General features: G+C 42.2%; 7 protein-coding genes across 16 annotated transcripts; 3 read left to right on the top strand and 4 right to left on the bottom strand.

The window, feature by feature from the left end:
• Positions 1-3,334: 3,334 nt before the first annotated feature.
• On the top strand, positions 3,335-6,368 carry ccni2 (cyclin I family, member 2). Its single transcript, XM_048267195.1, has 6 exons — positions 3,335-3,617; positions 4,161-4,290; positions 4,503-4,637; positions 4,739-4,813; positions 5,160-5,379; positions 6,361-6,368. Exons 2-6 carry the CDS (start codon positions 4,177-4,179, stop codon positions 6,366-6,368), a joined length of 552 nt encoding a protein of 183 aa, XP_048123152.1. The 5' UTR covers positions 3,335-3,617; positions 4,161-4,176.
• A 798-nt stretch (positions 6,369-7,166) lies between these two features.
• Positions 7,167-24,608, bottom strand: septin8a (septin 8a). 3 transcript variants are annotated; one of them, XM_048238009.1, is made up of 10 exons: positions 24,465-24,608; positions 19,723-19,837; positions 19,389-19,584; positions 18,368-18,554; positions 17,083-17,244; positions 16,177-16,273; positions 13,236-13,404; positions 11,747-11,879; positions 11,087-11,256; positions 7,167-7,385 (listed from the first exon to the last, which is right to left on the bottom strand). In XM_048238009.1, exons 1-10 carry the CDS (start codon positions 24,492-24,494, stop codon positions 7,220-7,222), a joined length of 1,425 nt encoding a protein of 474 aa, XP_048093966.1. In that variant the 5' UTR covers positions 24,495-24,608; the 3' UTR covers positions 7,167-7,219. The 3 variants fall into 3 exon arrangements, with proteins under 3 accessions (XP_048093966.1, XP_048093967.1, XP_048093968.1); XM_048238010.1 differs by having other exon boundaries at positions 7,167-7,382; XM_048238011.1 differs by lacking the exon at positions 7,167-7,385 and adding an exon at positions 9,944-10,554.
• shroom1 (shroom family member 1) lies at positions 11,725-49,067 on the bottom strand. 3 transcript variants are annotated; one of them, XM_048238005.1, is made up of 9 exons: positions 48,917-49,067; positions 35,404-38,309; positions 35,065-35,108; positions 34,330-34,827; positions 33,468-34,130; positions 32,979-33,096; positions 32,561-32,833; positions 31,429-31,712; positions 11,725-11,741 (listed from the first exon to the last, which is right to left on the bottom strand). In XM_048238005.1, the coding sequence occupies exons 2-8, from the start codon at positions 38,179-38,181 to the stop codon at positions 31,458-31,460; spliced, it is 4,629 nt and encodes a 1,542-aa protein (XP_048093962.1). In that variant the 5' UTR covers positions 38,182-38,309; positions 48,917-49,067; the 3' UTR covers positions 11,725-11,741; positions 31,429-31,457. The 3 variants fall into 3 exon arrangements, with proteins under 3 accessions (XP_048093962.1, XP_048093965.1, XP_048093964.1); XM_048238008.1 differs by lacking the exons at positions 11,725-11,741; positions 48,917-49,067 and adding an exon at positions 45,543-46,107 and having other exon boundaries at positions 31,426-31,712; XM_048238007.1 differs by lacking the exons at positions 11,725-11,741; positions 48,917-49,067 and adding an exon at positions 40,735-41,090 and having other exon boundaries at positions 31,426-31,712.
• Positions 25,274-27,150, top strand: LOC125291319 (ankyrin repeat domain-containing protein SOWAHA-like). Its single transcript, XM_048238012.1, has one exon. It carries the CDS (start codon positions 25,344-25,346, stop codon positions 26,718-26,720), a length of 1,377 nt encoding a protein of 458 aa, XP_048093969.1. The 5' UTR covers positions 25,274-25,343; the 3' UTR covers positions 26,721-27,150.
• Positions 49,068-50,344: 1,277 nt separating the features above from the next.
• Positions 50,345-81,089, bottom strand: aff4 (AF4/FMR2 family, member 4). 5 transcript variants are annotated; one of them, XM_048227444.1, is made up of 20 exons: positions 80,799-81,089; positions 68,850-68,976; positions 65,705-66,511; positions 65,395-65,439; positions 64,210-64,296; positions 63,957-63,993; positions 63,777-63,846; positions 62,785-62,880; positions 61,967-62,111; positions 60,827-61,720; positions 60,435-60,520; positions 59,002-59,239; positions 58,310-58,386; positions 57,807-57,870; positions 56,311-56,447; positions 55,894-55,965; positions 55,425-55,518; positions 55,216-55,259; positions 54,725-54,942; positions 50,345-54,482 (listed from the first exon to the last, which is right to left on the bottom strand). In XM_048227444.1, the coding sequence occupies exons 2-20, from the start codon at positions 68,970-68,972 to the stop codon at positions 54,355-54,357; spliced, it is 3,462 nt and encodes a 1,153-aa protein (XP_048083401.1). In that variant the 5' UTR covers positions 68,973-68,976; positions 80,799-81,089; the 3' UTR covers positions 50,345-54,354. The 5 variants fall into 5 exon arrangements, with proteins under 5 accessions (XP_048083401.1, XP_048083383.1, XP_048083392.1 ...); XM_048227426.1 differs by lacking the exon at positions 80,799-81,089 and adding an exon at positions 74,677-75,473 and having other exon boundaries at positions 58,310-58,383; XM_048227435.1 differs by lacking the exon at positions 80,799-81,089 and adding an exon at positions 74,677-75,472 and having other exon boundaries at positions 65,711-66,511.
• Positions 81,090-83,315: 2,226 nt separating this feature from the next.
• Positions 83,316-85,142, bottom strand: zcchc10 (zinc finger, CCHC domain containing 10). 2 transcript variants are annotated; one of them, XM_048237324.1, is made up of 5 exons: positions 84,856-85,142; positions 84,682-84,753; positions 84,082-84,240; positions 83,881-83,931; positions 83,316-83,786 (listed from the first exon to the last, which is right to left on the bottom strand). In XM_048237324.1, exons 2-5 carry the CDS (start codon positions 84,720-84,722, stop codon positions 83,522-83,524), a joined length of 516 nt encoding a protein of 171 aa, XP_048093281.1. In that variant the 5' UTR covers positions 84,723-84,753; positions 84,856-85,142; the 3' UTR covers positions 83,316-83,521. The 2 variants fall into 2 exon arrangements, with proteins under 2 accessions (XP_048093281.1, XP_048093280.1); XM_048237323.1 differs by having other exon boundaries at positions 84,682-85,142.
• A 5,274-nt stretch (positions 85,143-90,416) lies between these two features.
• On the top strand, positions 90,417-107,125 carry hyou1 (hypoxia up-regulated 1). The gene is made up of 24 exons (XM_048237322.1): positions 90,417-90,672; positions 91,613-91,682; positions 91,867-91,960; positions 92,051-92,129; positions 92,268-92,422; positions 93,225-93,301; positions 93,392-93,573; positions 93,683-93,798; positions 96,735-96,921; positions 97,123-97,257; positions 98,242-98,324; positions 98,649-98,781; positions 99,090-99,277; positions 99,624-99,762; positions 100,195-100,252; positions 100,730-100,806; positions 101,828-101,986; positions 102,336-102,532; positions 102,746-102,833; positions 103,076-103,332; positions 104,180-104,264; positions 104,360-104,597; positions 104,746-104,850; positions 106,329-107,125. The coding sequence occupies exons 2-24, from the start codon at positions 91,619-91,621 to the stop codon at positions 106,373-106,375; spliced, it is 2,943 nt and encodes a 980-aa protein (XP_048093279.1). The 5' UTR covers positions 90,417-90,672; positions 91,613-91,618; the 3' UTR covers positions 106,376-107,125.
• The last annotated feature ends 453 nt before the right edge of the window (positions 107,126-107,578 follow it).

The raw sequence follows: 107,578 nt of genomic DNA, 5'->3' as shown, positions 1-107,578 counted from the left end.
TGAGTCTAAAAATATGCAAGAACGTTAGCAAATTACAAAAATGTTAATGTACCTTCTCTGAGTTTTCGTGGTGGCAAGTTCTGCACAATCCTTCATACCCACACAACCGCTTCACTTGGTTTCACTGGGCCAAATCTAGACTGCATTTTCTGAGTCTTCCGCGACGCTGAAGTTTATCTCGTCCGACCATCATAGACCTCTGGAGTCTAACTTGATTTCTCTAACTTGCTAACAAGTCGCAAGTTAGCTCTGGGGTAGCAAAAATCAAATTGTGCCGCCTTCACGTACCATTGATTATAATATCTACTCAAAGGTTGAAGACAAAAGTGCATTCAGGAAAACGTCTGCATCTCCAATTTCGTCGTCTCCCTCATAGACATAATATACATAGACGCCGCATCGACCGCTGCTCCCTACTAGCGCTGACGAGATTTGGAGCCGCCATCTTGGACCGGTCATCCACTCCACTCAGTGTAATCTGTTTGACCGGTGCAATGAGCTGTCAGCACACTTAATTATTCATATCTCACTGAATACCGAACAGATTTTCACGCGGTTTTTTTTGCAAAGGTCATACATGTAGCTATGATACAGGCCACATTGTTCGAAAATACAAAATACAACCAATAGTACGGTAATGTTAAATCTTACTTGTGAAAAGTAAATCCCCCCGAGTATGGTCCGCCGATTTGAGCAGGAACATGCTGCACAGTGCTGTCATCTTGTGTTTTCTGCTGCAACGCAATGAGGAGTATGACAGGTCCAAGATGGCGGCCGCATTTCTTGTTTCCAGCAGCCAATGCGGCGTCTATGTATATTATGTCTATGGTCTCCCTGCGCCAGAATTTAACAGGTGATCTCCTTATATGGGCATAGACGGTAGCTTTTTTGTAGGCGAACTTCAGAGGTCTGTCAGAGCATCGTCATGTGTGGTGGTCACATCACATGGTTAGGCCTACTGTTTGCAAATGTGAACTTGAAAATATGTGCAATTAAAACAAATAAGCCAATGAAAATCATTTGAGAATTGTTGTACAACAGCTAGAGCTCTTACAGATCAGACTAATTTATAAAACAAATAGGTCTGGATGAGCATTACATTAGTTCACTTAGAGAGCTCTCTGATGGATATGCCTGAGTAAAATATGAGATAGGCCCTATATAAATTGAGCAAGTCTGAGTATTGTATAAGCCTTTGCTGAGATCTCTTTTGTAAATCAAAAAAGGACTAAACTGAGATGACTAGAATGAGAACGGTTCAAGCTTGTGAAGAGATCTCTTTTACAGAACTGATGGAGCCTAATCTGAGATTTACCAAAAAGATCTGAAATGAGAATTGCATGAGTTTACAGAGAGAGCTCTCTGGTGGATCAGCCTGAGTAAAATATGAGATGTATAAATTAGACAACACTGAGCATTATTTAAAATATTGATGAGATCTCATTTGTATATTGAAGGGAGTCTACACTGAGATAACTTAACTCTTTTGCTCCAGAGACAAACCTGAGAAGCGGGAGACAAAAGCAATAATCTCATTTTTATATCACTGTGATCTCATTATTGTCTAGGAGAAACAATTGAGAAAGAGAGGAGCTCTCATTTTAACATTTTCTTTCTCTGGGATCCTTCTATCATCCATGAACGCACACCAGCGCACGTCCCTGCAAAACATTACAAATGGCACGATTACAATGGGAAACATAATTAGAATAAAGATATTACGAAATACTGTACATCTCATGATAAGTAGTTATTCGCCATTATTTGCAAATTGGTGACGGTTAAAAGTGATTAGGGGAGAGGCGAGAGACAGTATGGAGCACAGCTGAAGACGCACTGTCACGATATATAAGCAACTCCTCTGCAGGATAAATGTTGTTTTATTCAGTCATTTGAGCAATATTAGGGTAAGTGTTGCTTTCCCCAGCTTATGCTTTCAATGGTAACCCATTGTCAGTCAATAGTGAAAGTTACTGCATTTAACTGTCTTGTCGTTGACTGACACCATGGTGAAGTTAGTTTCACTTTGCCAATGAGTTCAAATAATAGAGGAGTGCAAATGCGTGAAGGCTATGCTAGGTTTTAGTAAAGCATGGTTTAGTGGAATGACTATTCCATACGGTCTCGCAAGCAGCCTCCTTCAAATGCGCCATTGAATGTCAAAATACCGATGCATTTATTTGACATCGCACTTTGCGCCGTTAAAGGGAATGGCAGATGTCATTCTCATTGGTTTAAATGATGTTATATGCCCCAAACACACCCATGACTGATTAAAAAACCGTCGAACACCTCGACGTTTAATAACGAAAACCCTCCCAATGTGGACTGGACATTCTACTAAATTTGAATAAGCATTTGACTGTCATGATAGGGCCCCAAAACATGACATGCACAAAACTCATTTGTGCATTTATTTCCAGGGTTGACTACTGGGCTTTTCACAGGTTTCCCTAAAAAGACCTCCAAACAGCTTCAGGTACAAGGCTGTTTTTAGCCTACTACATTTGGGTGGGCTGATAGAAATATTGGGTAGGCAACATAGCAAAGCGGTCAAATTGAATCAAAATTGCCATAAACACAAAACGCAAACACAGAAAATGTGTTCAGTTGTGACTTTTTGAGGCTATGAGATGTAGGCCTAACAGGCAAGTCAGCATATTGATCTGTTGACTGTTTGAAGGAATTGCAGGTCTCATAGGCAGAGAAAAGCTGTTGCTCCAAAACACTGTCCACTTAATCAACAGAGCCATACTTGCCAACAGCTAGAGTTGGCAAGCAGCTATAGTGCTACACTCTGGGGGCATATTTAAAATCATGCCCCCCATAGCACTGTAGCTGCCTGGCTAATCTAACTGTTGTCTGCAGCAACTCGAGCTAGGTAGCGCTGATTGTTTTCTCGTACCGACAGTATTCAGTGACTTTGAAACAGAGATCTATGTGAAAAATTGATGGATTTTCCTTTAAGGCACCAGGAGAGGGTTTAGCCTAACTAACACACTAGGCTACATAAGCCTGCACAGCTAGTCACTGACAAAAATATTGGCACCCCTTTAGAAATGTTGTTTTTTTAAGCAAAATATACACACTTTTGGAGTTGTTTTGAGAAAACAAACAAACCAGGACCATTTTAATAGCTCAACACAAAAAATCAAGCGTTGCGGAGTGAAGATAACCAGTGGATTTGTTGACATGAGCCATAGACCCCTTTAATCACCCAGTTTGACGGAAAAGTCCCGTATGTACGACCCACTAACACATTTTCCATTTTCCTGTAGGATGACGAAACATGTGGGAGGAGCTGGGGGCGTTCAAAAATATAATATATTTTTCGAAGACTGGGCTTGGCTGTAGAGGTTGAACAACATAGTTGTTTTGTTTCTGCAGTCCCTTTGCAGAACGTGCGATGCGCCACGGTAGTGCAACTATTTAAAATTAATGTGAATACGTGACTTCTTTTGTTACTTTTTCCGTTTTCCCTCATAACTATCTCAAGGCAAAATTACCCATTCACCTCTCTTGGTGTTTGAAATGTAATACAATTTTTAAAAAAACACGGATAATTTAATTGCCTATGTGCCTCGTACCGAAAGGAAATCATTTCACCTCCTGCAAAGGTAAGATTACCGAAACAACTTCAGGCTAGAGTTCTATGTGGTTGTTCTTGTTCGCTGCTGTCTTTTGTGCAGCTGTTTGTTCGAAATTGCCCGCCCACAGGCTACAGTTCAGTTAAAGTAGGCTAGCTACAGCTACCGTCGACCCATTTATTTGTCAGATAATTGTGTAGTTATTCCACATTTGGCAATAAAAACTCAAGATAATCTAAGTTGCTGAAACAAACTTTGTCGTTGGTGATTTTGCAGCACGAGGGCCATAACACTAAAAGGGCGCCTAGTTTGTTGTCTCCTATTTGGCCTGTTCAGAAAAAAAGTGTTCTTGCAATGTTTAATATGCAGGAACACTGCTTATCTAATTATGTTAAACTACATAAGTTTTAAATGTGCTGAAGTCATTGAAAATTGTTTGATGTGTTCTGATCATTTTACCGTTATTACCTGAAAAGAAATGTCTTGGAAAAACTAGCTGCACAAACAACTATTCAAGACTTTTGACCGACTAAGTTTGTTAACATCTATAATACATTTACACGATTTACAAAGGCTGGCGGACGCAACGATGAAGTTGTGTGTGTCAGAGGAGAGTCAGCGACTGGACAGATTATTGGAGGATGCCCTGGCGCGGGAGGCTCGCTTGTGGAAAGCGCCAGTCCTGGAGAATGATTTGATACAGGTGAAGTTCTCTGAGACTCACTCTCCTTTCTTTCTTTCTTTCTCTCTCTCTCTCTCTCTCTCTCTCTCTAGCACTCACTCACTAAGACTTTCCATTCTAACTAGTTTCTCTCTAAATTCGAACATGTCACATAATTTGTAGAATGTGGATTGATTTTGCATCTTCGTATTGTAAGGTAATGTTGCTCAACAGTATTGTTCTGTGATTGCTAGGGCACAGACATATGCCTTATACAACACCAGGAAGTGATTTTGTGGCTGAGAGAGATGAACACGGCGTTTCAGTTCTGCCAGGAAACGTATGCATTGGCTGTGTGTGTTCTAAACAGACTGCTGGCAACAGTGAAGGTGAGGATCAGTTCAGTCAGCTTGAAGTGATGAAATCCGTTCAACTGAAGTAAGGCAACCAAGTATGCATCTCAGTTGGCTACATGTCGTCTTTGTTGCAGGCACAGTCGAAGTACCTTAAGTGTATTGCAATTACAACACTTATTCTTGCTGCAAAGATCAATGAAGAGGATGAGGTATTTATATGCATATTGATGTATGCACTGTGCATATGCATTCACTTTTCTGGTTGTTACAGAAACTGCAAAATATTGTAGCTTAAATGCATGATGGTTAATGCAATGTTGTGTATTGCACTGTGCAATATTCATTCACTTTTCTGGTTATTAAAGAAACTGCAAAATATAGCTTACATGCATGATGTTTAATGCAAAAAGTTATACTTTGCACTGTGCTGATATTAATTCACTTACTGGTTATTAAAATAAAGTCCAAAACACTAATGTAGAGATGTCTAGAGCCTGTATGAAGTTCAATACATTACATTTTATTGGTCTCCTCCATGATCTCTGGTAACAACAGGTAATTGCATCAGTTAAAGACCTTTTGGCACAGAGTGGCTGCAGCTTCTCAACAGCCGAGATTCACCGCATGGAGCGGATCATCCTGGACAAGCTGCAGTGGGATCTCTACACATCAACACCCATCGATTTCATCCACATTGTAAGTCATTTCACACAAAGGGGCTATCGTCTTTGCTCTTGCTATAACAACACTTGTACAAAAAATCACAAGAAATTAGGTACTGGTAGTAACCGTTGTGTGTCTGTGCGTGCTTGTTGTGTGTGTGTGTGTGTGTGTGTGCATGCGTATGAGAGGGGGATGTTTGCAAGCCCCTGGCTGTTGCAGTCGATAGCCAAATTATCTGGGTCCTAGATATTGTGCATTGATTCTAAGTGTGTTCATACTGAACAGTTGGCCAGAGTTGATAATTAAACACTGAACACAACAAGCAAGCTGTCAGCATGGCTGGTGAAGTGCGATGCATATTTGGCCAAGGCACTTATCTGTCTTTTTAAGCTCCAGGAGTAAAGCAGGAAAAAAAGCAAAATCCTGTTCAAATTAGGGCATTCATAAGGAAATACATGTAAATATTTGCTCTTTCATAGTACAGGTTTTACTACAAAATATATCAGTATGACATTTGCTATTTTGAGAGTTAGGCCTACTTTTACTTGCCAGTAATGGCATGTATTGTAAAGTCATACAGCTGAAATCGGAACTGCCATCAATTAATAGTAGCTGTAGACACTGTTCATTGTCTAAATTAATTTCTTGTGAATGAATAAGAATATGTATGGGACTTAAATGGGAAACCCTTCCTTGTATAATAATCCATCCACATTTTCTTGCAGTAATATAGTGTTAAAATAGTTATTGACCCGGTGTAATGTCAATAACGTCCAATAAAATAACTTTCAATAAAGATGAGCCACAATGTAACGAAAATCCCTAGATTCACAAATAAAATGTGTTGCATGAAATGTGAACTCTAATATTGTAGAAAAATAAATTCCATAAAACATTTTTCTTTCTAAATAAATATTTCAACATATGTTAAAGTTATTACATTCCAGTGAGAATCCATTGAAAGGTGCAATGTATGTAGTCTATATATAATGTGGTTCTGTGGTAAAAATAGTTATATTTCATGACAGAGGCATGATGGTCATGGTTTACAAAATGTGCAGTGCAATCTATGCATTTTGTTTCTCTGTTTCAGGGGGTTGATTGCATTTGTGTAGCATTTCATTCCCTGAAAAAGTAGACAAATGCAAGAACTCCAGACACCAAGGAACCAAATATGCATAATATATTGGTATTGCAGTTGATGATACTAACTGTTCCTGATGATATAATCCTAAATGTAAAAATAATAAATGAAATAAATAAATAAATAATTATGTTTATATAACAGAAAATGTATACTGCACCTTTCAGTGGAGTTTGAGTCAATATAACTACAACCTCTGATAATCAGTGATGAAGGCTAGGTCTGTGTTGAAACGTATTTTCCCTAATAATAATAATAATACTCTATAAAACTGGACATCTTAAAAATCATAGCGCTCTATCCTCCTCTTCCCTTATGTTACACTACAACCTGAACATCAACAGTTATTGAACAACATGGCTTATTGGTTAAAGAAGAACATACAAAATGTAAGCCTTAATATGTTCAGTGCTATGCAATGACGATGACAAAATGGTAACATCACACCCAAACAACGAACCTGGACCATTATCAAACTTTCTTGTCACTATTTTCACATACAGCATCAGTCGTGTACTGTATGAAGGAAATTCACATACTCTGCACACATGAAGAAGGGAGGGTTTTAAAACACCTGCATCACCGTTACGATGGAGAGGATCTGGATTCATCACGAACAAGCAGATGGAGAAACGTGTTGTCATGGCGATGGACTAACCTGTCCACATCGTCGTCATCACTTGAGAATGGAAATGTCTGGGTAGTAGATGATTTTAATGTATTTTGGTCTTCGTTTCTGTGCACCCCCCCCCCAGTTCCACTCCCTGCTGCTGACCGCTCACCCCCACCTCCTCCTGCTCCCGGCCGCTCAGAAGAGGCCCTGCTTCCAGGCGGAGTTGTGGACCAGGCAGGTGCAGCACTGTATGGCGTGCCACCAGCTGTGGCAGTGCAGGGGCTCCACGTTGGCCTTGGCGATCATCACCTTGGAGTTGGAGGCGCTCACCCCCGACTGGTTCTCCGTTTTCATTGAGCTGCTGAACAAAGCACAGGTAGATGGGGGCACACAATCAACTGTGGTGGGGCTGTCTACATGTGATTCATTTCATACTATGTAATGTTAATGCTTAAATCCTTTTCACTCACTGAATGGGAACTGTACTATTGTTTCTATAGACAGGTCACGAAACATCATTGCTTGTTTACTAGCTTTCACTGCTTTCTTTATGATCAAGCCCATTTCTCCTATTGATTGTAAAATGTATGTGTGTAAACATGTACGTTTTTAAAACTTTGTTTTTGTGGCTTTGTCTCTGTAGAATTTCTGGTTTACCATGTTGTCATCCTTCACAGATTGAGAGCTCAGAGTTCATCAAGTGTAAGGAGATGGTGGATGAATATCTCTCCAGCCTAGAGGCCCCACTGCCAGCCAATGCTGTGTACATATTCAACAGTGCCTGTGTGACCAAGTACCAACCTTTGGGCCTAGAGCCGACCCAGGTGGCCCGCTGGCGTCCGAAGGGCCAGCCTAGAGGGAAGAGAAACGGGCACCGACCCGGGAGCCACGGGGAGAGGGAGGTGGACGAGTACTACGACGGTTTCCGATGCCTTTATGACGGAATTGCCTCTGTAGGTGAATGCTATGGGGATTCTAGGAATGTTGGCGTTGAAGTTTCGCCCTGCCCACCGTTGCAGCCACACATCAGTTAACATGAAGGGGATTCACACCCCACTATTATGCTAAAACAGCACTTTCATCATTCTTGCCTGATTATGTATGCATTTTGTTATTTACAAATATTCTCATTTTATTCTCTTAATTATTGTCACTGAATGCATACTATTTTATTACATACCCTTAGATTGCTGTGTGTGTGTGTGTGTGTGTGTACATGTGCAATTTTTAGTTGTGTTTTTTTATACTGAACATGGTATGTTAACAGATTAAGCTTTTTTTCTACTTTCAGTTTTGTACACATGCAACTAATTTTATTATGTTCCTTTTGATTACTGCACTTTTTAGCATTGTTATATTTTTGAAAAAAACTGAAGTTACTGAATCAATAATTTCACATCATGTTTCTAATAAGATATTATGTTTTATGTCTGAAAGGTAACTTTTAAAGGCAGCTACTTACGGTTGAGAGAAACTGTTAAGATGAGATTTTCTTTACTGTGTTTTTCGTTGTTGGTTTTGATTCAGTCTCACATGTTCATTTTCCATTAAAGTGTTTTGAAACTTTACACCTTTACTTTTTCCAGTAGAGTGGGAACTTGATAGCCTGGAAAATCCAGACCCTGATAATCTAGAAAGATTAAGGGTCTGGCAAAGAACAATGTAATGGCCCAACTCGAGGGGTGGCAACAAGCATGCATTTAAAAATCTCACTGCACGCAATTGGTTAACACTAGACCATGTTTACTCTGAATGATTTCGGACTTCGAGGCAATCGGATAACACTACGACCAATGTGTACTGTCCTCCAACGTTGCAGCGCTGTCTTCATCAATTTAGCTGTTTTCCTGGAATGTTGGGGTAAAAGTAACGTGCATCATTGCTCTTTGCCAGAGTGTCTCGCAGAGAACTCTGGATTTCCAGGGTTGGAACTTGATGTGATTGCATAGGGAATGTGGAAAAGAAATATTTTCCAAATGGTCATCAGAATTGGCCAGTTGTTTGAGATTCTGCATGTAGGTCTGAACATTTTTATTGAGTAGCTCTCTAGTAGTTTTCTACCTTATTTGTCTCTAGCAACTGACTCTTCACTATTTAGAAGTATTTCAGGAAAATTGCCAGAATCTCCAGCCAACTTCTCATGATTGTATGAAACATGATCAGGACTGAACAAAACTCATTCTTACATTAAGTTCAAATAACAGAGTTGCAGAGTTCTATAGTTGTGAAGCTAACTACTGCCCATTGTCTTAATCTACACTGTAGCTCTGTGCTCTTTCGATCCCTGAATGTAATTTGTGCACTCTTTATCCTGATAATAGTTTGTTCAAAGCACAGGCAGTGTGTGAAGTGTTAAAATGGGTAGATGAAGGGCAAATATCGATAGGTTATATGACTAGAGCTATTAGCTCCTAGAGCAATGACTTCTTGAATTAAAAGAGCAAAATATTCCGTAGAAGAGATCCCAGAATCTAGTGATCTAGAGATGTGGTGGCACATTTGTGTGGTGTTCTCATCTCTGGTTCTTTTCAGCAAGTCTTACACTACACACCACCTGATATCTACATTGTATAATGGATGTCCTGCTGGAAATTCCAAACAATTACGGTCTTCCTTCACTACAATGTGGCCCGTATAAGATATCTCGGTTCACAATGGGACAGGGTCAGGTGTGCTGCTTTTAGTTTATTTACGAAAGTCAATACATCTCACATCTCATATGCAAATGCTCTGGTCACTTTAGCAGTAAGACAGAAAAAGCTTCCTGTGTCCATTTGTTCTCTGAGCTGAGCCTCCAGTCGTTGTGACTGGAGGCTATCACATGCATAATGCAGACACCGCTTTAAACACAATGTGCCTGACAGGTTTTACAATGCATAAAGTAAAACAACGGCTACGACAAAAATGAGTCATAGCGGGTTGAAATATTTAAATTTTAAAAACACCATCAAGGTAATTCGCCCTCTTATACACAACACTTGTTTATTCATGGGTACCCAGGTGTATGGATTTGAATGTTGTGATATTATTGCTAGTATGGTTTGTATACTATCATTCAGGCCTGACTTGGCTCAGTTTAAGACAACTCTAAATGCAGACAGACACAAATGCAAATGAATTAGCATTACATCACCTAATAAAAAACAACATGGCTTTAAGGAATCTGCACACAGATTAACACATAATTGTATATATTTGCTGGAGCTCCATTACTGTTCTATTCCGTTTCTGTACTCTAGTTATACAAGTCACTGGTGCATCTCAAAGCAAGACAAAGGTAATAAAAAATAAAATGTATAAAAAGTCCCAATTTGTCAAATAAATGAGAAAATAAACCTGGATAATCCTAAAGATGCGCATGGCCACTTTATTTCGGCTTGGCAGCACCAGCGTCGCTGGCCTCGTTTTCCCCCACAAGTGTCTTTGGTCCTTTACAAATGTCACAGGAATGTCAGAACGCATGTGCTGATGTGGCTATGGTGATGGAAGACAAATCCTCGGTTGGCCTGGGTGCTGTGCTTATAAATTAACTGAAAGAAAACAAGGCAAACATGGACAAGAACAGAAAGATAATGACCAAACGAAGAAAAATAAGGAGTGATAACATGCAGATGACATGGCACAATCACAGTTTGGTGCTTTATGGTATGCTTTAGACTTTACCACAGTTAATACAACCACATGCATAAAAATAAACTAGCAAATTAAACATCAATAAAACAAAACACCAAACAAACAATGGAGTGTTTACTCTTCAGGAATTCCTCAAATTATATACAAAATAATGGCACTGTCTTATAGGTGACTTGTATATGAGAAACTGAAATATGTGCAAAGATGTGCCGATTGTGTAAAGATCTAGAATGCTATTTTGGTAATTCACAATTATGACCACCAGATGGAGCCAGTCAGTCACTAAAATTCACTAGCATTTCAACTATGAGCTGTGAGCTGTAAAATTGCTCTCCACTGCATAGAAGAACAGCCCTGTGAACCAGGCTGATTGAATGGTGGGAACAAAGAGGGTTAGCAAGAGAGGAAGAAAAAAAGAGACAGACTCACTTTTTCTTGTCCTTGTCCTTCTTGAGTGGCTGTGAGAGGGAAAGTGTCTCGGCGGCGACCTTCCTCCTGTTGAAGGCGTTCATCTCCTCCTCCAGGTCTCGCCTCTTCTCCTCCACCTTCCTCTTCTCCTCCTGGTGCATGCGCTTCAGCTGCTCAAACTTCTCATGCAGCTGCGCCAACAGGGGACAACACAACACGGCTCAGGCATCTTCATACATGCAAACACCTCTGACCAACTGCCAAGCAGTCTGACCACTAAGCATCTTTAACACTTGTTTATTATAAATGGCTGCATGATGCTCAAGGAATATGTGCTGTGAAAGAGACCAACTGGCTGAGAGAGGTGCAAACCACATGTAGGCCATGGGTTGGTTTTCCAGTTAGCACAGACACAAATACAAGCCTTATCTACAGAGCATGTCACTTTGGATTAAAGCACCAGCCAATGTGATATTATGACCAGTGCCTCTTCTAGTCTATCCTAGTGCATTCAATCCAGCTCCTGATGCATGTAAATGATCTTGTGTTACAGAATCCAGTGAATCATGAGAGAGCTGGGGAATCTCATGAAAACTTCGGCTCTGAAACAACCACCCACCGTCTAGCCCACCCAACACATGCGCACACACACACACACACACACACACACACACACCTCACCTCTCTCTCCTTCTCCTTGAGCTCGGCCTCCGTCTCTTTGACTTTGTTGACGAACATCTGCCTCATCTCCTCCTCCTTGCGCTGCAGGTCGCCCAGGAACTCTTTCCTCTTGGCCTCGTAGGTCTCCTGTAGGCTGCAAAGAGATAGACACAACAGAGTTCCCTCGTCAGAACGCATCTCTACTCCATCACAACAGAGTTCCCTCTTCAGAACGCATCTCTAGTCTCCATCACAACAGAGTTCCCTCTTCAGAACGCATCTCTAGTCTCCATCACAACAGAGTTCCCTCTTCAGAACGCATCTCTAGTCTCCATCACAACAGCATGCTTAAAGTGCTGCACATAATACATACAATCTAGCTTTGGATTAAATTGCCTACTTAATACTGAATAAATAAATGTAAACAGATTCATATAGTCAAGATTGTTGGTAACCTTCCACAAAAACCCTACATTTATCTTTGAAATCATTTGAAACTGATAAAAGTAATCAGCATTCATTGTTTAATGCAAATTAGACTTAGATTTGGACTCTTCATTCAACAGAATATTTTGAAAAATAAAACAAATTCAAATGGCAAAATGACAAAAATGATGGTAGTCTTATTCTAATAGTGTTCCATGACCTTCAGAATCAATTACTGCCAACAAACGTTTTCTGAAGCTCTGAATGAGACGTGCTTCTGAGCAAACTGCTCCAGCCGTCTCAGGTTTGAAGGTTAGCTTCATAGCAGACTGCAAGTTGTAGCTCTTTCCAGAGATATTGAATGGAATTTAGGTCTGGACTCATGAAAGTCCACTTCAGAGTAGTCCACTGTTTATTCCTTAACTATTCTTGGGTGCTTTTAGCTCCTTGTGTTTGGGTCAATATCCTGTTGGAAGATCCATGACCTGCCACTAGGTTTTCAGACACTGGGCTATATGTTTTACTCCAGGATACAATCTAGTCTTGAGATTTCACTGTGCCCTGCACAGATACAAGGTGCTGTGGGCCAGACACAGCAAAGCAGCCCTAAAACATAACTGAGCCTCCTCCTCCAAAATGACCAAAACATAACTGAACCTCCTCCACTTTTCAAAATGGGTATGGTGTTCTTTTCTTGGACACACTCATTTTGTCTTTGTAAATGTAGAGCTGATGTGACTTGCCAAAAAGCTCCAGTTCTGTCTTATCAGTCAAAAGGACATTTCTCCTAGAAGGATTGTGACAAGTATTTTAGCCAATTTGTTTTTTTTAGGTTTTACTTTCAGCTGTGGAGTCCTCCAAGGACTTCTAAGGATTACTTTTAAGAAAGCAATAACTCATTCTTTCAAAAATCTGTAAGGGTGCCAACAAATTCAGACACAACTGTACAAAAGATATTGTCAAGGTGTTTTTTTTGGTTGTAAATTATTCTGACTTCTCAGCGTGTGTGAACATGTGTGTATACATCTCCACCTATATGTGTGTGTGTGTGTGTGTGTGTGAGAGACCTGACTACTCTCCCCACCTGAAGGGCTGGCTGTCGGGGTCGGTGTCCTTGAAGCCCATCTCCTCTAGTTTGCAGCGGCGGTAGAGCTCATAGTGGCGTGCATGGGTCTGCTCTCGAAGGTCCTCCATGTTCACGCGGATCAGCATCTCCCTCAGCTTCACAAAGTCACAGTGGCTCTCGTTCTCAACTGCACAAAACACACACACACACACACACAAAGTCAACAAAACTTCTCTATAACCCTCCAGACAGCGGCTGATTCTGGAGAAGGCTGCAGCTTGATTGGCACAGGTCCACCCACACAACTTAACACCACTACAGTCAGTTACATCAATCTCTTTAATTCTCTCTAACCCATGCATGCAGTCAACACAACACAACTTAACTACTTAGCTACAGTCAGTCTTCTACTTGCTCAATCATTCAACTTTCCACATGGGGGGGCACTGTGGCGCAGCAGGCTACAGCGCCCGTCTGAGTGCCCACAGGGACCCAGGTTCGAGTCCGACCCGCGGTCATTTCCCGATCCCACCCCATCTCCCACTTACTTCCTGTCTCATTCTCCACTGTCCTGTCCAAGTAAAGGCAAAAAGCCCAAAAAAATATACTTTAAAAAAAATAAATAAATAAATAAATAAATAAATAAATAAAACTTTCCACATGGTGACAGACTAGTAGGGACCAGACCTGCTGCTGCCTCTGGCCCTGATGCGGTGCAGATCCGCGCCAGACAGGAAGAGGATTCCAAAGCTCGCGTCTGGTCTATTGCCTAATGAGTAGTCACAGTCTTACAAAAACCCCAGCGGTAGGGCAGGAGCCCAGTTTCCCCGACAGGATAAGAACTCAAGTCTGCCATGATGACTGACAGTATTCCCTGCATTCACAGTCAATGATGTCAGTAAGAGGATAAGACATGCTTTTGATCACCAGACAGAGACACACACACACACAGACACACAGGACTTTCTCAGTCCTGCAGCTCTGTAAAAAAACACCTCATGGCCGTCTGATGATCACTGAGATGAAAGAGGGAAATAAAGCTTTTCTGTAGCGTGGTGCATCCCAGAAGCCATTTTCATTCTGGAGGAAGAATGAGGATGAGTGAAGATTTAAAACAGAGAGTCGGACTCGTTCTTCACATTCCTCTGCTTAACATCCCCCTAAACACAAACACAGACACAGACACAGACAGACAGACACAGACACACACAGACAGACACAGACACTTTCTCACGGAAGCCAGACAGCTGGATCTGTGTCTGTGGAGTGCTAACGCTCTGATAAGTGAAACACTGTTTCTCTCTTCTGACCAGAGCACACAGGCATCTGTAGTCAGTCCGAGGAGTCCCCCACCCAAATGATCTACACCTCATATCATGCATGCTCCGTCAGTCAAAAAATAGACTACATAAACATGACAAAGGAAGATTGATGACCAAAAGCCATGATGTTTAGAAAGAAGTGTTCCATATCCAGTGGACTGTGGGAGGGAGAGAGTGAGAGATGGCTAATGGGGAAGTTGTGCAGAGGCCAGCTGCTGGAGGATGGGGATGGGGGAGGGGTGGTTTGGGTTAGTCACAACCTTTGACACGTTCACATAGCATCTCCACAGACTCCTGTTTGGACAGCCTGGGACGCAGGATGCCACATAACTCATCCCTCCTCACTCACCAAAACAAATACCATGAAAAGATGCAGAAAACACACACACACACACACACTATAATCATGTTTTTGTGTCACATATGTGTGACCTGTGTTATTGTAATGGTATCTATCAGTGCATTTAGACCTGCATAATTCTTTTTCTCACAAGCTCACGTGCATGCAAACATGTGTTGTGTACACAAGAACACAGACGTGCGCACACACGCGCACACCTATGTGCTTATGGACGACTTTGGCTACTACGCCATCATATCTGCATGGCGTCACATTGTGTTAACATTTGAATGTGTGAGGAGGATGCAACTCCCTCTGCTCGCGACATTCTCGGGACTTATCAGAGCATGACGACTGAGACTCTTGGTGATTAAGATACGAGGCTGCAAGCAAGACAACTACACATTAAACTAGGACAGAGGGGAGAGTTCAGTAATGGTGAACATCACACCATCCACACACAATCCGCCATGCTTTTTATGGAGCCCATCACAGCTGTGTCCAACACACAGAGCCAATTTGACTGACTGTTTGATGAAATAAAAACTAATGATGGCTAATTAGTGACAGAATCCTCTGTGTGTGTGTGTGTGTGTGTGTGTGTGTGTGTGTGTGTGTGTGTGTGTGTGTATCTAGTTATCAAAGTCATGTATGTGTGTGTGTGTGTGGGCCTCTCCCTGTGCATATGTATGTCTGTGTGTGTGTCCACATATGGAGATAAAAGTTAAGGAAGATGGGCCTTCTGGTATGCGAGCGCCTTCCAGCTGCGTCTCAAAGAGCAATTAGCTGACCCCAGCCTGAGGTCCCCTGGGAAGTCTGTGAGACAAGTGGAAGGGGTCAAGGCTCCATTATCGTCAGCCATGGCCAGAATAGCATACCGCAATCTGCCAGAATCATCTCAGATTCAAAGATAACAACATGCGCAGACATACAAACACTGCTGGCCTGGGATGTCCAGATTTCCTCCTCTATTGTTTTATGTAACGAGTAATCTCTTACACCTAACATTTTTCCACTGAGAAGGTAATATATATATATATATATATATATATATATATATAACATGCATATGAAATCATGGACATCAGATTTAGGGAGAGTAAGGGTGTGTGTGAGTGTCTGTGTAAGTAGGAGAGAGCAGGTATACATGCATGCATACCTACCATATGTTATTGACCTACTTGGTTTGGAAAGGAAGGAGTTGTAACCATTGTACGTTTACGATTTGATTCACTACAACTCCCTATATTTCTCTTGTTGAATGGTGTTGAATGGAGTTGAATGGTATGACACCAACCTTGCACCACTCCCCATGGGTACTGCCTGGCTCTCACAGTCTTGTTTCCCACTTTGACTTCCTCCACACTCCCAACGACAGCAAAAGGAAGATGTGCCTGAGGAGAACAAGGCAGAAGGTGCTTTAACCCAACTCAATACACACAAACACACACTAGCAAAAACCTCACTGAGCGGAAAGAAAGCAAAAATGTCTAAGAGCAGAAAAATACAGCATCTGAAAGTATGTCTCTGTCTCTCTCACACACACACACACACACACACACACACACACACACAGAACGATGTGGGCCTGTGCCTGGAGTTTCATATCTACACAGTTGCATAACAAAAACTGCATGTCATTATCAAAAACAAAAAAAGCTGAGCGCTTGAGAGAGAATATATATGCACAGTGATGCAGGGAGCCATAGTTCAACATGAGCTGAATTTAACACAACACTTCTTCTTCTGTCTTGGCGTGAGCAAAGAATTATCCATGGCCGAGTAAACTACACGGTGACGTAAGCATCCTGTCCACCCAACCACAAAAGCCACACCACACACGCGCACCAAACAGAAGCTGAGAGATGGCTGCCCTCGAACGAGAGGCCTCTGATGGGAGAGGAGGAGCCTCACAGCAAAGGTCTGGTCAACTGATTAGTCTGTCTATGACTCCACATCCTGCCAATACATTTACATAACCTCCAGTGATTGGTTTTACAGAGCAGTGCGCCCAATAGACAGCAACATTTTTTTTTTATGTTTTCTCAAAGCTGGGCTGGAAATCACACACAAATATGTATAGAGTAAAAAAAAAAAAGAATTTTCTATGAAGTAAATAACAAATTCCTCCCTTAAAAGTACAAAGAACGAGTATAAACGTAGATATGACACTAGCGTTGAGGAAGGATGAAGGGTCACTTACATTCATGGAGGAGTTGATCTCTGTGACCGCCTCGTCATCTGTGGGAAACTGGTAGATCTGCACTCCGTTGCTCACCAACTCACTCATGATTTTGATCTTGAACTTGTGCAGTTCACTCTTAGAAATTGTGTCTGCTTTAGCGATGATTGGGATAATGTTAACCTGAAAGATAACACAATCACAACGTCAGCAGTAGTCATCATCATCATTTCTTTAATAATACATCAAGCAGACTGTAGATGTAGCAAGAACACAATGGTGAGATGCTAGTTCATCTTATTATACAGTCAACAAAACATACCAATGACTAAGGCGGTCATGGATGTCCCCTTACTCAATTTACCAAAGCCTGCAGGCATGGGTGTAGCAAGCTCGTAAATCATGTAACAAACACATCTTTTGTCCCCCCAAACACACACCCATACTGGACGATCATGTAACCAGACACATATTCACACATACCTCCTACCATCACTATCTAAACAGGTCACGGACACACAGCCACACCAACCCACAGACAAGACATGTCATTCATTATTGCAGAGAAAAAGAAATGTGGCTCCCGGACCACAAACACAGAGTTTCCCTAGTGATCATGATGATAAAGGCTGCCATCTCCATAGCTCTGGCCCACCAATCATGCAAAGGGCAAATCTCAATCTGTGCACTCCAGCACAGCTCATGGACTGGAATAAAGATGGCCGAATGTGAAATGAACAGCCTTCTTTATAATTTACTCTCCCCGTGCTCAAGAGGAGAGGGCACAAGTGGACGACTGACTGACCGACCCACTGGCATGTTTGAGAGGATTTTTGCACATGACACAAGAGAGTGGGTCTGAAGACAACCAGGGAGCGCTCGGAGCTGGAAGAGTTCCCTGCCTATTGCTAGACCATCTGTCTCTCTCTCACACACACACACACTAACATCTCTCTCTCCCTCTCTTCTTTAACTCTCTCACTCTACCTTTTGCTCACTCTCTGCCTCCCTTCTTTACACTACTCTGACATTTTCTCTCTCTCTCTCTCTCTCTCTCTTTCCCTTCCCCTCGCTCTTTTCCCCTGACTCTTGCATTCTCACCCTTCACGCTTTAGCGCATCCATCGATTCGCTTCACACCAACACTTTTCACATGGGTAACAGACAGTTCCGTACAGCGCCTAATTAGGGACCGCTCAATACTTAATTCACAAATATGGATCAGTGGCATGCTGTGCTACTCTATGAGTAGGACCGCTAGAGACATTAACCCTTAAAAAGATGAATGAACTGAACAGAACTCCTACCTTACTGTCCAGTTTCTTCATGGTGACCAAGTCTAAAGACTTGAGCGAATGGCCGGTGGGGGCGATGAAATAGAGACAGATATGGATTCTGGTGTCGTGATAGTTGAAGAGAGATCGCTTGATTTTTAGCTCCTCCTGAAGGTAGTTTTCAAATTGTGTGTCGATATAATCCACAATAGGCTTATAACTGCAAAACAGAAGACAAATCGGATATTTTGTTCATTCATTGTTAGTATAAAAGTAAGTATTGAATCCTCAAGCTGCAACCAGATCATTTTGAGGCAGTTTTCTTCAAAAATTACACAAACCAATTAGTTGACAACTAATCGATTAATCAATTATTTGTTGTAGCCGGAAATTAGGCGTATATGTAATCACTAGTGACAATCCATTTCATGTATTTCTCAATGAGAAGAAATGTTGCTTGTGCATACTTGCCAAGAGCCTTATTATACTGTGTGACCTTTCCCTTGGCTCAGGGACATTTTCCCATCAGCGACACTGTCCTGTTACATGCACTTCAACGTGTATTGCGTTGGCCATGTCCCCAGGCCATGCAGACACTACTTAATTATATTCTATTCATTCCCCAAAGAAGCCCACAAGTCCCAAGCCAATGAATCAGTTCGAAGAATGTAAAATAAATTAGTAATAAAATTAGCGGGTATTGCATATTAGCCTTTAGGCTACAGCAACAAAAAGGCCTTGATAAGATCCTCGCCACGACTCACAACTAGATAGGCTTTGGCACAGACAAAAACACAGCAACCAACCAGCATTAGTGTATCCGATTCTGGTGAAAACCAAGGATCGGTTTACCACAAAATGATTACTCAACAATTTGTCAACAATATGATGATCAAAGTAGTACAACGAATTAATTTCATAAATCAACTTCTTCTATGAGGAAGTTCTACTTTCAAAGTAAAGCATGAGTAAGTCACAAGTGATCACTTGGTGAGAGAGAGTATTTTGCATGAACTGAACATAACTGAAATTAACTTTGAGCCCAACATCTCACCTGTCTTCTTTGTTGATCTGATCGCCGAACCCGACTGTGTCCACAATGGTGAGTTTGAGGTGCACGTTACTTTCCTGCAGATCGTACGTTCTGGGTCGCAGGTACACGCCATTCTGGTAGTGGCTCGCCTCCTCATTCTCAAACATTGTGTTAAAAAGTGTGTTCATTAATGTGGACTTGCCAATACCCGTTTCCCCTGGACAAAGAAACAGATAAAGAAAGGAGATGACCTCAGGAAGACAATTAAATTCACAGCTTGTAGTTTCACTCCCTCGTCCACGCCAAGTACACGGACACCTATGGGGGAGTTAGAAGAAAAAGAGAGGATGCTCACCCACACAGAGTATGTTGAAACAGAAGCCTTGTGTCACCGATTTACTGACCAGTTGATCGGGCAGACTGTCAAAGCCAACATGGCCGCCCAAATTCAGGTTGCGCTTTTCTTCATTCTGTTAACACACATACCAAAAACAAACATTAACGGACATGACCATTTAGTCACAATGGTTTAAAAAAAAAAAGACAAAAAGCTGCATTATGGCTTTTAGCTTAATGGCTTGAGCATAACCTTCAAATAATACAATATGACGTCAGGAATGGGTAACTTTCCGGGGGGTGGGGAGGTGGTGCGAGCAGTCACAGGTGTGCAGCCTACGTGTAGGACTAAAGGGGAACGCAAAGTATAGGCTATACTTTCAAGTTTTAAAATGTTGTTTGGCCACATTGATAGACACATTCTCACCTGCATCTGATGAGTACAGGCAGGCGATAGTCATGACTCATGAGTGACTAAGCATGAACTGAAGACACTGATCTGCCTCATTCTCAATCTCAACCCACACAGGCCGACCCTAGAGTTCAAATATTAATGTGTATTGTGCTCGGTATGTCACAGCTAGAAACTATATCATTACACTCTAGTCATTCTCTGATGACACCCACAACAGCTGAAACGTATTAAAGCAGTTTGAAACATTAAAACTTAAAATATTAAAATAACAATAATACTATATTGGATCGCAATTAAACTCCATTTTAGGCTCAATCCACACATAGGGCTTTGGACATCAACATGTAGCCTATTTTGGCCTACAGAGCAGATGAACCACCTATAGGCTACCAACATTGTACTGAATTCAGCTTTACCTATGTAGCCTATAGGCCTACAGATCAGATCACCCATCTAAACCCCACAGACTAGCCTACACCAGACCTCCTCCTCATAAAGGCGAGTGGGGCTTGTTCTCCCGTATGGCTGCATATTTGGAGGGTGATGTCAGCAAACGTGTGCAGACAGCCAGCCGAACACAGTCAACTCAGGCAAAAAGGGGGCTGTAGGACCCCGGAGCCGGGAACAAGAGGAATGTGGCGCACAGGAGAACCGGGGAGAGCCCAGTGTTATCACAGGAGAACCGGGGCAAGTCCAGTGTTATCACAGGGGCTAAGGCTCTCATCAAACAGAGCTCCCAGCGACATGGGCTGGGGGAGGTGGGGGGGGGCACTGCTAACTGCAGACATGATGAAAGGATGAGAACCCCCAACTGACAAAGCAGAAGGGATGTGTTAAGTGGCTAAAACACTTCTTCAACAAGCAGCAATGACTTTTTTTTATTTTATTTTTTTTAGAGGGAGGATTCCTGGGATGTCTTCAGTCGACAGAAGTTAAACGTCCCCCAGCCCTCCCCCTGGTGAGGAAACACTAAACTTTCTCAGGGGAGTCACTAGGTCGAGAGGAAATGGCTGCGTGTTTTGTGGTACAGACCAATATTTTTTTAAGCGCCGGCCTGAATATATTCAACCTCATTCGCTTTGTGACTAAAGGGCTCTGACAGACTGCTGAAGATGGACTTTAAAAAAGAGCTTGATCAGTAGTGTGTGGGGAGGGTGGGCATTCAAGAGAGATGGGGGGGAAGGGGGGCTTGTAGAGAGGAATTGGGATGGATGGCAGGGGGGTGCACTGAGGATGAAGCTTATTGGACAGTGGAAGCCTACGTGCGGGGGTACAGTAAAACTGGGATAGATGGAGATGGGGGTTACTATGGAGGGAGCCTTCTCCTCCTCTCAGACAGATGGCTGGGAGGGCCTTCAGTGGCACCTGTCCATCCTGGCCGCCCATTAGAGCACACACCTGAGCGGCCGATCTGCCCCTGCATTGATTGGACAAGAATAACACTGGAAGAATGCCATGGCATTAACACTCTAACACACAAAGGTAGTTTCAATTCTCCCATGAGACAAACAGATGGGGACAGAGACAGGAAAAGAGCGAGAGAGAAAATCAGAGACAGAGAAACAAAGAGGGGAAAAATACAAGAGATAGGAACACAAAGAGAAAGGGACAGCTAAAAGTCTCATAGAGGGAGGGATGAAGACATCGGCAAATGGAAAGAAAGAGTGACAGAAACAGAAATGGAATGAGAGAGAGAGAGAAAGAGAAAGAGAGGAATTCAAAAACGCTTTCAAAGACAGCTATGCACAGCTGTTTGACTGATGCAAGACAAGACAATCCAAAGGGACAAAACAAGGGAAGCAGATTAACAGGCTTCAATGAGCGAGACGACCATGAGCACTGAAACACTGGAAATGGAGTCTTTGGTCAACACATGGCCAAATCCCCTCAACACCATCAGGCTACAAACTGTCTGTTGACTCCGAAAACATGAAATGACATAAGACGGCCATAGGACATGAGGCTGAGGCGCATCCACCCAGTTGTGTGGTGTGCGTTGACAGCCACTAACGGTCATGAATCATCCCTTGCGGCTTCTCACGATGCATGCATGGTAAATATCATTTATGACATAAGCATCAGGTCATGCGGAGAGGCAGCATCTCGACCAACCTATTTCTGTCCGGATGAGTGCACTTGCAAGCACACTAATACAATATCAGAAAGGCTCTTGTCGTATTTTGAAGAGTAAGCTACTAGGGACTACTACTGGGCACCGTATAGCCTACATATAATGGTGATTAAAAACAATGGAATAACACAGTGTGATTGCAATCTGCCATTCTGTGCACTACGGCTGAAAGATCTCTGCAAGGGATTACATAACAGAAACTAAAATAGAGCTTTTTAACTGAGGGCGATCAATAGCGCCGATCAAAATGGCCTGATCAACATCAGGGTCTTGTGGAGTACTCACAGGGAGTGAAATGTCAATAGGAAAACAATAAAACGACCAAACATCTGATCAATACCCATCATGCCCTGCAAGAAAACATCACTGCTCCCGTCCCTTCTAGGATAGAAACATGAAACACGCAAAAGGTCTCAAATCATTATCGCTGCTTATGCAGTGTGGGTTGTTTGTCTGTCTGATTTTCAGGAGGATTATATATTTTTAAAAAAAAAACACAGGCCCGATGAAACTTGGTGTAAGGGTGTAGAATGGGTCCAAAAAGAACCCATTATATTCTGGAGCAGATCAGAGTAATGTGGCAGATTCACTAATTATCTCATTAACATTCCGACAAAGGGCATTTGGCACAGGGCATAGGGCATTTGGAAGAGGTTTGCACTCCTCATGTGCATGTTTAAAGAGTTTGCTAAGCCTATCTGGAACTAAATTAATCACTAGACACGTTGCTTTTACATGGCATCCTCTCATCCATCCTAGAACCAGAGCAGACTTCCAAATTTCATGTTAAAACTTAATCTGAATGCTTGGGAACTGTTCTGATAGGTCGGAACAAACAAAGCCAAAGCGATTCTTTCCGCACAGTTCGTCCCAACAAACTGTCAGACAAACAGGGACTCGTTTGTATTGGTGGATCAGTAATCCAAGCACAAACAGCAGCAGACAATGGGACAGTGCTATGGCTGGCATTTCACAGAGGCTGCAAATCCACATGAACTCTTCTTCAAAGGCATCCAAAGACAAATCGTGGAGCACACCAGATTCACTTATCCAGTGCTTCCTCATTCTTACTCAAAGACAATACAAAGTAGTCTAATTACAAACAGATTCACCTTTTAAGATAGGGTGCACACTATTCATAGTTCAGTGAAAATTCAGTTGATAGTCTAACACGCAATGTGTGGCTGGCACTCTGTCCACCAGAGAAAGGATTTGTTACCAACAGATAGGCCTAATCCACTTATCCTGCAACATACCACTTACCCTCCTCTTCAACATCTCTGTGAATCTCTCATTGGCTGACCAAAAGTTAATCAGCCTTGATCTTGAGTGCATGCACACTCCCCCCAGCCCTTGACACTTATCTGTAGTCATTCAGTCGCGGTAAGAGGGATTTCATTGTAATCTTCAACCTTGAAGGACAACTTTCTCAGATTGATAGCACAATATTTCTGGTGAAATGCTAGCATACCACATCTCCAGATAAACCGGTCATTTGGTATTCATATGCTGATACGTCAAGGATGAGTACATTGTATGTCCCACTGGGAGAACTTGAATTATCATTAAGCCTTTGAAACTATGTAAATTCATTTTATTGCAATCAACGCCAATTTACTTCCTTAATTACAGTACAAAAAAACTTAGGTTGGAGTGATATGGATGTGAACTCTCATCAATTGTTCACAACAACGAACAAAGCGTCTAGGACTCTAGGTTATTCCAATACCGTACTGTTCAGTGTAAATAGTTAACCTACTTATTACTATTTACACTGAACACAAACGATCAACGTTAGAATGAAAACAGCTGTCGCTATCTGTATGACCAAGATAGCTGTGATGTTAGCTTATGAAGAAAACAGCGATGGTGCATTTCATTTACTGACACCGAAAATTACCGATAACATTACTCCAAGTTGCAGGTGGCGGTTGTGTTTCAGTGTAAGTGACTTCAAATAAACAGTAGGCCTACGAGAGTCAACTGGGCAGAAAGGTATAGTGAGAAAAAATCTCAATCACTGGGTTTACAACTCCATTCTTAAAACCTGAAGGTACACTCCCTCGAGCTAGCTCATATGCTAGCTAGTTGGCTAGCAGTCTCGTACACTTTCCGAGGGAAATCACATAGTGCTACCATAAATTCACAGCAAAGCGATGCAATTCATGTTCCCAGCATTGCGCCCTACAAGCGAAGTAAATCACAAGGCACTTACAGAAAATATGTCAACGTCGGTAGCAGCCATATTGCGGAATGTGTGTATTTTACTGCCGAGCTGGGCGAGGGGGCTCCTCTCTCGTCTCTATCAGACTGTCTGTAAACTGACGGAGTGGAACAAGCTGAAATGCTTCAATATGGCTACTTCCTGGAAACTCCCACTTGGTCCAGGGCGGTTCAGAATGCCCTTCTCAGCTCTACGCAAACCAGAAGAGGGAAGCGAGTAAATCCAAACTGCAAATGTCTAAATATATTTTAATAATCAAGTGTAAACCAATGTAATGATTAATTGACAAGCGCACAGCTTATGCGACCACTGCACACACCATCCTAATGCTTTGCTACTGCAACTGGGAGTTGTAGTTTTTAAGCCACTGCCTTCAAGTGCCCTCGGTCATATCACGCATTAGACGTTATTGGGAAAGTTTATAGGCCTAGCCTGCAGTACAACAATATGGACATCGAAGTTGCCTGTTTTCAGCCTCTGTGTTTTCTTCATAGCCAGAACGAAGGACATTTTATTTTATTGCTCCATTGGCCTACAACACAGGAACCTATCAGGGCCAGACTACATTGAACGAAATGATGTACATAAGTTTAGGGCTAACCTAGGCTATTTAAACGGGCTAAAGAAAACCTAACATTAAAACATCGAAGGGCTATGGCCTTGCAAATAGTCTACAGTGACCTGCATAGGCCAAAGGCTAGGCTACTGTCTATCTATGCATAATGTAGGCTATTCAAATGATAGCCAATCCACGTGTTCATTTTTCCCGGAAATGGCAGGTAGGTCGAGTGTCAGGTAAACAGGTATAGGCTACTTGCCGAAGACTTATCAGCTGGGAACAGGGCTACTCGTCTGCTGCTCGTCAGGAAAATGGATCTAACGCAAGAGTCCATTATGTCCATATTGGTAGAGGAGGGTGGAAAGGTGAAGAATTCAGACATTCTGAGTAAGTTTCAAACGTTACTTAATTCTACTGATCCAGTTGAAAAGAAACAAAATAGGGATCTATTTAAGACACTTATCAACAATGTCGCAATCGTGAAGGAGCTGGAGGACGGCAAATATGTAGTTCTTAAAAAGAGACATCAGTATTTATTGAAACAAATTAGTCCTGAAAATGACGACAGTGACAATGACCAGCTGAAGGTAGAACATGAACCGACTTCAAAAGACAAGACAGATAAAGTCCAAGAGCGCAACTCATTTTTTCCGGATGGGTTTGATCGTGAGGACGCGGAACATTCTTCTGATTCAAACACTGATAGAAATACTTCCTCATCTAATGAACATTCACCTATACAGTTGGCACTACACAGGTCCAACGTAGGCCTAGGCCCAGTTGACATAAAACCAAGAAAATGTCTCAGCTTTGTCCGAAAACAAGTGATTAGTTTAAACGAGTCATCAGGACAAAAGGTTTTTCCTGTCCAGGCTACCGCAAACACCCACAAGCCCTGTGCACTTCCATTAAGGCTACCAGCTACACAGGCAACAACTGATCCCCAGAGTCGAATCACAAAAGACACTAGTAGTCAAGAGGGAGACAACACCCCAAGAAACAAGAGGAGACCTTCTGTGGAGGGTGTGGTGCTCAGTTCTCCGCTGCTGAGGCGCGGCTTTAAGAATGCCAGACCCTCAGATGAGCCCAAGCACACTGTGTTGGTACCACTGGAGCGTAATGAACATGAGTGGCTGGTTAAATCAGCCGCGGGACATTGGGACCTGGTCTACGGCCTCCTGCTTAACGATGGCCACCTAGCACAGAAGAGGGACTTCATGTCCGGCTTCACTGCCCTGCACTGGGCCGTCAAGTGTGGCAACAGCAAAATGGTCACCAAGATCATTGAGGTGTCCAGGAAAGTTGGCAGTGGGGCCGATGTCAATGCCAAGACCCATGGTGGATACACACCGTTGCACATCGCAGCAATACATGATCAGGAGTACATCATGACCCTACTGGTGCGAGAGTATGGGGCAGACGCACGCATCAGGGACAACTGTGGCAAGAGGCCGTACCACTACCTGCACAAAGGGGTGTCCGAAGCCGTCAGGGAGCTGCTGGGGATGCCCAAGGCCATCCAACAGGCGGCGGCAGTGGTGGCGGCTCCGGGGAAGGAGGAAGCGGAGGGCACACTCCACTCGACACTCACCCGCCTGTTCCAGCCCCACACCATCGGTCACCTCATGCTGAGGCCCAGACACAGGGAGGTGTTCTCCTCAGTCACAGAGGAGCCACTGGAGGTGTGAAGCAGGAACCACCTCAGAACCACCACAGAGCCTCTGCTTTCCGTCATGGAAGTTATGAAAAGCTCTTTGAGCTTTGACCTGCATGCCATGTATGAATGCCGCATTCAATGTTCATTATTGTAATTATGATGACGGCAATCATGAATATGTTGATGATGATTATTGTTAATAGTAGTAGTAGCAGTTGTAGTAGTTGCAGCAGTATAGTAGTGTAATAGTAGCATTAGTTATTATTATTGCATCTATGGGGATGTCGTGGCCTACTGGTTAGGGCTTCAGGCTTGGAACTGAAGGGTTGCGGGTTCGATCCCGACCAGTGGGAACGGCTGAAGTGCTCTTGAGCAAGGCACCTAACCCCTCACTGCTCCCCGAGCGCCGATGTAGCAAGGCAGCTCACTGTTCCGGGTTAGTGTATGCTTCACCTCACTGTGTGCTCTGTGTGTTCATTAATTCACAGATGGGATAAATGCAGAGACCAAATTCCTTATATACACACGTATTGGCCTAGAAACCTGATTTACATTTACATTTAGATTGAAGATTGAATATGTACTACCTGATTCAGTGTTTTCCATTTCGATAATGTTCAGGACATACAGCAGTTTGTGTCCACTGATTATCTATGTGATTTTTGAACGCACCTCCACTGAACTGATTCATTAGCATGTTTGATTTACTGAATATATAATGAATACGGAATAGGCTACATGGTTTACAGATGAATATATAATGAAGACTGAATAGGCTACATGGTTTACAGATCATTGTATCCAATGCAACTTACAGGAAAGGCCACATCTATGTTTGCTTCTTAGGAAATGCTTAGTGATACTGACATTGCTAAGACATAGCCTTTCAGGCTATTTTCAAAACTGTTGGAGCACAGTTTGGAGGCTGACATGTTTAGAATGGAGATATGTAAAACAATGTGAGGGGATAAACGTTACATATTATGTGTTTGTCCCTGTGATGATTGTCTGATGTGAGAGGCAGACTATGAATAAATAAATGAATGCACTCACTTTCATGTTACTCTGAGCTCATCTGGAACAAGGAAGGTACACTAATATATAGTGCAATATTCATACAAATAGAGGAACTCAATTCACTTCCTCTTTTTGGACACTTTGTGTGATCATACCCAATGGCCATTAGACTTGTGCTGCTGATCATCTACTAAAGTTGTGTGAACATACTTTTAAGAAATTTCATATGAACACGTAAGAGACAGAAAGGAACATGTGCATAAATAAGCACAGTACATACAAGTAATACATTCTGAAAACTTTGATTGTGGTTCATAACAAGAAAAGTCCTCCTGATGCCTATTATTAATTGAAGCCCAATGCAAATCTGGTTAACTGGACAGATGTCAGCCTCTGGGCCTTTCACTGGGTGGAAACACTTACATAAATGTCCCATTATCTGATGGAAGTTAATGGATGAATAAACACTCTGACTAGTGAATGGCCCATCTAATGGAGAATACTTTACATTCAGAATACGTTATATCTAACATTATTCATGTAGTATATTAATGAGCCATTAACTTAAGGGCTGTATATTAAGTGTTGCAGTTAATGCCACATTACTGTTAACTACTGCGGTCAACATAAAGTGTCACTGTCTTGATATAGAGTGAGAAGTGATGAAGCCTGAAATAACTTCCATTTCCTGTCTTTTTGTCGTGTTCTCTCACACCCTTGCATCTATACTACTCCCTCTGCCATGATGTCATTTCTACCCAGGCGATAACAAACGTGCACACACATGCCTTGTGCCCTCTCCCACCCAGCGGTAGAACATGTCTCTCTCCTGCTCTCACCCAACCAGAAGAGGGCAGTGAGCCAGGAGGGGGCTGCTTGCCAGAAACTAGGCACAAACAACCGTTACCTCACAGTGCATTTTAAGCCAGTCAGGGACCATTCAGGGAAAGAGAGTTAATGCATTCCTTTGAGTTCTCCTAGGAGTTCTGCTTTTTCGATGGTAGCTAACTGAAAGTTTACTAGGCTGACCTAAGAAGATGTATTATGTACATTTCGTAACCATTATTACTTTGCAAAGGAGAACAATATTGTCACACACACATAATATTTTTTCACATTTTAACATTTCCATTTCACTTATTTCAGCCATAGCGATACAAGAATGGTATATTTTATTCAGCTAATATCAGTAATTCATGTCATCATGTTTTCTTATTGCAAAGCTATGTATGACCTAGGATGGAGGAGGAAGATTATTCTAAACTTGAAGAACCATTAAACCAACTGCTTTGCATGTCATTTTATTGACTCAGCTTGTTTTTCTTCCATGTTTTAATTTATGATGTTCCTGTTATTATTCACTGTCAACAACAGATCTGAATGTAGGCCTTCAACCCTCTGCTTTCCTGCTGAGTTCCCTCCCAAATGACACAAGGTCACCATAAAAACACGTTCACAAACAGGCCTGCAGACATTCTGCTGGTGTTTTCATGCAGAGAACATTGGGGAAAACATTAATCCATTTATTTCACAAGCATTCTCTTTTTGATACTCAATCATCTATTGAAGTTATGACAGGGAAATTAAAAGCATTTGATTGCAGTTGCACAAAATCCATTTCTAAAAAATGTGTGGACATTGATAACAAGGTAATTCAAGGATCTGAATAGCCAGTCCTGAATTAGATAAGGCACGGTCAACCATTGCCTAATTTAAGAAGGCACAGCACACATGTAATTAAAGCAACTTGTGTCTTAAATTGAACACAAAACTGAAATGTGTAATTTATTCACATTAAAACAAAAACAAAAGAAAATCATTAACATTCAAAAAAACTAGTCTTCTAGTAAAAAAATACACAGACCAGTCAAATGGACGGTAAAAGATATGTTGTAGACTTGTTTATGTCAATTCCAAACACCAGAAACAGTGATATGGATGTGATATTTTAACAAACAAAGGGACACGACCATTTGACAAACCACTTCCACGAGTTTCATTACATAATCCAATCTCGCCCACAGCACTGTCCAAATCCAAACCCATAACAAAAAACCTGCTCACTTGGAAATGCTGACAAAACAAAGAAACGCCTATTGCGAAGTGCAGCTTAAACTGAAATGGATCAATGGACAACATGTGTATGTATGTAGACATGTGCATAACAGGAAATAGTGTGCGCTTATTGAAAGCAAGAATGTGATCTTTTGTTGGTTGTGCTGTTTCGTTAATGTAATGTAATGCAGTGCTGTTTTTTTTTCTTCCAATTCTTTGAGGCTGTATAAACACAACCCCTCTGAGACATAGGATCACTTAACCTTTGACGTCGCGCTCTGAGCAAAGGCCAACACAAACATCCATTATGTTTATCCAACTGAAATGCCAGTGGGCATAAATCTCAGGAGAAATGTTTGAATGGAAAATATTTCTTAGATATTTTAGAAAACTCATTTGTGACATATGGCATGTGAAAAAGAAAAGGGACACCGCAGAGAATGCTCAGCTGAATAAGTTCATGTACCATGTACATAATGCCTTAAAAACAACACGACAAACTCTGACAACACACTAACCACGTGCGTTGGGTAGCGATGGCTGCAATTGATGATAATCTAAAATTTGATTATTATTAAGGAAGGGTGGCGATAGCCCAGTATGAATCCCTTCAAATGAAGCAAGATCTTAAAAAAAAAACATTTACCTGAATTCAGTGAATTCAGAAAGCTTTGAATAGGTCTCAAGCACATATCTATTCTTATTTCAAAAGCAACATTAGTCCAACCTTTCATCAGGTTAAAGGTCATCCATACATTAAGGTAGTTTGACATATAAATGACACACAGAGGACATTCCAGTGTCCCAAGTCAGAAATGACTACATATGTCTGGATAAATAGTCTACATGTGACTTGTAAACACCTCTGTCAGTAGGGTTTGGGTGAGAAATACCTGGAAACGTCAATTCAGTTATCAGACGACATTCAACATTCAAGAAACTAGCGTTTCTGTGGTTGCATCAAGCCCTTCTGGGATTGGAGAGCACAGTACAATATAAAGACAATTGTTGAAATAAAAGGATAAATATTTACTTACTAATTTAAAGGTAAAATAATGTAAATAAACCATCATAAGACCATTGAATTGTGCCACATTCACGTCTTTTATGATCATAGTATCCATCCAGAGCCACTCAAAACATAAAACGTGAAATATAAATAAAGGCACTGAATGATTAAAAGGTAGAGAGGAAACTTCTCAGAAAGACATTTGTATTTGAGTGCATGTAAATATCAAAGTGCTTTTTCTTCATTTTTTATCATTCTTCCTTTTTTTGGTTTTGTTTAGAGTGCCTTCACTTCATTTTGAAATTAATATTTACAAAAATACTACTGGAGAACTCGTCCAAACTACGCTTAAAGCCTTAAAGCTGTCGTTGTTCTGAAAATGTGCACACTGAAATGTTATGCAAACTGAACCAGCAACTACTCAGATGAGGCAATAATAGGACACCCCCCTCCCACACAGAAGTCCAACACTCCAGTACATCCACAAACAGGAAGGCGCACAGGGGCCATGCTGCAGTATATAGACTAGTTTCACACGATAAGGCATGTTCATTGTTTATCATCGATAAGGCAAGTTTATCGACAGTTTCACACTATAAAGCATGCAGGGACAGTAGGGGTAAGGGAGGCCAGTGCAGGTGAGCAACCCCACCCCCACACACACACACCCTGACCCCCCCATCCCATCTAAGGAGGGAGGCTGTTGAGCAGGGCGTCCCTCTGCTCCTCTCCCAGACGCTGTCTCTCGTCCAGGTCCTTCTGGCGGATCAGCAGCGAGGCCTTGGTCTGGACGAAGCGCCGGTAGTCCTGGAGCTCGGCAGCTGTCAGGTGTTTGGAGAGGAACGTGGAGACCACACGCTCGCGCCGGTCCAGGTTGTCCTTCAAGTCTTTGGCATCGTCCCGCTGCTTGCACAAGAGATGGTGGCGGTTGTCCAGAGATTGCTGCACAAGAAGAAAAGAGAAAGAGAGCAGAGTGGTTTAGCCTCGAAATGATTAAGTACATACATCATCAGCAGGGAGATTCCGGTGATACCCATGGGAGTCATTTGTACTAAGGACATTGAGACCTATCAAATCTATGGTACATTTTTTTCTCACAAGGGCTACATAGCCAAAAAACACTTTTTGTGTCTCGTAGTTTTAGGACACCCATGGGAATACCCCAACCCTGCCATTATGCCTAAGTTAAAGGCTGGATAATAGAGTCTTTATATAGCCTATGACAATAGTGGCAGTGATGTTTAGGATCATTATTACTGTTGTTTACTGCGGATATGAACAAAGCATTCCACACAGTAAGTGAGTCCAGAAGGTTGACCTGTCATCTGTGGAATTTGGCAATTAAAATGAAGTTCAGATTTCTGCCACTAGAGAGCAGTGTGGTGAAGAAAACACCCACCGAAACTGGCCTGTAGTTTCGATGACTCATTGTTGACAGAAACAGTGCTGATTACAGAGGCAACTTAAAAAAAAACTGAGGCAGCAGGTTACTAGCCATGCTAACCAGTGGCTGTCTTTAGTTTTATAATAAGTTATAGGTAAACACTTTATTTAAAAATACAAACAAAACTGTATAAGCTTAATCACAAATGTACTCAAGAGTAGGCTACTTGCATAACACCATACACAATATTTACGCACTTCAAATGTATTTTCTCTCCAGTTCACCCCTTTCAAAAGTCTTAATGTATGTATAGTGTATGTGGCATTTGATGGTATTTAAAAACAAGCTAGTCTGACCAAATATTTATTTTTTTCTGTGCATGCATTGTGTTGCTTTCCTCACTCACCTTCTCCTCTTCGTCCGTGTGCTCGGTGACTGCGCTGAGGGCGTTCTGCACGCGTGCCAGTCGGGCAGACAGGCAAAGCAGCAGGCTGACCACGCGCTCCAGGTCACCTATGAAGAGTGAGTAGCGTTCCTGCTCGGCGGGGATGCAGCGCTTGGCCACCAGGGCCGTAATGGCCGCCCCGCGCGCCCCATTCTCCTCCTCCTCCTGCTGCAAGACGCAGCGCTGCTCCCCCAGAGCACTCAGACGCTCCTCCACACAGGCCAGCAGCTGCCTCTGTACACACACACACACACACAGACATACATACAGATAGACAGACAGAGCAGGTGAGTAACATTTTCAACTGGCGTATAACCAAAAGTGAGTATGTATTGTGTAGTTTACACAGAATATTGAAACGCGTGATGACCAAAAGTACCTTTTTCTCAATCACATCAGCACCAGATAGACTTGCAGCACCGTTTTGCTGAGGCTCAGAGCACACTTCTTCAGAGGGACTGGGGGAGAGGCCAGGCTGCTCCTCAACAGCACTTGCCCTTAGGAGAGGAAACAGGATTATTAACAAACACACACCAGGATAAATTCCAGCCCTCACCCTAATGGCATAAGTGATTGTGAGAAATATAGGCTACTGCAATCTCATCATTAAGAACGTGTCGGCAAACAATTAAAATGTTCAAATTTAAAGATGACCATTGCACTGCCATTTGGAGCACCACCATGGCTAGTGACTGATGAGATTTATGACACCACAGTGGGAGCTATTATTCCCGTTTCTGTGGCACTCGATTAAACAACGGCGGCTGCAGGATAAGATAAGGAAAGATGGTGAGATGTCATAAAAGCCTCAGAGCGTGATTGTTATGTAAGTGCTCTGTGACGTGTGCGTGTCACAGTGGGCATTCACCTCTGGGCCCTCTTCTCCTCCTCCTCCTCCTGCTGCTGTTTCTCCTCCAGACCAGAGGCCCTCCCTTCCTCTTGCTTCTTCTTGTAATGCTCCTCCATCAGCAGGGTGTCTTCAGATAGCAGCTGCTCCATCAGCATCAGAGCTGTCTTGCGATTGGCCACAGGGCGCAGTAAGACTGCCAGAAATTGGTCGGCGGAGGCCACTTCCTCTACCAGAGCCGCCCACTGTGTCTTCTGCTGCTGTTGCTGCTGCTGTGGTGGTGGTGGTGGTGGAGGGGCGTTCCTCTCTGGTTCTTCTGTCCGATTTCCCCCCACTGATGCAACTTCCTGTTCCCTGTCTTTCATCTCTCGCTCCTGCTGGCTCTCTTCCTCCCTCTCTTCCCCCCTCTCCCTTTCTAGTTTCTCCCCCACACTCGCATTGGCCTCAGTGACCGGAGTTGCCCTGGGAGACTCGGACTGTGACAACCGGACATTGTGCATTGTCTCCATTCCCATGGCATTGTATTCCTCTTCTCTGTCATCATCATCACCCGGTGGAGAAGGCCACAGACTAGGGTCGGTGGTCACACCGTGACTAAGGGCCACCTCATGAGAGGAGTCTGGCTGCTTCACCTCACTCCACTCCTTCATACGAGGGGGCACTGGAGCCTCTGTCGGATACAGACTGGGGGGCATGACAATGTGAAACAATGCTTCAAAATACTGCAAATGTTTAGTAACCCAAGTACTCATTTCTAGTCCTTACATAAATAACATGTTATGGCTCATATAATATGTAGTTTTAAATGCAAAAATGTGAATTGAGTTTATTATATACCCCATTTTTCTTGGGTTATTTTACTTGCATGCACTCTTTGGCGTACCTTGGCAGAGGTTTGCCCTCCACTGGGTACCCTCTGGGCTTTGTCTCTGTTCCTGTCGACACCAGGCCAGAGGACTGTGCCAAGTCAGGCTGTGCCCCTGCGCCTACAGGAAGTGATCCAACACTGGAGGTGGAATCACCCCTGCTGTGCTGAATGTCCATCTGCATGGCTTCCGCCCAGCCCTCCTGGTGCCCGGTCCACCTCTGTGTACATTCACCAAGCTGGACCCTGTCTGACGCTGCTACACTCCTCTTCTCTCTGCTTTGGTAAGAGCTGGGGTTTGCTGAGCTAGGCATACGGCCACTGCCACTGCGGAGCTGGTCCAATTGTTCTGAGCTCCGGCTCAGACACGCCGGCCTGATGACCTTTGACACACCCAGCTCCTCCATGGACTTCCCTCGCGGGGCCATCACCCGGCGACGTTCCTCGGGAACCACTGCAGCAACAGCAGCAGTCTGGGGGACACCCGCTACTGTGTTCACGTCTCCTTTCAGAGTGCTGTGCAAATTAAATAAGCCAAATCAACATTATAATATTACAACCCTTTGATATAAAGGCTACATAATCACCAGTAAATTACATATAGTTTATTTTGTTCATGATCATAATCACAAAATAATCACATATAGTTTATGTTGTTAATGCATACATGTGGTCATTTTTATGGTTTTGGTTAGCATAATGTGGATATGTCCACTAAATAGTATGATAAAAAGTAAAATTATATGCCTTCACCTTGATGAATCTGTTGATGAAGCATCACTGATGCTAATGGAATCCTAGAAAAGAGAGGGAAAAAAACACATTTGTAAAACTGCATACACAGTAGTTTAGTAACAGTTTGGTAACAACAGGATGCTATGTATTATATCATAACTACTGAAATGTTCATCAAGCAACAGGATGCTATGTATTATATCATAATTACTGAAACATGCATCAAGCTGTGAAAAGCTTGCTGACAAGTTGGTGTGTGTGTTTAATTCTCTCTCTCTCCCTCACACATATGCACACACTCATACTCACACACAAGTGGGAATTTTTTTACATTTGTATCTATGTTTTGAAACAGACCTGGAGGGCATGAGGTGTTGACTTGGAGCGGGCGCGGTAGAATCTGGACAGTTCTGGTTGATCCAGCAGACTCTCCACAGAGGCGGCTTTACTTGGAGACGCCGACGGCACGTCCTTCCAGCTAGACTGTCGGGAATGCTCACCAGAAGACGTGGAACCGAATTGGGCATACCGGATGGAGCTAGAGGAAGAGTCCAGTATGCGCCCGGCAGAGAGGGGCCTGTGGAGTTTCTTCTTCGAGCCTCCATTGCCGTGGTGAAGCCTGGGGCCACAGTCAGAGGTCCTGCCCGATGTGGAGTGCCTTTGGCTAGTCACTTGAGAACAAGGCTGCTGGGGCTCAGACACCTTCTGGCCTGTCTTCCGCTCCATGTAGGCCACGAGGGCCTTGTGCTGGAGGTGCTTCAGGGTGGTCTTGGACAGGCTGGATGCAGACAAGGCGCGACCCCGTGTCTCAAACAGCTTCCTCCGGGCAGCCACCAGACCCTGGTCTCCCAGGTCATCGTCCGTGAGTAGGCACTCTGCCTCGTTGCCCAGCGAGTGCGAGGGCTTGTGGGTAGGTGCATCCAGCAACTTGTGAAGTTTCTCCGGCTCGGAGTAGCACATCTTCTTCTGCTCCTGAGTTAGCCGCTTTCGGCCTCCGATGCGCGCCACTTGTGGCTGGGCTACTTTGGGGACTTTCCTTGTTTCCTCACCATCCTCAACCCTTATATCCACACTATGCAATTCATTCTCCTGGGCAGACTTCCTTTCTTTCTCCTTCCCAAATGTTTTTTCACTCTCTCCTCCAGCTGGCTCCCAGGTCTTCTCCCTGGGGTTGTCATTCCTACTCTTGGTATCGGACACCTGTGACTGGTGCTGTGACCACAGACGACTCGGCTTGTCCACTGTGTACAGAGGGTCCTGGGCGGAAGTGAATACCTGGAGGACAGGCTGCTGTTGCTCACGCTTCTGTTTAGTCTTGTGAGGCTGCAGGTCCCTCCTTTTGAAAGAAGTCTCCCTGAGCACTCTGGACTGGACGTCCTTTAGCTTCTCTTTGTAGTATTTCTTAAAGGAATCGTCCAGCGTGGGATAAGACAAGTTGTCCAGATTTTTGTCCACAGGTGTCTTCATTTTAGAGTGTTCACACTGGTCACTGAAGATGCTTGTGCCTTTTACTTCTTTCGAGTTGGCTCGCTCTTTCTCTGGCTGTTGTGGGGCTCCACTGTTCCGTTCTGGATTCCTACAGCTCATTCCGGAGTCAGAATCGTTTTTGAACTTGTTCATGAGTGCCATTCTGTTGGCCCCTGTGAGGTGGTAGAGCAGAGGGGTATTTTCCTTGCTTATTTTCTCACGGGGCACCACATCTAAAGGCTGCTTCCTGAGCTTCCTCGCTTGCTCCTCTTGCTTCTCTGTGTGAATGGACGGCTCTGCCACAGGAGGCGGGATAGGAGTTGGTTGTGGGACACTTGGCTGCACGTGTGGAACACTTTCCTCAGGGCCACAGTAGAAGATTGGATGGGCAGAACTGTGATGTCTGCCTGTGATCTCCCTACCTAAGAGTCTCTGCCCTGGCTCTTGGGCATCAGAAATGTGTGGCGCCTGTTTGCTACCGAGAAGAGCATTATCCAAGTACCCATCGGCATCTTGCTTCCTCACACTCAGCTCCTGGGCACGGGGGAAATGCTCCCTTTCACTTAGTGTGTCATAACTGTTACGTCTATGATTGGTGGATCTTTGCATACCACCATCTGGAACATGGAATCTCTCTTTCTCCACAGGCTTACGCGAATCAACACCAGAGTTATCTGACATGTGAGCCACTGGCTTGGTTCCGGGTGGTCCTTCCGTCTTGCAAACGCCGGTCACAAAGTAGAAGTGCCCCTTGTGCTGGATGCTCCCATTGATCGCACTCGGAGGAGAAGGATGAGGAGGCTGCTGCCAGGAGTCGGCTGGCCGTATGGGCACAGGAGGCAGGGCGGCGTGGGCAGAGTGTGCCCTCTTGCGCTGTGCGTCTCCTTGGGCGACGTGACCCTGCTGACCAGCCGGTTGGCTGTCATGCTCCACCGCCGGGCTCGGGTACTTCTGGGCCAATCGGCTTAAGGTGTTTGCTGACTTCTGCTGACCAGAGGCGTCTCGGTTCACTGGATCACCCTGGATAGTCTGGGGGACCGGGAAGGAATATGCTGAGTCAGGGCCTGAGCCAGTAATGCTGGGAAAAAACGGTGGTGGCGGTGGTGGTGCTGGCGATGTATAGGCCCTCTGGTGCGACCTGTCAGCTATTTGCCCTTCGGGGACTTGTCGTGATAGAAGGTTCTCCATATTCCTGATGGTGACCAGGCTTTCAAGCCGAGTAGGTGGAGGAGGCGGTGGTGGAGGTGGGGGTGGAAGAGACATCGTGGGGGACATTTGTTTTTTGCTACATTGCTGATTGCCATTGCTGCAGTGGGTGGCATCTTCCTGGTTGCACTGCGTCGTGAAGGCTTCCATGGAGCGGTACAGCTGGTCCATGCTTTTGGGCTCGGACTCTCCGGCCAAGTTAAATGCGGAGTTCATGTACTTAAAGTCTGCATAATGAAGGCCGTGGGCGTGAAAGTCGTCGGGGAAGAAGGGAGAGGAGAGATCGGGCGCGTTGGAGCCACCAGAGAACGAGCTGTAGGCAGAGTCGCCCTTGCCGTGGTGGTGGGTGTACTGGTCGATGCTACTGGAGGACTTTGCAGGGGCTAACCTACTGATGGGGAAACTCAGGGGGTGCATGTCCAGGTTGCTCATCCTCTCAAGGGGGAAGCTGAACGAATCCATGTGGGGCCCGCAGGAAGAACAAACATGGACTTGTGTGAACAAGAGACACGGACAAGAGAGATTATCGGAAGGAAGTTGACTTAATCAGCTGACGTAAGAGTTGGGTCATTTTCTTTCTTTTCCTGGACCTGTAGATGAGAAAGAAAAGGAGAACATTGTCAACGATCTCATAAGTCAGCTGCAAGCTAAGATGGCACATGGCTACGCAAACAAAAACAAACAAAAAACACACACACGCAACAACAAATAAAAAAGAAAAAATAATACTGGTCATTCTTTTTCTAATTCCTGTCACCATAGCCCTGATCTCACCCTAGGTACTAGGCAGATGGTACATGGCTACACAAACACAATCAAACAAAACACACACACACGCACAACAAATAAGAAAAGAAAATAATGGTCTTTCTTTTTCTAATTCCCGTCAGCACGGCTCCACTATAGCCCTCATCTCATCTCCTAGTCGACTGCATTGTTATGCATGGCCGGAAACTTCCTCTCGGTCTCACCCTTATTCCACACAAACACTCCTCACACTCCACAGCACACTCCTCCCCTCTGGCCAGGTACCAGCACCAAAACACACCCATAAGCAGGGGCTTTGTCTGATATGCAGTCAGTCCAGTCCCAAACTGACTCTTCATTATCTATTCAAACTGACTATTCAAGTAGTGCTGCACTGACTAATGGTTATTTGAGGCTTGGCTTTGCCGTGGATAAATAATGCACCAAACCATAGGATCTCCTTGAGTACAGTAGACTGAATGGTCAGGCTATGTGTGCTGGTGGTGAGGCAACGCCTTGGTTGATACTACTTACACCAGTAATGCATACTGTCCACATTAGGTGTTCCCCCACTCTCGCGACACAGGATTTGTGTTAACTAACAATAACAGATAACTGTGTTTGTGTTAGATTCCCAACCATGCATGTCTGCCGCAACCATAACGAACAACCCCATTAGCCAAAAAAGATCAAATCCAGTCTGGAGCAATTTCTTTGGTGGAATTTTAAGCATTCAACGGAACACTGATTCTGTTGGTGCTCAGGATATTTGGATTATCAAACGCATTGGTGCAATATGATATTTTTTTCTCAATTAAAACAAACTCAACAGAAAATTCTTGCATAGCACAGGGCTTGGTACAGTCAAGTACACATAAATGCCCTTCTCTTCCTCTAATAATTAGAATGTAAATCTTATTTTAGCTCATGCTCAATTTGCTTGGAATTTAAAAGACCCAATTTGTCGACTTGTGCCATGCAGCTCCCTGTCAGAATGACTTAAAGTCTTAAGTGTCGAGCCTGGGGACAGAAAATTTGTTTGATTTGGATAAAGGTGGAATCAGGAGAAAAATCCATGAATTGGGGATTTATGAATTAAATGAATGTTTTCATGCCACCCTCTCTGACCATCCAACATCTATCAAATGTCTGTCATTGGACAAATGAACACTAAACGTCTTGTTTTGATTACAAATGTTTCTTTAGTAGATGAATGATGAGTGGCCTTGTAAATTATTTTTTAAAACTTTTTTTTTATTAAACATAAGACTCAATGTCTTTGAGGTCCATGTCAGGGTGATCAAAAATGTGTGGAATTCCTTGTCGACATTGGAGAAATATTTTGGGATTAATCATGTGATCATGCTTAATGGATTAGCCTCTGTCTGAGGGCAACATATTCTATTCACAAGACTGATGGCCACACACACACACACACACACACACACACACACACACACACACACACACACACACACACAGTATCCCTATAATGACTGCAGATGGCAGACAGTGAATTATCAGCATCTACTGATGGACTTTATTATGGCATTGTACAATTGTACACCTAAACCCCCCACATAGTAAGCACTGTAAAGGGTGGTGTAATCCTGACCTGTTAGCACTGGGCTTAGGGTGCAAAAGTGTATTCTCACAGTTATAAAGAGTGGAAGATGAATGTATACTTCAATGTTTTGATCATATGAATTATACACATTATAATATGCATAATATGATGTATGTTTTGCAATTGAGGATAATATACGCTAGTATTACAGTAATTCACATCTACTTCAGAGAAGCTTCACCATGTCACATAACACTAACTGCCACAGTTAGACCATAGATGGAATGCCTATATTAAAGATTAACAAGTGTTTTCCCTCGGCAATCTGAGAAACAACAAAGTCCAACTAATCCAAACCAAACATTTCAGAAAAGCTTCCCTCCCCTTTAAAAAAAAAAAGTTTCTTGCACGTCCAAAGAGGACACACGGACGGTCATGTGTAGAAGGGTGACACAGAACAGAGGGTGCACAAAGACACACACACACACACACACACACACACACACACACACACACAAATGGTGGGGCTCAAGTGGAAGTAATTGGACCGTCTTCGAGCGACAAACTCAGAGTAACACACACAGAGGCCTGCAGGAGCAATGCCACACAACCCATTAAATTACACACACACACTACATTAAGAACAACAGCATCTATTAAAGTGAACAAGAAAAGCCAAAGTACCCCGAGGGGGTTCTTACCACAAGCTGAGAGGGACTCTTAACTGTAATGAAAGTAAAGTCCAGTCAGTAAGCGCCACTCCATTTGCTGTCCCTCACTGTGATGAAATTATTACAGACTGAGGCGGAAGATTTAAGGAGACTTTATTGAAATGGAGGCCTGCTGAAGCACAGCCTAGCGCTGCCGGCGACTGAGAGAGAGAGAGAGAGAGAGAGAGAGAGAGACAGAAGGACAATGCGAGCCTCCTCCTGTTTACCCGATTCCCTCTGCACTGGACGATCAGTGAGTGAGCAAACCAACGCGCGACCTCCAGTTACACAGCCCAGTGACGTCTCCCTCCTCGCCAGAACACAATAGGGACACGCAGAGGGAATATTTCACTGTTGATAATGGCATCTGAACAAGAGAAAGAGAGCGAGTGAGAGAGAGAGAGTTTGTGTGTGTGTGGGAGAGAGAGAGAGAGAGAGAGAAAAGGCCTCACATTCCAGGCCAGCTTCAAAGAAAGACAGGGCCGGGGCGCCATTCATTGCCAGGGTCCTCTGCTCATGGAACGCAGCCAAGCTGCTGGGGCAAGGGGGGGTGGAGGGAGGCAACAGGGGTGGGGGTAGAATGGGGAGGATGACCAGGGCACTCCCATGGACTTCACACATTAGAAAAGCCCCCAACACCTCCTTAACTTTACTAAAGGGAGATAACGATTTGCCTTTACTGTTAACAAACCATGAAAAAGACACAATCCACAATGTCAATTTATGCTGTTGTATACTCTAGATAAAATGACTTGTGTATCCTTCTGAGTAACGGATGGTAGGTGCATGGCCTGGCTCATGTGGTTTCAGTGGCTATATGATTTCCTCCTCCTCCTTGGCCAGAGCAGTGGGGGAGAAAGCTGCTTGGGGTATTCCATGACTTGAATGAATATTTCCTCTCTATCCTTCAAAGTCCACTCTGGTTTCGGTTCACGGCAGGTATTTATGACTTTTTTTTTTCCTCTGTAAGCTTTGTGGAGTTGCAATGCATTTTCTGTGGATCAACTCTGTGACCTGCCCAACCCACCAACCTATCGGCATAGAGACAAAGGACAACGCCTGGCAAACAACTCAAGAGGGGTTTTTATTGATACACCTTATTGGCTGTGCACCTTATTGGCTGTTAAAACTGCCTCACAGACTGCTGTTTTCATTAGAGCTGTTTGAGAGCTAACAACGAAGACAAAAGCCATTGAAAAGGACACTGGGTCACAGTGCACAAACATCTTTGACATCACTTCAAGAAACATCATCAGGATAAATAGTCCCTGAGCACAGCACACATCAGCTTTGTATACCTGTTTCTCAGAACATGTTTTCCCTGTCAGTTTCAGTTTGACAGCTGTAAGGTGTGAATCAGGCCTAGTTTAGTTTCAAACAATTCAAACTGTGTTTACCTTCCAACTTCAAGAAAACACCTACTCCTACCTACAGCTTCATAAACATCACAAAGGGATAAATCTGACCAGTCCACAACTAAACATCCGTTCAAATACACACCTTCACTTCCTCTCGACTCCAAACACACATTGAACAAATGAGAGAGAGAGAGAGCTAAAGGGGAAAAGATGGATGAAGGGGGAACACACACACAGAAGAGAGAGAGAGAGAGAGAGAGAGAGAGAGAGAGAGAGAGAGAGAGAGAGAGAGCTTTTTGAGAGGATAAGTCGGATATGAAATCTGGTATGAGGCAACGCTTGTACTGGGTCAGGATTCCGTTGCCGTGGTGAAATGGCCAGCACAATCCCTGGAGGCTGGTGCTTTAGGAAAAGGTGCTTTACTGCAGCAAAACAAAACAACACATCAGGACAGAGAGGCCAAGCATTCAGCAGAGCTCACTCCCAGAGCTAGGTTAATCTATACACACTGCAGAGTAGTCACTCATGTGTAACTAACCATTAAAGCTTTGTTTAATTATCGAGCCATGATGTAAGGTGATGATAACTTGAGATGGTCAACTTTTCTAACAATGTTGTTTGGCAACCCCATGACCAGTTCCATGTGTTCTTATTGGATGATCTTGAAAATGTGCTTATCGATGATTAAATCATCCAGATAAAAAAAAAAAAAAAAAAAAAAATATTGTTGCCCAATATCAATGGGACCCCAGAACAACAACACTTGATCATTGCCCAGGAACATTTTTTACAAAGATTCCTCATGCATCATCATCTTAAGTATATCTATCAGGGCTATTATGCTGTCTGTATTTTGATCGTCGTCATGCTAGCTACAGATACAAAATGTGTGAGACTATAAGGATAGATGTTTGATGAATAGGTGACAGATCCTTTCCTGTTATTGTTTTTATTTTTTTATACCAGCATCTCCAGACTTGTGAGAATGCTTAGATGTATGTGTCATCAGCAAACTAAAAACTGGACTTCGCTTAAAAGTTCTGATATGAAAAGGTATGACCATTATTTGCCCTCTATGATTAGTATTTGTCCTTGGGGTGGAAAAGTACAACCAACACATGTTCTTCTTTTGTGTATTCTAGAACTTGCTTCATTACCCAGAAACCTTTGACAAACTGATTCTCTTTTAAATCCAGACTATTCCTCACTAGACTCTCCTTTTCAGACAGCTTCTATACCAGCACAGTAGCCCTTTCAGAAGTGTAAGTGTTGAGTGAAACTGTCTTTGGCGTGGTGGTGTGGTCACAAACACATATTCACGTGTAAAAAAGGGTGGCAGCTGAACTTCACACCCACTGGAGCAGATATGTAAACACTTTCTTCTCTTCCCAGTGGAGGTTATTATCAAATTAAACACTTATTAGTTGCATACCAAGAGAGGGAAGGGAGAAATGTACATGAAGCCTCTATTTACCTTAAAGTGTTATTTTTGGCCATGATATTATGAACTGACTTTTTTTTAGTTTAAGAGAGTGCATCATAAGTTGTTTTGGGCAAAGCAAATAAAACTGGCACACACTGTGTTGTTCTTGCCATCTGATCCCAAAAGAAATGCAAATATTAGCTAAACTTACATGCTCTTGCACACTATTAATATTTGACTATTTGATAAAATGATGACAACAAATAGGAATGTTACATCTACTTATTCCAATCTGTCTCTATAACATATGTATGAATGTTTCAAATAAAAAATATCATTGTTGAAGGGTTTAACACCTGAAGTTGCACTAGTGTTTCCTCATCATGTGAGAATGCACAGTGGATACTGAGAAAATGGCAAACCATTACAGTTAGCCTCATATCCTGAAGGCGGACTATTATGGCAGTCCTAGTCCACAGGTTTCTATTCAACTGCATGTGGCCCTGAAGAATGCTACCTGAACAGCCCAGGTAATTCCATCTCAGTAGGTGTTATATTACTCCCACGCAGATGGCATTTTAAGGAGTCCACGATCAAGTTACCAACCGACCAACAACCAAACACCCTCCTTGAAAAAAAAAAACACATTCCAGCTTGAGCTTATTGTGTAGATGCTGATAACTGGGAAACTAAAAATCCCGCTGTCATTTTCACAGTGTTAGCAAAACAATACAACAGCTACACAATCAGCAATTACAGCAAACATACGTGGGTTTAGCCTTTTATTAAAACTACTTTGATATAGATGTCCTGATCTGTTCGGATTTGAATGTGTTAATGATTCAGGTAACAAGAAAAATTAACACTAACAGTCTGACTCTGAGGAAGGCGCTGTGTGTCGAAACGTTAGTCATTTACATTGATTAAAGTCTCAAAAAGCTATTTGTATGCTCCGGTCCAGGGTTCAGGGCCAGGGCCAGGGCCTGCTGCTAACTCTCCGTTTCTGCTCCGTGAGCACCAAGTTGCTAGAGCGCAAGTGATACCCATTCCATTGCTTTAACACTGACATGTGTTAACATTAACACCTTCCCAGGTGTGAATAGCTTAGTTGTGATGTTTAGTTTAGTAATTAAACACATATTCTTTAGTCACTCCAGTCAAGTCTGATGACTAGGAATAAGGACCCTGAAGGAAGAGTCTGACTAATCCTTGGGTTAGTGGCCATAGACCACAGACACGTGCTGAGAATTTGCCTGTTGCCTATTGTTTGCCGTGTGAAACAGAGCAAGACCCTTGGTCTACTTTTCTTTTTACAAAGAAGGTGAGAACATTACTTCACCCCACCAGCACCAACCAAATGGAGCATTGCTCAATATTTGTTCTCAGTCGACAGACTAATGACCTCTATAGTAATCAGGTCACGCTGGGTGGGTAAAAGTGTTACGGCCACGCCAAGTGTAGAAAATCACAAGAATCAAAAGAAATGACTCAACTTAAATATATGTATTTGTGGAAAAGGGTGCGCACATCCTATATGTTTTTACAGATGCCAGACAAAATGTGTCAGAGAGAGAGAAGATGGTCTGCACACTGTATATGGGCTCCAAGAAATACTTAATTTATTCTAAAAAGGCAACGTTTCGATCTCAACAGATCTTCATCAGGCAAATAAGAACAAATAAGAAGTTCTTATTTGCCTGATGAAGTTCTAGACTATATCCTTCTCTCAACTTGAAAATACAACATGGAAGATAACTTATTCGTTGTGATACAGTTTCAGTGAAAGAAAGAGGAAAAGAGATGAGAAAGAAAGAGTGTATGTATGTATGTATGTATGTATGTATGTATGTATGTATGTATGTGTGTGTGTGTGTGTGTGTGTGTGTGTGTGTGTGTGTGTGTGTGTGTGTGGGTGTGTGTGGGTGTGATAGAGGGAGAGAGAGAGAAATTACATGAGCAGAAATTTGTTTAACCCTCTTTGATATTTGACTTGCAAAAATATGCTGTTAGAAACAGACCTTGTCTCATCCGCTCTGAGATGACGCACAGGGATGCGTTGTAGCCTTGTTGTCCGATGAAAGTCAGAAAGTCAGAGGGCGTGGCTGTTCAATATCATCCTGCTCCTTAACATTCATCATGACTGCTGTAGCTCAGAGATGATTTGTAGACACAGCCCATGATCAATCAATATGACTTCATACGTTTACCGTCGGCAGTATGCAAAAGCCATCAACTCTTGCTTTAAACCTGCTCCTTCTCAGAGAACAAGTGAAAACCTCAGGGAGAGATTAGGCATCAGCCCTTACAGACTGCTGCAGACCAACACACCCTGAACTTTGTAACCTGGAATCCACACAAAACCAGGGGTTAAAGGCAAGACAACATGAGATTAAAAGCAAGCGTGTTGATGAAAGGAGACGAAGAGACACAAAGAGAGACAGGGAGAGTAACAGGTGAAGCTGAACTGCAGGCAACTATTCAGTGCAATTATGAAAACAAAAGCCTTAAAAAAAAGAGAAAAACAACAAAAGACCAAAGTTCATGTTATGTCGCTATGCCCTGCCACTGTAACAAACATTACAACGGAGAATTACCAATGTTGAGTTATATGACAATTTCAAAGGCCATTTGAGAGGCTGCACTGTAAATGACGCTTTATATGACCTCACCTGATGCCTCAATACTCAATTCTCAGGAACCTTTAGTCCAGGTGACAGGTCGTCAGACACACTTTCTCATCAGTGTGTATGAAACTGGAGTACCTTGGCATAAGCAGGAAGTGTGTATGAAACTGGAGCCCTTGGCATGGACAGGAAGAGTGGGATTACTGTCCTCACACTGCACCTCTCATTCTATGGCCCTCTGAACAAACAGTAGTTCAGTAGAGTAGAAGTGAAGGAGATGTTCCAGGTAGTATCAGGATAGAAGTTCTGGGATTCTTGAGACTGTGTGTTTGTGAGAGAGAATGTGTGGGTCTGTGTCTGCGAGAGTGTGTGTGAGAGAGAAAGATGGTGTGTGTGTGTGTGTGTGCGTGTGTGTGTGTAGAAACAACACAATTTTGTTCTACATTTCAATCCACTGTACAGTGATAGTCAGTGACTAAGTGTAGGAAACCCAACACTGCACTGATGCTATTTTAGCAGCAATCACTCTTATGGTTTTCTCACAATTGCAATTAAGTTAAATGTCTTCCATTCTCATTAAACCTAACTTGTTGTATTTGGGATTGTGTCTGATGTGATTTGACAACATAGGCTGTGACTAACAATCGTATAGCCCACAACACTGTCTCTAATTCTGCAATCAGAAGATTAAACAAAAATTATATGTCAACTGATATTTGCTTTAACTCTTGATATCAGTCTAAATCTACATATGAAAGTGCTTTTGCTATTTCTCAAGTTGGGAACTGGAGAAATATGTACAGGGCGTTGTGCCCTTGAGCAAGGCACTTAACCCCAAGTTCCTCCGGGGACAATGTGATCCCTTGTAATATAGCTGACATATGTAAGTCACTTTGGTCAAGAAGTGTCTGCTAAATGTAATGTAATGTAATGTACTACCTTTACTTCTGCTGAAGACCTTTGTCCACATAAAAAGTCCCTTGACTGCCAGGGTTGGCCTCAGGTTGTCTGGGAGAATTACCCTTTCCACAAACACATGGGCCTATTTTTTTACTGCCTACTGGCAGCATATTTCTTTTCAACATACCATCTAAAGTCAGATGGGGACAAGTTGACAGCCCCATATGATGAGTATTACCTAGCAACCCACAGTGGATTCAACTGAGCGAGCATGGAATTTAAGGCATTTTCAGTCTCCCTAAGAGAGCCTCACTTTCTGAATTGTCCTGTCCATGTACAGTTTCCCCAACCCCCTCCTCATACTAAACCAACACACACACACACACACACACACACACACACACACACACACAGACACACACAGACACACACACACCTCACCGTTCAGCTCAGAGCCAATCAGCATCCTGCATGATTCACATTCCATTGCAAAACAAGCTGCTTAAAATGTATGCTCATTAGTGGAATATGGCAAGATCATAGATACACGGGGAAATTCATAAACCGCTAAACCGCCTCAGATCACTGAAATTTTTTACATCGCTAGAAATATCCAGAAAAGCTACGTAGTCAATAGCCAAACACCAATGCATACATTTGGAACCAAGTTGTAAACAACTTCACAGAGAAAGAAAATACTGTATATAGGGCAATCTGCTCCTTGAGAATGTAAGCATGTGTCAGGTACCGATTAATTTGTTACAAAAAAGGTAGGCATTATAGGCCTGGGCTAGGCCTACTATAGACACACTAATATAATAACATAATTAGAAGTTGTTTGATACTGCTGTACTACACCGCAACAGTAAACCAGGACTAAAAGACAAAGGGTCTGTTTCTCATCATTATATTTGCCATGTGACAGTGTCGCCATGAGTGCGTGCTGCTTAAGCTGCCAGTGCAGTGGAGTTTCAGTTGGCATGTTGAAATCTTTCATAATGCAGAGTTGCAGGCCAGGATCTTGGAATGATAGAAGTACACTTTGTAGATTTACTGATGCAAACATACCTCCACATTAAGGTAAACCTAATACCTACACACAAATCATTCTCAGCCATTTTGTGGCTTGTGGAGACTCAAGCTGCATTGCGTTAGTAGACTAGGTATCTGGTCTGAAATAATGAAAAATATACACCATGTTTGACTGGGTGCAAAGTGACAGTGTAAGCTATGCATGAACTATAGAGTTTCAGACTAACCACAATGGGTAGTGTCAGGTTTCCCCTACAAACTGATAATGGAGTCTTTCCATCTACTATATAAATTAAACATAACGTCAAGAGCTGCATAACGCAAATTAATTCTTCATGTTTATGGTATCTGGCAGAAAATAATTGTTTAATTATAGTTTTTCTTTCTTCTAATTGCTTGGACTAGGGGTGGTGGGGTTACTGAAATTTGCCTTTGTTCAGAAGTGCAACAGAGGTCTTAAAGATTGACGCTTGCATTTACGCCATCAAAAAAGTAACTGATGGGCAAAGGTTGTGTATGTACAAATGTATGTATGGAGCACAATAAAGTTGAATTCTAAGACGGACTGTTCCATCCATTTAGCCTATAAGAATAGTGATCAGGTGCTTTAGGTAGTATGTTTCTAGGTTACTTTTTTGTCTTTTCAGAAACCAGCACACTTGTGTAGTGTTTGTCTCCAACAATCAATAGTCTAGTTTATACAAAATATGACCTCATTGATGACTGTGACATATATTTTGAGGGTAAAAGGTTGTCACACGGTTGTCGAACAAAACTCCGACAACTCCGACGCAGATGCTAGCCTATAACAAGTGCATTAAAAAAGTATTGCCTACCTTAATTGTTCAGTATGAATACTCCATGGGAACATGCAACTGAGGTGGGCGTCATGTTCGCCGGCTCATTGACAGAACTGTCATTCTTAACATTTATTTACATCATCCTAATGGGCAGATACCTCCACCACTGCACAACTGAGCGGCTCGAACGCGCAACTGACCCCTCAGTTTACTAGTAACCTGAGGTGGGAAACGAACCAACGAATCAACAATGGGACGGAATAGGCGGAGCAAAAACTGCGTAGGTACATGCCGCCGCCTTCCGTAGGTTTCACAACCTGCTGAAATAGATCCATGCAAACCATGGACTCACAGAAGGCCTGTTCTCATTGCACGCAGGTAGACCTACAGCAAATATGGATTTGGCGCAAACGCCATCTCGAGGTCATATTTGCTTATGCCAGCGTAGGCTATTTCCTGAGAACTTAATGTCATTACAAAGGTGGACTCCTTATCCATCAGTCAGGTTTTCCTACGCGTTTACTGAGGCTTAGTTGCAGCTAAGTGGACACTGAAATTCGTGAACACTTCACCATTTCACAATTATGTGAAAACCAGAAATCATTTTTTTAAGAAGTCGTCCATACTAAATTTGCTCATACAAATAAAGCCCAAAGCATGGAAGCTTACATTTTTGACCTAATAAGAGTGATAAAGTTATAGCCAACTGTTGCTGAGCTTTAACCTTCATTGTTGAATTAAATAGCCTAAATATACGTTGTGAGCACAGAAAAACAACGTCCACTAGGGGGCTGTAGTCGTTAGGGTTGGGAGCAGACCGCTGCACAGGGCTCTACTATGGGTTTTGATCACTGTAACCTCAAAATGTATATCCAAAATGCCTATACGTGTAGGCTATGGTACATCCATGGCAGACGCTTTAATCCAAAGTGACTTAGAGTATAAACATTACATTATTATAAAATAACGGTTTCAAATAAAGAATTAGTTTTGGAGGGATTAAGCTGAAGGTGTCCATCTTATCCAACTTGACATATCCCTTAGGCATGCAGAAATCCAAGCAGAAACAGTAGTCTCATCAGGTGGGAAAGACAGGAAAGCTTTATAGCCCTTAGAAAAGACACGAGTAAGACCAGAGCCACCTGAGTGAAGAAGAATTCTACCATGGGGAATTTGGGACCCCTTGTGTCACCTTGAAGACCCTTAGCCTACATTTTCAGAGAATATCCAGTAGTTCTTTGAAGGCATAAGGTGATTAAGAGATGCAATACACCCACTGAAGAAAAAATGAATACAAGCTGTTTAAATTCAAGGTTTCTGGGAAGCAAATCTTAAGGTTCAGTATAACTTTTAATATTCTTAATTGTAAGACGGCCATGCATTTTTTTTATTTTCTCCCAAATAGTCTCCAAGTACTCAACGTACCTCTTGCATTTTGACAAGAAAAGACCAGGGTGTCAAACATAATCATATACATTTTTTATTCTCAATACAGTAAAATACAAATATTCACAACAGACTCAGAAAATTCATTAGTTACCAGTAACACTCACTTCACAAAATGCTTTAAATTACAAGTTATAACAAGTCTGGATAAATGAAACAGAACCTTTAAAATGTACCTTTTAAACAATTATCATATTGCATCCATAATATATAAGTAGATTTTTCATCAATCTCTTTGTCATTACGTATAAACTAAACCAATTTGAATATTGTTCTGCATCTGCCAATGGCCTTTTTTAGAGACAACTGTAAAAAGAGTACGACATACAAACATCCACATCATCAACAGTACAGAATTGCCTCGAAAGATATCTCTAACTTGTTACTGGGTTACATTTGCCCCAAAAGAAAAACAAAGTATTTTAATGATATCTTGTGGAACATTTGTTTTTCGATGAGCAATATGCACTGATGAAGCTGCTTTTCATTCTGGACCATGCACGGAACAGAATCTTACTCTAGGAAGTTTGGCGAGAAGGACAGAGAGCTCAGAAAGCCACAGACAAAGAGGGTGTGTAAAAATAGTCGAGAATTCTTAAGAAAGAAAGAAAAAAGCCAACAGTTTAAATTGAAAACGACATACAGTGTTAAGTACAAAGTGTCAAAATAAAGTTTGGAAGAAAAACAAAAAAGATTTAATGATGAAGATGTGCATATATTTTCATGTTCTATTTACATAATCATATAAATGATTAACTGCTATAAAAAATTTACCCAAAAGAAACATTTATATACATTTATACATTTTAGCCATTTAAATAGACATGCGAGTGTTACGTGTTCTTGTTGGATGTCAAATAAAAGTATTCTTACCCTGGATTCAAGTTAATAAGAATTATTAATAATATTCATCTGGAGATAAACAAATGTATCTAAATTAATGTTACAAGCTCAGTATAAAAACAAACTGATCCAAGTAATCTATGGACAAACTAGACAGTCATAAAACAAACATGTGTTAAACAAGATATAAAAAAAGTAATGCATGCCATTAATCCTTTTCTGGCAGTAAGGTAAACACCTTAAATCTGTTGGCAATATATCCAGAGCATAAAGATAAGTACTCTGAATAGCAACTATCCTCATCAATTATGTTCCTCTCTTTGCTACTCATCAAGCAGGGACTGATGAGGACACTGGGTTATACCCCACAGACTGGCAAGCAAAGGCCATCAGACAGCATTCTCGAAATTAAAAACATCTACAAGGTGAATGGGCTCTGTTCCAGGGATTAAAATGTGCAACACCTTTTGAAAAAAAAAAAAGCTGAGCTACAAACAAACACACACACACACTCTCTCTCTCTCTCTCACTCACTCTCACACACATGCGCACAGAGGAAACTACCAGTAAATCAATGAGTGTACATCAAGCCTGAGCCCACAGTCCTAACAGCTGAAAACACCAGATTTCCTTGACCAAGACAAAACAAGGCGGCGGGCCTGGTAACTGACAACTTGCCTAGTGTCAAATAAAGGGTTGGTGTGTGATTGTGTGTGTATATCTGCATGTATACCTGTGTGACCATATGCATATACCTGTGTTTAATCATATGAAAATACCTGTGTGATACATAAGCATATATCTATATGTGTCTGTGACGATAAGCATGTACGTGTGTGTGTGTGCATATTGTTATGCTCATATGGAATCAGGAGGAGGTAGGGATGCCCAGAGAGCAGCTGACTGAAACGGATGTGGCCCCGATCCGGCGCACAACCGGCGCCGATTTGCCATGCATCCGTGCCAGTCGAGTGCTTTCCGGGTGAGGGGGAGCCATGGACTCAGGCCTGTGTGTACTGCACTGGAACAGAAGGAACTATGGGAACTCTGACGCGTCTAGCAGCACAGTGGGCAGAGGTCAGATGGCAAAGTCGGGTCCGCTGCTCACGTCCACTCCTTTACCTCACCAGCTGAAGTGAGTAGCCCACTAGAAAAACATGGCGAGTCTGGAGCGCTTCCGGGCCACAGGAACAAGCCAAAACAAGGGACTCGATTCAGATTATGTGGCTACGCCACAGTGAGTCTCCCAGCGGTTTCCACTGATGTTGAATAGGACCACACCAGAGGCCCAAGAGGTTGACTGTGGCCCAGACACACATACCTGTTTTACTCGGCTCAGCCTCAACGTGTGATATAATCATTTTTAACTGACTGTGAGCCGGTCACATGTCTGACCCGAGTGAAGGAGACAGAACAACTATTGTATGACTGTCAACTAACCACAGTGTTGTGTTGCTATGCCCTGCAGGCATGTACCATAACAGTTCTGATCTCTACTACATTCATTCAAATGAACTAAGTAAAAATGAATGATTTCCCCCTTAACAGTTACAATGGAGCCTATTAAAATAATAGTAGTAGTTCTAGTGCAAGGTATAGATAACGGGCATTTCCAGCATACAACATACTTGGACTGCCCTGAATAATCTAAAACCTACAATACCATGTTTGTTTGTTTTTTGTTCTATTACTTTTCTACTTTACGAGCTGGAACAACTCTACGATATGAAACTGCTATCAAATCAGACAGATTAGGGGCAATGGTGGGAAGGGGAAAGATGTTGAAGTGAAACGACAAAACACAACACACACACACACACTCTCTCTCTCGCTCATACACACAATCACACTCTCAATGCAAATATCCATAGCAAATACCATAAATATATTCCATAGATGACTTTTTCATTAAATGATCTGTAATACACAAATGACGATTATGCCAAGAAGGGAAATTCATGAATGACATTAAATATTTAAATACTTTCCATTTACAATAGAAATACTTTACATTTCTGCGCTCTAGTTTCAACCCTGTTTGAAGCCTTTTCAAATCTGTAAGCGAAGGTAGGACTTAGCTCAAAGCAAGCTCTACTTTGTATAAATAAAATATAGTTTGGGCCATATGTGTGACGATGATGCGCAGACGCATGATGCTCCTGCAATTCATAAAAATAAATCTGTGACTGGATAAAAAAACAACCCCATGTGCATGCTACATTACTATTGCTCAAACCTTAAAACGTGAGCATTAAAACGCCTCAGGATCTGAGTCCGTTGGCAGCCATTTAGCATGTTTCCTCTGAATGGCCAATTCTGCCCAAAACCTTTCAAACGAATGGACTTTGTTTTGTTTTGCAAGAGTACAACTTTGCAATGGCCTCCATACTCTGCTGTGCCTTTGAAAAAAAAATACAGATGTGCTACCCAGTGGACCGGTCATCAGAACGATTCTGCGGTTTTGTTTAAAAAGAAAAAAAAATCAACATTTCATGAAGGAAATGAGTATGTGGACAAGTGTCGTCCTATTTTCCTGTATATCAAATACAAGGCACAAAACAGATAAAGGACAAAACCTTAAGTTTTAAAGCACATTTGGTTAAGTGGGAGGTACTTTGGTTAAACAAAGCCAATGAAAAACCCAATTTCATGCACATTTGCTTACTGCTGACAAAAAAAAAGAAAGAAATTTAAAAACGATATAAATGGCTTTGCACTAAAATGCCTTCATCATTGACAATGGATTGAATAAATACTTGACTAAAAACCAATTCAACCCAATGATATGGGAGAGCACGCAGGATCCGGGTGGAGGCTGGGGGGTTTGGAAGGAGTTCTTCTTGGTAGCTTGAATTGTCCTTCCATAATAAATATCACAAAGCTACTTGGAGCTGGGGTTTCCGTAGGGACGAGTTTTTTGCGTCTTTTTTTGTTTGTTTTTGTCATTGCTGCTGTTGCTGCTGCTGGTTTTGGCAAGCTGGTGCAGATGATGAACACAGTGAGAGATATGCAAAATGTCTGAGGCAGATCAAGCCCGCAACGCTAATGAGTGTTTTTGTTTTTTTGTGTGTGTGTGTTGCTGGGCTTTGGAAAACAAAAGGCCCATGAGTCCCAGGCTCTGAAAGAGAGTCGCGTTAAGTGAGTGAGTGAAGGAGTCCAGCATGATAAGACGATGGAGAGCACCTCTACTGGTTCAGCTTGGAGTCCTGACGCAGCCAGGACAGGCCCTGGCGAGTGTAGCGCACCAGATCGGTCATGCTGCTCGTGTTGAAGATCAGCGGGCCCATCATCTTCTCCAGCTCCACAAAGAACTCTGGGAGAAGACAGGGAAAATGAGAGAGAGAAGAGGAAAGAGAGGAAGACAGAGAAAAAAAAGAGAAAGAGAGAGAGAGACGAGATGAGCGGGAGAATAGGAATAGACCAAGAGTGAAAGAGGGAGAAAGTGAAAGAAAGCCAAGAGAGGGGGAGAGAGAGGGACAGTGAGTGACAGGAATAATAAAGGACTGCGCTGATGTAGTGAGATGCGTCTGGCCCTCTGGCACTGACCCCACGTACCTTTCTGCTCGCGGGCCAGCTGCTCGGCCTGGTCCCACACCTCGGTGGCGTAGAGGAAGTTGGAGGTGACTTGCACGTAGCTGGCTGCCATCTGGTGGATGCGCTGAGGGATGTTGACGGAGGAGGAGCTGCTGGGGTTGGAGCTGCTGGACGAGTAGCTGCCCGCGCTGCCCGGGGACAGCTTGGGGGAGACCGGAGATGGCATGCTCGCCGCTTTACTGTGGAGAGGACAGGGAACGGGAGAAGGATGGGGAAGGGAATTAATTTGAATTCCTCTTTTACACAATATTTACATCGGTATAGTTCAGTTATTTCACAAAATGACACTTCCTTTAATACAAAGCCTTATCAAAAAAATAACATTGAAAAAGAGATTTCTCTGTTGATAAGTGAGAGACGAAAGAAAGAAACAAGAGAAATAAAGAAAATGCCTGAATTGTAAGACAGAAAATGGACTACTAAGTGAAGAGGATTAATGAAAGTCCACTTACTTGCCCAACCCTGGAGACGGCGCCTGGGTATTACTTAAGGAATTCTGTGAATCAAACACAAGCAGCAGCAGCACAGGTTACACTCGCATCACAAACACCAGGTTACACTCGCATCACAAACACCAGGTTACACTCGCATCACAAACACCAGGTTACACTCGCATCACACTAAAGAGACACACTTCAGAGCCCATCAGACAGCACATTACCTTTAAGTGGTCAGTGAGTGTTTTGGAGTACTTGAGTGCACTTTCCTTCCTCAGCTTGAAGAGCCGCAGGTAGAGAAGAGACTGACACCTCAGACTAGAAGAAAGAGATGGAGAGAGAGAGAGAGAGATAAGAGGAGAGGAGAGATATCAGGAAAAAAAAACCCAAGAGACATTTAATACAATGTTTTATTGGTCTTTGGCTATTCTTTATCTAAACTGTCATGCTAATTAAGCAGTGATGAATTAAACAGATTTGAAATGAGAGCAATTGATAGATAGAGAGAGAGAGAGAGAGAGAGAGAGAGAGAGAATGAAAGAAAGAAAGAGAGAGAGCGAGAATGACTGACAGGTATAAACACAGGTAGACAAAAACAACTTGACAAAGAGAAAAAGGAGAGGGATGAATTTGTAGCCAGACAGATTACCTGAGACATACAAAGAGTCAGACACACAGAGCCAGGTGACCTACCAGAGCACTGCCAATCTCTTGTCTGCAGATGTGGCATCTGGGGCCATGTAGCTCTTTAGTTTCATAGTGTATCTGAAGCACACACACACACACACACACACACACACACACACACACACACACACACACACACACACACACACACACACACACACACACACACAACTTAGAGGTCAGAAATTAACTGAAAGATCAACACGGTCCAGATAAAAACCACAAACATGCATATATACATGCCATCCCCTGAGAAGAGAAACCCAACTTCACTCATCATGAACTCTACCATCCAATGCAAAATTCCTAAAGATGCTTTGCCGTTATAATAAAAAGGTTCAATTGTATTTATTATACTGATCAAGTACATTTGTTAATAGACTGCTACACACACATGCAAAGGAAGTTGAGTAATTCTCTTACTTGATGAGCTCCACAGTCTCGGCGTACATGGGGAAGGGAGACTTGGCTTCTTGGGCACTCCTCTCAAGGGCGTTCCCACACTCAATGAAGGACACCACAGCGTCCAGATAGTAAACTGCCTTCTCGAACCTGTCCATCTGTTTAGGGGAGGGGGAGAAGGACATTTTATTATAATATATACTAATAGTACAGAAGGCTAAGAACAGCAATCGTTCAGTTTTCACAGAAAGTGTGAACTTTTCACAGGCATACTACTACCCTGTAGTGAACTAAAAAAAATGCCCCCAAAATGTGCTCCAAGTGGCAGCCATATTAAATTCTAATAAAGCCTCCATTTTTAACTGTTTTTTTTTTCTCAGATAAACTTCAAAACAAAACCACATAAACCGTTAATTTTAATATTTAACTCTACATGATCAGGCTTCCATGCAAATCTGGTGTCACCTCTTTTGAAATTCAAGATGGTGGCAATAACCAGAATAAGAAAATATTGATGGAACCATCGTTCACAATCATCTAATTCCAATGCTTCAGTGTCAGTGAATTAGAGGTCATCCTTCTGGGGCAGTATGGTATATGTAGAAACAAACCTTGGCATCTGACAAATTATGCTCAACATCAATGGAGGGAAGCATGCATGGTCCTGACCACTAATGGAAGGCCACAGTGAAATCTGTGGTTAAATCTCAAGTTCTAATGTCTACAGTAGGGGTCGATGATAGGAGGATCGCGGTAAAAGGTCCTGATTATGCGATTACTTTCATAATGCTGAACAAGTGGTTATAGACTGATAATTTTCTATGTTTGGAGCAGTACAGTATTACAGAGAGAATGCCAAATCTTAGCTGCCATATTTAAAATCAAGATGGCGGCCACTAGGGGGCACGTCCTTTTTTTTTTTTTTTTTTTGGGGGTTGGACATTTTTTTCCAGCTTACTTCCGAGGTAGTAAGTGAACTAAAAAAAATGCACCCCCTAGTGACCACCATCTGGATTTTAAATATGCCACCTGTGCCAAGTTTCATGATTTCTGTGAAAACTGAACAGTTCTTATGAAAATCATGTCCCTGTACTTTAAGCATAATCTTACTGATTACTTACACGTACACGCAAATACTAACACTTACATCTTACTAATAGTCCATTGGGGAGACCATTGTTACCGTGGTCAGCCTATACCTACACTTCCCAGTCAATGCAAAATATACTGGATATGCATGTCTTGTCAGGTTAGACCTGTGAACACCACACATGTTTCATTTACAAATTTATAAACCTGCTTCTGGTCATGAGCAGTTATAAAAAGTTGCTCAGCAGCTTTAGAAGCATGCAAGTGTAAAGGTTCTACTTCAAAGGTTTCAGTAAAGGTTCACTGTGTTGGCTCTGATACTGACATTAGGCCGTCACAAACCACCACACCCAGGTATCATGACAGAAACATGATATGGCCTGCATCTGACATTCAAGAACAACTCTGTGAGCCATTTGGCGCCTTACCAAAGCATCAGCATTGTGTTTCAGCTTCTTGGCCTCCTGTAGGTAGTAATCGGCAGAATGCACCCTAAAAGTAGAAGAATGCCAGTGACTCAACTTGTTGTTACTTAGGCCATCTTCCCAAACCTGTTCAGTCTCATCATCCTTACAGCCTCTTCCCCAATAGGGAACTACAGTTATATTCCATAAAACTCTTTCCTGTGTGTCACAGGTCAAAATCTAGACACAATTGACGACATGCATGTTGTATAAACTATATTTTAATTAAGCTATGTTTAAATGTGGCTTTTCCATTCTATCTTTCTACAATTTCATAGTTGTAAAAATAAAGGAAAATATATCATTAGCTAGGCATTTCCACACTTTTGACTGGTGCTATAAGAACAATGCAAAGGCCACATCAGCTAAACATCCCCCTCCCCCACCCAATCCTCCACCCTGCCTCCCTGACATGTTTATTTTTGACAGCAAATCTTTTTATTCCACTACAAACATGGGCTTCTTACCGGTCTTCAAACAGAAGCTTGGATCTCGACTTAGAGCAGTCAGGCAGCTGGCCATCAATCATCTTAGAAGACTTCTCCTGAAAACAAACAAATAAATAACTAAATGCGAGTTTAAACCGGATTCATCTTTACTAGTGACTAAAGTAAAAGAGACAAAAGGATAAACACAATGTACATCTGTTTAAGTCACAAGTTTAACATGTCTTTAGTTAATCATTTGTCCGATAATGCTACAAAGCCAAAACAAATGGATGTCAAATGCATACGAAGGTTCAGGACAATCGTTGGCACGTTTTCACCATTTACACAGTCTTGTAATTTAGGACCATAGAACACTTAAAACAGCTTTTTTAGCATATACCAGCTCAGAGGAGAAATATGTCAGGAAGCTATGGATCTACCAGCACAACCACAATGGTCACTGAGGCCCAGTGTAATGTATATAGAAAGGCATTAAGTGCAAAGTGTATGAAGGCCATATATCTATGAACCTTTTCCATGACACCCTCCCACCCAATCAACGAAAGTGAGCGTGGAATCGTATCACAAAGGGGTTCTCTGTATTGAAGGGAAAGGGTCCAACTAAAGTGCATCTCTCCAGGGCTGTAGCATTGCACACACTGCTCGGTCCTGACCCTAGGTGACTATCATCAAGAGGGGTCAAGTGCACTCTGCGGGAGGGCCAGCTCTACCTTTCCATCCCTGGTGCTGCGGCCCTGCTTGTCCTCGCGCCGGTGCTTGGAGGCGGGGCCGTTCCTTGTGCTGTGGCCGCCCTCCTTGCCACTGCTGGCTCCGCTGGACAGCGAGTTGGACGACAGGCTGGTGGTGCGCTTGCGGCTCTGGTGCTCCGGCTTGGGCGTGCGCTGGAGGCCCGTCATCGAGGGCGAGGGTGCCAACTCCTTCTCCTTCTCCGGGCCGCGCTTGGACGACCTGATCACAACAAACCACAAACACACGTCAGGCTTCACCCAACATCATTCCATTTAAACGCTATCAAAAGTGAGTACACCCCTAAGTGAAAATGTCGAAATTGTGCCCAAAGTGTCAATATTTTGTGTGGCCACCATTATTTTCCAGCACTGCCTTAACACTCTTGGGCATGGAGTTCACCAGAGCTTTACAGGTCATCACTAGAATCCTCTTCAACTCCTCCATGACGACATCACAGAGCTGGTGGATGTTAGAGACCTTGCGTTCCTCCACCTTCCATTTGAGGATGCCCCACAGACGCTCAATAGGGTTTAGGTCTGGAGAAATGCTTGGCCAGTCCATCACCTTTACCCACCTTTATTAGGCTTTCTTGTGCATCATCTTTAGAAGAGGCTTCCTTCTGGAACAACAGCCATGCAGACCAATTTGATGCAGTGTGCGGTGTATGGTCTGAGCACTGACAGGCTGACCCCCCCCCTTCAACCTCTGCAGCAATGCTGGCAGCACATCTTTTTTCCAAAGACAACCTCTGGAAAAAAGATATGACGCTGAGCATGTGCACTCAACTTCTTTGGTCGACCATGGCGAGCCCTGTTCTGAGTGGAACCGGTCCTGTTAAACTGCTGTATGGTCTTGGCCACCATGCTGCAGCTCAGTTTCAGGGTGTTGGCAATGTTCTTATAGCCTAGGCCATCTTTATGTAGAGCAACGATTCTTTTTTTCAGATCATCAGGAAGTTCTTTGCCATGAGGTGCCATGTTGAACTTCCAGTGACCACTATGAGAGAATGTGAGGGCGATAACACCATATTGAACACACCTGCTCCCCATTCACACCTGAGACCTTGTAACCGGGGAGGGAAAATGGCTAATTGGGCCCAATTTGGACATTTTCACTGAGGGGTGTACTCACTTTTGTTGCCAGCGGTTTAGACATTAATGGCTGTGTGTCAAGTTATTTTGAGGGGACAGTAAATTTACAATTACACAAGCTGTACACTGACTACTTTACATTAGCAAAGTGTAATTTCCTTCACCGTTGCCATGAAAAGATAATAAAATATTAACAAAAATGTGGGGGGTGTACTCACTTTTGTGAGATACTGTATTTATTATAAATATAGTGAGGTCCGTCTGCCTGATATTAGTAAAGGCACAGCTTTCTGGTTGAGGCACGTGTGCTTGGCGAAACTTACTCTTTACTGCTGGACTTGTAATGTGATGAGGCCTTGTCCTCCATCCTGGATTTTTTGCCCTCCGGCTTCATGCCCTCATCCTCATTCTACAAAAAAGAAAAGGGTGCAAAATCGAAACAGATTCTATACTGCGAAAGTGCAAAAAAAAAAACTTTCAGTTCTTGGTCTTGAAACAGAATTGGTTTTGTTCACCAAACCAAACAGGTCAGGGTAATGCAATTTGGAAACTAGGTACTCCACAGAAAGCACATGCACAGACTAAATGTACCAAAGGTGTTACACTGTGTAACTTAAGTTATTTTTTCTTGCTTTTACTTTATTTATTTTAATTATCAGACATGACGAGCTGAACAGACTGAGGAAGTGTGTGTGTGTGTGTGTGACGTGCAAACCTTGATGTGCTTCCTCTTCCCCTTACTGGAGGTCTTCTCGCTGGGAGGCTTCTGGAGGTCCTTGCTGTCGCTCTCTCCTCCCCCGCCACCACCACCGCCGCCTACGTCCCTCTCCTGCTTAATCTGGTCCAGCTCCTTGTAGTGTCGGCCGGGGACGCGGGACAGCAGGCTCAGGTCGATTTTGACCAGCAGCACCTGCCGCGTGGCGAAGCGCTCCTCGGGGTCGCTGAGCGGCGACAGCAGCTCCTTCTCCTCCATGGGCGAGAAGACGCAGACGGGCGTGCGGATGCTCTCCTGGTACTTGGGCGTCTGCGACGACGACGGGATGCTCTCGTTGCCCTCGGAGTCGGACGACGACGAGTCCGTGTCCACAAACTCGCGGGACTTCTGCGGCGTCTTGGTGGGCGCCTTGGCCTTGCGCTTGTCCTGGGCCTGCCGCGGTGACTTGGGCTCCTTCTTGATGTTGGGCTTGCGAGGCCCCTTGCTGGGCGCCTTATTGCGCGGCGTGGGGATGTCCTGCGGGGTCTCGCTCTCCACCATCAGCCCCCCCTTGGGCTCCTCCACCACCGGCGGCTTCTCCGACTTCTTGGGCAGCTTTTTACCCGTAGTCCGCCGCTGCCCTGCACCGCTGTCACTCTGCGCAGGCGACTTCTGACGCCCCCGGCCATTCTCCGAACTCTTCTGGGCCGGTCGTAAGTCACGACCCTGCGTGGGCGCACCAGCGTCTTTCGATCCACTCTGGCCACCGTACCCACGGCCCGACCCCGGATCCCTGCTCTCTTTCCTGTACTTGGTGGGCACATTGTTGTTGTCCACGGGCGACGCTGGGGAAAATTTGTTGACCTTCTTGAACCAGTTGTCCAGCTGCCACTTGTTGGCAGTGGGCTGCTCAGGCTGTAAAGATGAAAAGATATAAATCACACACAAGCAAAGCTTTGTGTAATAATGTCACCAGCTCCATTCTACCCCCCTCTCTGGGACTTGTGTATGTGTGTAAGTGAATTTGTTTATTTTAATAGTATCTGTGTAAGAAAATGTGGCCAATAACTACGGGTGTGTATGTTCCCACGTGCATGTGAATGTGTTTAAGTGGGTATGTACCTGCGTGTGTGTGTGTGTGCGTGCGTGTGTGTGTGAGACCTCTGGTGAAGCGGCGCGTGGTGGTTCATTGGTCTCGCTCTCGCTGGAGCTGCTCTCGCTCTCGCTGTCCGACGCCGAGCTGCTCTCAGACCCCGTGTGGCTGCTTGCGTCCTCCCGAGAATTCTCCGCCACCTCCGGACCCTGGCTGTGGAACACACAAAAATCACAGGAGGCCCAAGGTTAGAACCTGCTGAGGGGTAGAACCGGCTGAGTTAGAACGTCCCTGCAATGGTGAATTGGGTTCCAAAACCTCAGCAAGGCAGGCAAGCTGGCCAGGTAACAAAAGGGTAAGCGCAAGTTCTCAGAATCTAAAGGGCGAGCAATGTTGTTGGACAACCACATAACTAGTTCCATGTGATGAGCCATGACGATTTGCATAGTCGTAATTAAAGCTCTCCACATGAAAAGCATTTGTTCCAAAATATCAATGGGAATGTGCCCAAACAACAATACTCAGGAACATTCCTCAGCTAGATGAAGAAGTTGCCGTCGTGTGTATCAACAGCATTGTTGATAGACTTTCATTTCAAAACAAATATCACTGATATGAGAACTGAAAAAAACACCATAGAGTCTCAGCAATATCAGCTCTTCAGAAGACCGGTGTGCATGAAGAAAACGACAGGCTCTTTCCAAATACTTATTGGACACCTATGTACCTACATTCAATGTCAGGTTTTCTTTTTTTGTTAGTTTTGTGTGTGCGCGTGTGTGTGTGTGTGTGATCCATCTTGCCAGGTTAACTTCTTTAACACAACATAATGAGTAAAGCCCAGTGAGTGGTCCTGGGTGTGGAGGTAACAGGGCACAGGGGGTACCTCTGAGGGGCGCTCCTGGGGGCCGTTTTGGCAGAGTCCTGCTCGCCGTCACTCTCTCCGTCGCTGCTGCTTATTGCAAGGTCACTCTCCAGCATGCTGTAACCACAGGGCATGATGAGTCTCAGCAAAACTGACCACACATCAGCCTTACTACGCCAATGCTACTACTACGAGTAATCCCACTTCTAGTGCGTTATTAGGATTATAATCTCAGTACCAAGAAATACTACTTCTAGTGCGTTATTAGGATTATAATCTCAGTACCATAGTTGCACTAGTGATGTTTAGGTCAAAGGTGTCCGAGATATACTTTAAACTGTAATTTAACATTAAAGCCAACAACACACACACAGTCAGTGCATACAAATGAAGGCACATGGTCAATCCGTAGTTTTAGTAATAAAGAAGAGAAACGGTAACAATAGCTGCACTGGTAGAACATTTTTATACTCAACTGGTGACATTAATAGAAGGAGAAATTGTAACTAGTCAGTGCAGTACTGCACTGACTAGTTACAATTTCTCCTTCTATTCCCCCCCACACCCCCCACACACACACCCACCCACCCACACACACACACACACACACACACACACACACACGGGCAGCCGTGGCCTACTGGTTAGTGCTTCGGACTTGTAACCGGAGGGTTGCCGGTTCTAACCCTGACAAGTAGGCACGGCTGAAGTGCCCTTGAGCAAGGCACCTAACCCCTCATTGATCCCCGAGTGCCGCTGTTGTAGCAGGCAGCTCACTGCGCCAGTGTGTGCTTCACCTCACTGTGTGTTCACTGTGTGCTGAGTGTGTTTCACTAATTCACAGATTGGGATAAATGCAGAGACCAAATTTCCCTCAAGAGTATATATACACTTATACACACACACACACACACACACACAGACTGAGCTACAAAATATACCACAAACATTGTTGTGTGGCAATTAAAGTTTCTATTCTATCTATCAGATGTGTCGGGTTGTCGTGCTCTTACTTGGCCTGGTCGCCCTCGCAGGGTTTGGAGCCATGTGTGCTGGAGGAGCTCTTCCCCGTGCTGCACCTCTCTGAAACCCAAAACCGCAAGCGTTAGTGTGGGCTCCTCGCACACCATGACTCACCAGCAGCCACTGAAATGTGCTCCAACACACATCTTGAACAGAACATGGGCACTTACTGCTGTGTCCTCCACTGAAACTTGAGTGTTGGGAGTCCTTTAACATGTAAAAGTAAATAAATAGAAAGATACATAAATAAATAAACAAAGAAACAAATAACACATGATATAAAGTAAATAATAATACAAATCATTCTAACAACTGCTATCCCGGTACGTGGTTAACATTACTTCCGCGGGCATCACAAGGCTTATAACACAATTGCAAAACATGTTCACGAAAACTTTCCTAGAAAGGATGACGCAAACTGACCTTTGTAGGGAAGGGAAATTTGGATGGCTCTGTCTTACAGGGAGTATGAATGGCCGTCAGTGGGGGAGGCCAGGACTGAGTCATTTCCTGCAGGGATGTCAAGATGACATGAGGACACAAACACGTACACACCACAATTTTCACAAGGTGCTTGCCACAGAGTTGACCACTTCCTACAGACCACCTGGCTGTGGTGGTTCGAAAGCCATTCCCCAAATATCCCAGTCTTGCCGAATGACCATAATTTGCCTCCCAGTTGTTTTATACACTTGTATATTGTATATTTTATATATATATATATATATATATATATATATATATATATATATATATATATATATATATATATATATATATATATATATATATCACACACACACTTACTAACATACCAACTGCCTTTATATTGTGTCATGATACACACCTGGGCACCTATGCCAATGTGTTTTTCCTTTTTTTTAAAGCACACAGTTATGAGCAAGACATAAGTAATAGCCTAGTTATGAATGACAGTTATGTCCTGATTGACTTATTATGGTAAAGGCCTTGTCAGTGGGAAAGAATGACAAATGTTTTTTTTTAACACTTTAGTCTCAAAATGGAAATCATGATGTAATTCCCCCCCTCAATGTGAGAATTACTATCCATCCAAGGCCTTGACGATGCAAATGGCATCAGCATCAGAGCGTGAAACTGAAATACACTTATCACTCTATGGTCATATCTGGCCACAACAGGACCCAAAATTCACCACTCATTCAGTTTTGCTTGCAGAGTCATTTTTGCACCGGCCTACAACACTGAGACGTTCACAACTAACTACTGAGATGATTTGCATCTCCTGTGCCTCTGGGAGCGACTGTGCTATGCAACTGCCTACTAAAACAGTGGTTTGCATCAGCTACTTTGTTTTGGTGTGTGGGGACACTGAATAAGAGATGCATACATCTGCATGGAGGCCCGCAGCAATGCACGGTTTAGTCTTCAGGCAAGCTATGGTCAAAAGGCTAAAAACTTGATGCTGTGGTGAAACTGGTTCTCTCAGAATATATTTTGACTTCCGAATAGGCTTTTATTACCAAAAGTGGCACCAATGCTAGGTCAGTCAGATAATTGTATATTTATTATAAATGGCCTCCATAAATCACTTTGTGAGTCAACAGTAATTAATGGCACCATACTTACCTTTAAGATCTCATCAACACAGCTTGAATCACCGGTCATGGAGCCCTACAACATTAAATACCCAATTAAGTAGGGTATTATTTATAAATTCATCTTCATGGCAATACTTGTAGTACTACTAGAGAATCAATACAACTATTGCAAGGGACTGCAGAAGAAAACTAGTCTGAATGGGAAAATCTGGCACATTTACATGACTGACTTACATGAGCATGATGATGAACACGTGTTGTCCCTTAATTATAAAATAAACCCACGGGTACTAGTTATTAGTGTCTGTATCTGGGTGTTGTAAGACAATAAGGTGTACCTCTACCGGTTGCGTGGGGATCTTGAGCTTGGCGAGCGAGGCCTTGCCGTTGGACTTCATCTCGCCGGCGCTGCTGCTGTGCGACTGTCCGCCATACGTTTCAGTGGAGCCCTTGGGCTCAGCAGTCTCCTGCCCGTCCATGGGCCGCACGTACGCCGTGGGCTTCTGCAACATGGAGCTGGGCTTGGTCATCAGCGAGGGCGGGAAAGCCTGGCTGGAGTGCTGGCCTGTGGCGAAGGTCGAGGTGTGGACGCGCGACGGCGAGTCCCAGCTGGGCTCGCGCTCCCGCTCCCGCGGCGACTTGCGGTAGCGGTCCTTGCCGTGGTGCTCGGAGCCACCCATGGAGCGCGAGTGGCCCGACGAGCCCATGGACGAGCCCTTAGCCGGGCTGGACGTGTGTCCCTTGGACTGGTCCGAGTTGCTGTGCTTGCTGGACTTCTTGCCGCTGCTGCTGCCACTATAGTCCTTCTCGTGTCTCTGGCTGCTGCTGCTGCTGCCGCTACTACTGCCGCTGCCTCCGGCCCCGCGCTGGCTGCCCTGGAGCCCGGAGCGCTTCTGCATCTGGGAGGAGGAGGACGAGGATGAGGCAACAGGAGTCCATTTGCTGCTCTGGCCGCCTCCTCCTCCACTGCTACCTCCTCTTTCTCTCTGTTCGCTGTACTGTCCTGACTTCTCCTCGGAAGAGGAAGAACCTGATCCTTTGCTCATGAGTTTAGATATGGGGGTTTCACCGATCGTTTCTTTCATCTCGTCGTAATTTCCTAGCATGCTCTGGATACGGCTGGATAGTTTGTCTTCTTTGCTAGACTGCAGGGAGAGACAGGGAGAAACGACGAGAAAAGGGGAGGCCGTAAGCAACATTTATCCTCATCAGGTTTCCTTTCTCCAAATCATCAAACTTAGGACTCTACAGAACATATGAGTTTTCTTGCTAGTACTAGGCCTAAATGTACTGTATATGCCGTTAATCACACTACTAAGGAAGAGCTCTTAAACACATGTGCCAAACAGACAATACTTGTGAGGCAACAGAGGTAGTGCATCGGTAGATAGAAGTCGTCATCATTACAAGAGAGCCTGTCCGTTGACCTCAAACAGACAGTGGCGCAACCAGAGAGAAAAAAAAAAGTGGCTTCAAAACAACTACCTCTAGGAGCCTCACAGGAAATAGAACAACCATTTTCCGACAGACACCCTATCGTTAAACTCAAAGTCAAAAGCTTCTGAGCTGTGTTAATGTCCATTTTGAACAGTGCTATGTGCAATACAGAGCTACGCTTCAGTAAATAAATAAATATATATTTATGTATCTATCTGTCTATCTGGGACACCAAGTGCACATGCTCCACTGTTGTTATGCAACAGGCTGACTGAGGACAGGTCGGAGCATCGTCATAAAATGACACTGGTGCTCAGAGGAGCCGACACGGCGATGTGTTGGCTGATATTTAATCTGCTCTAGATTATCGAGCCTGGTTTCTTGGTCACATCAGGCAAATGTGGCCAGAGCTTGTGTAAGAGTCTGTCAAAACCATGGGGGAAGAGTTTGGACAAAAAGCATCCCTGCTCTTCCGTGTTAACTAACACAACGTAGAGAGAGGGCATGTTTTCCCATAATGCTCAGAGCTTTGGCCGGTGGCAGTAGCGGCCTAAGGTTTGTTGTGTAAACTCAGAGCACACATCTCAGAAAAGAAAAGGGGGGAGGGGAAGAGAGCGAGAGAGAGAGAGAGAGAGAGAGAGAGAGAGAGACACACACTACTGCTCGTGCCCTCTGATGCTTCCGTCCTCATTTCTCCACTTGTCACATCCTATTGGTGCTCACGCAATGATGGCTGCCTTCCACTGAAATTTACTTATCAACCCACCCCACCCCCCCTTATGTGCTAAGCTGTTTAGTTGCAAAGATTACCCAGCGCAGACAGCAATCCTATTAGTCATCATAGTGACTAGTCTCTCAGTCTTGTTAGTCGCCGTGGTGCGCCAAGTGAACGAGCATCACTGAGACAGACCAAAGATAAATTCAGAAAGCATTCTCTTTCTCAGTCTTCTCTTTTACAGTCATACTCTGATGTAACAAGTTCACAGCGCTCATTTACACACGGTAGACAAAAATGTCGGTCTACACATTATGCAGGCCAAAGACGGACGATGACTACTTAATGTAAAAAAATAAATAAAATAAAAACAGTACATTGTTTGCCCACAAAAGCTGCTGTTGCTGGATATTTGTGTCTTGCTAAGACTTAGCCATCACAACAGTCCAGCTCAGTTCCATTACTGTGGGGTGCACGTACATTAAAACAGGCAGGTGAGGACATGCCCTTCTAGAGGTTTCCTTAACTTCATAAAATGCAGCTGTCGATTAGAAAATCTTCAGAATATCCATTTCAGATTTTTCAACATCAAATGCACCGGTGTCTAGTTCAAGTAGCCTACTAAAAGACACTGCACACAGCAGGTTTACAGTGTGCAGACTCACTCCCCCAGTCTCTTCCAAGCATGACCTGACCAAATGACCTTCAGATCCTTAAGGGTCAACCTAGGAACTGCTACTCCTCTTTGAGATGATCAATAATTCATTTCCATGGGTGGTCACATCACATACCGTAGCTGACTGGCCTACACTGGGGAAAAGGGGAGTACACAATCCGGGAAGACAAACGACCGAATACACAGTAAAGGAGGACTAGTGAGAACTAGTCAACACCCCCACTGACCCCGCTATGAGGCAAGTTGAACACTTGCTGCTTCAGGGTCTGGCTAAGGCATCTTGCAGCCAGGCCAGGGAGAACCTGCAAGGCTGCACTTACCTCAGACTTAAATCACTTCCAAAACAAAGCACAAAAACAAACACACACACACACACACACACACACACAGAGACTCATACACACACACAAACACACATACAGATACAAGAACACGCGCTCACATATACATGCACACACACAGACAATCATGCATACACAACAACAATGTCAGCTAGATTTATATAAAAAATAAAAGAAAGAAAGAAAGAAAAAAAAAAAACAGGTCATTCAGGTTCTGGCCATTTCATACAGAATGGATTCCCTGTGACAACCCAAAACAAAATAAAGAAATGAAGAATAAAGAAAAACAACAAGGAAGAAGAAAACAAACTTACAACTTTATAAGGCTCGGGAAAGAGAGGGGAGTTAGCTGGGAAGGCCTCTCCTCCTTGCTGGATCTCTTGATTTCTCCTTTCTCTTTCTTTCATTCGGAGCACATTCCGGTCTTCACGGTTCATGTTGCTAACAACAGAGACACAGTCACTAAGCGTGGAGGAGAGAAAATTGCAACTTCCAAAGCTTTTTGGACTCTATGATGGCAAAGTATATAAGAGTATAAAAGCAAGACAAAGTACAACAGCATCAGTTCAAAAACTCACTGTTAAGCTGAAAATGAATTTAGCGTAACAGCAGCTAATCAAAGACGGTCATATTTGAAAAGGGATATATCCATGGGGATCGAAGACCTCCACAACAACTTGTAACAGAACATAATTCCCCCTAAAAACAGAAACCACATCTAAACATCTGGCGAATGCCCTATTTATTTCAGACTACTCTACTACCTATCTAACCACTCCAGTGGGAATCTAGTCAGTGCGACAGCAGCAGCAAGGCAAATGCCACAGACGACCAATCACATGAGATTAAAAATGACGGTCATCTTTTTCACCCTCAAATAGATTACTGGGGCAGGGTATTTCGGCATTATTAAATTACAATGTAACAGTCCCTGGAGGACGAAAACACAAACTCTACAAAGCTCAACTTTTGACGGCCGGTGGCTGATAAAATGCCCTACAAAATTTTCCCCAACACCCTAAGCAGACAAAAAGTAAGGTATGTGTAAAAAGTAGATTTAAGAGTGTCACAAAAAGGGAATGAATTCCATGTTTTTTAACAGACACTGAACTCTTGTGTTAACCCAGGGCACTCTTATGTAAGGCCCACAGTGTCCCTTACAATCTTAACATAAGCATTTCAGTAGTGATGAAATTCCTGTTTACTCTACGTCAAAACCCTGGTCATGCATTCCATATTTACACACTGAGAAAATAAAGGTGTTGAACAATCACAGATGGCTCAACTAGATATCAAATCACTACAAAAGTACTGGGGGTTTTTTTTGGCTTCATTGCCTACCTCTCCATACCCGTGAAGGACAGTAAAAGGCAACTACAGCAAGCCAACATAGAGGGATCCCAAAACTATCCTAACACACATTCTTGTACGTGCACAAATGCTAAAACAAACAGACATAGTCAAATAAGATAACAACAATAAGAAAATCTAGTCTCTCAACAGGAGACACACAGACCAAGCAACCAAAGGCAGGAGGACCTGAATGTTATCTTTGAACAGGGTGAGAAAAGGACCGAAGATGGTCAAGTGGTCAATTTAAAACGTATTGCAAGAACATTTCTAAAAATGGTAATAAAGAAACAGACTTTAAAGATGTGATGTGATATTTTTAAAAGCTAGTGCAATGATTGCACTGCCACAACATTGCACATTGTGTGGTACACTAAAATAAGTCCTGTTTTACCAACGTCAGCAATTTTTGTTTTTGTTTGAATAAATAAACAAACAAATAAACAAACAACACATATCCATGATATACTCTTTCCCTAAATACCCTAGCTTTAAGCACATCTTAACCTTTTTGGCACAAGCAGAGCATAGCAGGGGCATAAATAATAGGACCAGGGCCTCAGTGTATACAAACCAGCGGAATGCTGCTTGGCAAAACAGAGCTTAATTTAGAGCGAAGAGGACACGGTTCCTGATTTTGAGGAAACCCTTTGGGCTCTATTCTGTCTGAACTGCCCCTTGGAAGAGCGGAACAGCACATAAACAAGGATCAATAAATCATTTTAATGCAACTGTTAGGCTATGATCACAAAATAAATCTAAAAAAACAATATTTTTTTATTACTCTATCCAAAAACTAGTTTGAAAAAATAACTACCACATGGTGTTTTATTCTAGTTTGGGAAATACTGTGTTTTTACATAGTTAAAGTGGAAGTCCAGCGAAAATTGACCCCAGGGTCAATTTCTGCATTAAAACATATCAAATAAGCCGTGGAGACAGTATTTTTCATTGATCAACCCCTACAGAGCTTGCTCCGGTATACGCTATAGTCTCCTCCAACCCAGTATTGCAAGGATTTGTTGTCCCGTCACGTTTGGTTAATCTATTATTCATGCTGGGGTTGGAGGAGCTGATAGGGGGACAGTTGGTAAGTGTTCTTAACAGTCTTCTGTAATAAACTCCAGGTTCACTAATTATGTTGTTGGTGCTTCGTTTTATGTGTAGGGACCCTGAGCAAGCTACTGACAAGGTTTGGTGCTGTTTTGAACAATATTACTGGTTAAAAAATGCTATTTTTTGTTCATGACCCTTAGCTAATCCACTTTTTGTGATTTAGGGCTATAGCATATACCGGAGCTCTGTAGTGGTTGATCAACAAAAAAATACTGTCTCCATAGTTTATTTGATGTGTTTTAATGCAGAAAAAGACCATTGGGCCAATTTTCACTGGAGTTACACTTTAATATAAGTCTTAATCTACTTTAAGGTCAAAGACATTTAGTGTTATGACAACTTGTCAGAATGCCTAGATGCTCTACTTGAGAAATGATGCATGACAGTAGCACTGCATTGTAAATAATCTTTTGTGTGTGTGTGTGTGTGTGTGTGTGTGTGTGTGTGTGTGTGACATAAACATAGTGTGGTGCCTGAATGTCGCTACTCAAGACTGGGTAAGGCCACATATTTAGCTTCAACCAGTTAGCATCACAGGTAAATAGGGTTCAGTGTTTCCCATACATTGACTAATCTGTGGCGGGGCGCCACGAAATAAAAATCAGCCGCCACACATAAATATTCTATGTTTAATTTAATTTAAATTAAATATAAGATCAAATCCTTGAATTGCCATTGAGCTGCGCTTTTTCCGCTGCCCCTCCTCTGCATGTGCATTTAACAAAATATTCACGATTGTTGAAGGATTTTTGTTGGCACATAGAAGCATTGCATAGAAGACATGGCTAAATTGCTATTAAATCCGCTTAGCATCATGACCATGCTGCGCAAATTTGTTCAAAACTGCTGCATTGAAGTTAACTCTGCTAAGGTCTTATCACAACATAGTAGGCTACATTGAAGAGACTAAACTAAGTTAAGTTATGCAATCAAGCAGTATCTCAAAGCTAACGTTAGAATACTGTTTGGATTGAATTTAGCATGCTTAGCTTACTTACAGCTGCTTGGTTGAAGGGCTCATTTTATTGACTCTGACACTGAATGTTTGCAAAATCCAGATGTAAATGGAAAAGTGTTTTCTAAAATTCAAAAATGCTTGTCCCAAGGAGAAGTACGAACCTTTATTTTAACTATGTAGAAAACTTTATGAATTCCATCCACACATCAGCAGCCTTTAAACTGTGTTACAATTGCAATTTGCAAGGGTTCCCTCACGAACGTCTTAAAGTGACAGGCACTCAATTAGACACAGGGGCCAGGGGCTTTTCCCACATACACCTCCTGGGAATGTATGAGTCTTCAATGTGAAATTTCGAGTGTTTTTCCCCCATAAGTAAATTTAAATACTCGATAATGTCAATTTGCACATCGTTAAAACAACAATCACGATATTATCGCAGACGATATATATCGCCCACCCCTAGTCTGTAGTTTCATTGCTTCTAGGCATAATTTCAATGGCTTGTCATAACTTCAGTGTTTTCCATACATTGGCTAATCTGTGGCGGCCCGCCACAAGATCAACACTGACCGCCACACAATAATTTTCTATGTTGTAGCCTACTATTTAATCCTTTAATTGAGTTGCACTTTCCATGCATAAAGCCTTTCCTTGCCCCGCCCAGCTCTCTCTCGTAACAGACCCGCCACCCCTCCTCTGCATGCACATTTAACAAAACTTTAGCAAAAGGATTGTTGTTGGCACATAGAAGCATTGCATTGAAAACGATTAACAAAATTGCTAATAAATCCACTTAGCAATATCATTCTGTGCAAATTTGTTAAAAACTGCTGCATTCAAGTTAACTCTGCTGAGGTCTTATCACAACATAGTAAATTGTGGAGACCAAACTAAGCTAAGTTATGCAAGCAAACCGTATCTCTTAAGCTAACGCTAGAATACCGTTTGGATGTCTATCTTAGCAAGCTTAGTTACAGCTGCTTGTCGAATAGGCATGCAGGGCTACTATTCATTTTATTGACCAACACTGAATGTTTGCAAAACCCCAATGTAACTGGATTTTCCAAGACTCAAAAGGGCTTGTCCCAATGAGAAGTACGAACCTTTACTTTAACTAATTACATAGAAAACATTATGAATTGCATCCACACATATCAGTAGCCCATAACTGTAAGACTGTTAAAACTGCAAGCCTTCCTCCCACACAAACGTCTTAAAGTGAGAGGCACTCAATTAGACCTAATGAGTGGAGTGCAGGCACATATACAAAATTTAAACAGGTGCTGGGAGCTTTGACACCTGACGAAGACCTCTGGTCGAAACGTTGTTAATAAACCACTCTGGGAACTTATAGAACAGTGTGCGGATCTTTTTATTACTCAATTAGACCTACACACCACCAGTACAATGTATTGACATCAAAGATACATAATAGTTTAGCTCACAGGCGGGACGTGGCCTATGCTATTAAGCTTTAATTTTCAATTAATTGTAAATAATAATACACCACCCCCCACACCGCCAAGAGCTCGTGATATTGCTTTAAAGTAGGCTACTTGGCAATGCCATGGCCTCATGCGAGCCGTCAAACACGGCCCACCAGCCGTGGTGCACCCCTCTGGTTTAAGCTTATACCTTGAAGTGTTTATGTTAGCTAAGCATAATGTGGTGCTTTCAGAGCAAGGTGTTACAGATGGTGCCTGACGTGCAGTAATGCCTCGTTTTTAAAAAGAAAAAAAAAATGCCATCGTAATGAGCCACCGAAATCCTCGATGTCGTTACTACCATTTGCCTCGGCACCGGTTACATATAAGAACCGGGTTACGGTGCCCAACCTTACAGGTGAACTGAGCTGACTTGATGACCGGCGGAAAAACTGACACTGACCAACAACAAACTTGTCCAACATGCTCTTTTACTTGCTCCGAGCCAACTAGCCATCGCTGAACCCTGGTTTTACGGACTTCCTAGAAGCTGTGAACTTTTGATTAGTCTAACTACTGTAGATTGGTGAGGGGATTTCTCTGCTGTGCAGATGGTTCAATAAGCCTGTAAGCACATTTCATAATTAGTGGACAAATGAATGATTCTGGCTCACAACATCTTAAATATTCCCTTTCCTTTGTATCCGAGAGATAATTTATAACAGTCTCCAGGTGTTTCAAAGAGGCCTGTTCATTTAGTTCTTCGACTTCCACTGTGTCCACTGTTGATGTGGACTACTGTTATTTTATGGGGGGTTTTCGTCGACAGTCCTATAAATCTTTTACATTTATTTTAAAGTGACACATGACAACGACAAAGATTTTTTTTATGTAGGCTAATGGAGAACAGAAGAATAGAACTTTGACATTCTATGCAAACATGCCAACTTAAAATATCTCACTAAAACACTGACCATGTGTAGCTCACGCACACTTGTTTCTGTCTGGAAATTAATGGCTCATGGATAGATGTCCATTCATGTAGGTTAGAAGAAACATACCCAATATGGGCCACTTCATTTAGCTTTGTATGCAAACCCTCTCATATTACACAGATCAGCACATAAACTCAGGTTAAGTGTATTTCACATATGACAGATCGTTCTGACAAGGCACATTGCTGACAAATCCTGGTTGTGGTAACTAAGGGGTAACAAACTAAAAACTGCAGTAGACACAGGAAACATGGCTGAGTGCTGAGAGTTGAGCAAGAGATCTGCAGTTGCTTACCCCATCTGAGCGGCCATGGCCAAGGGCTGTAAACCATCGGAAAGGAGTATGAGTCAAACTCCGACAGAGTTTGATGACCCTAACAGTATGGTGTTCTGCTAAAAAATCATTCCCCTAATCCCTTCTCCCTTAACGGAGGGCTTTCATTTTGAGTCACGGTTTGAGTCCCGTGGCAGCTTACATCTGAGGCGGCGACACAAAACTTCCTTGGTGTGCTGATAAATCTCACTTTGAGAAGGGTGGTTACGGATAGCTCGCGGAAGACACCACTCTCAACTAGCCGCGGGGGTGCCGGGGCAAGTGACAATGAAGCCTATGGGAGACTTTTGTGAAAGACCAGGGAAAGTGCTCTTAAATAGGCTTATGTGTACATTCTGGTGTGCATGGATTAAGTAGAAGTGAGACTTCATTGTGAGCACTTCAAATAAAATACTAATCCAATAATTTAAGTAACTGACAGATAATTATAGTGTGTTCATCTCTCGCATGCCTTGTACTCTGAAGTCAATCAACACTTTGAGTCCTTTTGATACCTATAGGTAAAACATCTGAAATAAAGTCAAACAGATGGGGAAACTGACTGTACAACTTTAAGAACTTTTCTAAAAGACTAGGCTACACAAACTTTGCCTGAGGCAGACAATCATCTGCTACCTACCTCCTTCCTTGATATGGATCAGTCCCGCTGCGCCATATAAGGAGATGTTATTCTATGCAAGTGAGCCTCACCTCCTAGTGATCTCATCATACTGAGGAATGCCAAGCCAATCAGAGACTCTGTTCCAGTAAACATTCTCCCTCCCCCACAGAGGGCTAGAACACTGTAGTGAGTTCTTTAAAGTACTAGTCTACTACTGCCTCATCTCTCTCTCTCTCTCTCTCTGGACTCACACTCAAGTTTATTTCCTTTATGACATGAGAAGAAATACAAAACTCATTGAAAACCCATGGCTATGACAGGGACAACATGTTGATAGGGACAATAGTTGCTATACTTGCCAAAATAAGAGAGCCATTTTGAACCAAACGTAGAGTGCATTCTTTAACAGAACGGGAAGAGCTGCTTCAGTAGGCACAGCTCAAGCTCATTTACATGGTCACTGATCTGTGCAGAGGCCACAGATATGTTGACTTTTAAACTCATCACCCAGGCCTACACCCAGAGCCACACACACACACAACCGGTCAGGTGGCCATTAAATTGACTCACACCACACTCATCGCTACTGCTCAAAAATGACATTTTATTATATTTAACCTATGATTTAGTCAAACAGGACTTGACTACAGGCATAGGGAATGATTGCGGATGGAGGCAATAAACCAAACATTACAGGGATCAGAGGTCACTGTGGTGAGCCTTCGGGCAGGGCTGTCCGCTGCCTTTCATGTGTGTACTTTGAGCCACTTAGGCTGGTGATCTTTGGCGTGTGCAAAATCTGGACGTTCTGTCGACTCAGGTATGGTAATTTCCACTGATGTTTTAGACTACATACACTGCCTAGTTGGCTGATGATGATTACGATCATAAAATAGGGCAAATACATTTCTGAGGGAATATACACCACGTCATAGTAGCACCACCACACTATTGATGACATTGATACCCATGTACAGCTATATCAGTCATCAGTAATAATGCAAACCTTCTCAAGTCTGTCCCCTTAAGGATCTTGAGAGATTTGTGATTGTTGTGGATAAAAGTGACAATTCTCGGTAGGAATTCTCAAAAAATGCTTGATCACCCTCAAGCACATTGGTCTTTCTTAATTTAACTTATATAGTGTATTTAGTTTTGTTAGTTTTCTTATCTGTCTTATCTTCTACTGTCTTATTGTACAGTGGAGTTTAGTTATATGTTTATACTTACACTTATGTTTACCACTTCTGCTGTAAGTGCATGTTGTGTGTTATGTCTGTATGCTACCGAGACCCTTGAATTTCCCCTTGAGGATCAATAAAGTATCTATCTATCTATCTATCTATCTATCTATCTATCTATCTCTAAAAAAATCCATGAAGTTGATTTGATTTTGAGTTGCATAAAACTGCAGATAAAGCAGAAATTCCATTTCTTTGTTTGTTTCTTCTTCAACAGAAATGGAAAAACAAAATTGACCTACATCATGTTACTCAGTTATTAGTCATCTACCAGCACATATAATTCTGCCTGTGTCTTTATCTAAAGGGTCAGTAAAACACTTTGGAAATGTATGGCTTATTGTGTATAATAAAAACAAAAAATATAATAACATTATTTTGCTTTTGGTCAATCAAACAAATGAGGATGTACAATATATTTAGCATATCCCTGCAATATACTTGCCTATCATTACGCTATACCTTCACAAAGCAGGACACGCTGTTAAAACAAATGCCCACTCTCTTAAGGGCAAAGTAAATCCCTTTACTCTATGGGTTATAGTCATGGTCCATGGTAGGGGTGAACAATTCTGTTACAAATCATCATTCTTGATGCAAGCAGTTTTTGAAAAAGCTTATCAATGCCACAATATCTAGCGCATTGTGCAGATGCTTTTTTGTACGGAGCTTCCCAATGGTCATGGTGAGAATGTACATTTTTGAAGTGAAAGTTACTTTTAAATTCCCTAAAAATAGGTTTTGCTATCCTTCGCCATACGTGTTGTGCTCCCTCACAAAGTTTTATGTGGGAATGCAACAGGCCTACTATTGCTTGGAAATGCAATAGGCCTACTTTTGCTTGGGAATGCAAAACGTACTGAGAGGAAACACAAAACTGTTGTAATGGAATGTAAAAGTTGTTCCCATTTTAAAAGAAAAATAAATAAATAAAAAATAAATAAATAAATAAATAAACACTGTCCCTTCAGGGCCTTATGCAAAATTATTTCTGACCTCTAGAAGGGCTCTGTATGTAGCAAAACAATTTGTACAAATAACTTTCAGGGTTCCCACTCTCTCAAGTCAAATGTAAAATCCCATGACTTTCCCTGACAAAAAAAAACAGAATTTCCATGACTTACTAATGAATAGTACAATATACTGACCAATGATTTCAGAGGAGCCACGTAGCGTTCAAGAATCCTTTACTTTTTTAGATCGGGAGATGAATAAATGGGCATTGAAAACACCAAGTTGGGCTACTCAAGCAAGCAGTAAAGCTAATAACCAGATATACACCAATTCTGTATGGAAATATATTGTATTCAAGTATTTTGGCAAGTAAATTTTAAACTGCTACAACAAAATTCCCTGACATTCAATGACCCCCAAAAAAAAAAAAATCCATGACTTTCCATGTCTGGAATAGACTTCCATGACCCGTGGGAACCCTGAATTTCATATTTAATCAGCAGCTAAATATTGTTAAAATGTTGAATGAGGTCTCTGGCAATTTACTCCCCAAGTGCATGCATCACACAAACAAATATGTGTGGGTTACCCATTTCACACCATGGCCGAGCCAAAAAAAGAGTTGAAATACAACAACATAGGCCAAGTCAGCCAAGAGGATTAGAAAGTTTGCCTGGAGACCAGACAATTGGAAACAAAATTGATTGAAGCTTGACATTACGTTAAGAGAGTGACTACACTCTAGAGCAAGTGTACACCATTAACCTCTACCCTATTACTCATATCACCCAGCCTATACAGCCAGTCAACTACTTCATTGCTCAACTTCTGATGCCAACATGGTACAAGGAAAATCCACAATAGGCTTTGGCTCAAAATTCCAATCATGTATAAGGAGCAAATTTTATTCAGAGAAGAGAACAACGTTATTATTGTTACAGCAATATCCCAAAATATTCTAAATCTGTTTTGTACAAACCGATAGCCTACTCAACAACTATGCAGGCCTAACATTGGCACTGTACCCATTTACTAGACCCAGCACTATGGTTATAGTTGACCCAAAATCACAAACTGGTTACTTTAATTTTGTCTGATCATATGTATTCACCTATCAATGCCATGATGTATTAGCCTACACAGTCATTACTAAGCCTTTGATAAAACACATGAACACTCTAATGGCTTAATTATTTTTTGGTGCACTTTTTCACTGAGCTTTTTTCACAGATTTAGGCCTAGCAGCTATTAATCAGCTTAGTGTAAGTAAATAGGCTTATATTTGTGGCAGAAGTCAGCCAAAGGTCCTCCTTAAAAAAAAAAAAATCACCAAAGGTTACACTTCCCAAACTCCTACACCTTTGTCACCACAACTTGCATTTTCAAGATATGCCACAACATTGTACAGCTAAGTCCCTTAGCCTTTGAGAAACAACCAAGCATCTCTATATGTAGGATAATCTAACTTTTAAGTACCCAGCAGCATTCATAAAAAAGAAATGGGGACAACCATCACTGGTATGATAATGAAATATAAATATTTTGATTCTATAGCACCACATTGCCAGCTCCACCCAACCTCCAAGTTGTATGTACAGTGACTGTGAAACTGAATTTCCATCAGTGGACAATAAATTAACTAACTAACTAACTCATGCATTCTTACATCATGGGTTCACTATAATAACAAATAAGTAATAGATAAGAAATAAGTATGTGGAACACGGTAAAGCTTGCCTTAGATTTGCTGTGGTTAAGGGTTATGACAGAGTCTGGTCTCAGAAGTAGATGCAGACTAAAAAAAATGTTAGTACAAGCTCTGAAACTATTTTTTTTTACTGGCTTTGCAAGCAAGTTGAAAAGCAAATGTTGTTGAGAGTGCACTTCAGTGGCATAACCAAATGCACAGAATGCAATGACATACGCATATACACTTCTGCCTTTGATTAAATTCTTCTGGGCAAAAGTAGGCCTGTATAGTGTTACCATTACAGCTAAGAACTTCCTGGTTTTTCGCCATTTTGGAAACACAACGGGCATCCTCAATGTCAATGACTGAAAATGTTGAAACAGCCCAAACTTCGTAAACACTTCAAACTGCAATCTCAGTGGTATCAACCATTCCAAGTTATTTTTAAAAGTATTGATCAGTCATCCTATTTCCGCATGGCGTGACACCAGCGCGTTTATGTTTTTGTTGCCAGTGTTTTCTTTCTTGCAACAACATTAACTGAATTGTATAAAGTTACTCACGAAAATAAACATTACATGTGCTAGTATTTATTGAAGTAGGCAGCCCATATGTACAGGTAACTTGCCAAGACAACTTACTCTGTTTGCAAGGTGCAAGTGATCGTTAGCTACTCGTAGATGGAATAGGATTAGATACAAACAAAACAGTAGAAGCTAGATAGGTTACAAACACAGTTACTCCGATCGTTTGCCATCTATTGTATTTTTGAACAACGCTACAAACCACAACATCTTTTGGATTGCAACCACTTATATGGACAACCCAGCACATATACAAAAAAAACGTACGTAGCTACCTATCTGATGTGCACTGCGTTAGTTGCACATCTATGTAACTAGCTAGCCAGCCAGTGTTCAGTTAGTTCACTCTGATGACAATTTACACGAACAACAGTAGCTAAGTTAATAAGGTTGTGCTAAACGAATTCCTTGTCCAAATAACCTCAAATAGTCAAAAAGACCTTCGCGTCAAACACCAAATCATGACAACTAATGGGAATCTGTAACACACACATACACAATGCATTTTCTGGTCGTCGTGCCAGCTAGCTAGTTAAGCTAACCTGTAACAAACAGTTGTGGTGGCCACTAACGGGGTATTGCCATTTGCCGTAATAGCCTATAATCTGAAGCACCCTTTCAAGAACCTAAGAACTGTAGGATAACCATATTCCAAATACAGGACAAGACTACTGAGAACACAAATGGACATGTTAGTTAAGTTGGTTATCAATTCCTTGTAAATAATGAGATGAACTCAGCCCATATAGCTTTGGTTGTAGCCTGTAGCAAGAAAACAAATCGCATTAGCTTCTATGATTCATCGCTGCTTATGAGAAGCATTATGGCTAACAAGCTAGCTAATGGCTAACAAGCTAGCTAGCTAAATTAGCAAACCAATCCCACAAGCTAAGTTAGCACCTTGATTAGGTGGTCAGTCACAGATATTTTTTAAGGAATGCAGATAAACATGCTTTTTACCAAAGATAAAGATACAAATAAAACAAATCTCGAGACCGTTATAGTCGTCTTACCTCTTGTCTTCTTTTAGGCCCAAACCATTCTAGCTATTGGAAAGCCTATCCCTTTGTCTTTCTTCACTTTCCAGTTTAGCAAATAGACCTTCAGTAAAATGTCATCAACGATTCCCTAAACATAAATAATTGTTAAAATACTCAATCGACTCCATCTATGTGAGCCATGAGACGAGATGGCGTATAATCGCCATTGTTTTGCCGGACAGTTTTTCCAACAAAACCTCAAGAACACAATCAAGAAGAGAGTCGATTGAAGCAACTGGGTGGTTGATTTCGATTCCTGAACTTAGTCACGTGACAGCGACGCATACCGTGATACAAGAGCGAGCGTGTGTGTGTGTATCTGGGACTGTGCACGAGCTCAACACTCGACTGCTTATCACCTGTATGTTTTATCATCAGTGTCACACGGGCAGTGTTATTTCTACATTTTCCGTCGGTGTTAATTTTCATATTTTGTATGATGGGACTGGCTAGAGAACAGTAAGTTTCGTCGTTAAATCTGTAACAGGACCTAATGCTCTTCATTTTAGTCTTCCACACTATGACTGTAACCAACACTATCTATTAGACATGCAAGGATACATTGGGATTTCACCATCTAAATTCCCTACAAAGGTGGAAGCATCACAGCACCAGATGACTGTTAATTTATGACCTAAATTAAAGCAAGTGGGGAGTGAAAAAGAATAATATTTGGGAACATATTTTATTTTAGTGAGTCAAAGAATAAGAATGAGTACAAAAATGTTTGGATATTTTTTTTTTCATCTCTTATCATTACAAACAGTGCAAACCTGTCAAAACAGGTAAACATTACAGAGTAAACAAAGTAAAACGTAAAAACTAATATCAGCACACAATTTAAAAAACATATAGTAAAATGCACAGTAAATATTTATATATTATTATTATTATTATTATTTTTATATAATATATTTTACTCTGTACATAACCCTCTATACACACTGTAGACATGTCATCTGGAAAACCTGTATTTATCTAACTACACTATTGTACATAATTAATCTTTATCATCTACATAACTGCACAGAATACTGTACTCAACCTGCACTTTGGTATTTAATGCTTCTTTTGCACTTCTGGTTGGATGTCAACTGCATTTCATTGGCTCTGTACCCTGCTAAATGACAATAAAGTTTAATCTAATCTAATTTATTAAGGAGCGATAAGCACCGCCTTGAGGACAAAGATCTTCCCAATCCCTCTAAACTGCCTTACACATCTCACTGAACCTTATTTCAGAAAAATATCAATAAGAGTTGGTGACATGCACAAAATCTACACTGTATTTCATAACTGACATGCATCCATTTTAACCTGCCAAATGTCAAATGCAAGTATGTATTTCAGACAACTTATGGTCATTGAGCACTTCAAAGACATTAATGTGGAAGTAAAATTAAGTCACATGAGATTGGGTAAAGTCTTTGTTCTGCATGTTTGATTTATAGCACCACCTATTGGATACAGGAAGTGGGTCCCGATCACATGTAGCCTAAACTGTGGAACACCGGAACATTTGTCACCTTTTGTAATATCGACCCTGCAGAAATGGTCTTCTCTAATAGATTGCCCCACTCCCAAGAGTGCAAGACTATAGGGAAGAGGCACCAACAAACAAGGTGCATGGCAAGTGTTCAGGTTATTAATGGTTTTGCTGGACATAACCATCTTGATTTTGCTGGACAGAACCACCAACAGTTTGGACTGTCTAATCCTCTTTTGTCAAACCATTTCACTAATGACAAACCAAGATGTCCATCTATTTCCGTTCAAACTATATCTGCATAATGCAAACATTAAGTATAGTCAAAACTTGATATGTATGAGATATGTAAATCTACAGATCTGTACACTGGAAAACATGCTGTCAAAATGTTTGTTTTAGAGCACAACTGAAGTCATAATCAATGGCATGTATGTTTATTTTTCAGTCTTAAGTTCCTACAACACACCAATAAAGCCAAAACTACACTGTTGGATTAAGGCACCTGTATTTCTGATATAAATGTAACTAGCTTCTATTAAAAATATATATTTCTCCTTTTCTCTTACACACTCATTCTTTCAAACACTGGTTTGGAAATTGCAATGAGGTGACCACCAAGACAAATATTTAAAAACTAGATTATACCTCACTGGAAAGCCTTTAAAACACGTATCCATACCTGAAACGTTTAGTATTAAATGTCAAAGTGAACCATATTCCCTCTAAGCTGATCTGGGGTGCGTTTCCCAAAAGCATAGTTGCTAACTAAGTTGACTGTTCTAAAATGATGTTGACTACACTTCCACAGTTCTACAGTATTCCATACTGCCACTGACTGTATATGATGGTAGATGTAGACAACAGTGAATAGAGCAAACAGATATATTTCCAAATGTTCATACCAACAAATATGTAGCTTTCCCTCTCAGTAGCACAATTGTTAATTATTCAACCTTATTTAAACAGGATGTTCAACCATATTACAAAATAGTCAGAGGGAATTAAAAATCCAATATCCTTTATTGAAAAGAAAAGAAATCTTGCTTGCCTAGGCACATGGTGTGCTCTAGCAGCCTCAGGATTGAAGGTTTAAAACATCTTGATACAACCAAGTCATACCAAAACTGACTGGGTACAGGATTACCACATAATCACAAAAACACATGGTAGCATTAAAAAATGAAAGGAAATCTGGGCTTTAAGTCCTTCAGGTTTTCTTTTTTCTCTTCACAGGTGGGCCTTGGTCTGAACTACTGCTGCTAGAGGAATCTGAATCTGATTCGGAGCTGCTGCTACTACTGCTGTTGCTGCTACTGGAGGAGGCCGAGGAGCTGGAGCTGCCCTCGCTATCACTGCTGCTGTCCTCCGACGAAGACGAGGAGCTGGACGACTCGCTGCTATCAGAGGAAGAGTCACTTGAGGAGCTGTCCGAGTCACTGCTGACACCTGTGGAGCTACTCTGGTCCTTTTCCCTACAAAAAAACAAGGGACATTGCCATACATCAGACCATCTTCCACATGATGCACTTTGGAATGATTTATCAAAGAAGACTAAATCTCCATTACTTTTTTCTCCTCTTCTTTTTCCTTTTATCAGCAACTTCTCCCCCATGAGGGCTGTGAGGAAGAGCAAATGGTAGCAGTGTGAATCATGACTGAATACACAACACAAACACCACAAGTGACACACACACACACACACACACACACACACACACACACACACACACACACACACACACACACACACACACACACTATACTTACATTACATGTTCTTGTTTGTTATCGTTTTCCTTTAGGGTTTTTTTCATCTCTGCAGTTCGAGAGGGTCGATAAAGGTACTTCCTTTTCCCTTTGCACTCATAGGTCCAGTGACCAAGTTCTAGACACTTCTGACATTTAACGTTTTGCTTGTTTGCCTCTCTGTTTTGGTATGAAGTGGAATGACAAAAAAACCAAAGCAATACCGTTAACGTTACTGTTAAAACCTGACGTTTGCTATCTTGTTATCACTATCAAATTAGGATGACAAAATGTCTCACGTCTGTTACCTTTGAACACATTTAAGTTACATATTAAAAATAAATATTAATACACTTAAAGCTAACATTCAAGGGCAAGGCTTTGAACAAATTTGCCAGTGCTTATCAAGTGTTTTAAGCAGTGTAGTCGTAGACGTAACGTTAACTGTTAGCTGTTGCTAGCTAATAATAAGCTAGTAGTTGGTCCAGTTGGTCCCCTGCTACACGGTGTTGTATTTCCTGTACAACAAACACTACACAATATAGTTCACATAGTACTAAATAACTGTGTTGACCTCCTGACAAACTCATACGCCAGAATTTGCATTAATATAGTACTTACGCTAGCCTTCTAGCAATCAGTCGATGCATCGGAGTCGCCATGTTGACAAAGTTTCTTCTACTATTCTCCACACTGTGTAACAATAAATGTAGATGTGATATCGCCACCTACTGTCTGGAAGAGAACCCCGACACGTTAAAACCAGAACCAACATAAGAGCCGTATGCTATTAACCTCAGGTTAGTAGGCTATGCCTCTGACCAACATGACCAAGTAGCCACTGGTAGCATCTTCTCCGGTCTGGACCAGGGCCTCCAATCTAATCCATTAATACACATTCTTTACACTCATCATCATCAACGACATTTCTTAAGACCCCAGCTGGCGGAAGGTGAAAAGTGTTCCTGAAACAGAAAGGTCTTGAGGTGAGCTTTGAAGAAAGGAAAGGAGGGACAGTCACGGAGGGATTGAGGGAGGGAATTCCAGAGCTAGGGGGCATGGCGCTGAAAGACCTGCCACCTAGAGTCTGGTGCGGGGGACAGAGAGGAGATTTTGATTAGAGGATCTGAGGGAGCGGGAAGGAGTGTAGGAGATCAGAAGGTCACAGAGGCAAGGAGGAGCAAGGTCATGGAGGGCTTTGAAAGTGAGTAGTAGAATTTTCAATTTGATTTGGGACAGAACCGGTAACCAGTGAAGCTGAGAAAGAATAGGGGTGATTTGTGCAGATCTCTTGGTATGAGTGATTAGTCTGGCTGCAGAGTTCTGAATATATTGTAGTCTTTGAAGTGATTTAGTGGGGAGGCCAATGAATAGGGAGTTGCAGTAGTCTAGGCGGGATGTAATGAAGGAGTGAACCAGGGTCTGTGCATCAGTGGTAGAAATTGGAATGGGCGAAGGCGGGCAATGTTCCGGAGGTGAAAAAATGCAGTTTTAGTGAGGGATTTAATGTGGGGGTCAAAACTGAGTAAGGAGTCAAGCAGTAGCCTATGCCAAGGTTTCTGACAACAGGAGCGGATTTGACACTTGTACCATCAATGTTCAGACTGAGACTATGAGATTTGGACAGTTGAGGTTTGGGGCTGATGAGAAGGATTTCGGTTTTATCTGTGTTGAGTTTTAGAAAGTTATCTTGCATCCATAGCTTTAAATCCAGAAAGGCAGTTAGTGAGTGAACTGGGAAGTCAGTGAGGGAGGATAGTGAGATATAATTTATATTTGGTATAAAGGTATATTTTGGTGCAAAAGTGGCGAGCACATATAACTGCAGATTTTGCATGTGCACACTAAAGTCATAAATGTGTAACAGTAAAGTTGAAGTTTTTATTTTTTTTATATCTTGATAACACAAAATAGGGGCTACGGGTTCACAAATCCTTGTTACAGGTACACAAATTCTATCCTGTGAGTCACAACTTTCAAGAGTCATGCACTCGACACTTTTGCTCCAAGTGCAGCGCTCCAAGTGCAAAACACATTTGGACATCCGTGTTTCATAATCTGAGAACATGCACAACATTCATGCATTTGTAAACCCAAATGTGAACTATCCGAAGTTGTGCATCTGTGAAATAATTTCTCATTAATAAAATTCTACAGATCGCTTTGATTTTCTTACACGACTAAAGTCAATTGATACAAGTGCTCGAATCTGCTTCTACGAGTGACAGATACTTTTGCACCTCGCTAGGTAATATAATTGGGGCAAAAAGATTTGTATGTGTGCACGTCGAGCCGGATCTGGATCCTGGATTGCGCTCAGACTACCATTGCCTGTTCATAAAGTAAGTAACCTCAGCTTGTTTCCTTATCAATGAAGGACGCACGATACCCGGGACACCGAAACACCGGGGCACATGAAATTTGATGGGTATGTAGCCCCACTAGACTTTTACAGAAAAATTTTGTTTCTCAAGGACCACATCCCCCCAAATCCTCACTTGGGCCCCCCCCTTAAGAACCCCAAAAAAAATGCAGTTTTTTTTTTTTTTACCGCTTATGCGGTACATCTAAATAACTACCTGAACCGCAAACAATTGGCCTAGCACTATCCGAGGATTTTGAAGATTATTTTTTGGTCTCAGTGTTATGTACAGGGCCCATGACAAATTCAAACGGTACCAAAGTTCCTCATCATCATAAAACTCACTCATTTGTGATTTTTCTTCAAACCATCTGATATATGCAGCCATTTGAAAAAACCACCTCAGCAGTAGGTTTAAAATTAATCCCTAACTGAAATTTAAATCTGAGTTTAAAGCAGTTGAGCAACAGGGTTAAAACTAGAATTGCGGTTCCGAGGAACTGCAAGAGTGGATTTGATCAGGGGCATGGAACTCGGCCTCATCCAAGGATTCTAACGGTACCTCATTTATGAAAATCGGGCACACGGATCAAAAGTTATCCGCATTAACGCAACATCCAATAAGCTAAAACGCATAAATATCGTGGTTGCTATGCTGGTCACTAGGTTAGAAGGCCAGCGCCTCCTGAGAGGCCTGAAGGGTCAGTTCTGAGGTTGTTGGCTGCTGGAACCGAAAAATGGACTGCATTTTAAAAGACAATGTGACTTAAAAGACAATGTGACTGAATGTGACTGAAGTGCGGGCAAAGTTTGCACAGAAATGTACGATTTTTCCCACCCTCATCGACCTTGTCATAAAACTTGTTTAAATGATCACACGACGCCTCCTTGATGCTTTGTCGTCTACATCAGCCTTTCTCAAACTTCTTTGACCTGAGGCCCAGTCAAGGCATACTTTGGGGTCATAGGGCCCACCTACATGAACCCACCCCCCATCAAATTGTAATGATAACACAATTATTATTATTTTTATACTATATTGCTATACATGCACTTCAAAACAGTCAATGTTTAAAGTGCTAAGATGCACATCAGAGTACTGCTTTACTAATGTAAAATATAATTAGGCCTACAATAGTTTCATTGTTTTTGCATTGTTGCATGATGCTTGCATGAGAAATACTTCTCAAAACAACAGCAATTATATGGGTGCTTTGTTGTTTTTGGATGTTTCCCTCATGCAAGCATCATACACTGATAGAGTATATATATGCTATTTAATTACATTTCATTTGAATGCCTGAATGTAAGAATTCAGGATACTACTGATAGCCCATTACTGTACACAATAATACTGTGCCCATTCATTATATATTAAACATCAGGCGTCTTGTTTACACATTTAAACCATATTTGCACTTCGAATTTCGACTCCAAATTGTAGTAACTACATCTACGAAGTCTAAGGAAGATAACCAGGTAGTCTTTTCAAAGATTACGTCGATTTTATGAGAACGCCAGCCCTCAGAAAAGCAGTAACTATTCATTCATTCACTTGTATCAATTGACTTGTAATTTTATTAATGAGAAATGATTTCACAGATGCACAACTTCGGATGCATTAGTTCACATTTGGGTTTACAAATGCACGAATGTTGTGCATGTTCTCAGATTATGAAACACGGATGTGCAAATGTGTTTTGCACCAACTGCGCTGCAACGATTGGAGCAAAAGTGTCGAGTGCATGACTCTTGAAAGTTGTGACTCACAGGATAGAATTTGTGTACCTGTAACAAGGATTTGTGAACCTGTAGCCCCTATTTTGTGTTATCAAGATATTAAAAAAATATGTACAACTTCAACTTTACTGTTACACATTTATGACTTTAGTGTGCACATGCAAAATCTGCAGTTAAATGTGCTCGCCACTTTTGCACCAATTATACCTTCATAATTGAAGGCCATGTCTACTGATGACTTGGCCAAGGGGCAGGGGCATATAAGGAAGAGGAGGGGCCCAAGAATGGAATCCTGGGGGACACCATGAGTGACATGTGGCAGACTTGTGTGGACCCAAAGTGACAAACTGTTGTCTGTTGGAGAGGTAGGACTGAAACCAGTGGAGGGCTATGTCTGAGATACCAAGAGCTGACAGGCGGGAGATGAGAACACTGTGGTTCAGTGTCAAATGCAGCGTTTAAGTCGAGGAGGATGAGAATGGTTGGTGAACCGTTATCAACAGAAACGCACTCCTTGTGTCAAGCCATTCTTGAACAAGAGACAGGTCCAAAGTTATGTTCTCTGATGAAAGTAAATTTTGCATTTCCTTTGGAAATCAAGGTCCCAGAGTCTGAAGGAAGAGAGAAGAGGCACAGAATCCACGTTGCTTGAAGTCCAGTGTAAAGTTTCTAGTCAGTGATGGTTTGGGGTGCCATGTCATCTGCTGGTGTTGGTCCACTGTGTTTTCTGAGGTCCAAGGTCAACGCAGCCGTCTACCAGGAAGTTTTAGAGCACTTCATGCTTCCTGCTGCTGACCAACTTTATGGAGATGCAGATTTCATTTTCCAATAGGACTTCACACCTGCACACAGTGTCAAAGCTACCAGTACCTTAAGGACCATGGTATCCCTGTTTGTTTTGGATGAACTATAGTGGTGGACACCAACATTTTGACGATGGGTCCTGTCTCGACTTATCCGACTCGTTTTGAATCGCCTTTGACTACTTCAGAGTGGCTGCCTACAGGCATGCACAAACATGTCCTTAAAACAACCCTTAACGTTCTTTTTCAAAACTGTGCAACTCACAACTCAAAACGAGTCAGAAAAGTTGAGACAGGACGAATCGTCAAAATTTCGGTGTCCACCACTCTAGTTCATCCAAAACAAACCAGAAAAGGGGCTCAAAGTGCTAAATACCGGAATTATCCATTTTACCTCATAGAAAATCTATGGGGTATTGTGAAGAGGATGTTGCGATACGCCAGACCCAACAATGCAGAAGATCTGAAGGCCACTATCAGAGCAACCTGGGCTCTCATAACACCTGAGCAGTGCCACAGACTGATTGACTCCATGTCACGCTGCATTGCTGCAGTAATTCAGGCAAAAGGAGCCCCAACTAAGTATTGACTGCTGTACATGCTCATACTTTTCATGTTTATACTTTTCAGTTGGCCAACATTTCTAAAAAAAATCTTTTTTGATTGGTCTTAAGTAATATTCAAATTTTCTGAGATACTGAATTTGGGATTTTCATTAGTTGTCAGTTATAATCAAAATTAAAAGAAAGAAACATTTGAAATATATCAGTATGTGTGTTTTTTTGTTTTTTTTAAACTGAATGAATATAATATGTAATGTAATGTAATGTAATGTAATGTGTAATGAATGAATATAATATACAAGTTTCACTTTTTGAGTGGAATTACCGACATACATTTTTTGATGATATTCTAATTATATGACCAGCACCTGTATATGACTATTTCAGGCCTAATACGATAAAATTCATAGTGTCATGTATCATGTCTAAAACATACTTCTATAGCACTACTGATCTAATTGATCTAATTCTTGGTTTTATGCAGCAATTTGGTTCTTAGGCCTAAAGTCATAGGGAATAGTCAACTTTAGCCCATTGTTTAGGCCTAAATCATTGTTTCGTTGTCAGACTACAGGTGCACTGGGACCCTATTTTACTGTACAAAGATGGGGTAGCACAAGATAAAACATTTTTTCTTTCAAATTAATGGTTGGCTTCATAGTTTTCCCAATCCCATTGACTGAACGTGTACCAATCAAGAACGCAGATAAAACTTGTTGTACCCCTGCTGGACCACTGAATACACTGTCCAAGTCGTGGTTCAGCACGTGGACCTATCGTTGTTGGTCGTTTAGAATGCAGAAGGCGGGCCTTGCTACCACAGGACAACTGTCACTCGCGGAAGAGCGAGTACAAGGGATCCAATGAGATCACGCCGCGTCCTGGGCCCAATGGTTAGGTTAGGAACAAGCCGGTGACTGCAAAGGAAAACGCAAGAAGTCTGTGGTACCTTAAATAACTGTGAACAAGGATATGAGCCCAGCCACACTGAAGCTGGTTTTCAGTTTTACATGATAGAGATATAATTGCCGAAGAGTACACCAGGGTCCGGGAATTGATTAATCCAATTGCTGAGAAACGTGCAAAGCCAGGAAGAACCGGAGTTCTGTAGCCAGCCACAACCAAAATAACCTGGGTCTTTAAGGTAAGTTTCAACATATCGGTGTAGTTTTAATGTTAATGTTAGACTTATCCTACACAGCGTGCTTATTTGCACCATTTTCATTTTCATTGCACGGTTTTGTTGTGACAGCACTGACTGTGTGTGTGACAGTTTAGCTAGTTTGCTCACTTAGCAAGTAAGCTAGCTCGCCACCTAAATTAGTGAGTGATCTGATGTCTCTAGCCTATTAGCATTGCCATCTAGCTGTAGCATTACGAATGGATGAATGGATCTAACTGCATTCAGCATTGTTCTGAACTTTTCATATGAATTTTGTGAACGTTAATAGACTTTTTAGTGGTTAAACTAAATGCACTCTGGCCTACCAATTAAGTTGAGTCAGAGTCTAGAATAATGCTGGCTAGCTAGAGAAAGCTAGCGACAGCATCTCACGACGTGACTCGGTCAATCAACGATTCACACACCGGCGTCCAAAGACTAGAAATTTCGATGCGCATCCACAAGCCTGAAAGGACCCATAATTGTACGGCTCGTTTTCGTTCCATAAAGCGAATATTCGCGTGACTGCTTCAAACTGTTGTGGGCAACGCTACTGTCTGGCCATGATATTATCCGTCTCAAACCGCCGGCAGTCATTTGAGATGATGTCTAGGTTTAATTGACCTCATCCTCCTTACAGATTGTTCAGTAATTACTGCCACGTGTATTCAAGCTCGTCCACTCACGTGGGCGGGATCATTTAGCTTTACACATAAAGGGACTTGAACCTGATGGTGTACCTGTGATCAAGGTGATCTGTCCCCACCTACAGTAGACTGGATGTACTTCTGTCCCGCACCATACCACATTTAATGACAAAATTACTTCTGCTGTGTATATTCCCACCAAAAGAACGTAAGAATACTTGGAAGATCTGGCGGTGGCCATTGTATGTGTTGACAGATTTTGTTTTCTTCTATAGGTCACAATGAGGAAGCTGACAATATGGACATTGTTTTGCCTTGCACTTGCACTCTTGCCTTCTCAAACAGGTGAGATTTCCAAGGGCCAACTGTAAGACAACACCATGGTGCATGTTAATATGGTTATGATAGAATATTAGTACGGTGATGGAGACGGAGACCACTATAGCCTCACACATAGTAGCTAAGAAGTTTCACTTCCTAATTTTCCTTAGAGTGTGGGTGTTTGATACCATGTTTGCTTCACCTGCAGACTCTGTAGCTGTGATGTCTGTAGACCTGGGGAGTGAGTGGGTGAAGATAGCTATAGTCAAACCTGGTGTGCCCATGGAGATTGTCCTTAACAAGTAAGTTTGAACTGACTCAAACAGTCATTCCTGATGGTTAAGCAGGAAAGAATTTGAAACTGAGCAGTCGATTCTTCTTCATTACTCCAGGGAGTCGAGGAGGAAAACGCCGGTAGCCGTGTGCCTGAAGGACAACGAGCGTCTCTTTGGAGACAGCGCCCTCGGAGTAGTAGGTGTCACCACTCCACACATCTCAAAGCATCGTGTTTGACATATGTTGCCGGTTTTGTCTCTTGTTAGACATTGACCCACTGATGCATTAATGGTTTCGTCGTTTCATTCATCATCATGTCTGTGTATTTGACAGTCTGTGAAGAACCCAAAGGTGGTGTACCGATACATTCAGAGTCTTCTGGGGAAGCGTGAGGACAACCCCCAGGTGTCACTGTACAAGCAGCACTTCCCTGAGCACCAGATAGAGAAGGATGAGGAGAGGGGCACTGCCATCTTCAAGCTCTCTGAGTAAGTTTTATGTGGGATTATGCAAATAAACCGGTGTATGTGACCTCTTTGTGCCTTTGAAGGAGGGGATGTCTGCATAGTGGCCATAAAATGTTAGTAGACCAACTGGTTATATCTATAAGTCTCTATAGTTCTTTGACCTTATTGGACATATAACTTCAATGCTAAAAGACCGACATCCAGTCAATCCAAAAAAGGAATGTCACTAAACCAATTATGCTCAGCCTGTTAAAACAATGCTGCGTGGTCTTGCACTCAGCCTATTTCCTCATTATACCATCCGAAAACAATCATGCATTCCGTCACACAACAATCACAGAAGGAATGGCACATGTTGTTTCCCCTTTAGAAGTTGTTGCCCTCTAGAAGTTGCTGATATGAAGTAATCTGAGGCTTGTATCAAAATGTAATTAGAACAGCACTTTAAGGTCAGTTGCTTTGGCAGATATCAATTCAACCTGGCAGAAGCATCTTTGTCAGGGCATATGACCGATAGACTTTTTCAAGATTAGAGATGTTCAGATTTGCCATTTTCTGGCACCTTTTTGTAATTGCTAGAAAGTGTTCTCTTTTTATTTCCCATTTCCAAAGTACAAATCTAATCTTGCTTTTAAAACTGAGACATGTATACATATAAATTGTAGTACTGTTATTGGTTGTATAGCCATTAAAATACTGATTGAGTGCTCTTTATGGGACTGTCAGAGGAATCGTTACACCTCCTCTTTGCATTTATTTTACATACATGTCTGATGGCCGCTGAGTGTTCTGCATACTGATGATGATCTTTGCTCTCCCACAGAGAGTTGGTGTACTCACCGGAGGAAATCCTTGGCATGGTGTTGAATGACTCTCGCTCTCTTGCTCAGGATTTTGCAGGTTTGTCTCTTAAGCATCGATCTATAAAGCCACATTTAGCATATTTCAGAGCTAACATTGGACTCTTTGGTTGTTGTTTTGTTTTTTCAGAGCAACCCATTAAAGATGCAGTTATCACCGTTCCAGCCTTTTTCAATCAGGCAGAGAGAAGGGCAGTTCTGCAGGCTGCCCGGATGGCAGGCCTGAAGGTCCTTCAGCTCATCAATGACAACACAGCTGTAGCTTTGAATTATGGTGTGTTCAGGAGGAAGGACATTAACTCAACTGCACAGGTAACGCGAAAAAGGCTCTGTCAGAAATCTCTATTAGAAAGAAAACCTTGCTGAAATTGTGTGAAGAAGTATGCATTGCCTTAAAGATGTGCATGTTTTTCCCTCACAGAATATGATGTTCTATGACATGGGCTCTGGAAGCACGACGGCCACTATCGTCACGTATCAAACTGTGAAGACTAAAGAGTCTGGAACACAGCCCCAGCTCCAGATCAGAGGAGTAGGGTGAGTTTCACTGTGTAGTAACACCTAGGTATTAAAATAATATAGAGACTATAAAATACCGTAAAACTCCAAATAATAGCCCGGGCTTTTATTTTCCCAAATCGCCAAACTGCACCGCCTAGGCCATCCTTAAAAATATTTTGTTTGCCGTAACCCGACCCACCCTGTCAATTTAGAACCGACCCAAATATTTATTTTTTCCCCTTTTAGTCCGACCGACTTGCCGGTTGTAAACTTGCGTTAAAACTGACCGATTGTTTTTTTTTACTCTAAACAACCAATACAAATGCAATAAAATAATATTTATTTTAGTAGGCCTAAGTATTGTGAATATAAATTGCCTACATGCAAACGTAGCTCACCTAAATAAAACCCTGTGGCGTCATCTCTACACCATTGGTTTTACGCATGTCACACTATGGCCCTACGCTTCGTTTCATTCACACAAACTGATAACGCTTTTACTTGGCACGAAGTTCTGGAAGAACTGTGCCCAGATCTTTTCCCATCCCTTCTCCCCGCTAGTCTAACGGTGACCGTGTTGAGGTATTGAAATTGGTTGTGGTCTATTCAGCATTTCTCAAAATATGGGTCCGCAACGTGGAGACTGCTGGTCCGCGGAGTCGTGGAGTGAAATTAGGCCCGGTGCTTCATCTGATAATTTGCTGCGCAGTTGATCAAGAAACTGGACGAAAAAAGAAAACAAAACGTTTCTGCTATCGATGTCATTAAACATGGAGCCCTACAATTAAGTGGTGGTATGAGCATTCATTCAATGCGCATCTGCGAGAGAGAAACTGAAACTATTCGATAACGTTGGTATCCATCTATCTATTTATTTATTTATTTATTTATTTATTTATTTAACGAAACTTAATAGAACAACGTTGTTTTTTGGAACTTCCATAGAAACAGGGCAGAGACTGTATAATACACTGTATAACATTGAGTATTGTATAGTCAAATTTCAATATAACGTGGCCAAAAGCTATTGTAGCTTTCTTTCTGGGTACATGTAGATGAGTCCTATGACTCCAAAGTCTGCCATGACCGGGCCTCAGGTCAAAGAAGTTTGAGAGAGGCTGGTCTATATAACCTGCATCAGAATGAGGTTTGCAATGGTGCGCCTGAAAGCACGGGTTGAAGACCCAGTCAGTTACGTCACGATATGCACATTTGTGTAAATTCATTCCTACGTAATCACCATGACCAAAATTTTACTTTTTTTTTACTTTGAATCTTGGAAAAAAAAATATTGACCTACCTACCGACCCATTTTTATTTTTTTTTGGCTGTAACTGCAAACAAGAATATTTTTAAGGATGGCCCTAGTATTAGAGACAGGCCTTTAATTCCCTTTACACAAAACTTTTCCTCTGCAAAGATGGAAAATATTATCGAATTAATTCTTTCAAACACACTGAATGTCTACCTATATGACTAGGCTATCTGAAGACAATTACGGATCATCATTCATTTAGTGTTGAGATGTTGTTCATTGAATTAGATACGTAAGATCCAAATAGCATAGCCAGAACAGATGAAACGCATTTTAATTAAACGTAATCTACAAAGAGATCGTATCACACTGAAAGCTCATATTTTGTCACTAGCAAATAGCCTATATCGGTCCTTTGTCAAATACAGTTGCATTATCAGCCCTGACCAAAACCGTTCAGGAATTATTTATGCAAAAGTGGAACGTGCTTAATCCTTTTCGGCACCAATGAAACAGCATGAGGGAGCATGAACCATATTGTTTCTCCCGTTTTGTATTTGCCAAATTTGACAACAGTCTACATTCAAATCATAGCCTACTTCCAGGCGCGTGGGAACATATTTTTGACCAGGGGTGGTGAATAACAAAATAATCATTGATGTCCGACGATTTCTCCCCCAGCATATGATTCGAATTTAGACAGCTAAATACGCCATTTCACCGCCGTGTATGAGTAGGTCTAAGAGTGAGAAGTTTTATAATGCCCTGGGCAGCCACATTCCACTGCAACTATGCGCAGCACTTGCCACTCCGACTCATCAATAAAAACTGTGCGCGCACACACCAGTCCTATAGAAGCGCACTTGACTTTACATCATTAACCTATTTCAGTAGGTTATATAGCCAGAGAATGTCCGTAGACGGGCTCTGATATAGCCTAGTCTAAGGTAAATTCCTTTTCTGACTTCTTTCTCTTTATCGCCATGGCATTTAGAATAAAGAATAACGCTCCCGAACCGCTCTGGTTTTGTTGCCAGCATAAAACAAGCTTACCATCGCCTATCCGCAAAATTCTAAACACAAGGGATGAATTTAACGATGATGAAGTCGGACATATAGGCATAGTTCATATTGGAAAAAAGTTATACAATTTGGAACTCTAGCTTTTCCTGACCGCAGTCTTTTAATGCCATCTAATCATAACGCGGCGCCAGTCTGGCGCCATACTTAAGCCCAAATCACACCCAAGATTTGCAACGAGATGAGCAGCAACTTAATGCAACATTCTAAAACCTTGCAACTGTGACCAGACATATGAATGCTTTGCGACGGCTTGTAACGACGTGCAACATCTAATTCACACTGCTGTAACCTCCTTTCTGTAACAGTTTCGTGTCATTGCGAATCTTTAAACAGACGATCTGACGGGTTTTAGAAGATTAAATACAACCCGAAACTAAAAAACAGACCAGGCCTCTACTGGAGACCTGCCTTTAACCCAAACCTGTAGCCACACCAGGCGTTTAAAAGAGACCGGCGTCTCTTAGGGACTCTGTGATTATTTGAAGTTTTACGGTAGCTACAGGTAGGCTTGTGTGTTATGCTATGGTGTAGATGGTTTTGGATAGTTTTTTTTTTTTTTAATCATTGTTTTGCTTTATTACCGGTAAATGTGTTTTATTTAACAATAATTGATTCTAAATTAATGTTCATTAAGGTTTGACCGGACGCTGGGAGGATTTGAAATGGAGCTTCGTCTGCGAGAGCACTTGGCCAAGCTGTTTAATGAGCAGAAGAAGTCCAAAAAAGATGTGCGGGAGAACATGCGGGCCATGGCTAAGCTCCTCAAGGAGGCCCAGAGGCTAAAGACTGTGCTCAGTGCCAACGCCGAATTCATGGCTCAGGTCAGACCAATGACTGCCACCTTCTCACACTCACACCTGGGAGAGGAACACACAGTTTGCACTGACTTATGAAATTGGTTTATGAAGAGTTTTTATTAGTGTGCGGCATACGACATCTAAAGACTGTTGTTGTTTAACAAAACAACAAAACAAATATGGTCTTTTCTGATTAATGAAAAAGTCCACTGTTTGGTTTTGCAGGTGGAGGGTCTGATGGATGACATTGACTTCAAGGCGAAGGTGACTCGTACTGAGTTTGAGGAGCTGTGTAAGGATCTGTTTGACAGAGTGCTAGGACCCGTCCAGGATGCCCTCAGCTCAGCTGAAATGTCTCTTGTGAGTGAACTTTAAAGAAGTGTGTGTGTTTGTGTGTGTGCGCGTGTGCATCAGAAATCGCCTTTTTTGTGTTATGGCTGGTTTTGTAGCAGTTACAGTTCTAAGATCGGTTCTCTAAGCGATGCTGGGCAATGTCACTTCTGCACTGCAAAAACTGCTTATCTAACAAAGTGTTATCTAACCAAGTGTTATTAATCTTATATCTAGATAAAAAAAACTAGTTGGTATTGTTTTCAGTATGAAGAGACTTACCTAGCGCTTTCTTGTGAAATCATTTGACTTAATTTAAAAAAAAAATTGACTTATTTTAAGACCTCTCATCTTGAAAACAAGCAAATTTGTCCTAAAAACAAGCAAATTTGTCTGCCAGTGCGTTGAGCAAATTTGTCTTGATAAGACTCCTTAAAATAAGTTAAAGTCTTCTTAAATGAAGTCAAAATGATCTTTTGAGAGGGCGCTAGGTAAGTCTTTTCATACTAAAATCAATACCAAATAGATTTTTTAATCTTAATATAAGATCAATAACACTTGGTTAGAATTCATTTTTTGCAGTGTGTTGACTTTCAAACAAAACAGAGAGCTAACTTCCTCCCCCTCCCTCCTGTGCTGCTCCTGTGCAATTGAAACTCTCCTAAACGCGCATCTCGCCTGTGATTTGCTGGAACAGTTTGTTATGTTTTCATGGGCTAGGTTTGTCCAGGTTGTTTTTGTTGCCGTTTGGAGCCTGGGCTGTCCACAGAGATCACGTTTTTTTACAGTGTATTCAGGACACAGACAGCTAGCGGTTTGATGTTTGCAGTAAGTGACAAAATGTTTTAGCCTAAAAAACGCGTGGCATCGCTAAGAGCACCTTTAATTAGTATCTAGGCTATTAGGAGTTATTTAGTTGGAGAAGTCCAGGTCACTTTTTAGACTGTTCTGTGTAGGCCTGCTTTATGGAACTAGTCTTGCAAATCTGAATGCTAAACCTTGTTTCCTGTGTAGGATGAAATCGAGCAGGTCATTCTTGTGGGAGGATCAACTCGGGTACCCAAGGTCCAGGAGGTCCTGATGAAGGCTGTGCGCAAGTATGTCCTTATTCTTAAGGCTTAGAGTTGAATCACAGCAATACTGATAATAATAGCTTGGGCTCTGTGGGTTGAATCAGTTCAAGTCAGTTTATATAACACAGCAGACGTTGACCCAAAGTGCTTTTCAAAATTCAAATTGTGAATAATGAATTATTTAAACATAACATGAAGAATAGAAATGTATGAATTGTATTTGAAATGTAAATAAAGCCATTATAAATCAACCATATTGCTTGTTCACTTCAACATAGATTCAGAAGTAAAAAACTAAAACACATTACAATTTCAGAAGTCCTTATTAACATACCTCCTGTGTTTCAGAGAGGAGCTGGGGAAGAACATCAACGCTGACGAGGCTGCTGCCATGGGAGCCGTCTACCAGGCAGCGGCCCTCAGCAAAGCCTTCAAGGTTAAGCCTTTCATCGTGCGAGACGCTGCCGTTTTTCCTATTCAGGTAAGGGGCATTGTAATCTTGTCATCTTTAACCGTATCTGTTTTAACCATAGATTGTATAGAACTATATACAGTCTATGGTTTTAACTCTACAAAGGCTAAGAGCAGCATCTACACTACACACGTTTTTGCAGATACTGCTCTTTGGCTTTGTAGGACAGTAGTTTCTGCCTGTAACCAAGGCAAGCACTGTGTGCACGGTACAGTCACAATGAATAATCTTGGAAAATATGTTATGTCTTGGTTGAACAAGATTAGTAAAGGCCTATGTAAACACTGAACTTGTAACATGTTGCTTTGGGCTATCAGGTGGAGTTTAGCAGGGAGACTGAGGAAGAGGATGGAACGAAGAGCGTAAAACACAACAAGCGCATCCTGTTCCAGCGCATGGCACCCTACCCCCAGAGAAAGGTCATCACCTTCAACCGCTACGCGGACGACTTTGTCTTCAACATCAACTACGGTGACCTCAGTTTCCTCAGTGAACAGGACCTGAGGTACGCCGTTTTAACAACAACAATAACATGCATGTGAACAACACATGAGCAAGCAAACCAACAACCAAAGAGCATTTTTAAAGAAGCATTATTGAGTTTTGGTATAAAAGCATTGTTTTTTTTTTTACAATAACAATCGCTCTAGCTTAAAAGCATGCACTAACAGACGTCCCTAACTGACATCTTTTTGCCAGCATTTGTGGTGATATGATTGCTCACATCCTGTGAAGGCTTTATTTTTTATTTTTTTTCAGTTTTGCAGGGTGTGCAACTTACCAGCTTATCTATTTAATCTCCCATGTGAATCTGTTTTGAGCTGATGAATGATCGTGTTTGCTCTGTGCAGTGTGTTTGGCTCTCTGAACCTGACCACAGTCAAGCTGAATGGAGTGGGAGACAGCTTCAAGAAGCACAGCGACGCCGAGTCCAAGGGCATCAAGGCACACTTCAACATGGACGAAAGCGGCGTGCTGGTGCTGGACAGGGTGAGGTCCACATCTGTCCAGCAAATCTGAGCCAACAGGGAAGCTACACCAGGCGCGTAACTGAAGTGTTCCGTTCGCGTTTGCTGCAACAATTAGCTTCCACTATAATCAATGGAAGTAGCTACAACAGACGTGATGGCGGCGCATATGTTCGAAAATATTTTGTTGGTCGTCATGAACGGAACGCTTCAGATAGGCGCCCGATGTAGCTTCCCTGTTATGGTACCACTCATGTTTCCACTGTCTGTTTGGAACGTTTTGTGGCACAGATCAAGATTCTTGGCATGGTAGGACTGGATCAGAGTAAGATTTAGCATGTCAAAAATGACAACTTAAGGAAGCCAGATGAATGACATTTGCAAAAAGCTACTAGGAAAGCTTGAAGAGGAGAAGGAGGTGAATGTAATGGGATTAATGACTGCTTTTTTTCAGGTGGAGTCTGTGTTTGAGACTATTGTGGATGAGAAAGAAGAGGAATCCACACTGACAAGTATGTTCTTTTTTCTAAAAAATGTAATGCACACATACTGTAATGAGAGTGGGGCCCTTGAGCTTATGTGGGCTTCTCTGATTCAGAGTGAGAACCAGAAGTGACTTAAGTATTACAGCCATATTGTGTAGCCTGTTGTACTTGAATAGATATAGAATTTACACTGGCAATGTACTTGCACTGACACTTTCTTGCATTATGTTACTGTTGCACCTTTCTGCATTTTTTCCACACCGCTCCTTTAACATGTTACAATCTAACTTTACTGTAAGGGCACACTATTGGTGTCTTCCTTTCTGTTTTTGTTGTATGTACTGTATGTGTGCATGGATGTCATGTCTGTGTATGATGTGTATAAGCTATTGGACACCTTAATTTCTTTCTGGATACATAAAGTATCTCTATCTCTCTATCCCCCCCCCTCTCTATGGATGATTCTGGAGAATAATTGTCATGTTTTGTGTACTCTTGTTTCAGAACTTGGTAATACAATCCAAAGTCTGTTTGGAGGCGGAAGCTCAGAACCTAGTCAAAATGTGACTGAACCAGTCCATGTGAGTTCTAACATGTCACTGTGTGTCTGTCTCCATGTGTGTGTGGTACCATTTATCGAGGGCCCTATGATTTCTGTGATGCGGAAAACGAGGACTGAATCACAGAATCTACACATGAAAACTCTTCAATTCTCGTTTAAACACGGAATTTCACGGAATTTGCAGATATTCTGTTGACGCATTAAATAAACGGCGTTTTTTTTTTTTACTTGCTTCTCTTTTATTTCAGTTTACATTAAAACAAAAAGTATATAAGGTCTCTGCCTAAACCGTGGCCAAAAGACATAGTTAAACGCGTTGCGTAGCCTAGTAATCATGTCTCGAATATTCACGTGTGTCGAGTTTGTTGATTAGTGCGTGACAAAGAAAATAAACGATCAGTGGCTCCTGACAACGGTGGCAAAAAACTAAACTGCTTGACTGGATGGATGGATGGATAGATGGATAGATAGATAGATAGATACTTTATTGATCCCCAAGGGGAAATTTAAGAAAAGGACTACTAGATAACAGGGCTGAACAATTCCCCAATGACTACTATGAGTCTGAAAACAACTAGTTTGCATTGATGTGACTCACAAAGACACATGTAGCGACCAATGGCAAAATCAGTATATGCAAGACGTGAGTTTGTGGAAGATTGTTGCAATGTGTGCAGAAGCTGACATACCGCTATGTCAGTTTCTTGAAACATTGCAAGCATTCCCATTCCCATGAATGTCGGCAGCCGGTACCCTTTTATTGGGATCTAAACTTGCAGCCTAGTTATGGCCATGTAGTTGAAGCTATGTATGCCCTAACTGTTGTTTTTGCACAGAGATTTGTTGAATGTATGGCTAGATTTTGGAGAATTTTTAAAAAACTGAATTGTGTCTGTCATTGAGTTTTTATAGGTGAAGGTTGCTTAGAAGTTAAAAAAAAAAATTCTGAAACTAAAATCAAATCTGGAAAAACGGAATTTGGAAGATAATAAAACGGATTTCATAGGGTCCTATTTAACCAACCTCTGATGCGGTTCCAGGATGAAGAGGAGGTTCCTCCTGAGGCGGGTAAAGAACCCGAGGAACAGGACCAGGTGGAACCGGCCGCAGAAGAGAAGCAGGAAACCGGAGAGCAAACAGCTGAGGAGCCCCAGGCTGAGGAGCAGGGCAACAAAGACGGGGCTGACACCGCCTCAGAGGTAGGCCTCTTCCCTTTGCATTCTCTTAAGGATGCAATGCAGTGTTATCCACAGATAGTGTTACGTTAGCATAAATAGTTAATAGGTTTTAAGCATTTCGGTTAATTCATACTTTGAGTGCAGAGGTTGATGATGCTGACTTTACTTAATGTTAACATTTTAATGCAACTCTTCAATCTGCCCCTTATTACCACTGTTTGTAAAACCCCATTTTCATGTTTGCTGGTTGCTGCTCCTTTTAGTTAACGGCTGCCTTAACATTTGCCAGTATCTGATGAACAAGCTTGATCCTCTTTGGTGAGCTGCTTTAAAAGTGTTCTGACATGACATTGAAACTTGTGCTGAGCAGGCAGAAAAGACTGAGGAGTCTGCTGAGAAGTCTGAGAAGGCCCCTGAGGGAGACAAGGCTGAATCTAAAGAGCCTGATGAGGACAAGAAGGCCAAACCGCAGAAGAAGAGCAAGATCTCTGTTGACATCGGAGCAGATCTCGAGGTGAACGATGTGCTGGACCCAAGCGTAGAGGCCATTGAGTCTTCCAAGAAGAAGTGAGTTTCTCTCTCTATCTCTGGCTATCTTCCTTTGTGCCCTCATAGTAAAATGGTGTATAGCTTGCTGGGATCTTTATTGCACAGACCGTTGTTGTCACGGTCTGCACAGAGCTTCACATTCATACAGGTTCATGATGCATAGCACAAGCACGTTGACCAGACTGAGAAGTAGGATCACAGCCCTTTATTAAAGAACACCTACTGTGCCAGGTTGCAGGATCTGACTGATCGGGACCTGGAGAAACAGGAGAGGGAGAAGTCTCTGAACAGCCTGGAGGCCTTCATCTTTGAGACCCAGGTATGGAATCCTCAGTTGTAACTCACAAGTCATATGTAAGCCAGAGTTTGAATATCTGTGTGGATGAATGTGCCATGTTGTGCAACGGATACAGGGTTCCCTTCCCCCTGATGGTCATTTTGATACCACAGATGAAATAGAGACCCAGTCAGACCAATAGTATGAAAAATCAGGAACAGAGTTTATTATATATTGGAATATTGGACATAATGTTCTATTCCACTTTCTCTCTCACCCCTCAGGACAAGTTGTACCAGGATGAGTACCAGGCTGTGGTGGGCGAGGAGGAGAAGGAGCAGCTCTCGTCTAAGCTGAGCGAGGCCTCCAGCTGGATGGACGAGGACGGCTACTCTGCTAGCACCAAGGAGCTGAAGGAGAAGCTGTCGGAGCTGAAGAAGGTGTCCAAGGGCATGTTCTTCAGGGTGGACGAGCGCAGGAAGTGGCCCGACCGCCTGGCCGCCCTGGACAGCCGGCTTAACCAGTCCACCTTCTTCCTCAGGTAAGTGGGAGACGCACTGGTCTGGAAGCAATATGTGTGTTGAAGTCTGTTTCAAGGGGGCTCAATTATGGTTGCATGGTAGGGAGTACAGTCAAATTGAGATGCATTGGCGGTAAAGTACTCTAAACGTTGGTGAACACTGCCTAACGTCATTTATACTTGGTTGAAGACAAAAGAACCAGATTTTGTTTAGAATAGTGGCTTTCACCATTTATAGTAGTTTGTAAACAATAGCAACAATTGCCTTTTGCTTTTTCATCTCTGAGGAAAGTAATGATTTCTGTATGTTTTCTCGGAGGGTTCCAATAGGGAAATTAGGCTGCAGATATATTTCGTAACTTTCTTTTTTTACGCAACACCCATCATCGCTGATCTGTTGAGTCAGCCGATAAAGAGCAGTTCTTAGAAACAGGAGTTGCTTTCAGGATTTTTCTTTATGTCCAAAGTTGTAGAAACATGGGTTGCACAACTGGAAGCATAACAAATCTTTAAATACAGTTTTTGTTAAGTTAAAATGGTTCCAATGATGCTGCACAATAGCATGTGTTACGCCTGTCTCATATTCACTAAAATCTTCTGCTCTGACCATTTGAAAATCCTATTATTTCACAACACAACGTAACGAATAAGAGGGCTTAGGTTCCCATTACACACATGCAGGTGTGCCCCTCTATAACTGGCATGCGATTGTGCTTTTAATAATGTTTTATTGCTCTAGATTGTCAGTGTAAGGTGAAATATGCTATTCTTACTGAAATATCTGTTTATATACACGGACACTGCCCCCAAGTGGTCATATAAAGAAATGCAGCAACAAATTAAATGTCTTTTTATTCCCTCCATGCAGAGGTCTTAAACTGATCCCCGAATCTGACCAAATCTTTACTGAAGTGGAGCTGAAGACTCTGGAGAAAGTGATAAATGAGACCACTGTAAGATCCGATATCTCTGGAGAGTCATATTGTGAAAGTCTCAGACTGTACTATTTAAGTGTTCCTCTAATCTATAATCTGCACCTCCTCTCCAGACTTGGAAGAATGAGACGGTGGCAGAACAGGAGAAACGGTCGCCCTCAGAGAAACCTGTGCTGCTGTCCAAAGACATTGACGCCAAGATCTCCCTGCTGGACCGGGAGGTCAATTATCTAATCAATAAGATGAAGTTCACCAAGCCCAAGCCCAAGCCCAAACCCAAGGAGAAGAACAGCACCAGCTCCGAGAGCAGCAAAGCCAACAGCAGCTCAACCAACACAGACGATAAGCCAGGTGACATTTTTTTCCCTTCTTTATTTTTCTTTCTCTCTTTCTCTGTCTGTCCCTTTATATACGCACGTGCACATACTTGGCATGTTTAAATTTAGCCAAACACTGCGGCCATAAAATACTCACCTCATGTGATCAAATCTGCTAACAGAAGCTGGAGAAGAGGTTAAGCCAGCTGAAGAGCCACCTGCAGCAGATAAAGAAGATACGGCAGCAGAAAGCGAAGCACAAACACCAGAAGAAACGACAACAACCGGTAGGAGTCAGAGAAATGCATCTAAACCTTCATTTGTGTGAACCTCTAATCATTCATTACAACACAGCCCTGATTTGACCCATTAAAGATCTCCTCCATTCATTTTGTTACAGTGTAAGATTACTCTGAAAGTGTAACTCGGGAGTAAAAACAACCTAGGGTCTATTTATGGTTGTTAACAACTTCCCATTTAACAACTTTTGATAGAGAGTATCGTTAAAGTTACACTTTAAAGGTTGTATCAGCGATTGCAGGCCCAAAAAAGGCCCAAGTGTTGCCAACCACTCAAAGGCAAAATATAGTGTTCCAACCAATAACCGAGATGCGCGTTCAGGAGAGTTTTAATTGCACTGGAGGGAGGGGGAGGGAGTAGTGAGCTAGCTCTCTGTTTTGTTTGAACGTCAACAGAAGTGACGTCACCCCGCCATTGCTGATACAACCTTTAAGTGTGTTCCATATTGAGTGTCCATGCCTAACAAGGCATTGACCTTCTGTAGTTACATAATGTGAGCAACATGTACTTGCCGTTTGGGCACATATGTAAGTACATGTGCAGTTCATATAAACATTTGATAGCTGGTAATATGCAGCCATTTTTGTTGCCACTGAATAAAAATCTTCCTAAACCCCAGACCTAAATGTTTGAAGAATTTAAACTAGAAAGTTCATGGGATGCTGAACTATACAGAGACAGTTAGCTATTTAAAATGGCAAACTAAAGTGTAATGACTGACTTGAGAAGGCCAGATGAGCGCAATCAGATTGCCTGTAATTGCAGCTGTTCAAAACGGTTGATCAGTGATATTGGTGAAGGACCATACCTTTCACTGCTGCTTTAGGCAGTGGAGTAAATAATTGGCAGGGTGCTTCCAGACCTGAAAAAGTATTTTCTCATAGCAATGCAGAATTTATATTTTGGGAAAAGGGCAAGCACCCTGGTTGGTAATGTTGTGCTGATGCCATAATAAGGCTGCTTATGGTGATTGGGAACTGCATGATCATGGGACATGGTGCGGGCAGTTAATCAGAAGGGAGACGCTTTTGATCAATTGGATGATGGAGAAGTTCGTGTCTTAGCATTTTTACTTTATCTCACTTCTTTAGAGAAATATTTGCACAGCAGGAGAGATTTGGAACAGTTGTAACACATCTTCATACTACTTACACAGTTACACAAAGGTAACGTGACCAAAAGCTTTGACATTCTTATTGAATGAGCATCCGCGTGCATTCACACACGCTATCTTGGGCTGCCTTTCCCAAAAGCTTTGTTGTGCCCCAGCCATTGAATACTCTATTGGTTAAGATGGTCACAGCGCAACGATACTTTGGAAAACACTTGCTGGATTTTTGTCTTACAAGAAGTTCACAAAGAGATCATGGCCTTTGCATGCCCGCAGCAAGTAAAATTTATCTTTTTTTTTTTTTTAACTGTTACCTATGATTACTGACCAACTTGTTTCTTCTTTCATTTTCAGATCAACCAGAAGACAGCAATTCAAATCATAAAACAGATGAGTTATAACAACTGGAACTAAAGTATCTCCTTGTATTTATTGACTGTGTAATGGTTCAGGTTTTCTTTGTCAGCCCGTCAACTTCTTTTTTTTTTTTTTTTTTTTTTTTTTTTTTGCGTTGAGCAGAAGGTTGGTTTAGATTGGACACTGTTTGAGGTGTACATTTTTCAGCGCCATCTGAGATGGCAGTCAACACGGCAGGAGTGGACCTGGCCCTGTGGTGGCCTGAACCAGCCTCCCCTCTGAGCCACGTCAAGGCCAGGTCTGGGCCACATCCGCCTCCTCTGACTTAACCTGCCGTCTGGGGTCCCCAATTCCTTTTTCACAGTTTGTGAACAGCAGGAGACCCCTACTCCAACCCCACACCCTCGCCCATCTTCACCCCACTGCACCCCCTCTGCTGTCCCCAAAACAACTCAGAATGTTCAGCACACAAGAACAGTTCCAGAACTGGACAGAAAAAGAATGTGGAGCCCTTGCTTGTAACGAGAGGTAGTCATGGTTTCAGTCTATAAAAAAATGGTTCCATTGAACAATTGTTCACTTTCCTTTGGTTCCTCATTAGCAATCTGCATTGACATGAATGCTGTGCATGCTGAGTATGTAAGATCCTAACATATCAGTCCATTTTATAAGCTGGAACTACAAGCAAGGTTATAAAATGAATTTGGACACAGGCCACTGAGTGTTTATAAGTTGGATCTTAAGTGTACAGTGGGGTTGTGTTTTTTTTTTTTTTTTTTTTTTTTTTTTTTTTATATATAAAAATAAATGACTAAAACATGGTTTTAACCAGTCATGCCTAATTTAAAACGAGCTTGTTCTGTGAATTATCTGTAATTTGGGAGACAACCAGACGACCATTTTTATTATGTTCTATGGACTGCTGCAGGACATGTACTTTCTGTCTACCTTGCTCTTTAGTCTACTTACCTCTCTGTGTATGGTGTGTTGATGAGTGAATGAGTATTTTTGCAACATCAAGTACATGGAAATAGTCTCACGATATGTGCAATCTGCATGCTCCTTTACATCGTCTCATTGACCACTTCCCGCCACACGAAGCACTGCAATCTGTTTTCGTTTTGTTTTTGTTTTCATGTTTGTTTTGGTTATACTTATGTACTGTTACCATGTTAGAACCGTTTGCCTGCACACTTTTTTTTTTTTTTTTTTTTTTTTTTTTCAGAAAGCACTTGTGCCACATCAAA

This window comes from Alosa alosa, chromosome 2 (genome assembly GCF_017589495.1).
Source record: "Alosa alosa isolate M-15738 ecotype Scorff River chromosome 2, AALO_Geno_1.1, whole genome shotgun sequence".
Classification (NCBI taxonomy): domain Eukaryota; kingdom Metazoa; phylum Chordata; class Actinopteri; order Clupeiformes; family Clupeidae; genus Alosa; species Alosa alosa.
This window is presented reverse-complemented; position numbering and strand designations above follow the sequence as displayed.

Bases quoted from the DNA above. Each gene is read 5' to 3' on its own strand.
- hyou1 (XM_048237322.1), top strand. From the start codon at position 91,619: ATGAGGAAGCTGACAATATGGACATTGTTTTGCCTTGCACTTGCACTC. The intron at 92,130-92,267 runs GTAGGTGTCACC...TGTATTTGACAG, and splicing joins GAGACAGCGCCCTCGGAGTA to TCTGTGAAGAACCCAAAGGT. The intron at 98,325-98,648 runs GTATGTCCTTAT...CCTGTGTTTCAG, and splicing joins CTGATGAAGGCTGTGCGCAA to AGAGGAGCTGGGGAAGAACA.
- zcchc10 (XM_048237323.1), bottom strand. From the start codon at position 84,722: ATGGCGACTCCGATGCATCGACTGATTGCTAGAAGGCTAGC. The intron at 84,241-84,681 runs GTAAGTACTATA...ATACCAAAACAG, and splicing joins CTGATTGCTAGAAGGCTAGC to AGAGGCAAACAAGCAAAACG. The intron at 83,787-83,880 runs GTAATGGAGATT...GTTTTTTTGTAG, and splicing joins AAAAAGAAGAGGAGAAAAAA to GGAAAAGGACCAGAGTAGCT.
- ccni2 (XM_048267195.1), top strand. From the start codon at position 4,177: ATGAAGTTGTGTGTGTCAGAGGAGAGTCAGCGACTGGACAGATTATTG. The intron at 4,291-4,502 runs GTGAAGTTCTCT...TGTGATTGCTAG, and splicing joins TGGAGAATGATTTGATACAG to GGCACAGACATATGCCTTAT. The intron at 4,814-5,159 runs GTATTTATATGC...TGGTAACAACAG, and splicing joins AGATCAATGAAGAGGATGAG to GTAATTGCATCAGTTAAAGA.
- shroom1 (XM_048238005.1), bottom strand. From the start codon at position 38,181: ATGGATTCGTTCAGCTTCCCCCTTGAGAGGATGAGCAACCTGGACATG. The intron at 34,828-35,064 runs GTGAAGGCATAT...TAATTTGCACAG, and splicing joins TCATCAACAGATTCATCAAG to CACTCTGAAAGGAGACGTGA. The intron at 32,834-32,978 runs GTACTTTTGGTC...GTGTGTGTACAG, and splicing joins CTGATGTGATTGAGAAAAAG to AGGCAGCTGCTGGCCTGTGT.
- LOC125291319 (XM_048238012.1), top strand. From the start codon at position 25,344: ATGGATCTAACGCAAGAGTCCATTATGTCCATATTGGTAGAGGAGGGT.
- aff4 (XM_048227416.1), bottom strand. The intron at 64,297-65,394 runs GTAAGTATGGTG...ACATCCCTGCAG, and splicing joins GTGTTGATGAGATCTTAAAG to GAAATGACTCAGTCCTGGCC. The intron at 55,519-55,893 runs GTAGGTCACCTG...TCTTTCTTCTAG, and splicing joins AAGAGATTGGCAGTGCTCTG to TCTGAGGTGTCAGTCTCTTC.
- septin8a (XM_048238009.1), bottom strand. From the start codon at position 24,494: ATGGCTGCTACCGACGTTGACATATTTTCT. The intron at 19,585-19,722 runs GTGAGCATCCTC...TTCTTTGTCCAG, and splicing joins TTTCAACATACTCTGTGTGG to GGGAAACGGGTATTGGCAAG. The intron at 11,257-11,746 runs GTGAGGTGTGTG...CTGTTGGCGCAG, and splicing joins TCAAGGAGAAGGAGAGAGAG to CTGCATGAGAAGTTTGAGCA.